Source organism: Sphaerodactylus townsendi, linkage group LG07 (assembly GCF_021028975.2).
Source record: "Sphaerodactylus townsendi isolate TG3544 linkage group LG07, MPM_Stown_v2.3, whole genome shotgun sequence".
Lineage (NCBI taxonomy): Eukaryota > Metazoa > Chordata > Lepidosauria > Squamata > Sphaerodactylidae > Sphaerodactylus > Sphaerodactylus townsendi.
The window spans coordinates 121,222,841-121,362,174 of record NC_059431.1 but is presented as its reverse complement, the minus strand read 5'-3'; the positions used below and the strand labels follow the sequence as shown (position 1 = coordinate 121,362,174).

Genomic DNA, 139,334 nt, shown 5'->3' with positions numbered 1-139,334 from the left:
AAGTGGGTTTTTTGGAACTATGGGATTGCATCCACAATGTGGGGCTTAGTTTAACCCTGGTGCTGTTGCCAGCCAGTGAGGGAGCATCCCCCCGCCCCCCCCGGCCCAAATTGTAAATACCTGTAATTCTAAACCTGATAAAGTTTTCTTCCTCTCACCACTGGAAAGTTCAAGTGCTCTGCTGTGACCTGGATTTATACTGACATCTGCTGGTGGGAAGGAATAATAACATCTTGTCGGTACTCACATCTTTTCCACCAAGGGCTTTGTATTTCCTGATGGATTTTATTTAGAGATTGTCATAATGAAGGGCACGCTGGACAAGCAACTGTTGCTTCCAAGAACGGTGCTTCAGCATTCCAGGGTACAGAAGTTCTTGCAAGTGAGAATAAGCATTTCTACTAGCTTGTGTCTAGCAGAGGAATGAAAGCAAATGTAGGATACTTGCTTGGAAGTTGCGGGTAGATTTTACAGTGCATTAAATGGAGTGCCTGAATAAAATCCCATTTAACTGCATCATACATTCAATTCCACCCACTGGGATATATATATATGACTGTCTCCGGCCTTGTGGTTGGTAAACTTCTGCTAACTTAGAAGATGATCCTTTAGTGAACCTTTATTTTATATTTTTTATACACACACACACACACATATACACACATATATACACACACATATATACATATATACACACACACACATATATATACATATACATATATACATATACATATATACATACATATATACATATATACATATACACATATATACATATAAAATTATATTTATATATATATATATATATATATATATATATATATATTATTGATATTCGGCTCAGTATGTGATAATGATGATGTATATGTGCATATGATATTTGTGTATAAATGTGTGTGTGTGTGTGTGTGTATATGTGTGTGTGTGTGTGTGTGTGTGTATATATATATATAATATAAAATAAAGGGTGTCACTAGGGATCGTACTTCTAAGTTGTAAGAAGCTCTTACACTAGCCCAAGGCCGAGACCCAGTCCAGTCTAGAGCTGAAGGAGCAGTTAACAACTTAACATGATTGGTTAGTCTCAACTGTGACTCTAGAATAATGAGAGGCTGATGCTGGTGTGGGGGAAAATATCCTGTTGGATGTATGCATTGTATATGCTATGCTAAGTTGAGATGGTGAGATAGAGTTGAGTCTAGTTCACTGTGTGTTCACTGTGTTATTGCTGAAGAGTTCTGTATAGTCTGATAGTCTTGTATAGCATAGACTTGTGTAACCTTGCAACTGCAAAAAGTAAAAAAACCTTCCCTATGGAAGAATTACATCTTGTGTGGAGGGAGTATTCTTTTCCAAAGGTGCTAGAAGGTTGCAGTGAGTGCAAGAAGACTATAAATCTTCTCCTCTTACCAGAGTGACTCCGCTTTAAACTCTGCGGATATTCACCTGGCTACATCATGAGATCTCAGTGGCCATTTTGAGGTTGCTTAGCCTCTGACCCAGAAGAGAGGATGGCGTTGGAGGGGCAGTGGGAAGGTGGCAAAGTAGAGAGGAGTTATAGCCATATAGAGAGGAGTTCTAATCAGTGGCATAGTGAGGGGAACATGAGTGTACTTTAGCCCCAGGTGAAACTTTGGTGTGTCACATTGGGGGGCGCATTTGGCCACCAACCCTCCTTCCAGGGGCGTAACAAGGCAAACTATAGCCCTGGGCAAAACCTGTTGGATGCCCCCCCCCCATGGGCGGCCACTCTACCACGACCAATTTTTTTTTTTGCACAGGGACATTTGGTAGCCTGCGGAGAGTGCATTTTTGAGACATATCCAGCACCATAATTTCAACAGTATCATCAGGAGATCGTCCTTATGCTGCCACTCCAAGTTTGGTGAGGTTTGGTTCAAGGAGTCCAAAGTTATGGACTCCCAAAGGGAGTGCCCCCATCCCCCATTGTTTCCAACGGGAGCTAATAGGAGATGGGGGCTACAGTTTTGCTAAGGAGATGGGAGCTCGACCTTTGAGGGTCCATAACTTTGGGACCCTCTGGAACCAAACTACGCCAAACTTTTAAGAGAGTGTCCCATCAGGACAGTCTCCAGATGATACCCTGAAATTTTGGTGCTGATTGCAAAGTTTATTCAGCGTTCTTTGCTATTGAATCCAACATTCTTCCAGCGTTTTGGAAAGGGCTTGTCTTCTCCAACAGGTCTAATTTACTATCTTCTTTCTGGCCCGGTTAGTGAAGCCACCCGGCCTTCCATACATGCCTACGTGATTTTACCTACACCATCACAAACTGACTTTTGAAACATTTATGAATGAACTTGATTCCAGTGCTATTCTGTTCGTGTACAATAATGTATTTATAATACTATTAATGCGTTTAGACTTGTCACTCATGCTATAAATCAGTTTGTTTGTACTTCCCTGTTTTGGTAGAGTAGTTTTCTGAGGTAGCTCATCCAGTTTCAATGTAACTCCTTTTCTCCTAAGCTTCGTTTGAACACTCTCCGAGATGCTCCAATCATCCAGGAAAATGCTGATGGTATTTTTAACAAGGGTCTATCTATCTATCTATCTATCTATCTATCTATCTATCTATCTATCTATCTATCTATCTATCTATCTATCTATCTAATCTATCTATCTATCTATCTATCTATCTATCTATCTATCTATCTATCTATCTATCTATCTATCTATCTATCTATCTATCTATCTATCTATCTATCTATCTATCTATCTATCTATCTATCTATCACTCTCTCTCTCTCAATCAATCAATCAATCAATCAATCAATCAATCAATCAATCAATCAATCTATCTATCTATCTATCTATCTATCTATCTATCTATCTATCTATCTATCTATCTATCTATCTATCTATCTATCTATCTATCTATCTATCTATCTATCTATCAATCAATCAATCAATCAATCAATCAATCACATTTATATACCGTAGCCCTCCCGAAGGGCTTCCAGGGCGTGAACAGCTGAATACTTACAAATAGAGCACAAAATAAAATCAATAAATCTCAGATCATTAAATAAATCATAGCAAATGGTTCTATAGTCTTTGAATCATTAAAACCCCATTAAAAGCAGCATATTAATATCAAATACAATAAATAATACAATAAGAGGCAACCTACTAACCAATCATCAAGTAACAGCTGACTCATGGTTTTTGTCATCAAGTAACAGCTGACTCATGGTGACCCTGCCGGGTTTTCGAGGGGAAAGGTGTTGGGAGGTGGTTTGCCATTGCCTGTCTCCACGCCATGCCCCTGATATTCCTTGTAAATCTCCCATCCAAATAACAGCCAGGGTCAGGTCTAAGACGTCACCAACACATTTCCATGGCAGAGTGGGGGCTCGAACCTGGGTTTCCCAGATCCGAGTCTGGTTCCAGAACCACTACGCCATGCTGGCTCTCTTTAATAAACATACAGTAGCTTTATTCAGGAGATACGAATGAAGGAACACAAGGCCGACTGGTGTCCGCAGCAGTTTCATTAGCCCAGGGGTCTGCAACTTGCGGCTCCGGAGCCGCATGCGGCTCTTTCAGCCTTATACTGCGGCTCCGTGTGGCCTGGAGGCCGGAGGGTAGCAGGGCGTGTCCCTCCAGCCCTCCAGAGCAGTGCTGGAAGGAAAGGTGAGTCGAGGGCCCGAAACAGGCGGCTCTGTGCGTGCTTTTCGCATCCCCTCCACTCGCCTCTCCTTCCAGCAGTGCTCTGGAGGACTGTAGGGACACGCCCACGCTACCCTCTGACCCCAGGAGGTCGGAGGGTAGCCTGGGCATGTCCCTCCAGAGCAACCGCCATCCCCCTCTGCTATCCCTGCAGCCGCCATCCCCCCTTTGCCCAACGGAACAGGCAACTCCATCGGGCAGAGGGGGTTTCCCTTCACAGTGCCTCTGCCTCCCATGCTGGAAGGAAAGGGGAGTGGAGGGGCTGAACCGGAGGTGGCTCCATAGATCTTCGGGGCTGTGGAAAACGGGTCCAGATGACTCTTTGGGTGGTAAAGGTTGCTGACCCCTGCATTAGCCAGTTTAGCCGGAGACATTAATAAAACCTGGACGGGAACTGCTCCAGTTTCTAGTATCCTGGAACTAATATGAAACACAAAATAAACTGCTAAACATTACGTTGCATGCTTTGATCCATGTCACTGTCCTTGCAACGTTGCATCACCATCTCTTTCTCACAGTCCTGACAAACTTTTCTGTTCCTTATTCAAGCTAATGTCCAAGGCCCGGAGCTGACTCAGGAAGCCCGTGTTCGGGCAAATGCCTCGGTGTAAATCTACCGATCTCAAGGCGTCCACCAGCGTCAAGTTTTCATGGATCATCAAGTAAGCCAGCACTAAAGTTGCCGAGCGGCTCAAACCCATGGCGCAGTGAACAAATACTTTGCCTGCAGAGAAACGAAAAGAAAACAGCACCTGACTGTATAAGAAGGACACAAACAACTTCCTTTCTTCCACAGTATCCATGTTGGGAAATTAGTTGGTTAATGGTAGAGCAATACAAGCTACCAGGGATGTACCGCCCATGTCCCCATGTCCCCGGGTGCCACCCATTTGATCACGTGATCAAGCTGCCGGGGGGGCCCTCCCCACCTCTATCGGAGGCCGCAAGCAACCTGCTCGTGGCTGCCAATGGAGGTAGAGGGCCCCGGCCCATCGGGCCCATGGCAGGCTCCTGGCCCAGTGCCAACAGCTGCTGCCCCCCACCCTTATCGGTAACTGTGAGCAGGCACAGCCTCCGATAGAGGTGGGGGGGGGGGGCAGCAGCAGCCGGTGCCAGGCTGGGAGCCTGCCGTGTGCAAGGCCTTATTTTTGCGCCCTATTGGAGACCAGGGGCACGCGGGAGGGGGGGGGGAGGCCTTGCCCCTGGGCACCGTTTCATGCTGGTATGCCTCTGCAACTTACTATGATGGGGAATAATCCATGTAGCTTATCCTCCACAGATGCTGTTGAATGCTTTATTACTTTGTTGCACTTCGTATCACATTATAATTAGCAGCATAAACACAACATTGGCCATTGGAGAGTGTTTTGTTTCTCTTTGTTAGATTATTTGGCTCCCACCTCTCCATTTTTTCAGGCATATCAACAGAGATCCTTTCCCCAGATGAAAATGGCCGCTTTGCTGGCTGGAGTCCACGACTGAGTTTCTGCACCTCCCCAAGTCCCCCCTCCCCAGGTTCCAACCCCCAAATCTCCCGGAATTTCCCAACCCAGAGCCGGCAAGCCGATCTTTTGTGAAGGGTCTGAGAACGTGCCCTTGATTAAGAGCAAATGAGTGAATTTCACCCCCAAATCCATGACAATGTTGACTGTTTCCCTCCTGTTATCTCCAGCTAAAAAGTGGCACCCCATACACACCTTTCCAGAGGTGGGATCCAGCAGGTTCTCACAGGTTCCCGAGAGCAGATTACTAATTATTTGTGTGTGCCGAGAGGGGGTGACTAATGGGTGATTTTGCCACGTGGTTTTTGCCTTAGTTACGCCCCTCCTCTCAGCAGTAGCGCGCAGAACTTGAAGCAGTCTAGCAGGAGGGGCACCGGTGTGCGTGGCAGCCTGCGCCTGCGTGCATTCGTTTCCCACCCAAGGACCGGCGCAGCGGCTGCGTCCTTGCCACAGCCCCGCCCAGGAACGCCCCACCCCTGGAATGCACAGTGTAAGGCTGCTGTCTAACCTTGGAGAGTTCTCGTCTGCCAAGGTTGGCGCGCAGCCCAGATTTGGGGAGTGCTCTCAGTATCTGCAATTTCTAGCTGTGGTATTTTCTGTGTTTCTCTTGCCTGTTTGTGTGAAACTGTCTCGATGTAGTTTTCGGATGGGAACTGCAGGTGCTTATCTAACTTTGGCGGGAACTGGGAGGTGAGCCCGTAAAAGCGGCTGCTCTTGCGTTGGGAGGCCAGTTCCTGCATTGCGTGTGTTTGACTTAGAATGCCAGATCAATAAAGAACTAAAATGTTACTTTTGGCCTGGACTTTATTTATTTTATTTATTTATTGTTCCACTTATATACCGCCCTCCCCCGGAGGGCTCAGGGCGGTTCACAACGTTAACAGCAAACAAGTGGATAAATAAAATCATACAAAGTAAAAAGTTAAAGTTTTTGCAAGTTCCTTACACACAGCCTCACCCCCGTTGTGCCCCGTCCAGCCTCATTGGCTCTATGCCACAGTTTGAATCCCACCACCATGGGAACCTGTTACTAAAATTTTTGGATCCCACCACTGCACCTTTCCCTTTCGTTTTTGGGAATCTGCACAGAGGCAAGCTCCGGTCATTCTTCCCTCCTCCATTTTATCCTAACAACAACAACAACAACAACAACAACAACAACAACACTGTGAAGTAAGTTAGTCATTGGGCCAAGGTCATCCAGTGAGTGCCCATGGTAGAGAGGGGGTTTGTACCCGAGTCTACCACATCCTAGTCTGACACTCGGCACTACGCTATGCTGGCTCTGACACGAGCTTTGCAGAATCATAACTTCAGTAGCAGCTGGCAACACACATCGCAGGGAACTGCCCTAATTCTGCCTCTTACCTTCTCCAGTCTTTAAGGCTTCGTGTATGAAATTGGCAGCATCACGGAAGAAGATGCTGATATCAAAGGAGGTATCGTCAAAGGCCTGCACCCCATAGTACTCAACCGGCAGGTCCTTGTAATACCGAGCACCTGTGTTGATATTGTAGGGCCCATCCGCTGCGTTAAGGATGTGGGTGATGCCAAGATCCAGAAGGACGGTCTTACTTCTAGCTGCCCACCTGTCAACAGACAAAGAAGGTGACATTCAAACCAAAGGGCACGTGACTTAGTACCCTGGCTGACGGTCAGGCTGGAGCCTGGCAACTGGCAGAGAGGTATTGGGGGAGGGGTGGGGAGGGGCGGGACAGGGGCGGGGTGGGGGTGGGGCGGGGGCAGGGAGGAGCTCTACTGAATTGGGCAAATTACTTTTGTTTTCTTGAGAAGAGGTTCATAGAATCATAGAAGAGTTGGAAAAGACCACAAGGGCCATCACACAATCAAAGAACTCCTGACAAATGGCTATCCAGCCTCTGTTTAAAAACCTCCAAAGAAGGAGACTCCACCACTCTCCGAGGCAGTGAATCCCACTGTCGAACAGCCCTGACGGTCAGGAAGTTCTTCCTAATGTTTAGGTGGAATCTCTTTTCCTTCACCTTGAATCCATTACTCCTGGTCCCAGTCTCTGAGGCAGCAGAAAACAAGCTTGCTCCCTCTTCGACATGGCATCCCTTCAAATATTTAAACATGGCTGTCATGTCACCCCTTAACCGTTGCTTCTCCAGACTAACATCCCCAGCTCCCTAAGCCTCTCTTCGTAGGGCATGGACTCCAGACCCTTTACCATTTTGGTTGCCCTCCTCTGGACCCGCTCCAGTCGGTCAATATCCCTACCGAACTGTGGTGCCCAGAACATGTCCCCACCCACCAAGACTGCTGTTGGTTGCCCACTGCTGGCCAGCAACGCTGTCTGGTAGGAGAAGTCACGACAAACCACCCATTGTCATTCTCTTACGCATCTCCAAGATAGAGGTTTGGCCACACTTGGTCCACGTGGTTGTCAGATCCTCCTCTACGCCACACCAGTCTCTGCAGTTCGGAGAGTGCTGGTGTCTGATAAGGCTCTTTGCTTTCCAGATTGTTGCTCTTGGAGGCACAATTCATGCCGGCTTTTGGCCTTCTTGTACTTCCGGTGCTGTATCTGGGAGGCAAAGAGAGAGAGAGATGTTTTTTTTCAAATACAAAAAAGAGGAACACAGTTTGACTTTTAGGGGCTTTCAAGATCACCACACTCGGGGCTTGGTTGCAGACTGCTCCCCATTGACATTGTTTACGTAATGTCCATTCAGTTTGGGCAGCTCTTGATCTCCTCTAGAGTTTCATTCAATGCCTTTAAGCCCCTGTGCCAGAGGTGGGATCCAGCAGGTTCTCACAGGTTCCCGAGAGTAGGTTACTAATTATTTGTGTGTGCCGAGAGGGGGTTACCAAATGGTGATTTTTGCCTTAGTTGTGCCCCTCCTCTCAGCAGTAGCGCGCAGAACTTGAAGCAGTCTAGCAGGAGGTGCACCGGTGTAAGGAATCAGTAAGGTCCAGACCAAAAGTAACCATAAGAGTTCTTTATTTGCTGGCTTTCATGATCGGCTCTACAGACAATGCAGATTCTAACCCGCCCCTTCGTCGGGCGACCGCTTATACAGGTCTCTCCTTCCCGCCAAGAACTGGACATAAACAATTACTCATTCCCACAAGCCAGAAGCAGTTTCACACAGACAGAAAGCAAGGTTAAGTAAGCGATAAGAACTATGCTGGGCAATCAGCCCAACGCGGCTGAGGAATCCCTTCCAAGGCCGAACCAGCCTTCTAACTAAATCACAACCTTACAACCAACGTGCGTGGCAGCCTGCGCCTGCGTGCATTCGTTTCCCGCCCAAGGACCGGCGCAGTGGCTGCTTCCTTGCCACAGCCCCGCTCCCGGAATGCCCGGCCATGCCCCCGTCATGCCCTGCCCAGCCCCATTGGTGCTACGCCACAGTTTGAATCCCACCACCATGGGAACCTGTTACTAAAATTTTTGGATCCCACCACTGCCCTGTGCCAAACGATGTTCAGAACTACAACCAATTTTTAAATATTTCAGGCATGCAGCGACCTTATTCAAGTTTGGGACTGCCAGGGATCTCTTTACTCTCGAGGTCGGTTGTAATTCCTGGCCCTCAGATGAGCTATTGCTCTTTTTCAGCTGGTCACTTTTACAAAGAAGGAGGGGGTGACAGGGCAAGATCGTTGAGTGATGTGTTACCCAGAATGCTGGGGTTTGCCCTGTTTACAGTGCCAAGATGGAAGTGATGTCATCCATCAGGATGATGCTCTAGGACAGTGGTGGCGAACCTTTGGCACTCCAGATGTTATGGACTACAATTCCCATCAGCCCCTGCCAGCATGGCCAATTGGGAATTGTAGTCCATAACATCTGGAGTGCCTTGCTAATTATAAGGTTCTGGGCCACCATGGCTCTAGGATTTTGCTCCAGCACCAGGGCCGACTGCACAGATGTGACATAAAAGCCTTCCAGTGCTTGTGCATTCTTGCTTTTATGCTATGGGTGGTGGTGGTGTTGTGTGTTGGACGGCCAATGCTATCCTTCAAGGGCCATGTATTTCTACTTACTTTTTTAAAGTGGAGATGGTGGGGATTGAACCTCTAACCTTCTTCTTTGCATACAAAGCAAATCCTGTGCAATTGTGCCGTCAAGCACTTGCTGTGCCTCATAGCCAGCGTGGTGCAGTGGATAAGAGTGGGAGACTCTAATCTGGAGAACTGGGTTTGATTCCCCACTCCTTCACATGAGCAGCAGGCTCTAAGCTAGAGAACTAGATTTGTTTCCTCACTCCTCCACATGAAGCCCCATCTACCTCACAAGGTACCCTATGAAGGGAGGGGAAGGGAAGACACTTGTAACTGCTTTGGGACTCCTTACAGTTGAGGAAAGTGGGGTATAAATCCAAACTTTCCTTCTTCTTCATAATGGGGCTCTTGGAGCTTGCTTTTTTGCAGCCTGTTTGGGAATGGGTTGAGAGCAACCTGGGTCTCTGCACTCCTCAATGCGGGTAGCTTGGCTAGGGAATTAGTCCTGCTATGGGGCTGCATTTGGCACAAGCTGGACTGGCTTGCCTTAGTGCAGCGGAGCAGATTTTTTCATTTTCAGAAGGCAATGACCCCGGAAGGGAAAAGTTGTTACCTTGGCACCTGGTCCCTTTGGGGCACTTAATATCCTGTCTTCCCCAAGACCTTGACCGCTTGTTTCCTCCTCCTCCTCCTCCTCCTCCTCTCCTCCTCCTCCTCCTCCTCCTTCTTCTTCTCCTTCTCCTCCTCCTCCTCCTCCTCCTCCTCCTCCTCCTCCTCCTCCTCCTCCTCCTCCTCCTCTTCTTCTTCTTCTTCTTCTTCTTCTTCTTCTTCTTCTTCTTCTTCTTCTTCTTCTTCTTCTTCTTCTTCTTCTTCTTCTTCTTCTTCTTCTTCTTCTTCTTCTTCTTCTTCTTCTTCTTCTTCTTCTTCTTCTTCTCTTGGTTGTGAGCAGTGCAGCCTGCCTGCTCGACTCCCTGTTTCTTTTCTTAGCTACTGCTGGTGTTGGGTAAACAGCGCCTCTTCTATGATCTTGTGGATTAAGTTGCTGACACTCTTGTTATTTGAAGTGCTCGTGGTTTTGAGACCGGCAACCAGCAGAGTCGGCTGTTCTGTATCCTATAATTAGAACAAGAGAGAGACTGAAAACCCCTTCTGGGCGATTGCAGTCTGAGATGGGCATCTCCAGACACGGAGGGAAGCGTTTAAGTGCAGGCCTTGGCTGGGGTTACGGGTTTTTGCCCGGGGAAGGGGATGACCAACCCTCTGGCGTCAGGGCTCTTGCGTCACTGGCGGCATTGGCTCAGTGTTCGCTCTTGCGCTCTCACTGCTCCACTGCAGTCATTTGCAAGTGGATTGGCTGATTCATTTGGGATAATCCAGTTGTGAACGAGTGCTGGGGTCGTGGCATGATGTGCAGATGTGGCTACGGCATGAGTGGTAGGATTTCAGCCAGCCCTAAGAGTGCCAGTTCTAGGTTGGAAAATGCCTGAAGATTTAGGGACAGAACCAAAGCAGGGCGGGGTTTGAGGAGGGGGACCTCACTTCAGCAAGGTGTAATATCATAAGCAGGGGTCCCCAATATAGTGTCTGCGGGCACCCGGCAACATCTTCCTGGCCCTCTCCAAGTGTTTTTAGGAAGTGAGAGGAGTGTTGCGTTCTTTGGTGCATCTGAATTTTTAAAAAATTGAGTGGGTGGGGCCATGTAGCAAGTGGGTGGGGCCAACAAGCAAGGTTTTTGATTGACTATTGGAGATTTGGTGAGTTGTGGCAACAGCGGCCACCCACAACACAAAGATCTGCACTGAAATTAAGCTGTGGCAATCGTTTTGTGGGCGGCGCCACCTCCTGAAGCCGCCTTTTTTTGTCAGCCATTTTGTTGCAACCTCCTCCATGCTGTGTCAGAATTTTAACACAGGCTCAAAATGTCTGGGGACACACACAGACAGACACACACACAGACACACACACAGACACACACACAGACACAAAAGTCACCATTTTCTCCAGGGAACCTGAGTCCTGGAGTCTGTAGCTGAGTTGTAATTCCAAAAAATCTCCATCCCGTTTCACTATTTCATCCAAATACAGGCTGACCAGACGTCCCGCTTTTGGTGGGACAGTCCCGCCTTCAAACAATTTGTCCCAAGGCTGTTCCCAACGAGGTTATTTTCAATTGTCTTCCGGGGATTTTTTTGGGAGGCTGCCGCCTCTGCCTTCTGGGTGTGCAAGGCAGTCGGCCAGCTCCTCCTGAGACGCACGTGTTTGACGCTAGGGAATGCACAGCCTTCTGGGGTGCTGCTGTTTCCTGCCTTGTGACAGGGTGGGAAACGGCAGCCCCCCAGAAGGCAGTGCGCTCCTGCGGCTGCGCGCACGGCCGCCTACCCCCCATCCCGGTTCACAAAGGTGACCATCTGGTCACCTTATCCAAATACACAATGTCTTCTCTATGAACGTCGTTCAGTCATGACTGGGAAATCTGCCATACTAGCTCCACGAGTGCTTCATGAACTAGTTTGTGGAGTTTGATTGCAGGATTATACTTGTGACTATCTCTTGCTGCACCTACTGATACTTCTGCAGTTGGACCTGACTTAAAGCACAAATCCTGCAGTCCTGCAACTTGAAACTGCTTTCCAATAATGGCCAAATAAAGTGCATATGGCGCAAAATACATCCTACCTGATCCTGATAGTATGCTTAATGTGGTAGTATACTTAATTTTTCTGGATGCTTCTGTATGATTACTACAGATGTTGCATTCATAAAACAGACTGTTTCCTTTATGTCCCTGTGTCCCTGCTGTGATCATCAGGTAGACATCTGTTGGCTGCCCCACCACGTAGGATGTCCTGTTTGGCATCGACCAAAGTCTGGGCAGTGGTGTAACTAGGTAAACTGGAGCCCTGGGCAAAACCTGAGTTTGATGCCCCCCCTGGCGTGTGCCCAGCGCAACGCGCACCCCCCACCCCCTTGTAGCTACTCCCAGTGGTATATCTAGGCAAACTGGAGTTTGGTGCCCCCCCGCCATGGGGAGCCGCCCTCCCCCACTGTAACCAAGCAATGATTTTTTACACCAGGTCGTTTCAAAGTCACCATCACATTATAGAGCATGCCCCAACTCACAAATCTGAACACACAGCAGAAATAATTTTTTGAAAACATTTTCAAAATGCTTTCAAAATGTTTTATTACTGCTATGAAAACATTTTATGGTGTTGTACCCAGTCCCCCCAATTAGGGGAAACAGCATCACTTTCAATGTTATTTAAACTGGGAACCCCAGATTCTCCCTTTAAGGTGGATTTAAAAGGAGAATCTGGGCTCCCTAGTTTAAACAAGTGATGCTGGAATCCACCCCCAAACAGCATCATTTTCAATGGACCTCAGATTCTCCCTTTAAATCCATGCCAAAGTGGGGGGGGGGGGGTTTGAAAGGAAAATCTGGGGGAATTTTGGGGGGGGCCTGCTGTCCAGGGATTGTAATTGTTACAGCCTAGCAGTTAACTAAACTTCTCCAGGGTATCTTTAGGAGACTCTCCTAATAATACTACCCAGGTTTGGTGAAGTTTGGTTCAGAGGTTCAAAGTTATGGACCCTCAAAGGTGTAGCCCCATCTTCTGTTAGCTCCTATTGGAAACAATGGGTGATGGGGCACCTCCTTTGGGAGTCCATAGCTTTGGACCCCCTGGACCAAACTTCACAAAACCTGGGTGGTATCAGTAAGAGACTCTCCTGATGCTACACCCAGGTTTGGTGAAGTTTGGTTCAGGGGGTCCAAAGTTATCGACCCTCAAAAGTGTAGCCTCATCTCCTATTAGCTCCCATTGGAAAAAAAGGGGGATGGGGCACCCCCTTTGGGAGTCCATCACTTTGGACTCCCAGAACCAAACCTCACCAAACCTGGGTGTAGCATCAGGAGAGTCTCTCGAAACATCCCTGAAATTTTGGTGCTGCTAGCCTAAAAACTGCGCCCTCTGCAGGCCAAAAACGGAAAAACACTGAAAATACAAAAAAAATTCCTACAAACGAACCTTCAGTTTTTGCACCCCCCACAAGGGGGCGCCCTGGGCAACTGCCCACTTTGCCCAATGGGAGGAATGCCTCTGTCCTCCTGACTCCGTAAACAAACACTTGACACCTCAAGATCTTAGACAGGTCAGACAATGTTTGGAAAGGGGATCAACACCCAATTTTTTAAATTTAACTTCTGATATTCTGTAAACACCTGAGGGTGAGTACAGAATTGCTGGAAGATGTACTCTGAACCTGGGTGGCATTTTTCGATCAGCCCAGTGGGGATGCCCACTACAGTTGCCAACTCTGGGTTGGGACATTCCTGGAGATTTGGAGGGTGGAGCCGGGGGAGGACCTGGAGGAAAATGTCTTCCTGACCCCAGAGTGGCCATTGGCATTCCTCTGGGCATGTAAGAAAGCACCATGAGAGCCGAGTGCAGGCTCATCCCTTCCTGCCCCCACTCTCAGGATCTGTCTACATCAGGGGCTTGCAACCTGCGGCTCTCCAGATGTTCATGGACTACAAATCCCATCAGCCCCTGCCAGCATGGCCAATTGGCAGGGGCTGTAGTCTATGAACATCTGGAGAGCCGTAGGTTGCAGACCCCTGGTCTACATTCACGGACTCAGCCTTGCTTTCTTTATCTTTATCTTTATAGTTTATCTTATCTTTATAGTTCAATAGCAAGAAAATAGTCCACATAACTTGATGGTTGACTTCAAGGGATTCAGATCACTTCAGATTTTTTTTTAAAGAAATAGCCAGGGCAAATGACAGTAAATAGCCCTACACATCAATGTAAAAATACAATCTAATATAAAATTGCAATAAATAGATCTGTTTAGCAAGTTAAAAGCAAAATAATACAGCAATAGGTCTCCTACCATGCCTAAATATTAGACAGTGTGTATCAGATTGAAGAAGATACCTATCTTTTATAAGAAGTTCTACATTTGTTTTATGTGTCATATTTGATATTTAAAAATTTGATTCTGCTTAAAGCCTCCACAGAAGGAGAGCCTGCTGCCACCTCCCGAGGAAGCCTGTTCCAGTGCAGAACTCCTCAAACTGTCAGGAAGTTCTTCCCGATGTTTAGCCAAAATCTCGTCTGATTTGATTTCAACCAATTGGCTCTGGCCTGCCGTTCTAGGCCAACAGAAAACAACTCCGCACAGTCCTCTCTATGATAGGTCTTCAAGGCACCCTTGAACTTGGAGGATGGCCGTTGTACTACCCGCTGCTATTTGCTCTATGGTGGAAATTCTCCCACAGGATGTTCTTTGCACTTCTAAAGCAGCCTGTGGAAGCTGCCTTCTGGAGGATGGGAACCACCTGCGAATCCCTTCCAATAACCACACTGGACTCTTTGCTGATAAAACATTTTGGCCATAGCCAGCCATTTTTTATTAGCTAACCAAAACAGAAGCGGAGGCGAGTTAACGGGTCTTGATCTGGGCCAGTTCGTTTCAGCTGTAAGCTCCAATGGGTGGATGCCCTATTGGACTTCGCTCCGCTGAAGGGTTTCTGCAGGAGGACACTCCTGGCAAGACGTGATCCCCATTTGCCGGTTCGGCAGGGCGGTTGCCTCTTGCCGCCGTCGGCACCTCCACATTTATTACATCCATGCGCCACCGCCGAACGGCTGTGACAGAAAAATGCAACAACCAAATGAATCCAGGGAGAGGTGGGTGGACAAATCGCTGGCTGGCCGAAGCACATGGCCAGAGCAAAGGAGGGCTTCCCCTTTAAGCAGTGGCGTAGGAGGTTAAGAGCTCGTGTATCTAATCTGGAGGAACCGGGTTTGATTCCCCACTCTGCCGCCTGAGCTGTGGAGGCTGATCTGGGGAATTCAGATTAGCCTGTGCGCTCCCACACACGCCAGCTGGGTGACCTTGGGCTAGTCACAACTTCTCGGAGCTCTCTCAGCCCCACCTACCTCACAGGGTGTTTGTTGTGAGGGGGGAAGGGCAAGGAGATTGTGAGCCCATTTGAGTCTCCTGCAGGAGAGAAAGGGGGGATATAAATCCAAAACTCTTCTTCTTCTTCTTCTTCTTCTTCTTCTTCTTCTTCTTCTTCTTCTTCTTCTTCTTCTTCTTCTTCTTCTTCTTCTTCTTCTTCTTCTTCTTCTTCTTCTTCTTCTTCTTCTTCTTCTCCTTCTTCTTCTCCTTCTCCTTCTCCTTCTCCTTCTCCTTCTCCTTCTCCTTCTCCTTCTCCTTCTCCTTCTCCCTCTTCTCCTTCTCCTTCTCCTTCTCCTTCTCCTTCTTCTTCTTCTTCTTCTTCTTCTTCTTCTTCAAGGGTCAATCCGCCCTCCCCTCCTGGTGACATCAGCCCTTGCCCAACATGGCCCGGGCGTCGCTTCCGCCCTCAGTTAAGCGGAAGCGGTCACCTTGGCTCCACCCGTCCCACCCCCAGAGGCAACCGCAGCCAGTGGGTGATTCACAGCTGTCTTTACGTCAGCCTGTCACAGACACCGAGGCACAATTGCCCAAAACATGAATGCTAATACACATTTCTGTGCACACACCCACTTATGTGCACACACACCTGAATGCTAATACACGAATGTGCACGCACACATGAATGCTAATACACACTTATGTGCACACACCCTTTTGGGGGAATAAAATGGTCAGTGTGCATGTATCCTCAAGTCCTGGCGCATGAGCCAAGATTACTCCGCTCCTTGTACAATTAGTGCCCTTTGTGCCGAATGGCTGCATTCCCAGCTATCCCTGCCCTAGTTTTCCTCCTCCTTTTTGACCGATATCCTGAATGACTCAACACACTGAAACTGGTGTTTTGGAGGTCGCTATGGGCTGTTGCTATATAGGTGTGGTGGAGAGAAAATAGTGTTGGTGGCTGGGAGAGAAATCCACAAGCAGTCTGTGGGCAGAGGTGGCTAGTTTGGGCAGATAAAACAGCAAGCTGAGAAGGAGGCAACCAAATGATGATAATACGGTGTACTCTTTTCCACTGAAAGATTAAAGTGCGGTCAGTTGTCGTGCGGCAGGAGAGGAAATAGCATGCTGAAGCATTAGAAAATAGTCCTAGATATGAGAATTATCATTTATTTTTCATCACTGCCTTTGTCAAAACCATTATTCAGCGCATATTTAAACATGGCTCGATGTCAGGTGGATCGTAGCTAGTGATTGAGAAGCATTCCTAAATTTAATGGCTACAAGATATATGTAACCAACTTGCTACAAGATATATGTCACTAGTCTGCTATATTTTATCACTGCCATTCTGGGGCATTCCTTCCTTGATCTTCGCTTTATGGCTTCACACACTGTGTAGATAACTAGGCTTCCCCCTGACACTTTAGTTTCCATTGTTCTGTGCGGGTAGGATGCCAGGTGACTTATCTCTGTCTATTGCCAACCTTGGAGCACTTCTGCGCCAAACTTTTTCTCACATTCCTTGGGAATCGGGGAGGGGGATCTACATTGTAATAAAACGGCTAGCAAAAGCAGGTCCCCCAGAACAGGCTTTGCCAAGCTGGGTGCTTTGATGCCGATCAACAATACAGAGTCAGTTTATTGCTTCGAGGTTCGAGACCTGACATTCGGCAGGCGGGGAAAGCAGGAACCCACTGAGAGGAGGAATCGTCAGGCCGCTTTGCCGATGAGGTGGGAGGCGGCAGCGGCAGAGACATTTGCTGGCAAGGGGAGCAGGAAGGCAAGAGGGAGCGCACAGGCGGCTGTAGATGGCCAAATTCGTCCACAGCCAGGCTCATACTGCGGCAGAGTTGGGCGACACCCCACGCCCAGTCTCTTAAAGGGGAAGGAGCAATGGCAAAAGTTGAGTGGGGAGTAGAGGAGCAAAACTAGGTAGGTGCTAGGACCCTACTGCAGCATTTTAAGACAAAGCAGGGAAAGCATGGGGTGGATGAATATACAACCGTACTTTAATCTTTCAGTGGGAAAGAGAATAGTGTTGTTAACGGGTTCTAAGCAGTGGCTTAAAGCATTCTGGAAAAGTGCTCCTCGTTCTTTAGAGCAGCAAAACTTTTCTTAAAAAAATTACAGCTATATACCAGCGGTCTTCAAACTATGGCCCTCCAGATGTTCATGGACTACAATTCCCATCAGCCCCTGAGAGCATGGCCAAGTGGTAGGGCTCATGGGAATTGTAGTCTCTGAACATCTGGAGGGCCATAGTTTGAAGACCCCTGCTATATACAAAGAATACAGGTTGGATTGCTTTCAGGTCTACGATTCATTCAATGACAGGCTCAGGATTTCATCAATCAGAAGTCTTTATTGGAACCAACATTGAACCCCGGGCTTTTGCAAAGCCCGTTCTGACCCTATCCCCAGCTACCCACAGCTTTATGACCTCTGTTGTCCACTCCCTTCCCTGCCCCCAACTATACAAAGTAAAAGCGGGAAAAGTAGAGCAAAGCAAAAGTCCTTTTCCAAGATCTAGGGAAAGCTATAGAGCCTTGGTGGCGAACCTTTGGCACTCCAGATGTTATGGACCGCAATTCCCATCAGCCCCTGCCAGCATGAGAAGGCCAGAGATACCACTGTTATCTACAATTGCAAGCACAGAGAGAAAGAAGAAATGAATTGAGAGATTCAGAAAGCCCAAGAGGCCCCAGACATTAAGCACACACTGAGGTTAAGAGTCGTACATCTAATCTGGAGAAACCGGGTTTGATTCCCAGCTCTGCCACCTGAGCTGTGGAGGCTTATCTGGGGAATTCAGATCAGCCTGTGCACTCCCACACACGCCAGCTGGGTGACCTTGGGCTAGTCACAGCTTCTCGGAGACTCCTCCTCTTGAAGCCTCACCTACCTCCACAGGGGTGTTTGTTGTGAGGGGAAGGGCAAGACAGAGATTGTCCAAGCCGCCTTTGAGTCTCCTGCAGGAGAGAAAGGGGGGATATAAATCCAAACTCCTCCTCCTCCTCCTCCTCCTCCTCCTCCTCCTCCTCCTCCTCCTTCTTCTTCTTTTTCTTCTTCTTCTTCTTCTTCTTCTTCTTCTTCTTCTTCTTCTTCTTCTTCTTCTTCTTCTTCTTCTTCTTCTTCTTCTTCTAACAATTACCAACTTCCAGGTGGGGCCTGGAGATGCCCAGAATTACAAATGATCTCCAGAGGACAGATGTCAATTATCCTGGAGAAAACGGCTGCTTTGGAGGGTGGGGTGTATTGCATCCCATTCCTGCTGAGGTCCTTTGCCTCCCCAAACCTCGCCCTCCTCAGGTTGTACCCCCAAATTTCCAAACCCAGATTCGGCAACCAAGTGCAGGTACCAACTCCATGTTAGTGGAGGCGTGCTTTTTCTTGCCTCTTGCAGGGTGGAATGCTCCAACATGAGCATGGATTAATCCTCACAGTCTCTGGAGAGGTTTCCATGTGCACATATAGGCAGGGTGGAGGGAGAAATCTGAGATGCTCCCTGCTAGCACTTCTGAGATGCTTCCTGCTAGCACCTTCCGATGCTGCAGAGAAGCGGTCTGCAACATGGCGCCCACTGATGGGTGAGCCCCATTTTAAATGCTTATTTTCAAACTTTAATTGTTGTGTCTCGTGTTTTATTATTATTGTATCAATCCTGTTTTCATCTTGTTGCACAACACCCTAAGCCAGGGGTGGCCAACCTATGGTGCTCCAGATGTTCATGGACTACAATTCCAATCAGCCCCTGACAGCATGGGGAATTGTAGTCCATGAACATCTGGAGTGCCATAGGTGGAACATCTGGAGTGCACTAAGCCCTTCTTTGGCTGAGGGGAGGGTAGCGTATAAATGATTATTATTGTTGATCTTCATGTGCATCAGGTTCTTCCCAAGAACCTAGGCTGTTGCAATATCTCAGTGTAGTATATGTGTGGGTCCAAGTGTAACCCCTATGTTCAGAATGGGTTGACCCAGAAAGGGGTGGAGACTCAAAGCAGCAGAAGGCTGCAAAAACTGGTGAAGTTGGAGGAAGCTCTTAGGCTACCAGGCTGGGACCTTGATTTAATCCTTTATAAGCTCTTAACACCTTGTTTAAGGTAACTGCAAAGTTGTTGGGAACTAGTGGGAAGGGAGTTGTTTATTTTTGCTATATTTGTAAACGTTAGAATTTATTGTTTCAGGGCTTGCTAGGTATGTAGTTGATGGGAGTTCGTTTGGGGACCTTCATCATCTTGGATCCTGTTCACCAAGCCTCTGAAGTCTTCATAAGCCAACCACCAGCAGGAAGAATCCGACTTGGCATTTATCAGTAGATTGTCAAGATAAGGACTTGAAATGCAACCTAGAAGGACTGTAAATTGTTAATGTTAAATGTTAATGTTAAAAGTGTTATTTGTTAAGGAAGTAAACCATTTTGTTTTAAAATTTAGTTCTTTGCGACTCCTTCCAAGTTCTGCCCCACAGAACCCACAGTTAGAGGTTACACAAGCAGTGTGGCCTTTTGTAATTGATAGATGGAGATATTATCAATATGTAGATGGATCAAGGTGTAAACCATGATTTTTTGGGTATGGCCCTCTTGCGTGCTGATAAACACTGGGACTACAACAACTGGTTTCTGCCATAATCTCTCAGCTTCCATATTATTATTATTTCCTGGCATCCGTTCGATTCTTCAGCAAAGCTTCTCTTCCTGAAATCCAACCACAAATCCTGGTTTTCCTCCTCTACACTGGAATAACAGGTGCTTCAGAACAAGATTCGCCTGTTTCTCTTTCCCATTCAGAAACCTCTGCTCCCATCATAGAAAGAGGCGTGGGTTGCAACCTCTTGATGTTTTGTGCCTGGCCCCAGCACTTTGCGAAGGCCACTTCCAGGTTGCCTCTTGTGGCGGCCATTTTGTGGCAGCACCCATCCAATCTTCTCAGAATTCCAAAACCATCCACAGACCAGGGACAGGGGGTGTCCAGTGACCCCAGGCGCACCAGCGGGGGTATGTGTGCAAAATAGCCCCCCAACCCCCTCCTCCCCCATGCCGACCTGGGGAGTCATTTGACCCCCTTGTCCCCGTGGGCGGTACGCGGCACCCATCCGAGCTGCCTCCTTCGCTCCCCAGGCCCTATGGGGTGGGGCTCAGAGGCAGAGGTGGCTCGGATGGGCACCGCAGTGGCAGGCCGCCTCCTGGATCACCCGCCATGGTGCCCTGCCTCCCTGCCTCCCTGCAGGCTGGCTTCTGCAGGAGGCGGCCTGCAGGGAGGCAGGGGCAGGGTGCTTGGATGGGCGCCGAGGCAGCAGGAGCTGACCTGCTGCTGTGGTGCCCATTCAAGCCACCGTGCCCCAAACCCCACCCTGAACCCTGCTCTTAACCACTACACCATGCTGGCTCCAAGACAAAACAGGAGTAGTGAAGGCTGTACTCTTGAATGGAGGAAAGAGGAACTACTCCTAGGGCAACGAGGCAAGAGAAAGGTTGGGTCTGTGGGCTTTGTGGGAAGAACTCCTGTTGAAGAGGTCAGCTGTGATATCTTTGTTGCCCACTCATCTTTTGTTGCGCACTAACCTTGCCAATTAGCATGGGGTCCAGTGGCACTCCCCACTACAGGGGTGGCAACAACGCAGCCGCCCCGATTCTGCCCCTCTCACGCCCCCTCAGTGTGCGTCATTTCGGCTCCTCTTTTGAACAGAGCCTTTTGGATAACCCCCCGCAGAGCGCGGGGCAGTGGGGAAGGCCGGGTGGTTGCCCCGGTTTCCTTTTTCCCGCCGCCTGATGGCGTGGACCCTCCCGTCCAATCAGGGCATGGCGGGGCGTTCGCGATGCGGCGGGAATTTTTTTTAATTTTCAACTGGACGAATCCTCGACTTTTTGTGGACACAAGATGTTGACAAGATGTGTCCACAAATAGTTGAGGATTCGTCCAGTTGAATTTTTTTTTTTAAAATCCCGCCGCATCACGAACGCCCCGCCATGCTCTGATTGGACGGGAGGGTCCACGTCATCAGGCGGCGGGAAAATCACGAACGCAGCAGCCAATCAGGACACCCCCTGAACGGATCGTGGGGAGTCCTGCCTGGCTGCTGTGCTGCTGCCAGTGGTCATTTAGGAAGGGGCAGAAGCTGCGGTGGGGAACATGACCCCGCGCCGAAAAGGTCCCGCAGCAGATGAAAATGGTAAGTCTCCACGTTATTTTTAGAGTGGAGAAACGCCCTTGGATTGTACTCAAGGCCTAGAGCTTACAGAGGAACTCTGTGGACTAGATCACGCTGTGGGTTGTGCAGGGCTGATCTGGATCGTGACTTCAGTTTGCCGCTTTGGATTGGGAAATACCTCGAAATGTTGGCGTTGGAGCATTAGGAAGGAGGAGCCTGGGGTTGGGAGGGACTTCAATGGGGTGGAATGCCATGGGAGTCCACCTTCCAGGGTGGCCATTTTCTCCTGGTCAGCTGACCTCTGTAGCCCGGAGATCAGTTGTCATAGTGGGAGGAGTTTGGATTTATATCCCCCCTTTCTCTCCTGTAGGAGACTCAAAGGGGCTTACAATCTCCTTGCCCTTCCCCCCCCCACAACAAACACCCTGTGAGGTAGGTGGGGCTGAGAGAGCTCCGAGAAGCTGTGACTAGCCCAAGGTCACCCAGCTGGCGTGTGTGGGAGTGCACAGGCTAATCTGAATTCCCCAGAGAAGCCTCCACAGCTGAGGCGGCAGAGCAGGGAATCAAACCCGGTTCCTCCAGATTAGATACACGAGCTCTTAACCTCCTACGCCACTGCTGATGGAACTGTGGGCTGATGGAACAAGTTCCAGTCTTTGGGCCCTGATAAACTTCATATTCATTTACAAGTTTTAAAAAATGGTATCCAGGGTTGTTTTAAGAATGAATGATTTGCCTGTGTAAAATATCCAGATATTCCACAGTCACTATAAAATGCTGTAGTTGTCATCATAATATCCATATTGGTATGGCTATTGTACTTTCATCACTTATTCAGGTTCAGCTCTCCATCTTCCTTTTTAAAACGAAGAAAATTCATAAGTCCCAAGTTCTGCTGCAGGATTTCAGGATTTCAGATTGCCAATTTCCAAGTGGAGCTCAGAGGTTCCATGGGAATGTCAACTCAATGCACGGCAGCTGTGAAAAAGGCAAACTCTATGCTGGGGATCATTAGGAAAGGAGTTGATAATAAAACTGCAAGGATTGTCATGCCCTTATATAAAGCAGTGGTGCGACCGCACTTGGAGTACTGTGTCCAGTTCTGGTCGCCACATCTCAAAAAGGATATTGAAGAGATAGAAAAAGGGCAGAGAAGGGCAACGAGGATGATTGAAGGATTGGAGCACCTTCCCTATGAGGAGAGGCTGCAGCATTTTGGACTCTTTAGTTTGGAGAGGAGACGTCTGAGGGGGGATATGATTGAAGTCTACAAAATTATGCATGGGATAAAAAATGTGGACAGAGAGAATTTTTTCTCTCTTTCTCACAATACTAGAACCAGGGGGCATACATTGAAAATGCTGGGGGAGGGGGGAGAATTAGGACTAATAAAAGGAAACACTTCTTCACGCAACGTGTGATTGGTGTTTGGAATATGCTGCCGCAGGAGGTGGTGATGGCCACTAACCTGGATAGCTTTAAAAAGGGCTTGGACAGATTGATGGAGGAGAAGTCGATTTATGGCTACCAATCTTGATCCTCTTTGATCTGAGATTGCAAATGCCTTAGCAGACCAGGTGATCGGGAGCAACAGCCGCAGAAGGCCATTGCTTTCACCTCCTGCACGTGAGCTCCCAAAGGCACCTGGTGGGCCACTGCAAGTAGCAGAATGCTGGACTAGATGGACTCTGGTCTGATCCAGCTGGCTTGTTCTTATGTTCTTATGTCTCCCAGAACTCTAGGATGCATAGATCAAAGGCTTCCAACTTTTTCAAGCCTCTGGCCACCTTTGGAATTCTGGCACAATGTGGTAGGTGCAGCGACAAAATGGCTACCACAAAATGGCTGCCATGGGAGGTGAAGTCCGTCACAAAATGGTAGCTGCAACTTACCTTCAGTCACACAGTGAAGAGCCTTGTGCTGCAGTGGTAGCTAACCACTTCCTAAAAGCGCTTAGCGGGTAGGCTGTGGCATTCACAGGCACCATATCGACACAAATGAGTTCCCCTGGTTGTCTCCATTTTTCTTTCTTCAGCTTACAGAAGTCGGCGTGGGCTTTTCTTGCGCTGCATCTCCAGATCAAGACCTTGCAGCTGTTTCAGGAGCCTGCGGTTTGGGCAGACGGCTCTGTGTTGGAGAACTCTTTCGATAGCATCCCTCAGTGAGAAGTTGTGGTAGATCATGAGATAAGCCAACCCCAAGGCTGCTGATCGGCTTTTACCGAGAATGCAGTGAACCAAAATCTTCCCTGAAGAAAAATGATGTGAAAAGATAAAAGCGTGAAGCCCTATGTTGCTTTCTTGCTCCATCCGCTTCGTTGGCAACTGACTGTTTCTAATTTGCTTCAAAGAAACCTGAACTCTCTATAACAAAGAAAAAATAATAATATCACAAGGTACAAATAATATTTACACATGTGTGCTTCTTTTATGCAAACTTATTGACTGGCATTATTCATTCTGGAATTTTAGAAGGAAGATTCCTGCCCACAGTGATGAAGATGATGCTGGTGTAGGCAAGATTTTCTTGCCAATTGCCGAGGAAATGTGTTTCATGGATTTAATTCCACTTATCAGTTTTGAGTTTGCGCATGACCACTCGACAGCCTTGACTGCGTACTTGGGAACTCACAGTCCAAATCCTAAGATCACTTTCCTGAGAGTAAGCCCCATTCAGTAGACAATGGCCCCTTCCACACAAACCCTTTAAATCACTTTGAGGTAGGAAATAACATGTTTCCTCCTTGGAGTTCTGCATCGTCCCCCACTCCCACACACACATCCCTTTGGTTCTGAAAACATATTATTTCCAGCATTAAAACATTTTCAGTAAATCCCCTTTAGAAATGATCCTTGAGGCTGAAACGTTTTCAAAACGACTTCACTGCTGTGCTGTCTCTAAGACTTTTTCCACGCCTCTTTGACTTCTCTAAACTTCATCCTCGCCATCATTTTCTCAGCTCACTCTTTGCTCCCCCTCATGTTTTTTTTTCAACACCCAACACAAGCCTTTATTGGCAGACAAAACAGGACAAAATTTTAAAACAAAACAAGGTTAAGAAATACAGTTAAAATTACTAATTTCCAGTATAAAATTTGCAACTGTTTCACATGGGGGGGGGGGTGGGGGTGGGGGGGGGTGGGGGGGTGGGGTGGGGGGGGGTGGGTGTGGGTGGGGTGGGGGGGGGGGGGGGTGAGGGTGGGGGGGGGGGGGGGGGTGGGGGTGGGAGGGGGGGGGGGGGAGGGGGGGGGTGGTGGTGGGGTGGGGGGGTGGGGTGGTGGGGGGGTGGTGGGGGTGGGGGGGGGGGGGGGGGGTGGTGGGGGGGGGGGGGGGGGGGTGGTGGGGGGGGTGGGGGGGGGGTGGGGGGGGGTGGGGGGTGGTGGGGTGGGGGGGGGGGATTGGGGCTGGGGGGTGGGGGGGGGGGGGGGTGGGGGGGGGGGGGGGGGGGGGGGGGGGGGGGTGGGGGGGGGGGGGGGTGGGGGGGGGGGGGGGTGGGGGGGGGGGGGGGTGGGGGGGGGGGGGGGTGGGGGGGGGGGGGGGTGGGGGGGGGGGGGGGTGGGGGGGGGGGGGGGTGGGGGGGGGGGGGGGTGGGGGGGGGGGGGGGTGGGGGGGGGGGGGGGTGGGGGGGGGGGGGGGTGGGGGGGGGGGGGGGTGGGGGGGGGGGGGGGTGGGGGGGGGGGGGGGTGGGGGGGGGGGGGGGTGGGGGGGGGGGGGGGTGGGGGGGGGGGGGGGTGGGGGGGGGGGGGGGTGGGGGGGGGGGGGGGTGGGGGGGGGGGGGGGTGGGGGGGGGGGGGGGTGGGGGGGGGGGGGGGTGGGGGGGGGGGGGGGTGGGGGGGGGGGGGGGTGGGGGGGGGGGGGGGTGGGGGGGGGGGGGGGTGGGGGGGGGGGGGGGTGGGGGGGGGGGGGGGTGGGGGGGGGGGGGGGTGGGGGGGGGGGGGGGTGGGGGGGGGGGGGGGTGGGGGGGGGGGGGGGTGGGGGGGGGGGGGGGTGGGGGGGGGGGGGGGTGGGGGGGGGGGGGGGTGGGGGGGGGGGGGGGTGGGGGGGGGGGGGGGTGGGGGGGGGGGGGGGTGGGGGGGGGGGGGGGTGGGGGGGGGGGGGGGTGGGGGGGGGGGGGGGTGGGGGGGGGGGGGGGTGGGGGGGGGGGGGGGTGGGGGGGGGGGGGGGTGGGGGGGGGGGGGGGTGGGGGGGGGGGGGGGTGGGGGGGGGGGGGGGTGGGGGGGGGGGGGGGTGGGGGGGGGGGGGGGTGGGGGGGGGGGGGGGTGGGGGGGGGGGGGGGTGGGGGGGGGGGGGGGTGGGGGGGGGGGGGGGTGGGGGGGGGGGGGGGTGGGGGGGGGGGGGGGTGGGGGGGGGGGGGGGTGGGGGGGGGGGGGGGTGGGGGGGGGGGGGGGTGGGGGGGGGGGGGGGTGGGGGGGGGGGGGGGTGGGGGGGGGGGGGGGTGGGGGGGGGGGGGGGTGGGGGGGGGGGGGGGTGGGGGGGGGGGGGGGTGGGGGGGGGGGGGGGTGGGGGGGGGGGGGGGTGGGGGGGGGGGGGGGTGGGGGGGGGGGGGGGTGGGGGGGGGGGGGGGTGGGGGGGGGGGGGGGTGGGGGGGGGGGGGGGTGGGGGGGGGGGGGGGTGGGGGGGGGGGGGGGTGGGGGGGGGGGGGGGTGGGGGGGGGGGGGGGTGGGGGGGGGGGGGGGTGGGGGGGGGGGGGGGTGGGGGGGGGGGGGGGTGGGGGGGGGGGGGGGTGGGGGGGGGGGGGGGTGGGGGGGGGGGGGGGTGGGGGGGGGGGGGGGTGGGGGGGGGGGGGGGTGGGGGGGGGGGGGGGTGGGGGGGGGGGGGGGTGGGGGGGGGGGGGGGTGGGGGGGGGGGGGGGTGGGGGGGGGGGGGGGTGGGGGGGGGGGGGGGTGGGGGGGGGGGGGGGTGGGGGGGGGGGGGGGTGGGGGGGGGGGGGGGTGGGGGGGGGGGGGGGTGGGGGGGGGGGGGGGTGGGGGGGGGGGGGGGTGGGGGGGGGGGGGGGTGGGGGGGGGGGGGGGTGGGGGGGGGGGGGGGTGGGGGGGGGGGGGGGTGGGGGGGGGGGGGGGTGGGGGGGGGGGGGGGTGGGGGGGGGGGGGGGTGGGGGGGGGGGGGGGTGGGGGGGGGGGGGGGTGGGGGGGGGGGGGGGTGGGGGGGGGGGGGGGTGGGGGGGGGGGGGGGTGGGGGGGGGGGGGGGTGGGGGGGGGGGGGGGTGGGGGGGGGGGGGGGTGGGGGGGGGGGGGGGTGGGGGGGGGGGGGGGTGGGGGGGGGGGGGGGTGGGGGGGGGGGGGGGTGGGGGGGGGGGGGGGTGGGGGGGGGGGGGGGTGGGGGGGGGGGGGGGTGGGGGGGGGGGGGGGTGGGGGGGGGGGGGGGTGGGGGGGGGGGGGGGTGGGGGGGGGGGGGGGTGGGGGGGGGGGGGGGTGGGGGGGGGGGGGGGTGGGGGGGGGGGGGGGTGGGGGGGGGGGGGGGTGGGGGGGGGGGGGGGTGGGGGGGGGGGGGGGTGGGGGGGGGGGGGGGTGGGGGGGGGGGGGGGTGGGGGGGGGGGGGGGTGGGGGGGGGGGGGGGTGGGGGGGGGGGGGGGTGGGGGGGGGGGGGGGTGGGGGGGGGGGGGGGTGGGGGGGGGGGGGGGTGGGGGGGGGGGGGGGTGGGGGGGGGGGGGGGTGGGGGGGGGGGGGGGTGGGGGGGGGGGGGGGTGGGGGGGGGGGGGGGTGGGGGGGGGGGGGGGTGGGGGGGGGGGGGGGTGGGGGGGGGGGGGGGTGGGGGGGGGGGGGGGTGGGGGGGGGGGGGGGTGGGGGGGGGGGGGGGTGGGGGGGGGGGGGGGTGGGGGGGGGGGGGGGTGGGGGGGGGGGGGGGTGGGGGGGGGGGGGGGTGGGGGGGGGGGGGGGTGGGGGGGGGGGGGGGTGGGGGGGGGGGGGGGTGGGGGGGGGGGGGGGTGGGGGGGGGGGGGGGTGGGGGGGGGGGGGGGTGGGGGGGGGGGGGGGTGGGGGGGGGGGGGGGTGGGGGGGGGGGGGGGTGGGGGGGGGGGGGGGTGGGGGGGGGGGGGGGTGGGGGGGGGGGGGGGTGGGGGGGGGGGGGGGTGGGGGGGGGGGGGGGTGGGGGGGGGGGGGGGTGGGGGGGGGGGGGGGTGGGGGGGGGGGGGGGTGGGGGGGGGGGGGGGTGGGGGGGGGGGGGGGTGGGGGGGGGGGGGGGTGGGGGGGGGGGGGGGTGGGGGGGGGGGGGGGTGGGGGGGGGGGGGGGTGGGGGGGGGGGGGGGTGGGGGGGGGGGGGGGTGGGGGGGGGGGGGGGTGGGGGGGGGGGGGGGTGGGGGGGGGGGGGGGTGGGGGGGGGGGGGGGTGGGGGGGGGGGGGGGTGGGGGGGGGGGGGGGTGGGGGGGGGGGGGGGTGGGGGGGGGGGGGGGTGGGGGGGGGGGGGGGTGGGGGGGGGGGGGGGTGGGGGGGGGGGGGGGTGGGGGGGGGGGGGGGTGGGGGGGGGGGGGGGTGGGGGGGGGGGGGGGTGGGGGGGGGGGGGGGTGGGGGGGGGGGGGGGTGGGGGGGGGGGGGGGTGGGGGGGGGGGGGGGTGGGGGGGGGGGGGGGTGGGGGGGGGGGGGGGTGGGGGGGGGGGGGGGTGGGGGGGGGGGGGGGTGGGGGGGGGGGGGGGTGGGGGGGGGGGGGGGTGGGGGGGGGGGGGGGTGGGGGGGGGGGGGGGTGGGGGGGGGGGGGGGTGGGGGGGGGGGGGGGTGGGGGGGGGGGGGGGTGGGGGGGGGGGGGGGTGGGGGGGGGGGGGGGTGGGGGGGGGGGGGGGTGGGGGGGGGGGGGGGTGGGGGGGGGGGGGGGTGGGGGGGGGGGGGGGTGGGGGGGGGGGGGGGTGGGGGGGGGGGGGGGTGGGGGGGGGGGGGGGTGGGGGGGGGGGGGGGTGGGGGGGGGGGGGGGTGGGGGGGGGGGGGGGTGGGGGGGGGGGGGGGTGGGGGGGGGGGGGGGTGGGGGGGGGGGGGGGTGGGGGGGGGGGGGGGTGGGGGGGGGGGGGGGTGGGGGGGGGGGGGGGTGGGGGGGGGGGGGGGTGGGGGGGGGGGGGGGTGGGGGGGGGGGGGGGTGGGGGGGGGGGGGGGTGGGGGGGGGGGGGGGTGGGGGGGGGGGGGGGTGGGGGGGGGGGGGGGTGGGGGGGGGGGGGGGTGGGGGGGGGGGGGGGTGGGGGGGGGGGGGGGTGGGGGGGGGGGGGGGTGGGGGGGGGGGGGGGTGGGGGGGGGGGGGGGTGGGGGGGGGGGGGGGTGGGGGGGGGGGGGGGTGGGGGGGGGGGGGGGTGGGGGGGGGGGGGGGTGGGGGGGGGGGGGGGTGGGGGGGGGGGGGGGTGGGGGGGGGGGGGGGTGGGGGGGGGGGGGGGTGGGGGGGGGGGGGGGTGGGGGGGGGGGGGGGTGGGGGGGGGGGGGGGTGGGGGGGGGGGGGGGTGGGGGGGGGGGGGGGTGGGGGGGGGGGGGGGTGGGGGGGGGGGGGGGTGGGGGGGGGGGGGGGTGGGGGGGGGGGGGGGTGGGGGGGGGGGGGGGTGGGGGGGGGGGGGGGTGGGGGGGGGGGGGGGTGGGGGGGGGGGGGGGTGGGGGGGGGGGGGGGTGGGGGGGGGGGGGGGTGGGGGGGGGGGGGGGTGGGGGGGGGGGGGGGTGGGGGGGGGGGGGGGTGGGGGGGGGGGGGGGTGGGGGGGGGGGGGGGTGGGGGGGGGGGGGGGTGGGGGGGGGGGGGGGTGGGGGGGGGGGGGGGTGGGGGGGGGGGGGGGTGGGGGGGGGGGGGGGTGGGGGGGGGGGGGGGTGGGGGGGGGGGGGGGTGGGGGGGGGGGGGGGTGGGGGGGGGGGGGGGTGGGGGGGGGGGGGGGTGGGGGGGGGGGGGGGTGGGGGGGGGGGGGGGTGGGGGGGGGGGGGGGTGGGGGGGGGGGGGGGTGGGGGGGGGGGGGGGTGGGGGGGGGGGGGGGTGGGGGGGGGGGGGGGTGGGGGGGGGGGGGGGTGGGGGGGGGGGGGGGTGGGGGGGGGGGGGGGTGGGGGGGGGGGGGGGTGGGGGGGGGGGGGGGTGGGGGGGGGGGGGGGTGGGGGGGGGGGGGGGTGGGGGGGGGGGGGGGTGGGGGGGGGGGGGGGTGGGGGGGGGGGGGGGTGGGGGGGGGGGGGGGTGGGGGGGGGGGGGGGTGGGGGGGGGGGGGGGTGGGGGGGGGGGGGGGTGGGGGGGGGGGGGGGTGGGGGGGGGGGGGGGTGGGGGGGGGGGGGGGTGGGGGGGGGGGGGGGTGGGGGGGGGGGGGGGTGGGGGGGGGGGGGGGTGGGGGGGGGGGGGGGTGGGGGGGGGGGGGGGTGGGGGGGGGGGGGGGTGGGGGGGGGGGGGGGTGGGGGGGGGGGGGGGTGGGGGGGGGGGGGGGTGGGGGGGGGGGGGGGTGGGGGGGGGGGGGGGTGGGGGGGGGGGGGGGTGGGGGGGGGGGGGGGTGGGGGGGGGGGGGGGTGGGGGGGGGGGGGGGTGGGGGGGGGGGGGGGTGGGGGGGGGGGGGGGTGGGGGGGGGGGGGGGTGGGGGGGGGGGGGGGTGGGGGGGGGGGGGGGTGGGGGGGGGGGGGGGTGGGGGGGGGGGGGGGTGGGGGGGGGGGGGGGTGGGGGGGGGGGGGGGTGGGGGGGGGGGGGGGTGGGGGGGGGGGGGGGTGGGGGGGGGGGGGGGTGGGGGGGGGGGGGGGTGGGGGGGGGGGGGGGTGGGGGGGGGGGGGGGTGGGGGGGGGGGGGGGTGGGGGGGGGGGGGGGTGGGGGGGGGGGGGGGTGGGGGGGGGGGGGGGTGGGGGGGGGGGGGGGTGGGGGGGGGGGGGGGTGGGGGGGGGGGGGGGTGGGGGGGGGGGGGGGTGGGGGGGGGGGGGGGTGGGGGGGGGGGGGGGTGGGGGGGGGGGGGGGTGGGGGGGGGGGGGGGTGGGGGGGGGGGGGGGTGGGGGGGGGGGGGGGTGGGGGGGGGGGGGGGTGGGGGGGGGGGGGGGTGGGGGGGGGGGGGGGTGGGGGGGGGGGGGGGTGGGGGGGGGGGGGGGTGGGGGGGGGGGGGGGTGGGGGGGGGGGGGGGTGGGGGGGGGGGGGGGTGGGGGGGGGGGGGGGTGGGGGGGGGGGGGGGTGGGGGGGGGGGGGGGTGGGGGGGGGGGGGGGTGGGGGGGGGGGGGGGTGGGGGGGGGGGGGGGTGGGGGGGGGGGGGGGTGGGGGGGGGGGGGGGTGGGGGGGGGGGGGGGTGGGGGGGGGGGGGGGTGGGGGGGGGGGGGGGTGGGGGGGGGGGGGGGTGGGGGGGGGGGGGGGTGGGGGGGGGGGGGGGTGGGGGGGGGGGGGGGTGGGGGGGGGGGGGGGTGGGGGGGGGGGGGGGTGGGGGGGGGGGGGGGTGGGGGGGGGGGGGGGTGGGGGGGGGGGGGGGTGGGGGGGGGGGGGGGTGGGGGGGGGGGGGGGTGGGGGGGGGGGGGGGTGGGGGGGGGGGGGGGTGGGGGGGGGGGGGGGTGGGGGGGGGGGGGGGTGGGGGGGGGGGGGGGTGGGGGGGGGGGGGGGTGGGGGGGGGGGGGGGTGGGGGGGGGGGGGGGTGGGGGGGGGGGGGGGTGGGGGGGGGGGGGGGTGGGGGGGGGGGGGGGTGGGGGGGGGGGGGGGTGGGGGGGGGGGGGGGTGGGGGGGGGGGGGGGTGGGGGGGGGGGGGGGTGGGGGGGGGGGGGGGTGGGGGGGGGGGGGGGTGGGGGGGGGGGGGGGTGGGGGGGGGGGGGGGTGGGGGGGGGGGGGGGTGGGGGGGGGGGGGGGTGGGGGGGGGGGGGGGTGGGGGGGGGGGGGGGTGGGGGGGGGGGGGGGTGGGGGGGGGGGGGGGTGGGGGGGGGGGGGGGTGGGGGGGGGGGGGGGTGGGGGGGGGGGGGGGTGGGGGGGGGGGGGGGTGGGGGGGGGGGGGGGTGGGGGGGGGGGGGGGTGGGGGGGGGGGGGGGTGGGGGGGGGGGGGGGTGGGGGGGGGGGGGGGTGGGGGGGGGGGGGGGTGGGGGGGGGGGGGGGTGGGGGGGGGGGGGGGTGGGGGGGGGGGGGGGTGGGGGGGGGGGGGGGTGGGGGGGGGGGGGGGTGGGGGGGGGGGGGGGTGGGGGGGGGGGGGGGTGGGGGGGGGGGGGGGTGGGGGGGGGGGGGGGTGGGGGGGGGGGGGGGTGGGGGGGGGGGGGGGTGGGGGGGGGGGGGGGTGGGGGGGGGGGGGGGTGGGGGGGGGGGGGGGTGGGGGGGGGGGGGGGTGGGGGGGGGGGGGGGTGGGGGGGGGGGGGGGTGGGGGGGGGGGGGGGTGGGGGGGGGGGGGGGTGGGGGGGGGGGGGGGTGGGGGGGGGGGGGGGTGGGGGGGGGGGGGGGTGGGGGGGGGGGGGGGTGGGGGGGGGGGGGGGTGGGGGGGGGGGGGGGTGGGGGGGGGGGGGGGTGGGGGGGGGGGGGGGTGGGGGGGGGGGGGGGTGGGGGGGGGGGGGGGTGGGGGGGGGGGGGGGTGGGGGGGGGGGGGGGTGGGGGGGGGGGGGGGTGGGGGGGGGGGGGGGTGGGGGGGGGGGGGGGTGGGGGGGGGGGGGGGTGGGGGGGGGGGGGGGTGGGGGGGGGGGGGGGTGGGGGGGGGGGGGGGTGGGGGGGGGGGGGGGTGGGGGGGGGGGGGGGTGGGGGGGGGGGGGGGTGGGGGGGGGGGGGGGTGGGGGGGGGGGGGGGTGGGGGGGGGGGGGGGTGGGGGGGGGGGGGGGTGGGGGGGGGGGGGGGTGGGGGGGGGGGGGGGTGGGGGGGGGGGGGGGTGGGGGGGGGGGGGGGTGGGGGGGGGGGGGGGTGGGGGGGGGGGGGGGTGGGGGGGGGGGGGGGTGGGGGGGGGGGGGGGTGGGGGGGGGGGGGGGTGGGGGGGGGGGGGGGTGGGGGGGGGGGGGGGTGGGGGGGGGGGGGGGTGGGGGGGGGGGGGGGTGGGGGGGGGGGGGGGTGGGGGGGGGGGGGGGTGGGGGGGGGGGGGGGTGGGGGGGGGGGGGGGTGGGGGGGGGGGGGGGTGGGGGGGGGGGGGGGTGGGGGGGGGGGGGGGTGGGGGGGGGGGGGGGTGGGGGGGGGGGGGGGTGGGGGGGGGGGGGGGTGGGGGGGGGGGGGGGTGGGGGGGGGGGGGGGTGGGGGGGGGGGGGGGTGGGGGGGGGGGGGGGTGGGGGGGGGGGGGGGTGGGGGGGGGGGGGGGTGGGGGGGGGGGGGGGTGGGGGGGGGGGGGGGTGGGGGGGGGGGGGGGTGGGGGGGGGGGGGGGTGGGGGGGGGGGGGGGTGGGGGGGGGGGGGGGTGGGGGGGGGGGGGGGTGGGGGGGGGGGGGGGTGGGGGGGGGGGGGGGTGGGGGGGGGGGGGGGTGGGGGGGGGGGGGGGTGGGGGGGGGGGGGGGTGGGGGGGGGGGGGGGTGGGGGGGGGGGGGGGTGGGGGGGGGGGGGGGTGGGGGGGGGGGGGGGTGGGGGGGGGGGGGGGTGGGGGGGGGGGGGGGTGGGGGGGGGGGGGGGTGGGGGGGGGGGGGGGTGGGGGGGGGGGGGGGTGGGGGGGGGGGGGGGTGGGGGGGGGGGGGGGTGGGGGGGGGGGGGGGTGGGGGGGGGGGGGGGTGGGGGGGGGGGGGGGTGGGGGGGGGGGGGGGTGGGGGGGGGGGGGGGTGGGGGGGGGGGGGGGTGGGGGGGGGGGGGGGTGGGGGGGGGGGGGGGTGGGGGGGGGGGGGGGTGGGGGGGGGGGGGGGTGGGGGGGGGGGGGGGTGGGGGGGGGGGGGGGTGGGGGGGGGGGGGGGTGGGGGGGGGGGGGGGTGGGGGGGGGGGGGGGTGGGGGGGGGGGGGGGTGGGGGGGGGGGGGGGTGGGGGGGGGGGGGGGTGGGGGGGGGGGGGGGTGGGGGGGGGGGGGGGTGGGGGGGGGGGGGGGTGGGGGGGGGGGGGGGTGGGGGGGGGGGGGGGTGGGGGGGGGGGGGGGTGGGGGGGGGGGGGGGTGGGGGGGGGGGGGGGTGGGGGGGGGGGGGGGTGGGGGGGGGGGGGGGTGGGGGGGGGGGGGGGTGGGGGGGGGGGGGGGTGGGGGGGGGGGGGGGTGGGGGGGGGGGGGGGTGGGGGGGGGGGGGGGTGGGGGGGGGGGGGGGTGGGGGGGGGGGGGGGTGGGGGGGGGGGGGGGTGGGGGGGGGGGGGGGTGGGGGGGGGGGGGGGTGGGGGGGGGGGGGGGTGGGGGGGGGGGGGGGTGGGGGGGGGGGGGGGTGGGGGGGGGGGGGGGTGGGGGGGGGGGGGGGTGGGGGGGGGGGGGGGTGGGGGGGGGGGGGGGTGGGGGGGGGGGGGGGTGGGGGGGGGGGGGGGTGGGGGGGGGGGGGGGTGGGGGGGGGGGGGGGTGGGGGGGGGGGGGGGTGGGGGGGGGGGGGGGTGGGGGGGGGGGGGGGTGGGGGGGGGGGGGGGTGGGGGGGGGGGGGGGTGGGGGGGGGGGGGGGTGGGGGGGGGGGGGGGTGGGGGGGGGGGGGGGTGGGGGGGGGGGGGGGTGGGGGGGGGGGGGGGTGGGGGGGGGGGGGGGTGGGGGGGGGGGGGGGTGGGGGGGGGGGGGGGTGGGGGGGGGGGGGGGTGGGGGGGGGGGGGGGTGGGGGGGGGGGGGGGTGGGGGGGGGGGGGGGTGGGGGGGGGGGGGGGTGGGGGGGGGGGGGGGTGGGGGGGGGGGGGGGTGGGGGGGGGGGGGGGTGGGGGGGGGGGGGGGTGGGGGGGGGGGGGGGTGGGGGGGGGGGGGGGTGGGGGGGGGGGGGGGTGGGGGGGGGGGGGGGTGGGGGGGGGGGGGGGTGGGGGGGGGGGGGGGTGGGGGGGGGGGGGGGTGGGGGGGGGGGGGGGTGGGGGGGGGGGGGGGTGGGGGGGGGGGGGGGTGGGGGGGGGGGGGGGTGGGGGGGGGGGGGGGTGGGGGGGGGGGGGGGTGGGGGGGGGGGGGGGTGGGGGGGGGGGGGGGTGGGGGGGGGGGGGGGTGGGGGGGGGGGGGGGTGGGGGGGGGGGGGGGTGGGGGGGGGGGGGGGTGGGGGGGGGGGGGGGTGGGGGGGGGGGGGGGTGGGGGGGGGGGGGGGTGGGGGGGGGGGGGGGTGGGGGGGGGGGGGGGTGGGGGGGGGGGGGGGTGGGGGGGGGGGGGGGTGGGGGGGGGGGGGGGTGGGGGGGGGGGGGGGTGGGGGGGGGGGGGGGTGGGGGGGGGGGGGGGTGGGGGGGGGGGGGGGTGGGGGGGGGGGGGGGTGGGGGGGGGGGGGGGTGGGGGGGGGGGGGGGTGGGGGGGGGGGGGGGTGGGGGGGGGGGGGGGTGGGGGGGGGGGGGGGTGGGGGGGGGGGGGGGTGGGGGGGGGGGGGGGTGGGGGGGGGGGGGGGTGGGGGGGGGGGGGGGTGGGGGGGGGGGGGGGTGGGGGGGGGGGGGGGTGGGGGGGGGGGGGGGTGGGGGGGGGGGGGGGTGGGGGGGGGGGGGGGTGGGGGGGGGGGGGGGTGGGGGGGGGGGGGGGTGGGGGGGGGGGGGGGTGGGGGGGGGGGGGGGTGGGGGGGGGGGGGGGTGGGGGGGGGGGGGGGTGGGGGGGGGGGGGGGTGGGGGGGGGGGGGGGTGGGGGGGGGGGGGGGTGGGGGGGGGGGGGGGTGGGGGGGGGGGGGGGTGGGGGGGGGGGGGGGTGGGGGGGGGGGGGGGTGGGGGGGGGGGGGGGTGGGGGGGGGGGGGGGTGGGGGGGGGGGGGGGTGGGGGGGGGGGGGGGTGGGGGGGGGGGGGGGTGGGGGGGGGGGGGGGTGGGGGGGGGGGGGGGTGGGGGGGGGGGGGGGTGGGGGGGGGGGGGGGTGGGGGGGGGGGGGGGTGGGGGGGGGGGGGGGTGGGGGGGGGGGGGGGTGGGGGGGGGGGGGGGTGGGGGGGGGGGGGGGTGGGGGGGGGGGGGGGTGGGGGGGGGGGGGGGTGGGGGGGGGGGGGGGTGGGGGGGGGGGGGGGTGGGGGGGGGGGGGGGTGGGGGGGGGGGGGGGTGGGGGGGGGGGGGGGTGGGGGGGGGGGGGGGTGGGGGGGGGGGGGGGTGGGGGGGGGGGGGGGTGGGGGGGGGGGGGGGTGGGGGGGGGGGGGGGTGGGGGGGGGGGGGGGTGGGGGGGGGGGGGGGTGGGGGGGGGGGGGGGTGGGGGGGGGGGGGGGTGGGGGGGGGGGGGGGTGGGGGGGGGGGGGGGTGGGGGGGGGGGGGGGTGGGGGGGGGGGGGGGTGGGGGGGGGGGGGGGTGGGGGGGGGGGGGGGTGGGGGGGGGGGGGGGTGGGGGGGGGGGGGGGTGGGGGGGGGGGGGGGTGGGGGGGGGGGGGGGTGGGGGGGGGGGGGGGTGGGGGGGGGGGGGGGTGGGGGGGGGGGGGGGTGGGGGGGGGGGGGGGTGGGGGGGGGGGGGGGTGGGGGGGGGGGGGGGTGGGGGGGGGGGGGGGTGGGGGGGGGGGGGGGTGGGGGGGGGGGGGGGTGGGGGGGGGGGGGGGTGGGGGGGGGGGGGGGTGGGGGGGGGGGGGGGTGGGGGGGGGGGGGGGTGGGGGGGGGGGGGGGTGGGGGGGGGGGGGGGTGGGGGGGGGGGGGGGTGGGGGGGGGGGGGGGTGGGGGGGGGGGGGGGTGGGGGGGGGGGGGGGTGGGGGGGGGGGGGGGTGGGGGGGGGGGGGGGTGGGGGGGGGGGGGGGTGGGGGGGGGGGGGGGTGGGGGGGGGGGGGGGTGGGGGGGGGGGGGGGTGGGGGGGGGGGGGGGTGGGGGGGGGGGGGGGTGGGGGGGGGGGGGGGTGGGGGGGGGGGGGGGTGGGGGGGGGGGGGGGTGGGGGGGGGGGGGGGTGGGGGGGGGGGGGGGTGGGGGGGGGGGGGGGTGGGGGGGGGGGGGGGTGGGGGGGGGGGGGGGTGGGGGGGGGGGGGGGTGGGGGGGGGGGGGGGTGGGGGGGGGGGGGGGTGGGGGGGGGGGGGGGTGGGGGGGGGGGGGGGTGGGGGGGGGGGGGGGTGGGGGGGGGGGGGGGTGGGGGGGGGGGGGGGTGGGGGGGGGGGGGGGTGGGGGGGGGGGGGGGTGGGGGGGGGGGGGGGTGGGGGGGGGGGGGGGTGGGGGGGGGGGGGGGTGGGGGGGGGGGGGGGTGGGGGGGGGGGGGGGTGGGGGGGGGGGGGGGTGGGGGGGGGGGGGGGTGGGGGGGGGGGGGGGTGGGGGGGGGGGGGGGTGGGGGGGGGGGGGGGTGGGGGGGGGGGGGGGTGGGGGGGGGGGGGGGTGGGGGGGGGGGGGGGTGGGGGGGGGGGGGGGTGGGGGGGGGGGGGGGTGGGGGGGGGGGGGGGTGGGGGGGGGGGGGGGTGGGGGGGGGGGGGGGTGGGGGGGGGGGGGGGTGGGGGGGGGGGGGGGTGGGGGGGGGGGGGGGTGGGGGGGGGGGGGGGTGGGGGGGGGGGGGGGTGGGGGGGGGGGGGGGTGGGGGGGGGGGGGGGTGGGGGGGGGGGGGGGTGGGGGGGGGGGGGGGTGGGGGGGGGGGGGGGTGGGGGGGGGGGGGGGTGGGGGGGGGGGGGGGTGGGGGGGGGGGGGGGTGGGGGGGGGGGGGGGTGGGGGGGGGGGGGGGTGGGGGGGGGGGGGGGTGGGGGGGGGGGGGGGTGGGGGGGGGGGGGGGTGGGGGGGGGGGGGGGTGGGGGGGGGGGGGGGTGGGGGGGGGGGGGGGTGGGGGGGGGGGGGGGTGGGGGGGGGGGGGGGTGGGGGGGGGGGGGGGTGGGGGGGGGGGGGGGTGGGGGGGGGGGGGGGTGGGGGGGGGGGGGGGTGGGGGGGGGGGGGGGTGGGGGGGGGGGGGGGTGGGGGGGGGGGGGGGTGGGGGGGGGGGGGGGTGGGGGGGGGGGGGGGTGGGGGGGGGGGGGGGTGGGGGGGGGGGGGGGTGGGGGGGGGGGGGGGTGGGGGGGGGGGGGGGTGGGGGGGGGGGGGGGTGGGGGGGGGGGGGGGTGGGGGGGGGGGGGGGTGGGGGGGGGGGGGGGTGGGGGGGGGGGGGGGTGGGGGGGGGGGGGGGTGGGGGGGGGGGGGGGTGGGGGGGGGGGGGGGTGGGGGGGGGGGGGGGTGGGGGGGGGGGGGGGTGGGGGGGGGGGGGGGTGGGGGGGGGGGGGGGTGGGGGGGGGGGGGGGTGGGGGGGGGGGGGGGTGGGGGGGGGGGGGGGTGGGGGGGGGGGGGGGTGGGGGGGGGGGGGGGTGGGGGGGGGGGGGGGTGGGGGGGGGGGGGGGTGGGGGGGGGGGGGGGTGGGGGGGGGGGGGGGTGGGGGGGGGGGGGGGTGGGGGGGGGGGGGGGTGGGGGGGGGGGGGGGTGGGGGGGGGGGGGGGTGGGGGGGGGGGGGGGTGGGGGGGGGGGGGGGTGGGGGGGGGGGGGGGTGGGGGGGGGGGGGGGTGGGGGGGGGGGGGGGTGGGGGGGGGGGGGGGTGGGGGGGGGGGGGGGTGGGGGGGGGGGGGGGTGGGGGGGGGGGGGGGTGGGGGGGGGGGGGGGTGGGGGGGGGGGGGGGTGGGGGGGGGGGGGGGTGGGGGGGGGGGGGGGTGGGGGGGGGGGGGGGTGGGGGGGGGGGGGGGTGGGGGGGGGGGGGGGTGGGGGGGGGGGGGGGTGGGGGGGGGGGGGGGTGGGGGGGGGGGGGGGTGGGGGGGGGGGGGGGTGGGGGGGGGGGGGGGTGGGGGGGGGGGGGGGTGGGGGGGGGGGGGGGTGGGGGGGGGGGGGGGTGGGGGGGGGGGGGGGTGGGGGGGGGGGGGGGTGGGGGGGGGGGGGGGTGGGGGGGGGGGGGGGTGGGGGGGGGGGGGGGTGGGGGGGGGGGGGGGTGGGGGGGGGGGGGGGTGGGGGGGGGGGGGGGTGGGGGGGGGGGGGGGTGGGGGGGGGGGGGGGTGGGGGGGGGGGGGGGTGGGGGGGGGGGGGGGTGGGGGGGGGGGGGGGTGGGGGGGGGGGGGGGTGGGGGGGGGGGGGGGTGGGGGGGGGGGGGGGTGGGGGGGGGGGGGGGTGGGGGGGGGGGGGGGTGGGGGGGGGGGGGGGTGGGGGGGGGGGGGGGTGGGGGGGGGGGGGGGTGGGGGGGGGGGGGGGTGGGGGGGGGGGGGGGTGGGGGGGGGGGGGGGTGGGGGGGGGGGGGGGTGGGGGGGGGGGGGGGTGGGGGGGGGGGGGGGTGGGGGGGGGGGGGGGTGGGGGGGGGGGGGGGTGGGGGGGGGGGGGGGTGGGGGGGGGGGGGGGTGGGGGGGGGGGGGGGTGGGGGGGGGGGGGGGTGGGGGGGGGGGGGGGTGGGGGGGGGGGGGGGTGGGGGGGGGGGGGGGTGGGGGGGGGGGGGGGTGGGGGGGGGGGGGGGTGGGGGGGGGGGGGGGTGGGGGGGGGGGGGGGTGGGGGGGGGGGGGGGTGGGGGGGGGGGGGGGTGGGGGGGGGGGGGGGTGGGGGGGGGGGGGGGTGGGGGGGGGGGGGGGTGGGGGGGGGGGGGGGTGGGGGGGGGGGGGGGTGGGGGGGGGGGGGGGTGGGGGGGGGGGGGGGTGGGGGGGGGGGGGGGTGGGGGGGGGGGGGGGTGGGGGGGGGGGGGGGTGGGGGGGGGGGGGGGTGGGGGGGGGGGGGGGTGGGGGGGGGGGGGGGTGGGGGGGGGGGGGGGTGGGGGGGGGGGGGGGTGGGGGGGGGGGGGGGTGGGGGGGGGGGGGGGTGGGGGGGGGGGGGGGTGGGGGGGGGGGGGGGTGGGGGGGGGGGGGGGTGGGGGGGGGGGGGGGTGGGGGGGGGGGGGGGTGGGGGGGGGGGGGGGTGGGGGGGGGGGGGGGTGGGGGGGGGGGGGGGTGGGGGGGGGGGGGGGTGGGGGGGGGGGGGGGTGGGGGGGGGGGGGGGTGGGGGGGGGGGGGGGTGGGGGGGGGGGGGGGTGGGGGGGGGGGGGGGTGGGGGGGGGGGGGGGTGGGGGGGGGGGGGGGTGGGGGGGGGGGGGGGTGGGGGGGGGGGGGGGTGGGGGGGGGGGGGGGTGGGGGGGGGGGGGGGTGGGGGGGGGGGGGGGTGGGGGGGGGGGGGGGTGGGGGGGGGGGGGGGTGGGGGGGGGGGGGGGTGGGGGGGGGGGGGGGTGGGGGGGGGGGGGGGTGGGGGGGGGGGGGGGTGGGGGGGGGGGGGGGTGGGGGGGGGGGGGGGTGGGGGGGGGGGGGGGTGGGGGGGGGGGGGGGTGGGGGGGGGGGGGGGTGGGGGGGGGGGGGGGTGGGGGGGGGGGGGGGTGGGGGGGGGGGGGGGTGGGGGGGGGGGGGGGTGGGGGGGGGGGGGGGTGGGGGGGGGGGGGGGTGGGGGGGGGGGGGGGTGGGGGGGGGGGGGGGTGGGGGGGGGGGGGGGTGGGGGGGGGGGGGGGTGGGGGGGGGGGGGGGTGGGGGGGGGGGGGGGTGGGGGGGGGGGGGGGTGGGGGGGGGGGGGGGTGGGGGGGGGGGGGGGTGGGGGGGGGGGGGGGTGGGGGGGGGGGGGGGTGGGGGGGGGGGGGGGTGGGGGGGGGGGGGGGTGGGGGGGGGGGGGGGTGGGGGGGGGGGGGGGTGGGGGGGGGGGGGGGTGGGGGGGGGGGGGGGTGGGGGGGGGGGGGGGTGGGGGGGGGGGGGGGTGGGGGGGGGGGGGGGTGGGGGGGGGGGGGGGTGGGGGGGGGGGGGGGTGGGGGGGGGGGGGGGTGGGGGGGGGGGGGGGTGGGGGGGGGGGGGGGTGGGGGGGGGGGGGGGTGGGGGGGGGGGGGGGTGGGGGGGGGGGGGGGTGGGGGGGGGGGGGGGTGGGGGGGGGGGGGGGTGGGGGGGGGGGGGGGTGGGGGGGGGGGGGGGTGGGGGGGGGGGGGGGTGGGGGGGGGGGGGGGTGGGGGGGGGGGGGGGTGGGGGGGGGGGGGGGTGGGGGGGGGGGGGGGTGGGGGGGGGGGGGGGTGGGGGGGGGGGGGGGTGGGGGGGGGGGGGGGTGGGGGGGGGGGGGGGTGGGGGGGGGGGGGGGTGGGGGGGGGGGGGGGTGGGGGGGGGGGGGGGTGGGGGGGGGGGGGGGTGGGGGGGGGGGGGGGTGGGGGGGGGGGGGGGTGGGGGGGGGGGGGGGTGGGGGGGGGGGGGGGTGGGGGGGGGGGGGGGTGGGGGGGGGGGGGGGTGGGGGGGGGGGGGGGTGGGGGGGGGGGGGGGTGGGGGGGGGGGGGGGTGGGGGGGGGGGGGGGTGGGGGGGGGGGGGGGTGGGGGGGGGGGGGGGTGGGGGGGGGGGGGGGTGGGGGGGGGGGGGGGTGGGGGGGGGGGGGGGTGGGGGGGGGGGGGGGTGGGGGGGGGGGGGGGTGGGGGGGGGGGGGGGTGGGGGGGGGGGGGGGTGGGGGGGGGGGGGGGTGGGGGGGGGGGGGGGTGGGGGGGGGGGGGGGTGGGGGGGGGGGGGGGTGGGGGGGGGGGGGGGTGGGGGGGGGGGGGGGTGGGGGGGGGGGGGGGTGGGGGGGGGGGGGGGTGGGGGGGGGGGGGGGTGGGGGGGGGGGGGGGTGGGGGGGGGGGGGGGTGGGGGGGGGGGGGGGTGGGGGGGGGGGGGGGTGGGGGGGGGGGGGGGTGGGGGGGGGGGGGGGTGGGGGGGGGGGGGGGTGGGGGGGGGGGGGGGTGGGGGGGGGGGGGGGTGGGGGGGGGGGGGGGTGGGGGGGGGGGGGGGTGGGGGGGGGGGGGGGTGGGGGGGGGGGGGGGTGGGGGGGGGGGGGGGTGGGGGGGGGGGGGGGTGGGGGGGGGGGGGGGTGGGGGGGGGGGGGGGTGGGGGGGGGGGGGGGTGGGGGGGGGGGGGGGTGGGGGGGGGGGGGGGTGGGGGGGGGGGGGGGTGGGGGGGGGGGGGGGTGGGGGGGGGGGGGGGTGGGGGGGGGGGGGGGTGGGGGGGGGGGGGGGTGGGGGGGGGGGGGGGTGGGGGGGGGGGGGGGTGGGGGGGGGGGGGGGTGGGGGGGGGGGGGGGTGGGGGGGGGGGGGGGTGGGGGGGGGGGGGGGTGGGGGGGGGGGGGGGTGGGGGGGGGGGGGGGTGGGGGGGGGGGGGGGTGGGGGGGGGGGGGGGTGGGGGGGGGGGGGGGTGGGGGGGGGGGGGGGTGGGGGGGGGGGGGGGTGGGGGGGGGGGGGGGTGGGGGGGGGGGGGGGTGGGGGGGGGGGGGGGTGGGGGGGGGGGGGGGTGGGGGGGGGGGGGGGTGGGGGGGGGGGGGGGTGGGGGGGGGGGGGGGTGGGGGGGGGGGGGGGTGGGGGGGGGGGGGGGTGGGGGGGGGGGGGGGTGGGGGGGGGGGGGGGTGGGGGGGGGGGGGGGTGGGGGGGGGGGGGGGTGGGGGGGGGGGGGGGTGGGGGGGGGGGGGGGTGGGGGGGGGGGGGGGTGGGGGGGGGGGGGGGTGGGGGGGGGGGGGGGTGGGGGGGGGGGGGGGTGGGGGGGGGGGGGGGTGGGGGGGGGGGGGGGTGGGGGGGGGGGGGGGTGGGGGGGGGGGGGGGTGGGGGGGGGGGGGGGTGGGGGGGGGGGGGGGTGGGGGGGGGGGGGGGTGGGGGGGGGGGGGGGTGGGGGGGGGGGGGGGTGGGGGGGGGGGGGGGTGGGGGGGGGGGGGGGTGGGGGGGGGGGGGGGTGGGGGGGGGGGGGGGTGGGGGGGGGGGGGGGTGGGGGGGGGGGGGGGTGGGGGGGGGGGGGGGTGGGGGGGGGGGGGGGTGGGGGGGGGGGGGGGTGGGGGGGGGGGGGGGTGGGGGGGGGGGGGGGTGGGGGGGGGGGGGGGTGGGGGGGGGGGGGGGTGGGGGGGGGGGGGGGTGGGGGGGGGGGGGGGTGGGGGGGGGGGGGGGTGGGGGGGGGGGGGGGTGGGGGGGGGGGGGGGTGGGGGGGGGGGGGGGTGGGGGGGGGGGGGGGTGGGGGGGGGGGGGGGTGGGGGGGGGGGGGGGTGGGGGGGGGGGGGGGTGGGGGGGGGGGGGGGTGGGGGGGGGGGGGGGTGGGGGGGGGGGGGGGTGGGGGGGGGGGGGGGTGGGGGGGGGGGGGGGTGGGGGGGGGGGGGGGTGGGGGGGGGGGGGGGTGGGGGGGGGGGGGGGTGGGGGGGGGGGGGGGTGGGGGGGGGGGGGGGTGGGGGGGGGGGGGGGTGGGGGGGGGGGGGGGTGGGGGGGGGGGGGGGTGGGGGGGGGGGGGGGTGGGGGGGGGGGGGGGTGGGGGGGGGGGGGGGTGGGGGGGGGGGGGGGTGGGGGGGGGGGGGGGTGGGGGGGGGGGGGGGTGGGGGGGGGGGGGGGTGGGGGGGGGGGGGGGTGGGGGGGGGGGGGGGTGGGGGGGGGGGGGGGTGGGGGGGGGGGGGGGTGGGGGGGGGGGGGGGTGGGGGGGGGGGGGGGTGGGGGGGGGGGGGGGTGGGGGGGGGGGGGGGTGGGGGGGGGGGGGGGTGGGGGGGGGGGGGGGTGGGGGGGGGGGGGGGTGGGGGGGGGGGGGGGTGGGGGGGGGGGGGGGTGGGGGGGGGGGGGGGTGGGGGGGGGGGGGGGTGGGGGGGGGGGGGGGTGGGGGGGGGGGGGGGTGGGGGGGGGGGGGGGTGGGGGGGGGGGGGGGTGGGGGGGGGGGGGGGTGGGGGGGGGGGGGGGTGGGGGGGGGGGGGGGTGGGGGGGGGGGGGGGTGGGGGGGGGGGGGGGTGGGGGGGGGGGGGGGTGGGGGGGGGGGGGGGTGGGGGGGGGGGGGGGTGGGGGGGGGGGGGGGTGGGGGGGGGGGGGGGTGGGGGGGGGGGGGGGTGGGGGGGGGGGGGGGTGGGGGGGGGGGGGGGTGGGGGGGGGGGGGGGTGGGGGGGGGGGGGGGTGGGGGGGGGGGGGGGTGGGGGGGGGGGGGGGTGGGGGGGGGGGGGGGTGGGGGGGGGGGGGGGTGGGGGGGGGGGGGGGTGGGGGGGGGGGGGGGTGGGGGGGGGGGGGGGTGGGGGGGGGGGGGGGTGGGGGGGGGGGGGGGTGGGGGGGGGGGGGGGTGGGGGGGGGGGGGGGTGGGGGGGGGGGGGGGTGGGGGGGGGGGGGGGTGGGGGGGGGGGGGGGTGGGGGGGGGGGGGGGTGGGGGGGGGGGGGGGTGGGGGGGGGGGGGGGTGGGGGGGGGGGGGGGTGGGGGGGGGGGGGGGTGGGGGGGGGGGGGGGTGGGGGGGGGGGGGGGTGGGGGGGGGGGGGGGTGGGGGGGGGGGGGGGTGGGGGGGGGGGGGGGTGGGGGGGGGGGGGGGTGGGGGGGGGGGGGGGTGGGGGGGGGGGGGGGTGGGGGGGGGGGGGGGTGGGGGGGGGGGGGGGTGGGGGGGGGGGGGGGTGGGGGGGGGGGGGGGTGGGGGGGGGGGGGGGTGGGGGGGGGGGGGGGTGGGGGGGGGGGGGGGTGGGGGGGGGGGGGGGTGGGGGGGGGGGGGGGTGGGGGGGGGGGGGGGTGGGGGGGGGGGGGGGTGGGGGGGGGGGGGGGTGGGGGGGGGGGGGGGTGGGGGGGGGGGGGGGTGGGGGGGGGGGGGGGTGGGGGGGGGGGGGGGTGGGGGGGGGGGGGGGTGGGGGGGGGGGGGGGTGGGGGGGGGGGGGGGTGGGGGGGGGGGGGGGTGGGGGGGGGGGGGGGTGGGGGGGGGGGGGGGTGGGGGGGGGGGGGGGTGGGGGGGGGGGGGGGTGGGGGGGGGGGGGGGTGGGGGGGGGGGGGGGTGGGGGGGGGGGGGGGTGGGGGGGGGGGGGGGTGGGGGGGGGGGGGGGTGGGGGGGGGGGGGGGTGGGGGGGGGGGGGGGTGGGGGGGGGGGGGGGTGGGGGGGGGGGGGGGTGGGGGGGGGGGGGGGTGGGGGGGGGGGGGGGTGGGGGGGGGGGGGGGTGGGGGGGGGGGGGGGTGGGGGGGGGGGGGGGTGGGGGGGGGGGGGGGTGGGGGGGGGGGGGGGTGGGGGGGGGGGGGGGTGGGGGGGGGGGGGGGTGGGGGGGGGGGGGGGTGGGGGGGGGGGGGGGTGGGGGGGGGGGGGGGTGGGGGGGGGGGGGGGTGGGGGGGGGGGGGGGTGGGGGGGGGGGGGGGTGGGGGGGGGGGGGGGTGGGGGGGGGGGGGGGTGGGGGGGGGGGGGGGTGGGGGGGGGGGGGGGTGGGGGGGGGGGGGGGTGGGGGGGGGGGGGGGTGGGGGGGGGGGGGGGTGGGGGGGGGGGGGGGTGGGGGGGGGGGGGGGTGGGGGGGGGGGGGGGTGGGGGGGGGGGGGGGTGGGGGGGGGGGGGGGTGGGGGGGGGGGGGGGGGGGGGGGGGGGGGGGTGGGGGGGGGGGGGGGTGGGGGGGGGGGGGGGTGGGGGGGGGGGGGGGTGGGGGGGGGGGGGGGTGGGGGGGGGGGGGGGTGGGGGTTTGATTCCCAGCTCTGCCGCCTGAGCTGTGGAGGCTTATCTGGGGAATTCACATTAGCCTGTACACACCCACACACGCCAGCTGGGTGACCTTGGGCTAGTCACAGCTTCTCGGAGCTCTCTCAGTCCCACCTACCTCACAGGGTGTTTGTTGTGAGGGGGGGGAAGGGCAAGGAGATTGTAAGCCCCTTTGAGTCTCCTGCAGGAGAGAAAGGGGGGATATAAATCCAAACTCTTCTTCTTCTTCTCAATGATTCCATACCTCCTGGGGTGCTCAAGGCTTTGTGTATAAATTCTGCTGCAGGGTGAAAATACGGACTGATGTCAAAATCCGGAAGGTCGTGGGCTGGCACTCCATAATATTCGACGGTTGCTCCATAAAAATCATGAGGTTCGTGGCAAAACAGTGTGCCGTGAGCAGCATTTAAAATGTGGCTGATGCCCACCTTCCATAAATCGAATCGACTATGGACTGAATTGCTGGAGGAAAAGAAGAATGGGATACTTTAGCTGGGATGCAAAAAAAGGCTCTTGTTTGCTTTAGAAAATCCTTCCTATTATTTGTGTACAAGCTTATTCATATTGTACGAGAAACACACTAAGGCAGTGGTGGCGAACCTTTGGCACGGGTGCCAGAGGTGGCACTCAGAGCCCTCTCTGTGGGCACACAGAGTCACCCCCCCCACACACACACACATCTAGGCTGGCCTGGGCCGCTGGGCTCGATTATTAGCATTATTATTAACCTAAGACCTAGTTTTGGGGAGGCAGTGTAGGTAACCCTGTTAAGCGCTGTTAAACCCCACTGATTTTCATGTGAAGAACTAAAGTGCGATCCTTTACCTGGGAGTAAGCTCAGTTGCTGGCAATGGGGCTTCTTTCTGAGTAAACCTCCTAGGGTCGTGATTCACCCATTGGAAGAGTTGCACGGTTGCACGGTTGCTTCAAAGCAACTCGGGAGTAATGCATGCCTCGGAGCCAACTGTTTTTTCTAAACTGAAACCTCAGTATTCAGGTTAAATTGCCGTGTCAGCACTTTGCGATAAATAAGTGGGTTTTGGGTTGCAATTTGGGCACCCGGTCTCAAAAAGGTTTGCCATCGCTGCACTAAGGAAACGCCATGCTCCTGGACTGTTCAATAACAAGACTCCGTATTCAATTGATTTCCTTATTATGAAACAGCATCAGGAATGAGCCTTTACGCTTCTACTGCCAGAACTAAGCATAGTCGGCATTGCAGCCACGGCCACCTTTATATCCCACGTCATCCCTGTCACGTCATGTCACGTCACCTCGTCCCTGACTACAATTTCCAAAGTGGGGGATGGCACATCCCTAGTCCCACGGTCCAGAGGGGAAGAAACCTCCCCCCCCGCACCAGGGTCCAAACAACCTACTTTATCAGCCCTACTGACAGGGCCACGACTGCAGATGTCTAATGGACTGATGTCAAAATCCGGAAGGTCGTGGGCGGTATAAAAGTATAAAAAATAAATAAAAATAAATAAATAATGAACTGACAAGGCCTGAGAAGCAAAGCACAGCGGAGAGGTAGAATGAGAAGAGCAAGGCTCCCATATCCTGGGCAGGAAACAGGCTCAAAACAGAAGCAGATCATGACAGGAAAATCCAATTTCCCATCCTGAAAAGGAGGATTCTGTTCTAAATTAAGTCAGCAACTGGGAAAACATCTCAGCATCACTTGGGAATTTTGATAAGGTCCCCTGCTTTGGAGCAGCAGTGGCGTAGGAGGTTAAGAGCTCATGTATCTAATCTGGAGGAACGGGGTTTGATTCCCAGCTCTGCCACCTGAGCTGTGGGCAAGGAGATTGTCAGCCCCTTTGAGTCTCCTGCAGGAGAGAAAGGGGGGATATAAATCCAAACTCTTCTTCTTCTTAGTGAGAACGTATGCAGAATTCATATCCAAACTCTGATGCAAACCAGAAAATAAGTATAACTAAATATCACAAAGGAGGAAAAATATATATCTTATAGGATACCATCCAGCGAATGTCTTTTTTGGCAGGGGCTGATGGGAATTGTAGTCCATAACATCTGGAGTGCCAAAGGTTCGCCACCACTGACCTAGAATAAAACTCTGAGGCTGCATCATAGTACAGGAGGGAATCCCTGACAGCTGCTACCCTGCATTCTTCTATATATACTTACTGGTCTCCTAAGAAGAGATTAGGCCAAACTTCATCGACATGGTTGCAGGAGGGTCTCCCCGTGTACAAGAGCTCCTCCAGCTCTTTCACAGTAGGGGTCTCAGTTGGGCATGCTCGGGAGCATTCAGGGTCTGCAGACAGCAGCATGTCCTCTTCGGCCATCGCAGGGGAAGCTGCCGCTCCCTGTCCTCTGGATCGAAACCCGAGAAAATGGCCCGGGTTGGCTTGTTTACTGCGCTGCTCTCAGAGACTCCAGCTGTCATTGTGAATTGGTTGAAGACGGGCCAGAACAGGTGCTGGTGGGCAGCAGGAAAGCCAGCCGCCTGTCCAAGGGGGGAGGGCGGGGAAAGTGGTCCCCGAAGAGGAGCTGTGGTCAAACGATGACCATCCTTGCAGGAGAAAGGCTAAGAAATGGGAGAGCCGTTAGGAAGAGCGTTGTGCAGGGTGTGGAAAACTTGGGCCAACGGTTTAAAAAATGATATGCGTGAAATAAAACCAGGCTCTGCAACTTTCAGCAATAATAGCTGCCACTTTTCAGAAAACTCCCAGTTCTCTCTGCCAACATCTATAATTCTATTAGGAGCAGCAGTGGCGTAGGAGGTTAAGAGCTCGTGTATCTAATCTGGAGGAACCGGGTTTGATTCCCAGCTCTGCCGCCTAAGCTGTGGAGGCTGATCTGGGGAATTCAGGTTAGCCTGGGCACTCCCACGCACGCCAGCTGGGTGACCTTGGGCTAGTCACAGCTTCTTGGAGCTCTCTCAGCCCCACCTACCTCACAGGGTGTTTGTTGGGAGGGGGGAAGGGCAAGGAGATTGTCAGCCCCTTTGAGTCTCCCGCAGGAGAAAAAGGGAGGATATAAATCCAAACTCCTCCTCCTCCTCCTCCTCCTCCTCCTCCTCCTCCTCTTCTTCTTCTTCTTCTTCTTCTTCTTCTTCTTCTTCTTCTTCTTCTTCTATTAAAGTATCCTTGGATGTTCAGTAACGTGCTGGATTCTGAGATGGATTTAATTCTTGAGACTTCAACATAACGACGCATGACCATTTTTATTTTAATTTCAGTGCCCATTATAGTGTGCATCAGCCACAACTATCCTGCAGTTCTTATTTCCAAGAACAGACAGCATTGCAGACTTCGCTGGGGGGTGGGGGTGGGGCATTGAAAACTGTAGTGGTATATATGCACTGGATCATAATTTGTTCCAGGATTAGCAGAAAGTTCAGGCAACAGATTCCAGAGGAGCTACCATTTCCCAGCCACCAGTGAGTCTATAGATCCCGTTTAGACACGATTATACCTTCTCACTTTGAGCATGAAAATGTCTAAAAATGTCTACAACTTACACAGACAAGACACAAGACAAAGATCGCAGGTTTTGTTCCAACTTTAAAAAGACAAATTGCAGGCTTGTTCAGCCTCAGTTTGCCTCGGGGCTGTGTAAGGAAGAGAGAGGAAGTTTAACCCTTCAGTCTCACCCACTTCCGTTGTTCAAAACTGAACTCCCCAGATTGTCATTTTAAAAGAGAAGACGGGTATGCAGTCTGGCCAACTTTCAGAAGAATCTGATGAATTACAACTGAATTCAGCAGTTTAAGCTTCAAGGGACAGTTTTTCTGTATTTGTGACCCATTTTGGTCCACCCAAAGCATAGCTACAGTTTCTTATGCTGGTTTATATTATAGCAGGGATCTTCAAACTATGGCTCTCCAGATGTTCATGAACTACAATTCCCATCAGCCCTGCCACTTGGCCATGCTGGCAGAGGCTCATGGGGATTGTAGTCCATGAACCTCTGGAGGACCATAGTTTGAAGACCCCTGTATTATAGAATCTTCACCATATTGCTTTGGTGACAATTGCTTCTATTGGTGTTTGGAATATGCTGCCACAGGAGGTGGTGATGGCCACTAACCTGGATAGCTTTAAAAGGGGCTTGGACAGATTTATGGAGGAGAAGTCGATTTATGGCTACCAATCTTGATCCTCCTTGATCTGAGATTGCAAATGCCTTAACAGACCAGGTGCTCGGGAGCAACAGCCGCAGAAGGCCATTGCGTTCACATCCTACATGTGAGCTCCCAAAGGCACCTGGTGGGCCACTGCGAGTAGCAGAGAGCTGGACTAGATGGACTTTGGTCTGATCCAGCTGGCTTGTTCTTATGTTCTTATGTTCTTATGTTCTTATGAGGTTTCGTGGCACTTGTTTTAATAAATGAAAGCGAAAGTGAATATTCAGTGCAAGTTATCTACGAAGTCTGTAAAGAACTTTGCACCACCTGTCTTTGGGCAATATTCCTGGGAGATGTTCCATTAGCAGGACTCTCCCTGCAAGGAGCCTCAAAGTTCGGAAATGTTCCCACCAGTGCTTATCACTGTCCATAAGTGATCTTCCCACAAGATGAGGAGTATCTTTGATTCTGGCTATCAATAAGCAATGAAGATACCGCTTAACTTGTTTTCTGATAAGAGCCTTCCCCAGGGACGTAGGTATAGATTTTTTATGGGGGTTCGGGGCGGGGCCATGCCCCGCTGCCCCTGGGGGCGGGACCACGACTCCCCAAGCCCTGCACCCAGCCTCAGTGCTTATAAAAGCAGCTCTCCGAGTCCTGGGGCAGCAGATTCCCCTCAGTTGTTGAACGCCATGCAGGAGGACATGGCTTTTGGAAGCAGTGACAGCAACGTTTCCGCATCACAAGGCATCTGCGCAAAAGCTTCATAGGGTGGAATGAGGTAGCTCAGACCTGCTCTGGATGAGCGTTACGTAAAAATCGTTGAGCAGAGTAAATAATCACAAAGGCTGCTGGTTAGTTTTTAACAAAGTTTGCTAAACAAATAGATAAAGAAAGGATGCACGGGTAGAAAACAATAAAATATCTTTTCTAAGCTGAGCTGCATGTTGCTTCTGCTTTGTGCAAAATGTGACTGGTGAGAACAAAGGAATGCCACATGACATCTCCTGTGTAGCAATATATTGATTAACCAATAGCAATCAGGGGATCTCCTCATTAATCCAGCTGACTCCTACCTTCCAGGAAGAACTAGGCTATGCAAGGCCAAAAGCTAATCTAGGTATTTGTTTTCTCACAAGAGCATCTTTGACTCTTTCAGGGCTGACATTTGGATATATGAACACCAGGCTAGCCTGATCTCGCCAGATCTTAAAAGCTAGGCAGGGTTTTGGTCCAGGTTAGTACTTGTACGGGAGACCACCCTGGGAGTGTAGGTTTCTATGCAGAAGCAGACAATTACAAACCACCTCTTTTCAACTCTTGCCTTGAAAACTCTGTGGAGTCACCATAAGTCAGTTGTGACTTGATGGTGCTTTTGACCACCACCAGCTAGCTCAGACCTGGGCATTATACGGCCCGCGGGCCACATGCGGCCCGCCGGATGACCCTGACTGGCCCCCCTGCTGTGCTGGGGAGCGAGGCGCCTTTGAAAGCCCCGCAGAAGCCGGTTGCCTTGGCTGCCGGCTTTTGCGGGGCTTTCAAAAGCACCTCGCCCCCCTGCCTTTTGGCCCGGCCTCCACAATATTTTCTGTTTCTTATGCGGCCCCATGGAAAAAATAATTGCTTACCCCTGAGCTAGCTCAACCAGACTGGGATCACTCTTCAGCACACTCATGCCAGTGGCGCAGGGCAACCAATTAATTCCCCAATGTGTTCTTTGAAGAAGTGAGAGGTTTCCTCTGTCTGCTTGCAGGCAGCTAATCCATTTGTGATTTTGTTGTAAAAAGTAGACAAATCAAGTTTGCTTAGCCTAGTGCAGTGTTTCCCAACGTTTTCGACATCACGGTACCCTTGACCTCGCTCTTCATATCTCAGGGGACCCTTCAGGTTTGTTTGATTTTTCTTTGCATTTTTTAGGGTTTTTCCATTTTTGGCCGGTAGGTGGGGGAAGTGACAAGCAGGGGGAGGGGAGGGGAGGGGAGGGGAAGCAGCATTGACAGCTGCGTTGTTTGTTTGCCTAAATTCGGCATGGATTGGGGGGATTTAAAGGGAGAGCTCCCTTTAAACCTACCCCCCCCCCCATCCACGCCGAATTTAGGCAAATAAAACAATGCTGTTTTTCAATGTTGTTTAAAGGGAGCCCATGAGGCTTCCAACCTCCCCTTCAAAATCCATTTGATTCCGGGGGGGGGGGGGGCGGGCAGGCGGTAGCATTGTCATGGCACCCCAGGGTACCACAGAACCCTGGTTGGGAATCACTGGCCTAGCGATTCTGTGCATATGTTTATGACGACTGAGGCTGAGATTAAGCTTGGGAGAGCCACTCTTATCTCACCTCGGTCTTGGGTTTTTTTCCCCAATAACTCCAACCAGCTGAGGTCTCAACGATTTTAATTTAAAAACAGAAATCAAAGAAATAAAACATAAATGCACGGAGGTTGTTCAGCTGGTTACGATCCTTTTGGTTCTTTGTCCCCATTCCGGGAACCCATGGCCCAGAGATGCTTCTCTGACCACGTCTCAAGATGGAATTCAAAAATCTTTGTTTTCCCCTTCTCAGGAAAACTCTGTTCAGGCCACGAGGTAATTTGGCCTTTGAAGTTTCATCCTGGCACATCTGCATAGTTTCCTGTCCTCCCTCCAGGAGATCAAAAGGCAAAGATGCTTTTCACATTCATATGTGACTTTGCTAGTTTTACAGTACTATTCCATCACAATGTTGTTTGGCTTTCTTTTTTGTTTTCAGGGATATATCTGCAAAGCCACAGCAACATGGTTGAAAAACTGCAATATGCACATGTTTGTGTTGCCATAGCTTCTCAGACATCCCCCTCAAAACAACAAAAAAGAAGGAATGACATGTGCATGGAATTGCTAAGCTAAACAAACTATTCATCTACTTTTTATAGTGAAATAGTGAACAGATAAGCTGCAAGCAGAGAAAACCTCTGTGGAGAATCTCCACAGAGAATTTGCTGTAGCACACATAATGGCACCACTGTGAAACTGACCAGAGCTCCAAGCAGCGGGCAGGGAAAAAGATCTGTTTTGGCTGGCAATGCTTGTGTTCTCCCATGCTGTGGGAACAAAAAAAAATCCCAAAATTGACAATTGTATAATGTCCTAAAGACATTATTTGCACGCTGAGTCTTTGTGCATATACATGGGGTTCACTTGTTTTCAGATCTTGAAGCCACCTGCATGAAACAGTTAATATTATTTAAGCGGCAAAAATAATAATAATGAAGAGCGTAAGTTTTAATGTCAATGAGTATATAGCTTAAAAATAGTCTCTGATCCTGATCTGGATAAGGAGGCAGGGGTATTGTTGCTTTCTTTTTCTTTCTGGGTTCAGCAGTGGCGTAGGAGGTTAAGAGCTCGTGTATCAAATCTGGAGGAACTGGGTTTGATTCCCCGCTCTGTCGCCTGAGCTGTGGAGGCTTATCTGGGGAATTCAGATCAGCCTGTGCACTCCCACACACGCCAGCTGGGTGACCTTGGGCTAGTCACAGCTTCTTGGAGCTCTCTCAGCCTCACCCACCTCACAGGGTGTTTGTTGTGAGGGGGGAAGGGCAAGGAGATTGTCAGCCCCTTTGAGTCTCCTGCAGGAGAGAAAGGGGGGGATATGAATCCAAACTCTTCTTCTTCTTCTTTAGCGTTGTCTTAGCTGCATATCCAGATTTCTCAGTTGTTTCTGGAAGCCTCGATTGGGGAAGATCCACCGGTGCTTTTTCACCGCCTCGATCGCTTCAATCAAAGGGAGGTGGTGGTAGATCATGAGGTATGCCAACACCAAGGAAGACGAACGGCTTATCCCAACTGCACAGTGCACTAAGATTTTGGCTGCCAAAGGAAACAACAGGTCAGCAACTCCTTGAACAGCTGTTTATTCCTAACCCCAGCCAATGCAATTTAGGACGGGGGCAAAATGAAAGCCAACTCTGAGTCTGCCCCTATTTGCATCCAAACTGTGGGCCCCAACACTGTGGCTTGTGTGAGATTTGCTTGAGTGTAATTCTCAGTTCATCAGAAACACATATGGCAGGAAAATTGTCATGCCCTAGAGACGCTCTCGCTATTTTCTTTGTTTAGGTCTCAGTTATACCCTTAGGTAGAATGGGCTTAATTGCTTATGTACAGTATTCCTTGGGAGGGAACTTTAGTTAGACCCTGTCCTTTTAAGAAGCCCTCTAGAGGCAAGAGCACTACAATATCTTTATTAGTTTGTAGTCCCTTTGTTTTACAGTTTTGTTTAGTTTCAGGTGTCTGTGGCAAGCTGAAGGCAGCAATATCCCAGACGTATGTTAGAGACCCACAGCATTTTCAGTCACCAAGTTCCAACAGATTGCAAGGAAACAGAGTCCAGATGGAGGACACTTGGAGAACTTAGAAGAGGCACAAGCAAGCAAGAAAGAATCGGTGCCTGCAAGCCCTCCAAGTGGTCTCAATCTCCAGTTGTTTTCAGTATCGCAAGTATTTCTTATTAGTTAGACTCCCTGGGGGCGATTTCGTACTTGAGAATTGACATAGGGTCAACTCATCAGGCTGAAAAGAGTCGACCTATGTCAATCCCTCGTAGCTTCCCACAGCAGCCGAGGTTGTCCTGCCGGAGCCGAGTTCAGCGGGTGGGATCACCTCGCCGCGTCATTCACTCGTCATGCCTGATTGGCTGCTGCGTTTGGGCGGGAATGCTAACGTGCGTCCCTTTTTTCCAATTTTTTTTACGCTACAGCTACGTAGTCTTGATTGGGCGAAAAGGTGCTGTGAAGGAAAAATGTTGCTGTTTTGTTGCTATGAGCGGTGTGCAATCTGCCCTTTGTTACTGCGCATGGTCGTCAGTGTTATACAGAAGCGGGGGGAGGGGGGAGGTGCGCTTTTTGCCGGTGCAAGTCTTCCGTTCTGCGCATACCCAAAACATTCATCTGTGATTGGTTGAACTGGCGAATCGACCCGATGAAGATTCCCCACTTTGCTTGAGTTCAACCTAGCTTCACCGGTTTACCCCACCTCGCCGGTGGAGTCGAAAATTTAATGGCAGAACGGAGCAGAGCAGGACGAACCCATGTCGGATTCACCGGATGTGGGGAACACTTGGGCTGAACATACGTCGAACTTGAGTTCACACAGTGAGTGCGAAATCGCCCTGGGAGGAATTAGAATCCTAAACCCTCTATACAATTAAACCCTTTTTTGAACTGTTGCTTATTTGTTTGTGGGTCTTACACTCTGTTCTGGTCAAGTGCGAGGCACCAGATTTTAGTTTGCCTGGGGAACAGAACAGTACGCATTTTGAAACAGAAATAAATGTTGTAAAATATGTGCAATTGGTATCTTTACTGGCAAGTACCATCGAGTCACAGCAGACCGATGGTGACCCTGTTGGACTTTTGAGGGGAAAGGCGAGCAGTGGCGTAGCTACAATGGGGACATCCGGGGACATTTGTCCTGGGCGCCACAAATGTAGGTCACATGGGGGCGCAAAATGGCTTCCCCTGCCAGGCTGGGCACGAGTGCCTCAGACACCCAGGCTACACACAGGTCCACTGGCTCTGTGTGTAGCCTGGGTGTCTGAGGCACTCATGCCTGGCCTGGCAGGAGAGCATGGCCTCGCAGGGAGTGTGGCCTCGTGGGGGAGGGTGCGGGAGCAGCAGACAGGCCCGGGTGCCATTTTGCCCCGGGCTCTGTTTCCCCTCCCTACGCCTCTGGAGGCGAGCAGAGCTTGTTTGCCACTGCCTGCCTCTGCATCGTTTCAACTTCCTTGGTGGTCTCCCATCCAAATACTAACCAGGGCCAACCTTGCTTAGCTTCAGAGCTTTGATAAGATCAGGCTAGCCTGGGCCATTCAACTCAGGAATAGAGAGGCTGAAGAGGAACTCTGAACATCTCTGCTCTGAATTGAGGCAGAGACGAGAAGGACAAACTGGGCTCACTCATAAATCTCTTTCTGAGCCCAGGGGACACAACCACCACCAAACTGACGTCCCCAACCTCCAGCCCTTCATCAAAATGGTGGCAAACATCCTCCAAGGTTGGTGAGATGTTGCCAGAATATCACAGCTGTTGTAGCCAGCAACTTTTCCATACCTCCTGGGATGCTCAAGGCTTTGTGTATAAATTCTGCTGCGGGGTAGAAATATGGACTCAGGTCAAAACTGGGAAGGTCGTAGGCTGGTACTCCATAATATTCAATGGTGGGGCCATAGAAGCCGTGGGATCCTTTGCAAAATATCATGCCATGGGCCGCATTTAAAACGTGGCTAATGTCCATCTTCCATAAACCAAATCTGTTGTGGGCTGTAACGCTAAAGGAAAGACAGATAGAAAGTCAGAGAGCCATTTGGCAGTAAAGTAAAAGGGCCAGGTTGGCCTTTGCAGCGACTTTCAATGATGCAGGGTTCCAATCTGTTCTTACTTTATGAGGTAAATGCTCCATATTTTTACCATGGAAATAAGAATTGTGCACTAAATTATGTTAGCCAGCGTGCGTAGTGGTTAAGAGCAGGTGTACTTTGATCTGGGGAACCGGGTTTGATTCCCCGCTCTGCCACCTGAGCTGTGGAGGCTTATCTGGTGAATCAGATTAGCTTGTGCACTCCAACACATGTCAGCTGGGTGGCCTTGGGCTAGTCACAGTTCTTCGAAGCTCTCTCAGCCCCACTTACATCACAGGGTGTTTGTTGTGGGCGGGGAAGGGAAATGAGATTGTAAGCCCCTTTGAGTCTCCTACAGGAGAGAAAGGGGGGATATAAATCCAAACTCTTTTTCTTCTTATCAACTAGGGACATGCATTTATTTAGAAAAGGTGTATGTTGCATCTCCGGAGATTTGCTCAAGGAACATCACAAAGTAAAAGCAATACAATAAAATCATAACAATGGTAACAAGATTTTTCCATACTAAAAAGCCATAAAACTGTATTCAGCTGCCAAAAAATGCATTCATAAAATAGTCCTTGGCCAAAAAGCAAACTATAAAAACAGATTTTAAAAATGCAACTGCTCTGTTAAACACAGACAAAAATTATTTTGGTCCAGTTCTTAGAGGATGATAAGGTAGGCAACAGGTGAGCTTGAAGCAGGAAGGCATCCGAAAGACCTGGGTTCCAACACTGGAAAAAGATAATCGTGTCTGGTTGCCACTGTGAGACCGCAGCCCCAAAATAAAGCAAACTGTAGTTTTTCTTTAAAAAACGTAAGACTTTATTGAGAACCGAAGCGTGCGAGAGATAGACGATTTCTGAGGAATATAGAAAGAACCAAACCTTAGATTCCTGCTGCCCTTGGCCCGCCCCTTGTCAGGCCCAAGAGCCCGCAGTTACAGTAAGATAACCAAGGGAAGAATACCAACATTCAAATACAGAGTTAACATTACAAAAGACAGGGGCTTGGCCACACATTGGAGAGCTGGGGCTGCATTTTAGCTTTTGCTTCCTGGAAGGCTGGTTGGCCCTTGTTTGTGCTCGGAAGGGGACCACCAAAGAAGTCAAGAGTTGCTACACAGAGGAAAACAATGGCAAACCGCCCCTGAACATCTCTTACCCTGACCTGGATGGCCCAGGCTAGTCCAAACTTGTCTGACCTTGGAAGCTAAGCAGGGTCAACCTTGGTTTGTATTTGGACGGGAGACCACCAAGAAAGTCCCGAGTACAAGCAATGGCAAAACCACCTCTTTGTGCTATGCTTTGACCGCAGTGGACCAGGATAGCCCAGAATCATGAGAACTTGGAAACTATGCAGCCTTGGCCCTGGTCACTACTTGGTGGAACAAAACAGGTGACGGACTCTTCAATATCTACTGAACAAAAATAGTTCATTTTTTCAATATCTTTAGGATAATTATATTCCATATAGAAAGTACTTCCCAAACGACTCGCGCGTTTATATTGAAGATATGGATTATATATCTCAAAAATGAACTTTTATTGTTGAAAAAACTGAATGTACAATCATTGGATTCAGTAACTGGACAATTATTAAAATATACATAATTGTATATTCAATGAACACATTGATCCTCCGTCTTCAGTGTGTGACGTGCTGTTTTGTTCTTCTGTCATATACGTTACACACAATTTGGCTTGTTTTCACTACTTGGATGGTGTCAGGCAGGAAGCACCACGGGGGATGGGGGATGAATAAACTGATGGCAAACGAGATATACTTACAGGTCTCCTAGGAAGAGATTAGGCCAAACTTCATCGACGTGGTTGCAGGAGGGTCTCCCCGTGTTCAAGAGCTCCTCCAGCTCTTTCACAGTAGGGGTCTCAGCCAGGCGTGCTCGGGAGCATTCAGGGTCTGCGGACAGCAGTGTGTCCTCTTCAGCCATCGTCATGGAAGCTGCCGCTCCCTGTCCTCTGGATCGAAACCCCGAGAAAATGGCCCGGGTTGGCTTGTTTACTGCGCTGCTCTCAGAGACTCCAGCTGTCATTGTGAATTGGTTGAAGACGGGCCAGAACAGGTGCTGGTGGGCCGCAGGAAAGCCAGCTGCCTGTCCAAGGGGAGAGAGCGGGGAAAGTGGTCCCTAAAGAGGAGCTCTCGCCAAACGATGACCACCCTTGCAGGAGAAAGGCTAAGAAATGGGAGAGCGGTTAGGAAGAGCATTTCTGATCGAGAGGGCATCTCTTCTCCAGAGCTGGGACCCAATTTCCTTCTTTGAGCCCTCACTTAAAAAAAAAATCTGCCTCCGTGTTGCAATATGCCAAGATCTGGGCTGCTTCCTCTTTTCATGCCAGGCTGTAAGGCTGGGCACGTGGGGTCCTCAAGTAGGGGAGAACTTCCTGGTTGGTGAAACCCAAACAGTGGGGAGGTTCCATGGACAGAACTCCTCATCCAACTGAAGAATTTCACGCAAGTTCCCAGGGCAATTCGCTCCCCGGTCATCCTTACAGTTTCCCAGGAATGATTGCACAATGAAATATTCTATGATTTAAAAAAATGAGAATGTTAAATGTTGTCAGGGATTTCAGGAGTGGAACAACAATCAAATCTTGTACAAGATGGCAAGTTCAGGGAACCTGTTCCTTGCCCGTCTCCTTTAAGGGGCAGAGCCCAGGAAATGCCGGGGGAGGGGGGATCCACATGTGTGTTCCTGCTTTGTGTGTTCCTGCATTGCAGGGGGTTGGACTTGATAGCCCTTGGGGTCTCTTCCAACTCTATGATTCTATGATTCTGTGTGTAATGGCCAAGTTGAGAGAAAATAGTAGCGATGTGGTGGCAAGCTGAAGACGATATGATTTTCAACTCAGAAACAGAAGAGATAGAAAAAGTGCAGAGAAGGGCAACGAGGATGATTGAGGGACTGGAGCACCTTCCTTATGAGGAGAGGCTGCAGCGTTTGGGACTCTTTAGTTTGGAGAGGAGACGTCTGAGGGGGGATATGATTGAAGTCTATAAAATTATGCATGGGGTAGAAAATGTGGACAGAGAGAAATTGTTCTCTCTTTCTCACAATACTAGAACCAGGGGGCATTCATTGAAAATGCTGGGGGGAAGAATTAGGACTAATAAAAGGAAACACTTCTTCACGCAACGTGTGATTGGTGTTTGGAATATGCTGCCACAGGAGGGGGTGATGGCCACTAGCCTGGATAGCTTTAAAAGGGGCTTGGACAGATTTATGGAGGAGAAGTCGATCTCTGGCTACCAATCTTGATCCTCTTTGATCTGAGATTGCAAATGCCTTCACAGTCCAGGTGCTCGGGAGCAGCAGCAGCAGCAGGCCATTGCTTTCACCTCCTGCATGTGAGCTCCCAAAGGCACCTGGTGGGCCACTGCGAATAGCAGAGTGCTGGACTAGATGGACTCTGGTCTGATCCAGCTGGCTTGTTCTTATGTTCTTATGTTCTTAACAATTGTTGACCATGTGACATTGTGCACTCTCCATTCTAGAAATTCCAAGGATTGGCCATTACCAGCTCCCATGTCAAGTATGTTGTTCACACATGTTAGCGAGGCTGGCCAGATACTGAAAGGCTTGGAATGAATAGGAAAGTGTCTTGTACAAATAGAGTTACCAGCCCCGAGGTGAGAAATATCTGGAGATTTGGGAAGGTGGTGCTTGAGAAGAGGAGGACCTCTGCAGGTATAACAGACTTCAGTCTGTTGGATTTTACAGCCTTGCTTGCATGCAGCAGCACGGAATTCTGGGAGATCTCTACGAACATTCTAAAGGTGACAAAACTGTTGCTCCCTGACTGTTGCTGAGGAAATATGTCACGTGTTCTGTTAACCAAAAGCCTCTTTCTGAAATGTTTAATATTGTAGACTGAGTATTGTTGAAGGCTTTCATGGCCAGATTCAACTGGTTGTTGTGGGTTTTCTGGGCTGTGTGGCTGTGGTCTGGTAGATCTTGCTCCTAACGTTTCACCTGCATCTGTGGCTGGCATCTTCAGAGGTGTATCATGAAGAGAAGTGCGTTACACATTGTGTCCAGTGAGAAGGGAATGTTTAGTGTGGTATATATTGTCCATGTCTCAGGGTGGGGGAACCAATCAGTAAGTGTTTGGGTGGAACTTGCTATGCAAAGGTGTGGTTGAGTGCATTGTATTGCGGGTGGGGTTTTCAGTCCATTTACATTCATATTCACATTTGCATTCCCTGCAACAGCAACAGTCTTAGTGAATGCAAATCCTGTGTCTGGGCCAACTACCTGGCCTGAATGGCACTGATGGCCAGGTTAGAAAACCAGGTGCTAACGACCAGGTGAGTGTGGTCTCCACCCCTTTAGTACTACCCCTGACCCTAGTGAATGGGACTAAGGTAGGCTGACCAGACGTCCCGCTTTTGGCGGGACAGTCCCGCCTTTAAACAATTTGTCCCGTGGGTTCTTCAAATTGTTCCGATTTTTGGGAGGCTGCCGCACTGCCTTCTGGGGCACAAGGCTGAGGCGCGGCAACCTCCCGCGACGCCGCTTGGCTGCAGGTGCGTGCCTTCTGGGGCTTGCCCGTTTCCACGCCCTGTGACTGCTAAGCAGCAATAGCGGCAGCGCCAGAGAAGGCAGTAAGCGCTCCTGCAGTGTAAAGCGCTGCGGCGATCTTGCGCGACCAGCCGCCTTCCCCCCATCCCGGTTCACAAAGGTGACCATCTGGTCACCTTAGACTAAGGGGAACAAGATGTCCGTGAGGGGGCTAATTGACTCGGGATGCTCTAAATGTTTAATTAACCCCACAGTAGCTTTGGGACTGGGACTTAAACTGTTCCGGCTCAAGCAGTCCCTCCGGTATGGGCAGATGGATGGGAGGATTATGCCCCCGCCCTGGCCTCTTACCGGACTGAGCCCATGCTTGTAGGGTGCGGGGCCCACTGGGAGAGACTGCAATTCATAATCGTGGCGGTAGGGAAATACCCTGTGGTGCTAGGCATGACCTTGTTGACCAGACATGACCTGAAGACCCAGTGGTGGGACGGAGTGGTGCAGGTTGTGGGAGGGTCCCCTTCTTGTCGGTTGCATGACTAGGCCCAAGAGAGGGCACCGAGCCAGCGCAAGTCTACGGAGCTGCCAGGAGCGGGGGGCCTTTGGCGGCGATGGCCACGGAGAGACCACGAATCCCTGCGGAATATCGAGACTTAGGAAAAGTATTCAAGGGGGCTTTCCGCACTACAGAAGGGAGCTAAGGTCGACTCGGTTCCCTTCAGTGGGGTTTGACTCCAGGCTGTCCGCACAGCAACTGACTTGGCCCCCACAGGGCCGAGGAACCGGTGAGCTAGAGGTGCGAATGGGATCGGTGCTTTGGTGCCTGTTTACAGCTTCCTCCGATGAAGTGATTGGAGCTTGTGTTACCATGGGAAACGAGAGCGTTCTTTTTTTTTTTTTACAGTTTTTACAGTTTACAGTTTACAGTTACATGCCCGCCACAACTCTCCCGTTCTGTGCATGCCACAAAAGCGGCTCCTGATTGGTTGAATGGATGAGGTGTTGTTTCGATGCGTCCGCACTTCGAAGCTTTGAAGCGGTATCGACCTTGTTCCAGCAGAAAGGTGCAGTTCATAAGCTTCACGACAGGGATGCTCACAGGATTCCGGAGGCTGAGATAAAACAACGTTGAGCTCAGTTGCAGTGCAGATACACTGAGGTCAACCTAGATAGAAACCAGTACAACTCTGTCAGTGCGGAAAGCCCCAAGGAGGGGGAGTGCGATATACTAGGTTCTGAGTCTATAAACGTCCACAGAATCACACTCACAAATTCCTAGTGCCCAGTCGATAAGGCAGAAGTATGAAATTGCTGGTCAAAATATTCTCATTTAGGTAGGGTCTTTTCCTTCATCAGTGACAGCTTTTCTTATCAATTTTCTTATCAATTTCAATTTTATCTTGTGGAGAATTTATTATGCTGTATGATGCATACACAATTCCTTTGGGCAAAGCCGAGCATGGACCATTCTCTAGCATGGGGATGGAGTGGGGGGTGGGGAGGCAAATGAGTACAGAGGTGGTCATTACTTATTTTCATTACTTATTTTATTTATTATTTATGTATTTGTGCTATATTATTTATTTACCAATGTTGTACTTGAAACTCAAGGTGCATACAGGGTATAAAGCAACGTACCTGAATATCATGAAGGATCTAATAAGCGGTGCATGAGAGCTGGGATAAGAAAAATTAGAAAAGTGCTGAAAACGTTTCCGAGATGCCTCTGATCCTGATCTGGTTCACCTGTTTTCCAATCCGGTTCAGGGCTCAAAAGTAAACTTGCTGTTTGCTGTTTGACCGGAGGAAAATGTGGATTGGGTTAAAACCTCACACACCCGTGCAGGAGAGAAAAACCCAAACCGGGAAGTAAATTTGTTGTTGTTGTTTTCTCAGTGTTAAATTGATGGAAGATTGCAGCAGCTTCTTCTGTGAACTGAACAACCGCATGTGATACTTTCCACCCTAACAGCACATCTGGTCTTCTCTGCACTTGGTGGTGTGTGAAAGTGAGGCTATTGATTAAACTATTCAGTGTGATGTCGCCGGGTCCCATTCTATGACATCTCTGGATTCTCAACTATGACATCATACCTCCCCTCCCCCCCACATCCAATGAATTTCAAGGTTTAGGATGATGGGACCCTGGAAATCCTAGCCCTTCCTTATGTGGCTTTTGACCACGAAATCTTAAATTGCAATAACCTTTTGCCTGGTCTTGTCTTCAGCAGAAACAGCCAAGGAGAGGTGAAAACCGCGTGTGAAGGAAGTCTAAAGCGTCGCCCTTGTGGCATCTAAAGCCACGCTGAGAGGTTTTTAAGTTTATTCACCACCTTGATATGTTACTGTGAACAGGGTCAGGCACTTCTGACCCATCTCATGGGTTTGGGCACAGTTTCGACATACATGTGGCTAGGGCCGGGCTTCATCCTCAAACAAAACCTGTAATTTAATTTGTCAGCCATTACTATTTATTCAGCATGGTCCCCACCTCTGGCTTCTCAGCATGAGTCATACGCCTGAGCTTTGTTGCTTTGTGTCTCAGGGAAGGCAAATGACAGCGCTGGACTCCGAGAACGACGCTTGCCTCGTTTCAACTGCAAAGCTGTCTGCCGATCACTCTGTGTTAACATCTGAAGTTAGCTGATACCAGTGGTGGGATTCAGCCGGTTCGCACCACTTCGGCAGAACCGGTTGTTAAAATGGTGCTTGTAAACAACCAGTTGTTAAATTATTTGAATCCCACCACTGCCTGATACTGATTCAGACCATCAGTCTATCAGAGTCAGAACTGTCTAGTCCAGGGGTCCCCAAACTATGGCCCGGGGGCCAAATCAGGCCCCCGGAATACATTTATCCGACCCCGCTTCAGACTGACCGGATCTCCTCTATCTCCCTTTTCCCAGGTTTACAAACAGCATTAAGCGCAGGCTTCGCTGCTCATTCCAAGCGGCTGGAGGGGACCGTACCAATGCAGCAAGGGGAGAGAAATGACAGAAACTTCAGGGCCGGATTGGAGAGAAGGAGACGAGGGTGGGGAGAAGCTTAGCCAGGGGTCGAAGAGGCGGATGGATTGGTGCCCAGCAATGCGAAGCAGTTAGTCCGACCCCCGGCTGGAGCTCACCAGCCATCACGTGGGCACAGCCTGTTTAAAAAGTTTGGGGACCCCTGGTCTAGTCTCACTGGCAGTGATTCTCTGGGGTCTCTGTCAGAGGCTTTCACACCACCTAATACAGTGGTGGCAAACCTCTGGCACGGGTGCCACAGGTGGCACTCAGAGCCCTCTCTGTGGGCACATGCAAACAGAGTCGCCCCCCCCCCCACATCTAGGTTGGTCTAGGCCGCTGGGCTCTATTAGCATTAAACCTAAGACCTAGTTTTGGGGAAGCAGTGTAGGTAACCTTGTTAAGTGCTGTTAAACCCCACTGATTTTCATGCGAAGAACTAAAGCGCGATCCTTTACCTGGGAGTAAGCACGGTTGCTGGCAATGGGGCTTGCTTCTGAGTAAACCCTCCTAGGGTCGTGATTCACCCGTTGGAAGAGTTGCATGGTTGCTTCAAAGCAAAGCCACCGACTACCACCAAGCTTACTCCCGAGTAACGCACGCCTTGGAGCCAACCGTTTTTCCTAAACTAAAACCTCATTATTCAGGTTAAATTGCCGGGTTGGCACTTTGTGATAAATAAGTGGCCTTTGGTTTTTAATCTGGGCACTCGGTCTCGAAAAGGTTCGCCATCACTGACCTAATAGGAGGAGCCGGGGAATCGAACCTGCAACTTTCTGCAGGCCAACTTATGCCACAGAACTATAGCCCCTCCCCATGTAGAGATTCGTCCCCAACGGCAGAGGTTCTGTGTAAAGAGAGAAAGGAAAGTCCTGATCCCAAATGTTGAGAGAGGTGACGGGCGCGTGCAGAACCACCGTTCCCTCCCCCCCACCCCCTCCCTCCCCCCGGGCTGCTCTTTACTATATGATCCTTTATTACACAGGTGTCAAACTCGCGGCCCTCCAGATGTTATGGACTACAGTTCCCATCATCCCCTGCCAGCATCATGCTGGCAGGGGATGATGGGAACTGTGGTCCATAACATCTGGAGGGCTGCGAGTTTGACACCTGTGCTTTATTATATTTTACGATGCTTGGTTATATGTCGCGATCCTCTCCTGCCGGCTGGGCGCAGCGGCGTTCGCCCCCCCCCCGCCAGAAGCGGCCCTCCGACGCCCCCCCACGAAGGTCACCCCGCTCCGCCGCCGGGGTCTGCAACCTGCGGCTCTCCAGATGTTCACGGACTACAATTCCCATCAGCCCTCGTAGGGAATTGTCGTGCACGAACATCTGGAGGGGACTGTAGTGCATGATGGGAGTTGTAGTGCACGAACATCTGGAGGGGACTGTAGTGCATGATGGGAGTTGTAGTGCGTGAACATCTGGAGGGGACTGTAGTGCATGATGGGAGTTGTAGTGCATGAACATCTGGAGGGGACTGTAGTGCATGATGGGAGTTGTAGTGCATGAACATCTGGAGGGGACTGTAGTGCATGACGGGAGTTGTAGTGCGTGAACATCTGGAGGGGACTGTAGTGCATGATGGGAGTTGTAGTGCGTGAACATCTGGAGGGGACTGTAGTGCATGATGGGAGTTGTAGTGCGTGAACATCTGGAGGGGACTGTAGTGCATGATGGGAGTTGTAGTGCATGAACATCTGGAGGGGACTGTAGTGCACGATGGGAGTTGTAGTGCGTGAACAACTGGAGGGCCGCAGGTTGCAGACCCCTGCTAGGAGACCCCGCCGCGGCGAAGGGGTCCAGAAGTGGGCGTGGCTTTGCCTGCGCCCCACCCCCTCCGCCCGCCTCGCGCGGAAGACGCGCCGCCGCGTCTCGGCCTCGCCCCTTCCGCTGACGTCAGGGGGCGGCGCCGAGGGAGTTCGCTCGCAGGTTCTCCCGGGCCGCGGCCGCCGTCCGTGGGATGGGGCAGGCGGCGGCGAGGGACGCGGAGCTGCGCCGGACGGGCCGTTTGCACGCTGCCGGACACGTCGCCGCGGCGGAGGCGCCTGGCGGAGGTGAGCGGGGGCGGGAGCGAGGCGGCCGGCGAGCCTCCGCGCAGGGGGGCAGTCTATCTCTCTCCCCGCCCTTAACAAAAAGGTCCCTCCGAGCAGCCGGGTCTCCCTCCCTGCCTCATCCTCACGACAGCCCTGCGAGGCAGGGCGCGGCCCAAGGTCACCCGGTGAGTTTTTTGGCGGAGGGAAGGATCTGGCCCCTGGTCTCCCAGGCTGGGGTTGTTGTAAGGTCACTCCCTCTTCTTTCGACGGCGCAAGTCGGCCCTGCATTTGAGTAAATACGGTAAGTGGAGCCTGCATGTAACATGAGAGTCTATCTCTGAGTATCAGGCGCGAGGCATAGACTACCCTGTTGGGATCAGACTAAAGGTCCAGGAGGGGAAGGGGGAAAGGGGGAGGGGAGGGCACCCTTGGCAGGTTCCAGCCTTGGGCTCTGCACCGCAACCAGACACACACCGGCTCCGAAGCTGGTGTGTGGCTGGCCGCGGTGCAGATCCCCAGACTGGATCCTGCCAAGGGTGCCCTCCCCCCCACCCCCAGACCTTTAGCCTGATCCCAACAGGGTAGTCTACGCTGAGGTCAAGATGACCAGCCGTGTAAGGGACCATGTTTACTCCAATGAAACATGACCCCCAACCTTAAAACTGTAATTTCTGCTATGTAAGGTCACCCCCTCCTCTTTCGATGGCGCAACTGGGAAAGAAAGTTGACCTGTTGAATTAATGTTTGTTTATGGGTAACTAGCGGGGCCTGGGTGGGTCATATCCAGATGCTAGGCCCCCTGCCTCCCCTCCCTTGCATGCCACCCCTCACTCTCTGTCCCCTCCCTAACTTCTCTTCCCTTGCATGCCTCCCCCTCCATCCCTTCCCTCTCCCACCCTCTCTTTCCTTGCATGCCACCCCTTCCCTCCCTTCCGTCTCCGTCTTTAGGGTGGGTGGGTCATATCCAGCTGCTGGGCCCGCTCCCTCCCTTCCCTTGCATGCCACCCCTCACTCTCTGTCCCCTCCCTCACTTCTCTTCCCTTGCATGCCTCCCCCTCCGTCGCTTCCTTCTCCTCCACTGAATGTGTATGAGAGTAGGTGTGTTGTGTGGTAGTAGTGGGTGAGGCACAGAGAGTGAAAGGTACCTGCATGTGAGTGGGGGGAACCCCACCTGACGTCTCACACGGCAATGTGTGTATGTGTTTCACTTCCACTTGAGTTATTGCCTATGTACTGTTTTCACTGCTCATCTTTGGCCATCTGAGCGAACATTGTAAGGGCACGAACATTCTAAGGGTGACAGTTACACACAGGCAGCTTCATGGCCTGGTGCGCCAGGAAAAAGATGTTTTACCTGGCTCAGGTGTGTTGTCTGACAGCGGGAGGTACTTAAGAACACCGTCGGGGGAATGAGTAAGGGTCTGTGAAACTTTCAGAGTGTTTGGGCCAGCGGGTGCGGGGTTATTCTCGAAGCAACAAACGCATGGTTCCATTTATATATATATAGATAGATAGATAACCAGTCATACAATAATTCATAAAAGGCTAAATTCCAAAATTGTTACAGGCAAAGAGAGAAAAAGTTAAAATATAAAATAAAACTTATTTTAGCCTTTCTCTAAAAGAGCTGATGGTGTCCTGACCACCTGCTTTCCTGTATTTGTTTAGTAAAGCACAAAACCGAGCTTCATTACTGGAAATACTTTGGTCCTTACCCAACAGCAAATAGTTCAGTTTCCATTTATTATCTATTCCAGCCCATTCCGTCAAGTTGGGCCCCAGGATTTCTTCTCTAAGCTTATCATATAGGGGGCACTTCAGCAAGTTGTAAGTTGGCCTTGTGTTTGCGTAAATACAGTAAGTGGAACCTGCATGTAACATGAGAGTCTATCACATGGCGTGCGCCTTTTGCTTTCTGAGCCAGTGTGTGGCTGGCCACGGTGCAAAAACCAAGGCCGGATCTGGTAGACCTGTTCTTCTGAGTACTGTTTGCAAGTTTTGGATGCAAGCCAAGAAAAGGGCTGGCTAGTCCTGTTTTGTGATTTGTAGCCAAATAACCTGGCACCCAAAATGTCTCGAGGTTGGCGTGGACTGTAGGAGTTCGTCATGCCAAGGTTACATCTGGTTCTTTAGCAGCCCTTTCAACATTTAGTAGAAACTCCGTGCATAAGTGCAGTCTACCTCAGAACATGAGATGCTAGGTAACCCGGAGAGGAAGTTAAAAGCTCCGTCTGGGACCATGCGTAATTGTGGAGGGAATTGGAATTCCCATTGCAACACCTCTGTGATCTTCTAAAATCTGAGGTCAGTTTCTTTATCCCTCCCTGATTTTCTTGCAAGGAGAAACATTCCCTTAATTTGTTTTACTCGTTTAGATGTTAGAGTTAATATTTTACCTTCCGGACGTTCAGGGGAGGAGGTGCAAATCTGAATAATCCCGGCACGCGAATGGAATCGTTAAAAAGGTTTCTCGCAGTAGCCACCCCCAAAGTTAATAGGAGCAGTGATTTGTTGGGGATGGGCTCCCAAAATAAGCACTCTTCCTTGCACCTCTGGGCTTTTCTATATGGGAGAGAGCACCAAGTTGATGGCTTCAGGTGAGCAATGGGTCTGTTTGTTCGGGGACACGGCTTCCTTTCCCTATTGCTACCCTGTTTCCCCTAATATAAGACATCCCCGGAAAATAAGACATAGTAGAGGTTTTGCTGAAGTACGAAATATAAGGCATCCCCCGAAAGACATAGCAAAGTTTTTGTTTGGAAGCATGCCTGACGAACAGAACACAGAAAAATAAGACATCTCCTGAAAATAAGACATAGCGCATCTTTGGGAGCAAAAATTAATATAAGACACTGTCTTATATTCGGGGCCGTTTCACATGTGGCGCTCCCACTTGAGAACAGTGGCCAGTTTGGGCTCTCTGAAAGGCCCCTGAAAAGTATCTTTCCTGGGGGGAGCCAAGCCACTGGGGTTGGAGGACTGGGCACGAATCCGGGAGAGTTCTGTTCAAATCTTCCCGGAAGTCTGACTGTAGGACCTTGACCCAGCTGCTCTCCTGCACCCAACAGGAGGATAAAACGCAGGAGGAGAGAGAAGCACCTGGTGCTCAGAGCTCCTTTGCAGAAAAGTGGTTGAACAAGGTGCCAAGTAAATAGTAATCTGTCACACCTAAAATGACCACAAAAAGGTCCTCTGGCGTGTTAAAGGCAAACTGATGCATCGTCTTCTGTGGACTAGACTCTGTTTCAGAACATACCTGCACTTATAATCTTAAACCTTGTCTGTGAAAAGGCTCACCTTGTATAGAATAATGATGTTTTTCGTGGGTGACTAGTCACGCGGGCAAAAAAGGAAGAAGGTCTTCTTATGGCTTCTTATGTATGGCTGCTATAGGACGGTGGTGGCGAACTTTTGGCATGGGTGCCAGAGGTGGCACTCAGAGCCCTCTCTGTGGGCACGCGGAAATAGAGTCACCCCACCCCACATCTAGGCTGGCCTGGGTCACTTGGTTCAAATATTAGCATTAAATTTAAGACTTAGTTTTGGGGAAGCAGTCTAGGTAACCCTGTTAAGGGCTGTTAAACCCCACTGATTTTCATGCGAAGAACTAAAGTGCAATCATTTACCTGGGAGTAAGCTCAGTTGCTGGCAATGGGGCTTGTTTCTGAGTAAACCCTCCTAGGGTCGTGATTCACCCATTGGAAGAGTTGCACAAAGCAAAGCCACCGACTACCACCAAGCTTACTCCCAAGTAACGCATGCCTCGGAGCCCCATTTTTTCTAAATTAAAACCTCAGTATTCGGGTTACATTGCCGTGTTGACACTTTGCGATAAATAAGTGGGTTTTGAGTTGCAATTTGGGCACTCGGTCTCGAAAAGGTTCGCCGTCACTGCTATAGGAGATCTGGTCACTTAACTGTAATATTCTCCTGTCTGCCTGATGTGAATGGAGCACCGTGGCTGTTACCGAGACCCCTCTTGTTTCTTCTGGTCAACGATTTTGTGTATCTGGGGGGTGGGGGCGGGTATAACCAGTTTAGTGAATGCACAAAGCCATCTTCTGCAGGGTCAGGCCACGGGGCTATCGGGATCCGCCTTTTTCCACTGGCCGTGGCTCTCCAGGGTCACAAGCAGAGTTTTTTCACATTGCCTTCTGTTGGGTTGATTTTAAACTGCAGGCATCTGGAGAGGGACCCAGGACTTTCTGCAAGCCAGGCAGATTCTCTGCCTTTGAGTCATTGCTCTTCCCCTGTGGGGCACAGACAACACCGTGAAATTTTTCATAAGTTGTCTATACTTTGGAAGGAAAGGTTAATTATACTATTTTTTTTAAATGACAGGTTGCAGGATTTGTTCCTGGGCATAGGTGAGGCCTGCCAGCTGCTCTGGGAAGAGGCCTTGCTGGGTGTTGGGCCAACTCCAGACAAAGTGGAGAGTCGGAGGTTGTGGAAAGTGTTTTGGACTTCACCTCTCCGAAATGGACACTGCCAGTTACTGCTGTTGGAGCTACTGGTAGTAGGGATTGGCCTAGGCCAGTGGTGGTGAACCTTTGGCACTCCAGATGTTATGGACTACAATTCCCATCAGCCCTTGCCAGCATGGCCAATTGGCCATGCTGGCAGGGGCTGGTGGGAATTGTAGTCCATAACATCTGGCGTGCCAAAGGTTCGCCACCACTGGCCTAGGCCAGGGGTCTGCAAACTGTGTTTCTCCAGGTGTTCATGGACTACAATTCCCATCAGCCCCTGCCATGCTGGCAGCCGCTGATGGGAATCATAGTCCATGAACATCTGAAGCGCCAGAGTTGGACACCCCTGCTCTAGAGCAACGTGTCTTGTGAGTGTCGCGTGTGTGACATCGCTCTTGTGTTTTATATTGTACTGAGCTAACTGGTGTTCTGTAATCTTTCTAAGAATTCTGTTGTTGGCTTTCTAGGTGTCTGGTTACTTACCTGTGTGTGTGTGCGTGTGGGGGAGGATTAATGAAAAAAAATGACCTAGTATTCCTTACCCTGTGCTGTGCCGTGCCAAACTTGGAAGCAGCTGTGATGAATTTCCCTGCAGTTGTCTGCTGAGTTTGGCTTACTGGGCAGAATTGGGTGGCGTGCTGCGTTCAACAGTCTTGAATCATGTCGTCAGGTTTCCTGCCAGAGTGCTCGAGTGAGAATAGAACTTGTGGCAGCTTGCTGACCACAGAAACCCGGGGTGGGAGGCGGGGGCCTTCCTTCTTTTCCTGCTGAGAAAGGGGGAAGATTGCAGAGTCAGCCTGGTGCGGAGAGCGGCCTTACTCCTGAGGGGCACGTTTGCTGTGGCCGATGAGGCAGCTCAGCTGGGGCACTCTTGCCACTACGCCAGGGGTCTTCAAACTACGGCCCTCCAGATGTTCATGGACTACAATTCCCATCAGCCCCTGCCAGCATGGCCAAGTGGTAGGGCTTATGGGAATTGTAGTCTCTGAACATCTGGAGGGCCATAGTTTGAAGACTCCTGCACTACGCTGTTCAGGGGAACTGGGCGGGCGCCGATTAATCCCCACAGGCGTGCTCATTTCTTTCCTCTTCTGCCAGTTTTTGTCGTCCTGTACAGATGGCCGTCGGTTTCAGGTAGCCGGCTCAAGGCTGACTCAGTTTCCCATCCTTCCAGGGTCGGTAAAATGAGCACTCAGCGTCCTGCGGGTAAAGTGTAGATGACCGGGGAAGGCCAAAAACATAGCCTGCCTGATAAATGCTGTGTTGTGATGTCACCCCGTGACCTGGGATTTCCCTTTGCAGATTCCAGTACCTCTCTGCTGGCTTCTTGCGTAAAGAATGTCAAAATACTGTCATCCAACTGGGATAATTGTCGCAGCCAGGTGATCATTTGCGTTGGACTGCCTGCTTTCGTGCGGTGTGATGGTTTTATAGCAGGCCAGTTTTGTTCAGAACTAACTAAACGAGTTTGTCTTCGTGTTTCACTTCCTGCTGAGTTTCTGACAAATTCTACATAACGTGGCCTTAATCCGCGGGTGGGGTAATAACGCACAGATGCGCAAACGTTAATTTTAGAGGTGTTCACTAAGCATTGGTTGGCACATCATAGAAACAGCCCTGTTGGTCCACCTGATCTAGCATCTTCTTTTCCACAGTGACTGGCCCTCAAGAAGCCCTCAAGAAGGCATGGATGCTCAGAGATATACTGCTCCTGAATATGGGAGTCCATTTAGCTAGCATTGGTGGGGATCGCGATGTAGACATGTAGCTAATTCCTCTTTAAAACCATCAGTGCTTGTGGCAATCACAATACAGTTAAGAATGGCTACTTACTAAGGATGGTGACGCACAGCCTGTGTGGATTCTTGGGTTTTCTTGCAAATTTTTAAACACTAATACTTTGTGGTGTCATGCTTAGGAGCAGGTGGACTCCAATCTGGAGAACTGGGTTTTACTCCCCACTCCTCTCTATGAGCTGTGGAGTCTTAGCTGGTGAACTGGATTTATTTCCCTGTTCCTACACATGAAGCCTGTTGAGTGACATTGGGCTAGTCCAGGGGTAGGGAACCTGCGGCTCTCCAGATGTTCAGGAACTACAATTCCCATCAGCCCCTACCAGCATGGCCAATTGGCCATGCTGACAGAGGCTGATGGGAATTGTAGTTCCTGAACATCTGGAGAGCCGCAGGTTCCTTACCCCTGGGCTAGTCTCAGTTCTCTCTGAATTCTCTCCGCCCCACATACTTGCGCTATGGGAAGAGGAAGGACAGAGTTTGCAAGCTGATTTGAGATTCCTTTTTGACAGGAGAGAAAGCGGGATATAAATCAAAACACCGGGCCCTGCATTAAGACAACTGCGTGGAGACTTCACACGCGGCTGGAATATTAGAAACTCCAAGCAGGTGTGATGGAGTGATTGTTCTTTTTTCCGGACCAGGGAGTGTAACTTTGCCAGCGTCACCTGCCCTGTGCCTGTCACAGTTGGGAAACGGAGCAACGTGGGGAGGAGCAGTGTACTCCTTAGCAAATGATCCCTCTCTGAGCTCAGTGAGTGTGGTGGTTTTAGAAGGGTGCAGGAGAGAGTCAGCATGGGGTAGTGGTTAAAGTGTTGTTAGGATAGAATCCCAGTGTTTTCCTTAGATTAGGAATTAGCAATTCACCCTATCAGTTTCTGTCAGCATGGCCAATTGGCCATGCTGGTAGGGGCTGATGGGAATTGTAGTTCCTGAACATCTGGAGAGCCGCAGGTTCCCTACCCCTGGGCTAGGAGCTAGGAAACCCAGGTCCAAAATCCCAGCTCTGCCGTGAAAATTTGCTGGGTGACCTTGATCCAGTCAGAGACTCGAAGCCCTTATAAATGTTTAGTATCAAATAGAAGACAAATGTCTAAATAATTAATTTATGTGTATTATTTTAGCGTATATTAAATAGGATTTAAAACGTTTATATAAGCTAAAAGGAGCAGCAGTGGCGTAAGAGGTTAAGAGCTCGTGTATCTAATCTGGAGGAACCGGGTTTGATTCTCCGCTCTGCCGCCTGAGCTGTGGAGGCTTATCTGGGGAATTCAGATTAGCCTGTGCACTCCCACACATGCCAGCTGGGTGACCTTGGGCTAGTCACAGCTTCTCGGAGCCCTCTCAGCCCCACCTACCTCACAGGGTGTTTGTTGTGAGGGGGGAAGGGCAAGGAGATTGTCAGCCCCTTTGAGTCTCCTGCAGGAGAGAAAGGGGGGATATAATCCCAAACTCCTCCTCCTCCTCGCTGCCTTCGTCTTCTCGCCTCTTTCCTTCTGCCTTCTCTCGCCTTCGCCTCTCTCTTCTTCTTCTTCTTCTTCTTCTTCTTCTTCTTCTTCTAAAATTCAACTTAGTAGCACGCCTTTATAGACTACCGTATTATGGTGTATTGCTGATATGCAAAGTGTTGTTTTCTGGTCTTTGACTGTAATAAAGTCTATACTGTACTGTACTCCTAGCTCTGATCCTGGCTAGTGTTTTGATGGGAGATCTCTGAGGACTGTCAGAGTCTTGATGTGGGGGCAGCAGTGGCAAACCACCTCTGAATGTCTCTTGTCTGGAGACCCCACCAAGGGTTGTCTTAAGTCACTGTGACCTGATGGCAAAGAAAGAAAGAAAACAAACAAAGAAAAAAGCTCTACTTAGGATGGGGGCGTTGAGAGCCTTTTCTGTTTGTTTTCAAGCATCGTGGTCCAGCCCCTGGCTACAAATAGGTCATTCTCATTTTTTTCCTTCTCCCAAAAAAGATATCAGCTCCGATATCTCGGTAACCAAATATAAAAGAACAGTCAGCGTGACTTTGCTGGAGCGAGGCAGCCCTGTTCAGTTTACAGAATGGAACTGGAGACCGAAGATGCCTGGAAAATGGGAAGCCACGGCTGGGGGTGGGGGGTGGGGGGGGGGATGGATTTATTGGGGCATCCGCAATAGGGTGACCAACGCATTTCAGGACCCAATTAAACTGAACCCTTATAGCACGTTGTTGCTGGAATTATTTACATTTCAATGATGAAGCATGTCAATGATGAAGCATGTCAATTTACATTTCAATGATGGAGCAGCAGTGGCATAGTGGCTAAGAGCAGTGGCTAAGAGCAGGTGCACTCTGATCTGGAGGAACCGGGTTTGATTCCCAGCTCTGCTGCTTGAGTTGTGGGAGGCTTCTCTTGATGAATTCAGGATTAGCCTGTGCACTCCCACACACGCCAGCTGGGTGACCTTGGGCTAGTCACAGCTTCTCAGAGCTCTCTCAGCCCCACCCACCTCACAGGGTGTTTGTTGTGAGGGAGGAAGGGCAAGGAGATTGTAAGCCCCTTTGAGTCTCCTGCAGGAGAGAAAGGGGGGATCTAAACCCAAACTCTTCTTCTTCTTCTTCTTCTTCTTCTTCTTCTTCCTCCTCCTCCTCCTCCTCCTCCTCCTCTTCTTCTTCTTCTTCTTCTTCTTCTTCTTCTTCTTCTTCTTCTTCTTCTTCTTCTTCTTCTTCATGTCCTTGAAAATATGTGTCTACTTGCTGTATTCATTGGGATTATGTAGTCCTGTAGGTTGTCTTGCATTGAAAATATTTTACAGTTCATATTTGGAATGTGTAAACCTGGTTTTCAAAAGCATTTTGTACTTTTCAAGAAGGAGTTGTAGAGGTCTCCCAGTTTTTACCTCAGAATACCCAGTGTGGGGGAAGGGGGGGAAAGGGAAAAAACGGCCTGTTCCCCAAATTTTCCCGTCTTCCTTATGGGCTTTGACATTTCCAACCAGGCAAGTGATTTTTACCTTGTTTCTTCAAAAGAATTATTACAAGCTTCACGTTTTTTTCCCTGCGGAACTGTTTGTTTTACTGTGTATTTCTGCCCCTGGTGAGACAGAAATCCTACTGGCTTCTGGTAAAGCCCTCCCTCTCTGTACACATCACCTTTGCCTTGTCTAAACACAACACCACTTCTTTGACAACTGGCTCGAAACACCTGGTTCAGTGCTGGAAAAGTGGGCTGTGGCGGTTTAGTTCAGGGGTCTTCAAACGATGGCCCTCCAGATGTTCAGAGACTACGATTCCCACGAGCCCTTTCACTTGGCCATGCTGGCAGGGCTGATGGGAATTGTAGTCCATGAACATCTGAAGGACCATAGTTTGAAGACCCCTGGTTTAGTTCATGAAATCTCAGGTTGGGGAACATCTGTATACGGAGGGTGTTGAATGCCAAAGTTCTTTAGAATCACACCCAGCATTTTCACGCAGACAGGATGTGTGAGTGACCACGTAACACACCACAATGTGTCCTGCCAGGTCAAGCTGAAATCAGTAGTTGCAACTGAATTTTTCTGGATCAGGGGTCTGCAACCTGCGGCTCTCCAGATGTTCATGGAGGAAGTACAATTCCCATCAGCCCCTGCCAAAGCATAGCCACTGGATCTGTTGGCAGGCCGAGTGGGATCTGTAGTCCATGAACATCTGGAGAGCCGCAGGTTGCAGACCCCTGTTCTGGATCATTCAGGGGCCCTCATGACTCCCAGCAGAGGACGTGTGGTTAACACATCAAGGCGTTATAATGCACCAAAGGCCCAGCAGTATGAAAGGGGTTGACGTCCAGGTGCTGATCTATACCAAGTATTCAAAAGGGCTGTCAGGATGCTTCCAGGGACACCACCAGATGTTCAGATCATAGAATCATAGAGTTGGAAGAGACCCCCAAGTCCCACCCCCTGCGATGCTGGAAAGATCAGTAGCTTCCCACGGGGAAGGTAAGAAGCAGGACCCCAGAAAATGGTCTATCCTTCTGAGCAACCTCTTTTTTTTTTAAAAAAAGAGAGAGAAATCTGATCCCCTTAAAAGGACCTTTGATTTTGTCTTCCTGCACTGAGATGCACGTGACTCCAGTCAGTGGCAGTAACATCCTGAGTTCAGCCATGCTGGCCTTTTAACCTGTCAGAAGGTGCTGAATCCCATAGGGATGTAAGCTAAAGTTATCCAAGCAGTTGCGAGATATGTGGCTTCTAGCTCAGGGGTCCCCAGCCTTTTTGAGCCCGTGGGCATCTTTGGGATTTTGTCACGGGATTTTGGCCTGCCACAGAAAACGCAGAGCCAGCGGCAGAATCTCAGGGGGGTTGAAGTTATGCATAATACTAGAACCAGGGGGCATTCATTGAAAATGCTGGGGGGAAGAATTAGGACTAATAAAAGGAAACACTTCTTCATGCAACGTGTGATTGGTGTTTGGAATATGCTGCCACAGGAGGTGGTGATGGCCACTAACCTGGATAGCTTTAAAAAGGGCTTGGACAGATTTATGGAGGAGAAGTTGATCTCTGGCTACCAATCTTGATCCTCCTTGATCTGAGATTGCAAATGCCTTAACAGACCAGGTGATCGGGAGCAACAGCCGCAGAAGGCCATTGCTTTCACATCCTGCACGTGAGCTCCCAAAGGCACCTGGTGGGCCACTGCAAGTAGCAGAGAGCTGGACTAGATGGACTCTGGTCTGATCCAGCAGGCTAGTTCTTATGTTCTTAACTCTAGTAGTAAGCCTTCAGCATTTCAGGCAGTAGTCTGCTTAACAGGATGCCTTTTAAAATGGACATTCTGTTTAGAAATATTTATTTCTATTTTCTGCAGTTTTCCTGCCCCGCCCCCACCAGGCAGACTCAGGGCGGCGAACAATAACCATTTTCTTGCATGCACAAACCTTTCCTTGTGTTGCGTGGCAGTGGCTGCTGAAGCAACAGTTTTAATAATCTGCACAGCCACCAGGAAAGGTGGGTGGCATGGCAGTCGTGGGCATGGAGCTGAGGACCCCTCCTCTAGCCCTTCCGATCCAGATTGTACCATAATTTGTGTATAGGTCAGGTTATAACCTAGGGTAAAAATCATACAATCCAATAACAAGCAGTAAAAACCAGTATCTAATCTGGAGGAACCGGGTTTGATTCCCTCTTCTGCCGCCTGAGCTGTGGAGGCTTATCTGGGGAATTCAGACTAGCCTGTACACTCCCACACACGCCAGCTGGGTGACCTTGGGCTAGTCACAGTTCTTCGGAGCTCTCTCAGCCCCACCTACTTCACAGGGTGTTTGTTGTGAGGGGGGAAGGGCAAGGAGATTGTCAGTCCCTTTGAGTTTCCTACAGGAGAGAAAGGGGGGATATAAATCCAAAAACTCTTCATTACGAGCCATAGCATGTACCCTGTTTCCCCGAATATAAGACATCCCCGGAAACTAAGACATAGTAGAGGTTTTGCTGAAGTGTGAAATATAAGGCATCCCCCAAAAGTAAGACATAGCAAAGTTTTTGTTTGGAAGCATGCCTGATGAACAGAACACAGAAAAATAAGACATCCCCTGAAAATAAGACATAGTGCATCTTTGGGAGCAAAAATTAATATTAGACACTGTCTTATATTTGGGGAAACATGGTATATGTGTTTTGGTAGTGTTTGTTGAGCATGGCAGCATGCTGCTTTTTGAGATAACTGTTTGAGCATTCAGTCCTATGGTGGTGTCCCTTCCCAGATGCCCCGCTTTTACCCCCTTGGCGTTCCTTTAGGCACCTTCTAATTCTCTCACATGTTTCAGTTATAATTATAATTAACTTCCCTTTTTTTCCCTTTTTGCCAAGCGCTTCTACCGTTCTGCCCTTGGGCTGTAAAGGGTTAATTGTATTTATGTTTGTCGTTTGTAAATTTTCTGGAAGGCTGTCGAAAGTGGGATGGCGAGGTGTTTGTTTTGAAACAAAACGGTTCTCCGTCTTTGCGTTCACTGGGGAGTTGGGACTTGTCGTGCCTTTGAAGAAGCGCAGTACGTGAGCCTGCTTTCCAGTGACGTCATCGGCCGTATGCATTGGTGCCTGTGGCCGTCAGTGCCTGGCGCTGCCAGGGTGTGATATCTGCTCGGGCGCACGAAGAAAAATCATTCTCCATTTGGCAAGTATCCATCTGGATATAACCTTTGGAGTCATGCCGTTTAATAGGGGGATCAGCAGATGAATGGAGGGGCAGTCAGTCAGTGGCTACTAGCCAGCTTGGATAGAGGCCCCCTCCCACGGTAAGAGGTAAAAGACTCCAGTGGAGCAGCAGTGGCGTAGGAGGTTAAGAGCTCGTGTATCTAATCTGGAGGAACCGAGTTTGATTCCCAGCTCTGCCGCCTGAGCTGTGGGGGCTTATCTGGGGAATTCAGATTAGCCTGTGCATTCCCACACACGCCAGCTGGGTGATCTTGGGCTAGTCACAGTTCTTTGGAACTCTCTCAGCCCCACCTACCTCTCACAGGGTGTTTGTTGTGAGGGGGGAAGGGCAAGGAGATTGTCAGCCCCTTTGAGTCTCCTGCAGGAGAGAAAGGGGGGATATAAGTCCAAACTCCTCCTCCTCCTCCTCCTCCTTCTTCTTCTTCATCTGAGCAATAACACTGTAAACTTTCTGGTTCCCACACGGTTCTTTCTGTGTACCCCGTGCTCTTTACCTGGCACCAAGTCTTCCACATATCTTACTCACTGTCCAGATGCTTGCCCTGCCCTGCCCTTGTGCCGCCCCATGCAAAGCTATATCCTCAGGCTGAATTCCTCAGCCAAAGATTAGCCAACGCTTTGCCACTTGGGGACCTTTTCTGCACGCGCTGTTTGCAACATATCCTGCCACCAAATGCAACGTTGGTTTCTTTGAATTCCACATGTTTTTTTATCCCTCTGTTTGGTTCCAAAAACATTTTCCCTTCGTTTTTCCTCCATTGTTTCCTCAAGTGCTTTAGCCACAGTTTTTTGGTCCATTTCCAAGCCAGTTTTCGTTGAGCGTGTTGAAACAGTCTGTATTTCTCCACCCCACCAAACACCTGGCCCCCAACCTCCCCTTCAGCCATTTTCTCCTCCCTCTCATTATCATTTTTGAAAGGCTTTTGTAAAAAAAAAAATCATATTGCATCAGTGAGGTAACATTAGAGCTCATGCACAGGCCTGGTCCGTTGGGTCAGCTTTGTCAATTTTTAGAATTGGCCAATTGGCCATGCTGGCAGGGGCTGATGGGAATTGTAGTCCATAACATCTGGAGTGCCAAAGGTTCGCCACCACGGACATGGGGTTTTCAAGGCAAGAGACAGTCAGAGGTGGCTTGCCCTTGTGTTGTGCCCCTGGACTGTTCAATAACAAGACTCTGTGTTCAGTTGATTTCTTTATTATGAAACAGCATCAGGAATGAGGATTTAGACTTCTATTGCCAGAACTAAGCATAGTCGAATTTGCAGCCACCATTATACCCCACATGATACGTCACGTCATCCCACCCTTGCCTACCAGTCCGCAAGGCGGGGAGGATGGCACCCTTCCAGTCCTACGGTCCAGAAAAGAAACCTGCCCCGCCCCCTGGGTCAAAAGGAGGAGGAGGAGGAGGAGTTTGGATTTATATCCCCCCTTTCTCTCTTGTAGGAGACTCAAAGGGGCTTACAATCTCCTTGCCCTTCCCCCCTCACATCAAACACCCTGTGAGGTAGGTGGGGCTGAGAGAGCTCCGAGAAGCTGTGACTAGCCCAAGGTCACCCAGCTTGCGTGTGTGGGAGTGCACAGGCGAATCTGAATCCCCCAGATACGCCTCCACAGCTCAGGCGGCAGAGCTGGGAATCAAACCCGGTTCCTCCAGATTAGATACACGAGCTCTTAACCTCCTACACCACTGCTGCTCCTCCATTCCACAGTGCTGACAGACCTACAACGCCAGGCATCTAATGAGCTGATAAGGCCTGAGAAGCAAGGCGGAAAAACATAAGCACAGCTGGGAGGGGGAATGAGAAGAGAACGGTTCCCACGTTCCAGGCAGGAGACAGGAGGCATGGCAGGATCTAACATGGACTGATCATGACACATTTCTGCCTTCCGCATTACAACCCTGGTATTCCTTGGTGGCCGCTCATCCAAGTTCCAACCCTGCTTGGGTTCTGACATCTGATGAGAGTTCACTGGAATGTGGGTTTTCTGCTAAGATGCCCCCATTCCTCTTTTCTTAAATGTTTTAAAAGGCATGCCTTTGTAACGGTTCCAGCGTTTCCTAGGAATCTCACTGTGATCTCCTCACTTAATTACAGTAAATTTTAGGGAGTTGCATCCCTTCTGATCTTATCGGCAATGATTGCAGTTGGGACATGAGCCCAACAGAACAAGTGAACATCGCAGTTAGGTTCTGATGATAAATCTACTGTCTGTCCCTGTGGGTCTTGCATGTGCTATGTAGAGACAGCGTTCGTTTCCCTTCCTGGTTCTCTTTTCTTGTGCTACTTACTGCCCAATGTTTGTGAATCAGCTGCGATTAGTTCTTTGAAATACTGTGCTGAGTTATCTAGACTTTATTGCTGTGGAACTTGATTGTCACCTTGATGAATATTGTTGCTAAACAGGGAAGCAGGAAGGACAGGAATACCAGGAAGTGTGCAAATGATAACCGTCCCTGTAGCTTTGGTTTGCACGCTCCGTTTAACTCGCTCCCAGGTCCTTCCTTTGGACAAGAAGACAGCGCTAGAAGAGGGTAACAGCACATTTGCCTCCATTGGACTGTCAGTGGATTCACTTTGCCCTTTGTCCTATTCAGAAGCTTATAGGAAATTAAAAGGTCAACTATTGGATAGAGAGTTCTCAACCCTAATCACCGCAGCCAAGAAAACTTGGCTGTATTTTTCTCTCCCATTTGAACGGGGCCACTTGGCACACTACCTGTATTGCTTAATAAACCCCGTTCAAAGGAGAGCCATAATGCTCGCCAGGTTTAATGTTATGCCTTCTGCCTTGTTACATGGCAGATTTAATAAGCAAGAAAAGGCTAAAAGATTGTGCCCATGTAACGATGGCTCAGTCGAATCTCTGGCCCACCAATTACTTCACTGTCTCAGATTCAAGGAAATCAGATCCAAGTATGTGAATCTCACTCCTTTACATTTACCCCATCTCCCCAATTTAATTAGATTACACTACTTGTTGGACAACCCTGATCCTTCTCTCTGTATGATAGTGGCAGACTTTCTCCTGGAAATTACTAAATGCCAGTAGATTTCCTTCGACCTAACATTTATGTCCTGTATTGTATATGCTTTTTTAATCTGCTTTTATTATTGTTGTACTGCTGTCTATGCCAATAAAGGCTTGCTAAAAAAATAATAATAACAGCACATGAGTACCCCAAACCCCTTTGGGGTTTGGCCATCTGCAAATCACAGTTTGAAACTTTGCCCTGGTCCGGACCAGTAACCGACTGCGTATAATCACAGCCAGACGCTGACCAGGCCTAGAAGCTCCTGGAGCTGTAATCCGGAGAGAGCTCCTTGCTTGCAAATTTAATCTAAATCAGTACATTATTTGGAAAAGTTTACAGCTCCTTCTATCTGAGAGGCTGCAGGGGGGATACTTTTAAGTCGCTCAGGTATTTATGTTTTTGCTTTTAAGGAGCTCACGTTGAGTAGATGGCGCAGTCTTGGGAACGGCACGGTTTTAAAAATATCACTGCATTTAATATTTCCATGTTGCTTTCTAAACTAATGTACTGAACTGAACTGAACCCTTCCATGGCATTCAACTAATGCACAACACAGTAATTGTTAGCGCTCATGATCCTGCATTCTTTTTGTCTCCTTATTTTGTTTCCATTTCTGAGTTTCCTCCCCACCCCGAGGATGCGGGATGGGAACTTTTCTGACTCATAGGGCTGTTACTCTGCAGATCCCTCATGTTGAATGTGCTAAATGTGGGTTACGAAGCATGGACAAACCCCAGTGCCTGCATGTGGTTTATGCTCACAGATGCTCCCAAGCATTCTCTTGCTAGCGTCATTTGAATTTTGCTATCCGTATGCGAAGGCAGGTCATGGCAAACCACCCTGGCATACCTCTTGCCTTGAAAACCCTCTGAGGGTCAGTCAGTTGTGACTTGGCAGCACTTTCCACTGCCAAGGTAGCAAGGACGCAGGTAAGGGTTGTTTTTTTCTCGGGTTCAACCCCCTCCATTGCATGTCCAAAGCTCCACCCCGTTTGTGTGTTCTTTGTATTTTTAGTGTTTTTTTTGTTTTTGGCCTGCAGGGGACGCATTTTTAGGCTAGCAACACCAACATTTCAGGGATTTGTTGGGAGACTCTCCTGATGATACAACCCAGGTTTGGTAAAGTTTAGTCCAGGGGGTCCAAAGCTATAGACTCCCAAAGGAGGTGCCCCCATCCCCTATTGTTTCCAATGGGAGCTACAGAAGATGGGGCTACACTTTTGAGGGTCCATAACTTTGGACCCCCTGAACCAAACATCACCAAACCTGGGTGGTATCATTAGGAGTGTCTCCTAAAGATACCCTGAAACTTGTTAGTTTCTGCAACTTGTTAGACATGCCAGGGAAGATGCAGGGAAACTGCTTGGCATGTAAGGAAGACTGCCTGGTAGAGAGAGATTCCAGGCGTCGCCCATGCCAAGGAGACGCCGATATCAGCCGTCTGGAAGGCCCGGCGCAGTTATCTCTGCCGTGGTTGGACTTTTCTGGTCCTCCGGCATGTGGAACTCCCCACGGACTTTCTCCCAAGTACTGGCCTGACCTTTGATGTTTGCTTGGTCAGCACCGCCGCTGGTATCATCCTTCTGATCGCTGCCTTTCTTGAAACCACAGCTCTGTTAGCGCTGCAGAATTCTGGCTGAACTCTCTGGGCTCAGCCGCTTGTCTTACGGGAATCCTTATGGGGATTTTGAGAGTAATCTTTTGGTGAGTCCGTGCCTGGCTTTCTCCGATCCCTTTTGTCTAGGGGTCGTGAAACACAAGATTGGGGAAAGGTGTATGGAGTGGCATTGTTTTCCAGGAAAATGTTGGAATTTTGTTTGCAGTTTCAGTAGAAGGTAAAACATAGTTGTTTTGTGACGTCTGAGTCTGAAACGCATCTTCTAAGAGTTTGAGAATATGGGGTTCTTGTTCATATTGATTCTGTGTTTTAAACAGAGACACTTGACATCAAATGGGGCTGTGGTTCGGCAATGATAATGCGCTTCCCTGAATTGCGGCTTCTTGCCACCTTTGTACTTGGTAACCTGTGCTACAGGGGTGGGCAATTATTTTTTCCATGGGGCCGCATAAGAAACAGAAAAGATTGTGGAGGGCTGGGCCAAAAGGCAGGGGGGCCAGTCAGGGTCATCCAGCGGGCCGGATGTGGCCCGCGGGCTGTATAATGCCCAGGTCTGCTGTACTATGTAGATTGCTCCCAAGCACCAATTGGGCTGGGAACCCTTCCTGTCGGCTTGAGAATGAACAATTGTCACCTTCTTGCTTTGTAATGTTTTGATTTCATGTTCTTGGGGACGGAAGGAAGGGGTATTAAAAGGGGTGCTAGGGGTGCCTTTGGGACCTTAAAGGGGGTGCTAGAAGAGCCAGTGTTCAGAACTGGCTTCTTCTAGGACTATGCTGATGTCTAACAATAAAGACTTCTGATCATAATCACTGAGTCTGGTATTGGTCCAGATCCAGGCTTGACACAGAGAGCACAAATGTTTCTGAATGATTTAGTTCTTAGAAGTGGGAGTAAAAAGCACCTTCAATCACAGCTGACTTACAACAGTGCTGCACGGTTTTCTAGGCAAGAGAGGCTCAGAGGTGGTTTTTCTATCGCCTGCCTCTGTATTGTGACCGTAGACGTCTGTGGTGGTCTCCCATCCAAATACTAACCAGGGACAACCCTGCTTAACTTCTGATATCAGATAGTTTCTTATAAATGGTCTTTGTATGTGAGAGACTGACCAGTTATTCATTGAGTTGGGCTCAAGATTGTTATGTCCTTGAACAATTGGATAGATATGATTTCTAGAAACATTGAAGCCATTGTCGGAGGATGTCTTCCCTTTTGGGAAGAAACTCAGAAATTTGTTTAACTGTACCGCTGGAAGTTCAGCTGGTCCGTGGAATATTTTCACACCACTGATACCATATTAATTTTGGACAAAGCTAACATTAAAAATGTTAGAAGCAATGCTGTATTCAATTTACTCAAATGAAAGACTAGGATTTTTCAGATATAAGAACATAAGTCCATCTAGTCCAGCACTCTGCTACTCTCAGTGGCCCACCAGGTGCCTTTGGGAGCTCACGTGCAGGATGTGAAAGCAATGGCCTGCTGCTGCTCCTGAGCACCTGGTCTGCTAAGGCATTTGCAATCTCAAATCAAGGAGGATCAAGATTGGTAGCCACAGATCGACTTCTCCTCCATAAATCTGTCCAAGCCCTTTTTAAAGCTATCCAGGTTAGTGGCCATCACCACCTTCTGTGGCAGCATATTCCAAACACCAATCACACATTGCGTGAAGAAGTGTTTCCTTTTATTAGTCCTAATTCTTCCCCCCAGCATTTTCAATGAATGCCCCCTGGTTCTAGTATTGTGAGAAAGAGAGAAAAATGTCTCTCTGTCAATATTTTCTACCCCACGCATAATTTTATAGACTTCAATCATATCCCCCCTCAGACGTCTCCTCTCCAAACTAAAGAGTCCCAAACGCTGCAGCCTCTCCTCATAAGGAAGGTGCTCCAATCCCCCAATCATCCTCGTTGCCCTTCTTCACTTTTTCTATCTCTTCGATATCCTTTTTGAGATGTGGCGACCAGAACTGAACACAGTACTCCAAGTGCGGTCGCATCATGGCTTTATATAAGGGCATGACAATCTTTGCAGTTTTATTATCAACTCCTTTCCTAATTATTCCCAGCATAGAGTTTGCCTTTTTCACAGCTGCCATACACTGAGTTGACATTCCCATGGAACTATCAACTAAGACGCCCACATCCCTTTCCTGGTCTGCGACTGATAGCACTGACCCTTGTCACTGACCCTATGCCATCAGAAAAGGTGGAGTCGTATTAAGGAAGTAAACTTTAAAGCACTTTCCTAGTAGAATGTTGTTTTGATGACTAAATACTCGTTCAATGTTGACGACGATGCCTCAACCCTGTAAACCTTTGCTTTTTTAGCAGGTGAAGACCATGGAAGTCAGTGGCCAACTGTGCATCCGCCGCTGGTCAACAAGACACGTGGCCAAATGGCTGAAGGACGAAGGTTTTTACGAATATGTGGACACTTTGTGTGATAAACACAGGCTGGATGGGATGACGCTACTGACCCTGACTGAATATGACTTGCGGTCTCCCCCCCTAGAAATCAAAATCCTGGGTGACATCAAGAGACTCATGTTGTCGATACGCAAATTGCAGAAACACCACATGGACGTTCTGGAAGAACTGGGCTACAACAGTGAGCCCCCGCTGGGGTCTCTCTCGCCTGCCGTTTCCACTCTGCAGGGAACAAACTGGTTTTGTAATGGAGAAACGCAGCGGGACTGCGACGATGACTGCGAGCCCGTTGTCGACCTGAGCGCTGAGCAGTACCAGTACAGCAACGGGAAAAACAAGCACCCTCCCCGGAGTCTGAACCCGGAGTACTGGAAGACGGCTCTGAGCTGTATCTATGTCTTCATTGTGTTCGGCTTCACGTCGTTTGTCATGGTCATCGTTCATGAGCGTGTGCCGGACATGCAGACGTATCCACCACTGCCAGACATATTCCTAGACAGGTGAGTAGTGCATAAAAGAAGGTATCTGTTAAAGTGAGGGTAGTTTCAAAGGGTAGCCATGTTGGTCTGTAATATTAAGGACTCTGAGATCTCCATTCTGACACGTGTCTGACGAAGTGCACTTTGACTCATAGCCTGGAAAATGTTGTGGATCTCTAGGTTGCTGCTGGATTCTATTTATTAAAATGAAGAATCCCCCCGCTCGTAGTAAGGCCAAGGTATGTCTTGGTGGAGTTTCATGGAACATTCTCACTGTCTCTGTATGGGTGACGGTGCTTTGCACACGGGAAAAGCAGCCAAGGGTCGCATTTTGAGAGTGGTATTTCAGGGGCAATTGGGACTACAGCAGCAGGGGAAGGCCTGTGTCAATCACCGTGGTGGCAAACCTTTGGCACTCCAGATGTTATGGACTACAATTCCCACCAGCCCCTTCCAGTTGGCCATGCTGGCAGGGGCTGATGGGAATTGTAGTCCATAACATCTGGAGTGCCAAAGGTTCGCCACCACTGGTCTATCACAACCTTTGTTGGCATAAGAAAAGAAAAAGTAGTGGAGAAACTTATATACAATCAAGTCGCAGCTTGATGATAAACAGTAGTTACTTTGCAGCCACTTCAGAGAAAAGCTCATCCTCATTATCTAACCAGTAGACAATTTTTTTTGATTATCAGGTTAACCAGGTCTGTTACCCAATAGCACATTCGGCAGATTGGTTCTAACAGTTATTTAAGAAGGGCAGTATAACAACATATGGTGAACAGTTTCTGTATACTTCTTGGCACATTGCACGCGCTCTTTTGGCAAGAGGGATTTTTGACACCTCCCTGATAAATTTGCAGAAGGAAACGTATTACGTTTGGCAAGTGTTAAGGAAGAGTTAATTGGAATAGATATGTGGCCGCACAGAATATTTTAAGAAGAATTCCGAGACATAAAGGCGAACAAGATCTGGTGGCTTCACGAATAAGTTTCTGAAACTCTTGATCCAGTAGTTTTTGTTTCAGGACTCAGAAGATTTCTTGGGAGAAGGGAGGGGAAGGCAAGAAAATGATGCTCGCTGGGCAGAAGTCTTCCTGTCTGTGGAAATGTTCTAGTTGGTTTTAAGCAAAGCCAACATGAGAAGATTCTACCAGGAGAAGGAGTAGTAGTAGTAGTAGTAGTGTGGATTTATATTCCCCCTTTCTCTCCTGTAAGGAGACTCAAAGGGGCTTACAAACTCCTTTCCCTTCCTCCCTCACAACAATCATCCTGTGAGGTGGGTGGGGCTGAAAGAGCTCCAAGGAACTGTGACTAGCCCAAGGTCACCCAGCTGGCATGTGTTGGAGTGCACAGGCTAATCTGGTTCCCTAGATAAGCCTCCACAGCTCAAGTGGCAGAGCAGAGAATCAAACTCAGTTCTCCAGATTAGAGTGCACCTGCTCTCAACCACTTCACCACGCTGGCTCCTAAAAGTGGCGCAGGTGTTCTGAGGGATTCAGGCTAATGGCAAAGGGTAAATGCTCTGAGATAGTTTGGTAGCTGTTGGTGGGCTGGTACATGTAGCATAAATGTGTTCTGTATGTGCTGCTTTGTAATGAAGGGCAAAGGGGCCAGTTATCCAGCCAAGGCCCTGCAGAGACTCAAATCTCTACTCTCTGCAGAGTAGCAGGGAAGCTGACTGGCTTCACTTCCTGAAGCAATGTTCTTTTAATCTGCACAGCTGATCTGAACTTCAGCAGCCAATCAGAAGCCCTGCTGGGCAAGAGCCCTCTTCCCCGGTCCCCACCCGGCTGTCATGTCTAGGATTCATTCATTGGCAGACTCTGGGATTCATCACGCAGTGGTCTTTATTGAAGTGAACACCGGCTTTTGCAAAGCCAGTTCTAAAGCACCCCCCCAAATGCCTATAACTTTATTATCTCTGCTGCCCACTCCCTCCTGTCCCCCCAACTATATTCCCCCTTTCTCTCCTGCAGGAGACTCAAAGGGGCTGACAATCTCCTTGCCCTTCCCCCCTCACAACAAACACCCTGTGAGGTGGGTGGGGCTGAGAGAGCTCCGGAAAGCTGTGACTAGCCCAAGGTCACCCAGCTGGCATGTGTGGGAGTGCACAGGCTAATCTGAATTCCCCAGATAAGCCTCCACAGCTCAGGCGGCAGAGCGGGGAATCAAACCCGGTTCCTCCAGATCAGAGTTCACCTGATCTTAACCTCCTACGCCACTGCTGCTCCAAAAGTGGGAATAGTGAGAGGAAAGCGAAAGTCATGATATGAAGCCATCCGGTTATCCCTCCGTTTGCATAGAAGGCTGGAGATGCCCCTGTTATCTACTGTTGCAAGCAAAGGGGGCACAGAGGCATGAAGGAAGACTCAGAAACCCAAAGAGGCCTCAGACATTAAGCACACACTGACACCCGCCCGCCTTCTGAAAAAACCCTTGGTGGGCGCAACACTGGGGCACCCCTGGGCTAAACCATGTCCAGATATTTTAAAGAAATTTGTGCAGGGGCCAACCTTTGACTATCAGGTATACGAAGCAGCTGAGAAGATGAATTTCGGCAATAAATGACAGGTATTGTTTCAGAGTGGAATTTCTATAGGCAGAGTGCTGTGATGGAGTTGGGTATAAAATGCTCTTCCTCCAGCTGTCCGGGCCCTGCGGGACCTTGGTGAGTTCCACAGGGCCTGTAAGACGGAGCTATTCCACCGGGCTATTGGAGGGGCTGGCCGTGGTTTCACTGCCCCCCATTGAAGCTGCAATTGCAACTGAAGCTGCCTGAGTCCGTCTTTTTCCATCCGGGGGGGGGGGGGTGATTTTCTGATACCATCACAGGCCCTCCTGTTCCCTCCCTCTCTTTTTGGCCTGTAGAGCGGGTGCCGTTGTTAACTTTCATCTGAATTTTAATTAATGATTTGATTAACTGTGAAATTAGTTTTGCTGTTCAATTTTATTTGTTGTATATAATGGCTGCTTTAATTTTAATTGGATAATAGGTTAAGTTTTATGTGATTGCTGTTTGAATAACAGCCGTGCTGTGAGCCGCCTCGAGCCCTTCGGGGAGGAGGCGGCCTATAAGTCGAATGAATGAATGAATGAATGAATGAATGAATGAATGAATGAATGAATGAATGAATGAATGAATGAATGAATAAATAAATAAATAAATAAATAAATAAAATGCTCAAAAAGACTGTAGCCAGCAAGACAAGGTCAGAGGAAGAAAAGAGATCCCGCCTAAACATTAAGAAGAACTTCCTGACCGTCAGGGCTGTTCGACAGTGAGAGAAAGGGACGGGGGTATAAATCCAAACTCTTCTTCTCCTACTTCTAGGTCAGGGGTCTGCAACCTGCGGCTGTAAGGAACTTGCAAAGTCCAGGACAAAAGTAACATTTATGTTCTTTATTGATCTGGCAATCTAAGTCAATCACACGAAATGCAGGAACTGGCCTCCCAGTGTTCAAGCAGCCGCTTTTACGGGCTCCCCTCCCAGTTCCCGCCAAAGTTAGATAAACATACCTGTAGTTCCCATCCGAAACTACAGTGAGACAGTTTCACACAGACAGGCAAGAGAAACAGAAGATACAAAAGTATGAACCCACAGATACTGAAAACACTCCCCAATTCTGGGCTGTGCGCCAACCTTGGCAGAGAAACCTTCCAAGGTTAAACAGCAACCTTACAGCAGCTCTCCAGATGTCCATGGACTACAATTCCCATCATCCCCTGAGCTGATATACTGGAACTCACCCTAAAGCAGGGGTCTACAACCTGCGGCTCTCCAGATGCTCATGGACTACAAATCCCAATTGGCCATGCTGGCAGGGGCTAATGGGAATTGTAGTCCATGAACATCTGGAGAGCCGCAGGTTGCAGACCCCTGTTCTAGGTCTTTTGAGGTCATGTGGTGGCCACAGAGCTACAGCAGACAGACCTTGGGTCTGATTCATTGTGAGGGAACAGTCTGCGTCAGAGGGATTTGGGGAAAAGCACCTGCTGCAGCCCTGGGCGTCTTCCCTTTGATGCCGTCCTATCCCTTCAAGCTGGTTCTTCGCACTCCAGTACCAGTTCTGTGAAGAGGGGCATAAAACAAGGATGTGCTTTCTCGTTTTTTTTTTTTTTAAATTAAATTGTATTTTTATTGTATTATTATATTTGTTACATTCAATATGTTTGTTCCCACTATACATTTTTCCTTTTTCACCCCCCTCCCCCCCTCTTTTCCATCAATTATTTCAAGCAAGCTGCAGAAGGTTCATCCTTCTTATTCTCTTATTCATAAGAACATAAGAGCAAGCCAGCTGGATCAGACCAGAGTCCATCTAGTCCAGGTCTCTGCTACTCGCAGTGGCCCACCAGGTGCCTTTGGGAGTTCACAGGCAGGAGGTGAAAGCAATGGCCTGCTGCTGCTGCTGCTCCCGAGCACCTGGTCTGCTAAGGCATTTGCAATCTGAGATCAAGGAGGATCAAGATTGGTAGCCATAGATCGACTTCTCCTCCATAAAACTGTCCAAGCCCCTTTTAAAGCTATCCAGGTTAGTGGCCATCACCACCTCCTGTGGCAGCATATTCCAAACACCAATCACACATTGCGTGAAGAAGTGTTTCCTTTTATTAGTCCTAATTCCCCCCCCCCCCAGCATTTTCAATGAATGCCCCCTGGTTCTAGTATTGTGAGAAAGAGAGAAAATGTCTCTCTGTCAACATTTTCTACCCCAGGCATAATTTTATAGACTTCAATCATATCCCCCCTCAGCCGTCTCCTCTCCAAACTAAAGAGTCCCAAACGCTGCAGCCTCTCCTCATTCCATCGTTCTTCGTTAGATCCGGCTTCTTCCATCCATTTTTCATACAATGTCCACAGCTTCACAATATCTTCTAGTTTCTCTTGCCATAGTGTATTTTTTGCCAGTCTCTCAAAAACCTCTAACTGCATTTGTTCCCAAATATATTCCCACCATTTTGAGACTGTCCATTTCTTGTTATCTTTCCAGCCCAACGCCAACACTGCGTGTGCTGCTCTGATCATTATTGTATACATTGGTTCCAAATTTCTGTTCACTCTTATATCATCTATTATCCCCACAATTAATAAATCATTGTTTACATCAATTTTTACTTTTACTAATTTTTTCTCCCCTGCTGTGAATCACAGAAAGTTGTCTGTGTTTCCTATATGGCAGTTACACGTTCTCTTATCATGCACGTACTTGATTGTTCTTCCTTATTGTTGTTTTCCTTGGGCACTTTCCCTGCGCGGTATTTACTGAACGTTGCTTACCGTGTGCCAGCCCAACAGTGCGTAAAAGGCACTTTGATCCACACATTAGAACATGCGCATAGTGCTTTTCCACAGAGGCGAATAAGAGCTAAATAAAATAAAATAAAGATTATCTTAATGGTATAACGCTGAAAGTGGAACAGTCCGTATTAAGGTTCTAAGTCAGTGATGGCTGACCTTTTTGAGACCGAGTGCCCAAATTGCAACCCAAAACCCACTTATTTATCTCAAAGTGCCAACCCAGCAATTTAACCCGAATGCTGAAGTTTTAGTTTAGAAAAAACCGGTTGATTCCTTCTTCCTCCGCCCCACCCGCTCGAGCAGGGGCCAGCCTGCTCTAGCCTCCAGCAAGTCCTGCGCACACCTCTCTGTGCCTCCTCTGCGCCCCCCCCCCCCCCCCCCCCGGGCAGCAGCCACCCGGAGCACAGGCACCAGACCCATCGTACTCAGTGGCCCAGGCCAGCCTAGATGTGTGTGTAGGGGGTTGATTTTCCGCCCCCCAAATGACAAACTCTGTGTGCGCGTGCCCACAGAGAGGGCTCTGAGTGCCACCTCTGGCACCCATGCCATAGGTTCGCCATCACTGTTCTAAGTTCTTGGAGGATACAGGGAAGCAAGTGGATTCCCCTGAACAGAAAAAAAAATACTTCTACATCGTTTGCTCTTTATAGGGTTTGCCCTTTATAGGGTTGGAAATTTAAAAGGTTTGGAAGTCTATAGACCTTGAACTTCTTTGGAATAAAACTGAGTGCACCACACCAACCCAGCAATGTACAATTTTGGGTGGGAGAATTTCAAATAGAAACTGTTATTGTGTTGTCGAAGGCTTTCACGGCTGGAATCACTGGAGTGTTGTGGGGTTTCTGGGCTGCATAGCCGTGTTCTAGTAGCATTTTCTCCTGACGTTCTGCCTGCATCTGTGGCTGGCATCTTCAGAGAATCTTCCTCTGAAGATGCCAGCCACAGATGCAGGCGAAACGTCAGGAGAAAATGCTACTAGAACACGGCCAGGCAGCCCGGAAACCCCACAACACTCCAGAAACTGTTAGCTGGACTGAGAAACTGGCTTGTCTCCATATCGTCAGCTTTGTCCTGAAACAGAATGTAAAAACCCGTGGCATTTTCGGTACAGAGGTGATATTGCTGGAGGGTGGTTTTCTGTAAGCGTCTAACCCACTTGTGAACCACTTGCGAACTGGAAAAAAACCCCACAACTGCCTGCCGGTGTCACGAATTGGAGACCTGCATTTTCCACTCCCTCAAGTTAGTTCTCGTCTCCACATACAGGCATCTCCGCCACCTGAGATTTGTTTGCCACTGTCTGGATGGCCGTAGTCACAGTTAAATCAGATCATGCGTTCAAACAACACAGAATGTGTCACTGGACGCTATTATCTCTAATCAGAATGACTCCCTGAAAGATCAGTGCTTTCTAAATTGTAATGTCATTCTTGTAGATGTTCAAAGATCGTGTGAAGGCTTGTATGACCCAGGCCTCTCTACCTGTTTGCATTTTTGTGTGTGTCATAAGAACATACGAACATAAGAACAAGCCAGCTGGATCAGACCAGAGTCCATCTAGTCCAGCTCTCTGCTACTCGCAGTGGCCCACCAGTGCCTTTGGGAGCTCACATGCAGGATGTGAAAGCAATGGCCTTCTGTGGCTGTTGCTCCCGAGCACCTAGACTGTTAAGGCATTTGCAACCTCAGATCAAAGAGGATCAAGATTGGTAGCCATAGATCGACTTCTCCTCCATAAATCTGTCCAAGCCCCTTTTAAAGCTATCCAGGTTAGTGGCCATCACCACCTCCTGTGGCAGCATATTCCAAACACCAACCACACGTTGCGTGAAGAAGTGTTTCCTTTTATTAGTCCTAATTCTTCCTCCCAGCATTTTCAATGAATGCCCCCTGGTTCTAGTATTGTCTTGGTTTTAATTTTTATTTTATGTATTTGGGGAGGGGTATGCTGTTCAGTGCAGGGAAGCGTGAAGAAGGTGAGCGGATCCAAGATGTTTTGTGTTAACGCAGGAAATTGAGTTACCTTGTAATGTACATTTTCCCGTGCCATTCTCAGAAGGTACTTGGGGCCGGGGGCTAATGAATAGCTCCAACAGTATTTCTAAAATCACACCTTTAAAAGCTTGTGAGTCATTCACGTGAACATCAAAAGCTTTCATTAAGAGTCTTTCTCAGTATCGCCCGGTATGCCTCTTTTTTCTTTTGCACAAATCGAATTGGAAAAAGTGTGTGGCAGGAGGGAGAACATGAGAAGAGAACCTGAATTCTTGGATTTTTTTCTGGGCTGTCTCCTCTCCCTGTTCTAGGTATTCTGAGACCCAGTGGTGTACTGCTAATGGGGACATGGGGTATCCCATGACCCCAGGTGCAAATGAATTTGTCATATGGGCTTTATTCTTCCATGGAAGAATAAAGTTCAGCAAATGTTTATATTGGACAAAAGATCTCACCAAGTGGAACTACTGCCAGTGGAAAGTTATCTAGACAACTGGAAGCTCTGGGGGCAACTAGAACCAGGGGGCATTCATTGAAAATGCTGGGGGGAAGAATTAGGACTAATAAAAGGAAACACTTCTTCACGCAACGTGTGATTGGTGTTTGGAATATGCTGCCACAGGAGGTGGTGAGGGCCACTAACCTGGATAGCTTTCAAAGGGGCTTGGACAGATTTATGGAGGAGAAGTCGATCTATGGCTACCAGTCTTGATCTGCCTTGATCTCAGATTGCAAATGCCTTAGCAGTCCAGGTGCTCAAGAGCAGCAGCAGCAGAAGGCCATTGCTTTCACATCCTGCATGTGAGCTCCCAAAGGCACCTAGTGGGCCACTGCGAGTAGCAAAGTGCTGGACTAGATGGACTCTGGTCTGATCCAGCAGGCCAGTTCTTATGTTCTTATGTTCTTATGTTCTCTGGATGGAATATAAAAAAAAAGAGTTAGATGCACATTATTTTCCAATTGATTACTAAACTATATATTGTATATAATTGACACTAATTGATACTTTCCGCTTGATAATTGATTCCTCTTACCTTCTGTTTCTTTTTTCCTTTCTCTCTTAACCTGGTAAGAAGGTATTAACTGATAAAATAAGTGATAAGAATAGCAAATACTATGTAATGATGATACAATTACTAGTACTTAAGGAAATATTCCAAACTAGGAATAAGAGAAAAATAATAGGAAACAATGTGTTTAATCTTGAGAAACCTAAAAATCTAAGAAACAGTTAGAAACATTGATGTATAGAAAATAATAGATTAATTGTGATTGAAGGAGAAGTCCTTTTAAATGTTATGTAATTGTTTGTTTGTCTGTTATATCCAGCTTGTAAATAAGAAACAATGAAAAGACTTAGACTGAAGACAATGGATACCTTAAGTTTGGATCTGCTCTTTGTCTGACACTTTCTTTTTTCATCACTACTTCTTTCCCCTCCTTTTCTATCCTTCCCCCCCTCCCCCCTCCTCCCCCTTCCCCCTTTATACATATCTCCTCTCCCCTTTGTATTAACTCAAACACTGTTATAGCTAGTGATTCTTTTCTTTGTCATTGTTAAAAAATTTAACCAATAAAGATATTTATATTAAAAAAAATTGTCATATGGGGGGGTTGGCCGCCCTCCCCAACATGATGAAACGGCGTGCGTCTGAGCCCCGCACCACTGAGCCCCCTCCCCCTCCCGGCCTCCCTGCAGGCTGGCTCCTGCCCTCCCAGGCCCTGGGGAGGGCAGAAGCCGGTCTGCAGGGAGGCTGGGAGTGTGGGGCACTGCGGCAAGCAGCCCAGGTGGGCACCATGGTACAGGCCAGCCAGAAACCAGCCTGCCACTGCGGTGCCCGTCCAAGCCGCCCCAGAGCCCCCACACTCCCCTGCCTCCCTGCTAGCTTCTGTAAGTGGAGCACGGGTGGGGGTGGGGAGCCGGGCTGTGGGGGGCGTGGGGAGGTGGCCATGCCCCCCCCCCCCAGTGCCTTTTAGGCCCAGCATGCCACTGCTGAGACTGACATCTTTAATCCCGGCCAACTGGCATACAAAACTGAATTACCTGTAATCAGTTACCCTGTTCCCCCGAATATAAGACATCCCCGGAAAATAAGATGTAGTAGAGCCGTGGTGGCGAACCTTTGGCACTCCAGATGTTATGGACTACAATTCCCATCAGGGAATTGTAGTCCATAACATCTGGAGTGCCAAAGGTTCGCCACCACTGTAGTAGAGGTTTTGCTGAAGTGCGAAATATGAGGCATCCCCCAAAGTAAGACGAAGCAAAGTTTTTGTTTGGAAGCATGCCTGACAAACAGAATACAGAAATATAAGACATCCCCTGAAAATAAGACATAGTGCATCTTTGGGAGGAAAAATTTATATAAGACACTGTCTTATATTCGGGGAAACACGGTACCAGAAAAACTATAACTTTGTCCAGTAATTGTTTGTTTGTACAGAGCCCGTTTTAATTCAACACTGCACCCCATCTTGCTGCAGAGTATTAAAGAGACAGTCAAAGGATATCGCTTGCAGGCAAAATGACTTTAAAAGAGCAACACAGTGCCTTGTTATGCCCAGCTAGCTTTGGCGGTCTCTGGAGTTGTCCTGGGTGCCTGTCCAGTGCCAACTTGTGTTGGGAAACTGTCTGGCTTTGATATCACTGACTGCATATTAAATAATAATTAAAAGATTTACAGAGGTGATTGCAATCAAACGACTTGGGTATTTTTTATGGGATGGTTGCGCTCAGCTTCTAATTTTGTGGTTAGGAAAGACACCACTTCAAAGTGGAATTCTAAGTAAGTCTGCCGGTCGTCCCGGTCTTCATTGTTTTCCTGTTCTTTTGTTTTTAGTGTTCCGAGGATCCCGTGGGCTTTTGCCATGACTGAAGTGTGTGGGGTGATTCTCTGCTACATCTGGTTGCTTGTCCTCCTCCTCCACAGACACAGGTATAGTGTTTATTTGCTTATGGCTTTAGTTTCCACCCGAGCTCCAGACCTGTCCATAATTTGTCACTTTGGTTTATATAATCCACCTTTCCTGCTGAGACTCAAGGTGAGCCAAATACAGTCAACATTGAATGGGGCATCCGGTGAACAGCACAGTACGACTTGTGCTACCAAAATCAGAAAATAGATAGAAATCTTGAACTGAGCTGAAATCAAGCCTGAGCTTTTGAACATGGTTCAGTTTAGGTTTCATCTGAGCAATGCCTCTTTCAGCTCTTGGAGCACTGGCTGTTCGTAAAAGATTGCCTGGTGCGTTTCAGGTCTGGATTCTTCTGTCCTCCTGGGACCGTAACGGACTCAGCACAATAACTTCTTGTGCAAACCTCTGCAGAGTATTTTTCAGTCATCTCACCTGTTCTGCCTTTCTTGAAGATATGTACTAGCTGCGAAAGGCAGGGCACCAGCTTTCTGCAGCTCAGGTCTTGAAAGGCAGGGCACCAGGTCTTGAAAGGCAGGGCACCAGCTTTCTGCAGCTCAGGTCTTGACACAGTTCAGCAAAGCTCTAGAAACATTCTTGTGTCTCAGTTATTGACTGGGGTAACAGACCCTTACACTTCCATGCTTGGTTTGACAGTATGAACGAGGAAGGTGAAGATTCTCCTTTGAAGGTGTAGCAAGAGGTATGAGCAGTGTCTTTGTTAAGCTGAGATCTCAAAGCCCCGCTGCAAGATAAGCCAGTCTTAGTGAATTGAAAACATGTATGCCGAATAAAGGTTAACTGAATTCAAATTGGAAACATTGAATTCGATGGAAGCAGAACAGGCAAGAATACAAACCAGAGATGGAACAAGAACCGGGGAAGCCAATCCCAAAAATTACTTGCCGCAATACAAGGAAGCTTAACAACTAGATGTATTGTATTCACTATTACTTATATACTCGTCAGCAAACAATAAGCAAAAATCATGATAGATATCCAAGAATTATTTCCAAACACTTAGTCCGTTTCTACTCATGCGTAGTCCATTGAGAGAAAGTTTAAAAAACGCAATGGGACCTCCGTCCACTCACCGCGTTACTGAAAGTTAATGGATGCTGGAAAGACCAGCTAAGCTGGTGGAAGACGCGGAGCAGCAAGGAAGGTCTCTGAATTTCTTTTTTATAAAACAAGATGGATAAATACACTATCCCAATTTCCATACTTCACATCTATACAATAAATATACGAGTATATGAGTAATAGTGAATACAATACATCTAGTTGTTAAGCTTCCTTGTATTGCGGCAAGTAATTTTTGAGGTTGGCTTACCCGGTTCTTGTTCCATTTCCAACATTGAATTCGAGCCTGTGATAAGGACTTCCCATATTGTAACAATGGCATGGGGTGTTTTTCCACTGCAAGAAGTTCCACCAGGAGAGATCATTGTTCAGGGCGTGGCTGGAGTCCTACTGAAAAACAAAAAGGCCCCCCCCCCCCCCCCCAATATTATTTGTGTCTTTATTTTTTAATTGACGATTTCTCTTTCACAGTCCATCCAAACAGGGTCCCAGGAAACACTCAGATTAAATACACTGGTGCTTTACAGATTTTCAAAACAGCCGATTCTGAGCTTCCAGTGCTTTCTTGGCATGCACTAAATGTGCTGTATGCGGGATACATGAGATACCGGAGTAATTTTTTTCCTACATATTTCTAGGTCTATCCTTCTGCGTCGAATGTGCAGCCTCATGGGTACCGTGTTTCTGTTGCGTTGCATCACGATGTTTGTCACCTCCCTGTCTGTACCAGGCCAACACCTACAGTGTTCTGGAAAGGTATGTATGTATGTATGTATGTATGTATGTATGTATGTATATTTATTTATTTATTTATTTAGCTAGCTAGTTAGTTAGTTAGTTAGTTAGTTAGTTAGTTAGTTAGTTAGTTAGTTAGTTAGTTAGTTAGTTGCTGTTAAAGTTTGTATACGCCCTATCGAGAAGGGCCTCTAAGGTGTACAACAATAAGAGATAAATCATAGTTCAGCTAAATACAATCCAAAACTAAACAGGTAATAGATTCCAATATAAATAAGTACTAACTCCCCCATTTGAAACAGTGGTTATCACAAAGTTTAAAATCGAATCGGGCTTCAGCAAACCCATTTTAAAACCCTCCCTAAATGGGAAGACTGCTGGCTCCATCAATAAAAGATGTAAACAGAAACAAGAATGGGGGGGGGGGCACCATCAGAAATCCACTGTTACTCCCAAAGGCCCAGTGGAACAACTCAGTCTTGCAGGCCCCAAGCGAATTCACCAGAACTCCATGCGAGGTTGCCCGACAGCTGAGAGGAGAGTGTTCCACCAGGCAGGGGCCAGGGCCGTAAAGGCATCTACCCCCGACCGATCCCGAGCTTCTTTTGTAGAGAGGATGAAATTACGTTTGTGACGAGCAAGTCAAGCTCTGCAGTGTTGACAGCAGGTTGCTGAGTTTAATCTGCGGCTTCATTTGTTTTTTAAAGTCTGGGGCCTGACGTGAAAATTTGGAATACACTTACCCTTTCCTCTAGCAGAGGTGAAATGCAGAAGTCTCTCTGGGAGACGTGTACAACACCAGGCAAAGATTCTCCCCATCATGCTGGCAGGGGATGATGGGAACTGTAGTCCATAGCATCTAGAGGGCTGTGAGTTTGACACCTATGGTTAACGGGAATTCCTGAACTAGCATCTGGCTGCTGTAGTTGACTGACTTATGGCAGACCACACGAGACTGACCCCTGACAAGGTACAGGTTGATGCTGATCAGGAAGGTTGACTTCTTGGTGGGAACTGTGTGTCCCACACGATGGGGTTCAGTTGACTCTCCCTGGCGCAGTTGAATGTCACGGGCGAAACTTTGGCCCCGTGGTGCAAATGGAGAAGCGAGTCAATTTGGCTTCAAAAAATGCTTCCTTCCATCGCATCCGTGTAGAGGCGAGAAACGGTTTCCATCTGGGATAGATGCTATTCCAGGAGTTGAAAATTAGAAAAAAAATTAGAGCCCAGCTCACCAAGGCCGGGTGCTGAACATCTGGTTGACCTCACTGGAGAGCTGAGATGCTCTTAGTCACGTGGCATTGATGTTTTGTGTGTTTAAGTGTTACATTCTGGGCTAGGTTGTACTGGCAGTAAGTCTTAAGTCTTTTTATTCATTCATTCATTCATTCATTCATTCATTCATTCATTCATTCATTCATTCATTTATTATTTCGATTTTTATACCGCCCTATCCCCAAGGGGAACTCGGGCAGTGTACAACAAAATTAATGCAAACAAGCGTTGGGGGCAAACCATACCAATTAAAACAACAACAGCTCCATAAAAACTCCAGCATTAAAAAACATACTAAATTTCATTAAAACCAGCTGGTGATATTCATCATAATAAAAGGCACCCAGTAGATCCTTTTTCCTTTAAAGCCTCCCTAGGGAACAGCAACCGACTCCTCCATGGGAGGATAATCTGATATGTCGAGCAGAGCCATACTTTTGAGTTCTCTTAACATTTCCCACCCAATATTGCTTCTAACAATACGTGACAGCGATGTGAAATGTGAAACTCCAGCAGCAGGCAACTGCGATTTGGAGCGGGTTTGGCATGACGCTAACTGGAGTACATACCTGCGGGGACTACATGTTCAGCGGTCACACCGTTGTCCTGACGATGCTCAACTTCTTTGTCACAGAATGTAAGTATAGAGTTGGAAAGCTGGTGATGAATCTAGGGACGTCTCTTGACCCACCCCTCTCTTTTTTATGACCAGCCTGGTCCTGCACGGGCTGGTATCGGGGCGAATATTATTTTATTTTATTTCTATCCTTCCTTTTTCCGACAAAGTCAGACTCAGGACGGCTTACAGCAATAAAATGGCACAGAATTAATGCACAATAAAATGTAACCGTAAAACACATACATGTGTACTTTTAGTAACATTTAAACTCTAATTAACCATGGATTCTATGATTCTAGGTGGCACATTTAAGTAATAAATCCCTCTAGAACCTATTTTTAAATGCCAAATAAAGGTTGTTGTTGTTGAAGTAATAAATCCCTTCCTTTGTCTCACACAGCCTATCAAAGGGAATCATCTAATGTGGGTAAAATTTCCAGGCACAATAATAGGGGAACCTAACCAGCCGGCATTGAGAAGTATAAAACTCTAATGGGATCCAGCAGAGAAGTAGTAACAACAGAGAGCCAGCTAATGTAAAAGCAGTAGTAGTATTTATTGCATTAGCCATGGGCTGTCACAATCAATACATAAAACAAATGTTATTAGACATATACCATAACTACTAAAAAACCCCACCTACCAAGGATAAAATCTTCTGGTGGGTTTTCTGGGCTGTGTGGCCGTGGTCTGGTGGATCTTGTTCCTAACGTTTCGCCTGCATCTGTGGCTGGCATCTTCAGAGGTGTATCACAGACAGAAGTCTGTTAACCACTGTGTCCAGAGAAGGAAATGTTTGGGGTATGTAGAAGAAGAAGAAGAAGAGTTTGGATTTATATCCCTCCTTTCTCTCCTGTAGGAGTCCCAAAGGGGCTTACAATCTTTTTTCCCTTCCCCCCTCACAACAAACAATCCCGCGTGAGGTAGGTGGGGCTGAGAGAGCTCCAAGAAGCTGTGACTAGCCCAAGGTCACCCAGCTGGCGTGTATGGGAGTGTACAGGCTAATCTGAATTCCCCAGATAAGCCTCCACAGCTCAGGCGGCAGAGCTGGGAATCAAACCCGGTTCCTCCAGATTAGGTAACACGAGCTCTTAACCTCCTACGCCCAGGGTGGGGAACCAATCAGTAAGTGTTTGGGTGGAACTTGTTATGCAAATATGTGGTTGAAATTGAACTAGAACCCCCAAAGTGCTGTAGGCTATTGACTGTCGTCCCTTTGATTACAAAGCCAATTATGCCAATTGGCCCAGGCTAGCCTGATCTCATCAGAAGCTGAGCAGGGATGGGCGAGCACATGGGGCAGGACACAGAGGCAGGCAGTGCCAAACCACCTCGTTCAGTCGTTACATTGAAATTACTTGGGGATTGCCATAAGCCTGCAGGAACTTGACGGCAGTTTCCACCACCACCACACCAACTGGAGAACAGGTGTCAAACTTGCGGCCCTCCAGATGTTATGGACTACAGTTCCCATCATCCCCTGCCAGCATGGCCAAATCCCATCATCCCCTGCCAGCATGGCCAATTGACTACAGTTCCCATCATCCCCTGCCAGCATGGCCAATTGGCCATGCTGGCAGGGATCAATGGTGACGTAGTCCATGAACATCTGGAGAGCCACAGGTTGCAGACCCCTGCCATAGTGTATTGTTCCTGTACCCTAGTCTTCATGACTTGCATACAGATGTGGTAAATGAACCTGCCCCAGTACAGACGGTTACCTGTATAAATGCCCTTGCCCGTTTCATTTCCTAGAGCAACTGCAGGGGCCAGTTGGTGTAAAAGCCCTGCTTTCAGATTTACAGTCTCGGGGGCCCTTCTGCCTCAGGGGAGCTGGAGAGGCCGAAAAGGGAGGTCGGTTTGAGACTTTCTGAATGGGCTTTGAAATCCAGCAGGGGGTGGATCTTTAATACCTTAAACGTCTTAAGATATTGCTGTCTCCAGCCTTCCTCAGACACCTGAAAACTAAACAGACTGTAAAACAGGAGCTGCTGACTAATAAGAATGCTATAGTGCTTTCCTCTAGAGGGCTTCTTAAAGGGGCAGGGTCTAACTAAGGTTCCCTCCCACATAAAACTGTACAAAAAGCAACTAAACCCATTCTAATTAAGGGTACTACTGAGGCTAAAATAAGGAAAAATAGTGAGGGTGTCTCCAGGATTATTAAACAGTGCCATCCTAAGCAGATGTAAGCCATGTCAGTGTGCTCAGAATGGTTTCCCTCTGTTGCTCCTTAGATACGCCAAGAAGCTGGAACTTCTTACACACCCTGTCGTGGGTGCTGAATCTCTTTGGAATCTTCTTCATTCTGGCCGCTCATGAACATTACTCCATTGACGTGTTCATCGCCTTCTACATCACGACAAGACTCTTCTTGTATTACCACACCTTGGCAAACACGCGGGCCTATCAGCAGAGGCAGGAGAACCCCGGATCTGATTCGATGTTTTTAGTTTTTAGAGTGCAAGCGTCAGCAGGACCCTGTGCCTAACTAATAATGCAAGTGGCTGGCCCTTTTTGAAGCCGACTCTGCTGAGAAAGTTAATTGGATAAAGACAAGCGGGTTTTGTTCTTGCCTTCCTGAAGTTATTTGTGACTAATGTGCTGCGGGAAAGGCTGGAGAAAGAAAGAAGCTCCTCTAACCGCTGTGACTGCCCTGGCTCCCCCAGCCTGAGATGTTTTCCACCAGACTGAGAGAGGCTGTTTGTTTCTTAGTATGCAGTGGGCACGGTTACTCATCATGAGGTCCTGCAATTAATACATTAACGGTTAGGTTGCTGCTAACTCAACTTGTGTGTCGGCCTTCGAATGTCTTCTCCTGAAGGGGACGGAATGACTTTGGATCCAGATAACCTCAAGTACTACCTAGTTTGGGTTTGTTGTTGTTTCTTTGAGAGGACTAGCTAATGCAAGTGTCATAGTTCTGTAGTCGTTGCCGAAGGGAAAGTGTGTTTTGGCGGAGAAGTGGGGGAGGAACTCAGCCTCTTAAGAGAAGGGAGCCATCCCCCCAGGGCTTGAAGCAGGACGAGATGTACATGTTGCAGGAAAGGTGTGTGAAAGAAGCAGTCAACCCCCCCTGCCCCGCTTGAGAATCACTTAGATACTGCTACAGTGACACTAAGGTGGGGTTGACTGATTCAGAGAAAATGATTTTATAATATTTTTATGCCCAGAGGTTTCCTTGTTTACATTTCAGAAAGTCTGTTAAAAATAAATATTTTGTCTTTTTAACAACGAGGTTGGCTTAGTCTTAGTGCCACATAAACTCTTCCTTTGGAAGGCAGTATTAAACACATACAGTGTGCGTATGCTTTTAAAATGCTGCTGCTAGTAGAATAGAATTCACCAACCGTCAATAGAACAGGAGGCACTTTAAAGCGAAGGGTTGGGCAGTAAGTAGCTTTTGGGGGATGCAGCCCCAGACATTTAGGTCACATTTTGTCCTGTCCCCTCCCCCCCCCCTCCTTGGGCTGGATCCGGCAGGTCTGCTCAGCTAGTGGAGATTATTTCCACTGAGGCTTAGTCCAGAGAAAATAGCCTCTGCTGGCAGAACGAATCCATGGGATCCCGGCCATTACAAAAGAGTCTCGTTCGTTCTTCCTAGAAATGACAGATGTCAGAATATAATTGGCCGGCCTAGACAGGAGGAGCCCACTTTTGATAATGACCCACCCATTTATTTCTGTAAAGCAGCGAGCGGTGTTTGATTTTGTCCCCTCCCGGGCCTACTGCCTTGCGTTCTGATGCTGTCAGCATTTCTCCCATCCTAGCTGTCTTCTGAGGTCAGGCTTGGACTGGACAAGGAAGGCAGGAGGAGGAGGAGGAGGAGGCTGCCTCGGAGCAGCGGGAGGACTCAGCTGCTTTCTCCCATTCAGGCACGACTTGTTCAAAAGCCCTTCCTGTGTTTTGGAGCTGAACGGGTCGGCACAGACGCTTCGCCCTCAGCTGTGTCTGGTAAATGTGTTCAGGAAATGCTTTGTTCTTACAAATAAGCGGCTTGTTTACAGTACAGTAAATGGAAGTCCCTCAGGTGTTTGGCACAGGTAGTACATATTCTTTTCCTTAGAAAGCTCATCTGCTGGTGGAAAAAGCCAAGCCGGGAGTCCTGGAATCGCAGCACCCAGCCGTCGAAGCCCGGACTCCCGTTTTTTCATTCAGAAATTAACTTTTGCGGAAACTAATCGGGTTTGCACTTAATCTCCAAAGCCCTCCACTAACGGCAGTTGTATGTGGACATGCTAAATGCTTGAAAAGAGTTGAAGTGGCACGCTGGTCCATATGCAGGTTTTGCCAGCACGTCACAAGCTGTTCATATTTTGGGTTATCTTTTGTTACCCATCTGAATGTTCCTTTGTTCAGAACTGCTCTGCCCACACGACTAGGCGCTCTAGTTTTGTGGAAGGGGGGCATTCTTGTAATCTCTTGAAGTCCCCGAGGGTTTTGTGCGTGGATCCCTTAATGTTGTGACACTGCTTAGAGCCGTGGTGGCGAACCTTTGGCACTCCAGATGTTATGGACTACAATTCCCATCAGCCCCTGTCAGCATGCCCAATTGGCCCATGTGCTGGCGAAGGGGCTGTGGAAACAACAATCCCATAACATCCTAGTCGCCATAAGGTTCACCCCTTTATTTAGAGACTCTGTTTTTCAAATCCCGTGCAATGCGAGTTGTCTCTTTGGCACACAATAGCCATTCAGCTTTTTTGTACATTTCCAGTAATTACATAGTATTTTCGGGGAGGGGGGGCTATAGGGCATTGTGCTTCCCCCCCATCCACCCTTTTGTTTAGCTTCTGTCCCTTATTGCTAAACCAGCCTCATAGAGTAGACTTTGTTTTCATCGCTCAGTGTTCCTGCAGGTAATTTCTAATGAAGAGCAGCATCCCTTTCAAGGTCTGTGTTGCAGAAGTTTCCACAAATGGCAGGTCGTTTATGTTCCAATAATGCTCAAGTTGGACACCATTCAAAACATTCAGAGGCTGTCCTGGTGCTGTGGTATTAACGTGTTCCTGTTTTAGACCTTAGAAATGAGATGCAGAGAAGCGGGCGGATTTTCACGCTTCCACGAATCTGCGGACCAGGACTGTGCTGTCTAGTCTGGAATTGTCTTGTTGTGCAGCTTCTAGCAGTACCGAAGTACCACAGCAACGCGGTATTCATTGACCGCTCGGTTATTGTTCGATGTGCCCCTTTAAGAGAGGATAACGACTCACTCGGAGTCGTCCTTCACTCTCGCTGTCTGAAGCCCTAGGCGTATGGGCGTCGAGATACTTAGTCTTCTCTCAGCGCCTGGGTCGTGTGGAGCCTTTCCTTTCTAGGTGTTGGCTTTTTTGGGTCGCACGGAAGAGCGTTGGGATTTCTAGCACGCGTCAATCGGTGCCTGAAGAAATGGTCTGGCTGTAAACTTAAATATACCGCGCCAGCACGGTTTTACAGAGAAGTGGGATCTCAAGTGCCACGCATTGTAAAGGCAGTAAATACGAATGTCTTAACAGCGTTGCTACTGATTTGGGATAATGTGTCCTTTAAAAGACACTTTGAGAAAAGAGAGACCCGAAATAGCCCCTGGCACTTCACTGCGTCTTTGCTGGGGGGGGGGGGGGGGGGGGGGGGGGGTCCCCCTTCCAGAGTCCGTCGCAGCCTAAAAATGTGCAACTCTGTTTAAGGTGGCCTTGAAGGCACAGGTGTCAAGCTTCAGCCCCTCCAGATGATATGGACTACAGTTCCCATCATCCCCTGCCAGCATCGTGGCTGACGGGGATGATGGGGCTAGCAGTCCACAACATCTGGTAGGGGCGCTGCTGAAGTTTGATACGATGTGCTATAAGGCTGCTGTATTCTTTTGCCCGAATGGTTCTTAATGAACTGCCCCACGAACCACCCAGCTTAAAAAAATTCCTTTTGCAAAGGAGAAATTGCTAAAGAGCGCAGGGATCCCGTTTTACAGTTTGGAGAGACGTCATGAGGAGTGTCCGGCCATTCGAGCTGGGATTGACAACGGGCCCACTCCAGATCAAGTCCATCGCACCTTGTGACTAATGAGCTGGATCCAGGCAAAGTTTACGGTTTCTGCTGACTAGCCCCTCGTACTGCTGACCCCAACCCCACCGTGTTCCTCAGGGTCCCCTGGACACAGCACTTTGGGCGGGAGCGGGTAAGCGGGAAAGTTTCACATTCCACAGAGAGAAAAGTTTACTCTGGATTCAACCCGTTGGTGCTTCGTGGCTCGAAGCGCCAGTTCTCGCTTTGTTGACTCCATGAGAGCTTTCTTCTGGGCACACGTCCTCTCCTAGTGGTTCTTGGTATCCTCGGTTCAGAATACGGCCCCACCTGTAATCTGAAATGGGACAACCCTTCTCACTGAGAGCTCAGCCTTAGCTCAGGGGAACTGATTTCCAATTCTAAGTGTAGAATTGCCTCGGAAGTTGCAATTTGCATTCCGGGAGGCTGGGGAAATAATGCTTTCTATTTTGTATTATGAAAAGGAAAGGGCTTGGAAGACAACACCAGAAGGTTCTATGGAAACTTCAGAAAAGCTCTGATTCTTGAAGTAGTAGCACAGAGCTTGATGTCTTATTTCATAAGTGCAACAGATGTAAGCAATTCATGATCCCCGTCATGGTGTAGATGAGCTACTTTACACTACAAGTTCTAATCAAAATAGCTATGGAATATTATTTTAAATATCCTCATATATATTCTGAACCACGTCATCCTTACAGTACGTGTTGTCTATTCAGAGATAAGATAAACGGCATAACAGCTCTTCCAAAAATTTCACATTCAACCTTCTGTTTTGGGGAGGAAAAAGATTTGTACTCGATAAAAGTGAGTATATTACAGCATCGCTTTCGTGTGCATCTTCATGTAGTGCTGTTCTGTTTGGAATATATTGGTGTTTGTACAACTGGTAGCAAAGCAGATGTAAAGCGGGATAACACAGATCTGTTCCGTACCTTCTCCTGGTAGTAGAAGTTGTTCTGCTAGCAGAAGAAGTTCTGACATCAGAGGAACACTCCCAATTAGCCGAATGGACCCATGGAGACCAGCTGAAAGCTTGGTAGAGCTGTATGTCTTGGAAATGCCAAAAAATAAAGGGCTACCTCCTGTGTTTGTCAAGTAGCCGCCTTATAAAGTCCTCTTTTACCCCCTTGAGCCCAAGTCCACACTAAATCTGCCTGCCTTTGGAATCACAGCACCTACCAAGTTGAGATACCTTGGTCTAGAGCTGATATGGAACCATCTCTGCTTAGATGAAAGTTAAATTTCTCCTTGTTATTCATGTGTTGGGAGAGGTTTTGTTTGTGTGCTTGTTACTGAGGATTACAGAAAATCTGTCAAATACTGTTTTGTTAAAGACAATAATTTTAATCATACACCCTCTTCTCAGAGGTCCCAGGTTTGAGGAAAAAAAATCTTAATCAACAGAACTGCATGAATGAGCTCTGGGCCTTCTGGCGGCTGAATGATCAGACAGTTTCGTCTTTCAAAGGGAGCATGCGCTGCAGCTACCCAGTTGTAATCCCAGAAAAATGTTCCGCTGGGTGAACATTGTGGTGTGAGTGGGATGTACAAAATATGAAAATACATTCTGTTTTCAGAAAGGAGTTGGACCTGTCCTGTTTTATGTTCTGTTCTGTTTTATGTTCTGTTCTGGGTTTTATGGTAGACCCGTAATGGCAAATCTTTGGCACTCCAGATGTCATGAACTACAATTCCCATCAGCCCCTGCCAGCATGGCCAATTGGCCATGCTGGCAGGGGCTGATGGGAATTGTAGTCCATGACATCTGGAGTGCCAAAGGTTCTCCACCACTGTATAGACCCCTGAACAAAAAACTGCCAAAAACACACCCTAAATGTGGATTTAGAACAGATTTCAGAGCTCAAGAGAGTCTAAGCATGTTGTCAGGTTCTCTGGAGATAACCGTTGCTGGTGTGGTTCCAGCCCTGGCTTTTGTTGAGTGTGGCCTGCCGAAATCCCATATTTTTAAAAAAGGCTTCATTCATTCTGCAGTTCTGTTTTCCTGCCGTCCACAAACGGTTTGACATCCTCGCTGTTTTTGCTTTTCATTTGGCTTAGCCATGGAAAGAAGAGAAACGGTCGGTGATCTAAAACTGACCTCTTGGTGCTTAGCACAGTCCCTTTGCTTCGGCTCTCTCTCCCCCTTGCTCTTGAAGACCATAGTATTATTTGAATGTTCCTGTTGCAAAAACGTTTGAAGCACAGAAGCTGTGTAAATAGAGAGATTTCTCAGATTTGAACCAGATTTAATTTATATTGTTTTGTATTTGATGTATTAAACTACTGAAGTATTAAATAAAAAAATCTAAGACGAGTTGGAAAGTGTGGATGGCTGGAATCCTGTGTTCTTACCGAGATTTTCATTTAAGTTCACTTCTAACACTGGTCAGTGGTAGAATTCTGAACTGCGTGGGCTCAAAAGGACGTCTTCTCGAGAGCAGTGGGAAAGGTTCCTGTGAATCAAAAGTGGCCGCACACATATAGGAGATTGCTTACAGTGTCTCTGCATGAGTCACTGTTCTAACCCTGTCTCCTTTCAATTGAAGCATAATTTTGGACTAGGAATTCTTCTCCTGGCTGGATTCTCTACGTGACCTGTGATTAAGTGGCCCATTGGTTCTGAATAAGCATAAGCATTTATTGTCATTGTGCACGCACAACGAAATTTACAGCAGCATTCCTCGATGCACACAATTTCAGACTCATACCCCATCCTCCCTTTCCCCTTCCTCCACCCATCCCTACACAGCCCCAAACACATCAACACGAAGCCCCGGAGTTCAGCATAGCCACAGCTCTAGAGTAGAAGCTGTCTCTAAGCCTCTTTGTCCTAGTTTTGATAGACCTGTATCATCTGCCACATGGTAACAGTTCAAAAAGAGAGTGTGCTGGATGAGACGGGTCTCTCAGAATATTTTGGGCTTTCTTTAGGCTTCGGGAATTGTAGAGTTCTTCCAAGGAGGGGAGAGGGCAGCCGATAGTCCTCTGTGCAGTAGTGATCACCTTTTGGAGCGCCTTCCTATCCGCCACTGTGCAACTGGAGAACCATACACAGATGCAGTAGATCCAGCAAACTCTGCTTTCCTTTAGAAGACACACCAAGATCATGGCGAAACACAGTGTGGGAGGGGGCCCAACGTTCCTGGTAACCCAATCTTAAAACAGTAACAGTAACAAGCCTTTATTGGCATAAAATAAACATACAAAACAAGCATACAAAATTTGCCCATTATTGCTCACAGTTATAGACACTGGTACTAAAATATATACATGGTCCTTCTGTAACTATAGGACATTCCTTCAGCTAAGTTGACTCACTTAAATGTCATCGGATACTGACAGAAGCTAGAAAAATTACTGCTGGCTATATGTGGTCATAATACATAGACATTGATTGGTATTCATCTAGACTTACGTCTATTATAGTTAGCAGAAATTTTGCTACATTCGCACACTGTGGGATCATGTTGTTCAAAAGCATAAATTGCCAAGAGCATCGGTTGGGTGTTATACCCAATCTTAAAAAGCAAAGCACTTCAAATGCAAGAGTTGGTATGTCAGGCACAAACTGCCCTTTTCATTGCGAAATCTATTCTCTGCTCATGTATCAGAGGTTTGGGACATGCTGGCTTGAATCTGCCGAATTAAAAAGATGACCTGGGTATGGCATCACCTTCAATTACCAGATCCTTTTTAGCACCTCTTACGTGATTGCGATTTTGCAAAATTGCATTTTATGTTGTTCAACGCTGCACAGTTGCACGTATTGATCTGGCCTTGAGCGCCAGCGGAATCTACATTTTCAGAATTGCTTAAAAAGGGGTAATTTTAATTTGATTGCTGGCTATCAAATTGGGTCTAGGTGCCCAGCTGCTTACGCGATGCTTGTGAACTGCTGATTTATAAGCATTCAATAATAAATCCCCTTGCGAGAGCAATTGGCCTAAAGTGAATTACAGTATTGACTTATGGAACCCAAACCAATATCACTAATTAGATGCACATTTGCAGCGTATGGCAACGACTGCAGGCTGGCCCAAGGGAAATGCAAGTAAGTGAAATACAAAAGTGAAATGCAAATGGGAGGGATGCATTGGGGCCTTCTTGTGATACCAGGTCGCTCCGTAGTTGGATTTTTACACACTAGCTGACCCTGAAGGATGAGGAATGTGCCCTCACGTCAGACTCTGGTGTGGACAGAACTCAGTGGCAGCACTTTCCGTTCATATGTTTTTTTATGGTTATAAATTTGTAAATTGTTTTAAATTACCTTTGTTTTTATGTGTACAATGTTGTTTTTAGCCTGCTGTGTTGAATGTTAGTATGTATTGTTGTTGCAGGCCTGCTGTACACCGCCCAGAGCCCTTCGGGGATGGGCGGTTTAAAATCTAATATATATAAATAAATAAATAAATAAATAAATAAATATCCAGAGCAGTAGAGGAATTAAAGCCCTTCCTGGGCAAGCGGCTTGAAAGCCCGAGGAGACGTGGTGTAAAGTAACAAAACTGATTCTTTTTTCTTTTTTTAATGTAGATCTTGATTTTTTTAATACAAATTATTATTAATAGGAAGCCTGAGGAGATATTGGGTCAAAAGGAAATGCTACGAGTGAACGAAGACGGGCAGGGGGAAGGAGTCGGTTCGAACTGCCTTTGCTCACAGCTTTTTGAGTTGGAAGAGAAGAGATCTCGTTCATGCTTCAGCTGGTAGGGCCTGATCCCTTTAACACACAGGTGTCAAACTCGCAGCCCTCCAGATGTTATGGACTACAGTTCCCATCATCCCCTGCCAGCATCATGCTGGCAGGGGATGATGAACTATGATCCAACTCTGGAGGCATAATTGACCTATAGTTTAATGCAAGGGTATTTTGACATGGCCCTCCAGATGTTCAGGAACTACAATTCCCATCAGCCTCTGCCAGCATGGCCAAGTAGCAGGGCTGATGTGAATTGTAGTTCCTGAACATCTGGATGGCCATAGTTGGAAGTCCCCTGGTTTAATGGGACTGTCAGTGGCAGCCTGGCAAGAGTTACTGCCCAAGGTAGATGCCACCATCCCCTCCCGGCAGACTTCCTCTGCTCTGCCTATTGCACACCTTGTGTTCAGCTATGCAGCCCAGAGCACCCTGTCTGAACAGGGGTCGGCTGGAGCCAGTAGGGGGCTCTGGGCCCTCCCTCGACAAGCCCTGGAGCCAAAGCAGTGGTGGCCAGCGAAGACCCTTGCCTGTGTCTGGGCTGAAAGGAGCAGGAGGGAAGAAACAGGGTGTGAGGAGCTGGAAGTAGGGTTGCCAGCTCCAGCTTGGACAGTTCCTGGAGATTTAGGTGCAGTGCACAGGGGAGAGACGGAGTTCATTTCCTCCAGGGAAAATTAAATCTGGACTCTGGAGCTCTGCTGTAATTCTAGTAGCTGTGAGTTTGGCAACGCTAACCAGAAGCCTCCAGAAGTAGCAGCAGTGGCGTAGGAGGTTAAGAGCTCGTGTATCTAATCTGGAGGAACCGGGTTTGATTCCCAGCTCTGCCGCCTGAGTTGTGGAGGCTTATCTGGGGAATTCAGATTAGCCTGTGCACTCCCACACACGCCAGCTGGGTGACCTTGGGCTAGTCACAGCTTCTCGGAGCTCTCTCAGCCCCACCCACCTCACAGGGTGTTTGTTGTGAGGGGGGAAGGGCAAGGAGATTGTAAACCCGTTTGAGTCTCCTACAGGAGAGAAAGGGGGGATATAAATCCAAACTCCTCCTCCTCCTCCTCCTCCTCTTCTTCTTCTTCTTCTTCTTCTTCTTCTTCTTCCTTGGAAGCAACTCCCAATCTATAACCAAACCCCACAAAGCCCTTTCTGTGACAGCTGCGTAGGGCTGCCAACCTCCAGACAGAGCCTGGAGATCTTTCCCCCTGGATAAAATGGCTGCTTTGGAGGAAGCGCTTCAGGGCCTGATACCCCACGGCGGCCCCTTCTCAGCATTTACCCCACCCGCATCTCCCAAATAAATCCCAGTCCAGGCTTGGCATCAATATGGCTTTTATTTTATCAAATTTAGATCTAAGGTTGCTTCACCCTCATAAGGCTATTCGGTAGCAGATAGATTGATGTCAGTGTTTAGACGTCTTGAGGAGTCTTTGCCTGAAGCGTTTCTCTTTTCTGAAGCAGTTCCACGAGTGACTCATCTCATCTGGCCGGAAACTGTATGGAAATTCACAACACATGGACTTTTGCGAGGGCCGGAAGAAAGCTGCTAACCCTTCTCCCTATTTGTGCTTGCATAACTGAAGTAGGCAGCACGTACTTCTGGAACAGGAATGGGGGGGGGGATGATTGGGGGGAGGCAGTGCTTCAGAGAAAAAAGGTAATAATTTTGAAAGAAAACCGTATTTTGAACAGCAACTCTGAATGGATCGGAGGCAACGGGCCAGGGGCTGAAACCATCTTTCAAATAAATCCACAAACAGTATTATCTGTAAAAAAAAGGGGAAAAAAGTTTGTGCACAATGTTAACAGTTTGCTTGCACATTAATTACCCTCCAGTGGTTGTGTCTGTTTTTTTTTAACTGAGAGACCAAACCAAACTCTGAGTTCCTTCCAGTAATCCAAAGTTTCCTTTTTGGAGTCTGGTCTAATGACCTCTTCCCACTCCTCTGCCATTTGGTACCTCTTATCACCCAACACAGAAGCAGGGGGCGTTTCCAGAAAAGGATTGGTAGAAATTGTTTTAAAATAAAAATATGAGGTTAGTAGTGAGAAACAAGCCAGATGGACTCTCTCTCTCTCTCTCTCTCTCTCTCTCTCTCTCTCTCTCTCTCTCTCTCTCTCTCTTTCTTTCTTTCTTTCTTTCTTTCTTTCTTTCTTTCTTTCTTTCTTTCTTTCTTTCTTTCTTTCTTCCTTCCTTCCTTCCTTCCTTCCTTCCTTCCTTCCTTCCTTCCTTCCTTCCTTCCTTCCTTCCTTCCTTCCTTCCTTCCTTCCTTCCTTCCTTCCTTCCTTCCTTCCTTCCTGCAGTCTCCTGCAGGAGAGAAAGGGGGGATATAAATCCAAACTCCTCCTCCTCCTCCTCCTCCTCCTCCTCCTCCTCCTCTTCTTCTTCTTCTAAATGACAACTATAACACTCTTCGTACAACTTAGCAGTTCTTAGCAGTTCTGTAGTATGTTGGAGTCTTCAAAGAACTTCACAACTCTAAACTAGCTTTGTGTAATTTTCACAATTAGTAAGGTCTGTGGTAGTATCTGTGTATTGCAAACAGATGGCCAGGGGAGTTAAGAATGGGGTCTTTTGACTAAGGCTGCCTAGTGAATGCATGGCAGAGGTAAACTTGGAAGCGGGAATTCTACTCTTACTATTGTTTCCGTTATAGGAGGATTTGGCTTCCAACCGTTTTGTGACTGCCACCTGTGGACGCCATTTTAAAGAGCGCTACATAGCCCCCTCCCCCACTTCTGAAAACTCCCAACGTACCCACAGGCTCAATAAGTTTGGGGTCCTCTGTCCTTGAGTGTTAAATGTATGTTAATTCTACCACCCTGTTCTTATTAAAGCAGTTACATCCAGCGACCATAATCCCACGTCTCGCTCTGGTCTAAAAAGGTTTCGCCCAAATGTGCTGTGTTTTCTCTGGAAAAAGAAATTGGAGCAAAAAAAAAAGAGTTGGATGGGAATCTGAAGAACGAGGCTCAAATCCCTGTTCCCTGTGTGTCCTGCTAGTGAATATGAAGAAATATGAATGCATTTGGAAACAAATCCCCTTAGCAACTGAATCCCATGTCTGACTCACACATTTACAATTGCCCGCGTTTCCTTATTAGTCATAGAGAGGCATGTGGAATCTTCCCACAACTGAAAAGGATTGCTTAAGGGTCCGACCACACATTTGGGCTTTTAACAAGTTGAGTCCAGGATCCCCTGCACAACAGGGCACAAAGATACCTGGAGAGGAGGAGGAGGAGGAGGAGGAGTTGCCCTTCTCTGCACTTTTTCTATCTCTTCGATATCCTTTTTTGAGATGGAAGTGACCAAAGAACTTGAGACAAGTTACTCCAAGTCTTGGTCGCTACCAACATGCTCAAAGGGCATGACAATCTTTGCAGTTTTATTCTCAATTCCGTTCCTAATGATCCCCAGCATAGAGTTTGCCTTTTTCACAGCTGCCATGCATTGAGTTGACATTCCCATGGAACTATCAACTAAGACGCCCAAATCCCTTTCCTGGTCTGTGACTGATAGCACTGATCCTTGTAGCGTGTATGTGAAGTTTGGATTTTTTGCCCCTATGTGCATCACTTTACATTTTGCTACATTGAACTGCATTTGCCATTTCTTAGCCCACTCACCTAATTTATTTACACTGGGGTCTCCCTAGTCCTAGGCTGACACTTCGCTCACTCATGTGGTGTAGTGCCAAAGGGGCCGGGTAGGGCGTGACGCCCCGGATGGAGCAGTGGAGGGGGCATGGCAGGGTGTTTCGGAGTGGGAACGGACAGCGCTGCTGCAGGGGCCCAGGGCGCATGTGCACCCGGATGCAGTCCCCCCTCACTCCGCCTCTGTGTTACACTGGTTAAGAAAAGAAGAAATATTGCTAGTGAGGAGCATGGTGTCTTCCTCATGAGCAAAATGTTTGTTCAGATTATTGAAGCTGGCTTGTACTGCATGCAACACTCTCATGTTGGACTGAAGCACACCTAGTCAAAAAAGAAATTGCACTCTCCAGTGGCGTAGCGCCGAGGGGGTGGCGGTTGCGTGACACACCAGGCACATGCCGTGCGGGGGGCGTGGCAGGGGCACGCCAACGGAATGCTTCTCTCCATCCGAAACAAATACACAGGTTGGTTGTGGAGTTCCCACCTAGTGACAGATGATACACAATCACACACGAATAGACAAAGCAGACAACCGTGGGAACTGTGGAGAAGATTCTTCATCCTTTCTTCCCCGACCATTGTCCAAACCAGAAACAGGCTTAATTTGAAGAAATCCACATTTCCCCGTGAGCATTTCCCCAGGCCAGAGTAACGTAGGGCTAGGACAGCGATGGCGAACCTTTTTGAGACCAAGTGCCCAAATTGCAACCCAAACCCCACTTATTTATCGCAAAGTGCCAACACGGAAATTTAACCTGAATGCTGAGGTTTTAGTTTAGAACAAAACGGTTGGCTCCCTCTTCCTCCGCCCCACCTGCTCGAGCAGGGGCCAGCCTGCTCTAGCCTCCAGCAAGTCCCACACGCACTGCTCTGTGCCTCTCTAACATCTCTGCCTCTTCTGCACCCCCCCCCCCACCCCCCCGGGCAGCAGCCACCCGGAGCACAGGCACCAGGCACGCCAGCCGAGTCCTCCTTCCTCACTGCAGTGCGTGCACGTCGTGCTCTGTGGCCCAGGCCAGCCTAGATGTGTGTGTGTGTGTGTGGGAGTGATTTTCCACCCCCACATGACGAACTCTGTGCGCGTGCCCACAGAGAGGGCTCCGAGTGCCACCTCTGGCACCCGTGCCATAGGTTCGCCATCACTGGGCTAGGATACGGGAGACCCAGTTTCGAACCTCTGGAAGCTTGCTTGGGCTACTCACACCTCCTCAGCCTCACTTATCTGACAGAGTAGTTCTTGTGAGGAGAGTGCTGTAAGACACTTCGGAGATTAGAAGCAAGGTATAAACGAAGCAAATAAACAAACAAACAGAAATTGGCCCACTGAGACGTGCCTGTTGGCTTTGTCCTCCATACGTTTCGGTGCCTCCCGTCTCTCTCCAGAGTTGAATCAGGTGGGGCGAGAAGGAGCCATGCTAGCCATGTCTGTGGGCCACGGCCCTGACTGAAGGAGCCCACGTGTTAGGTCTCGGAACCTTAAGCCAATAAAACGACTCTGAAGGATCAATCAGCAGCGTTTATTGATGAGGTATCGAAGCACCGTCCTTGGCGGAGTCCAGTTCTGGCAAAGTTGGCATTCCCAGTCGCCTTTAGTCCCCGCTGGAAGCCCCCCCCCCCCCCCGCTTTCCCAAGAGTTTGTGAAAAGCAGTCTTCGGAGCCAAGACAGCCCCAAGGTCAGCAGCAGATCAACAGAGGCTCCTCTGTTGATCTGCTGGCTTCCTGCCCCTATGAAATACCTGGCTTCCTGCCCCTATGAAATACCATGTTTCCCTGAAAATAAGACAGTGTCTTATATTAATTTTTGCTCCCGAAGATGCGCTATGTCTTATTTTCAGGGGATGTCTTATTTTTCCACTCCACGGCTGCATGCTCTGGTGTTCTGTTCGACGGGCATGCTTCCAAACAAAAACTTTGCTACGTCTTACTTTCGGGGGATGCCTTATATTTTGCACTTCAGCAAAACCGCTACTATGTCTTATTTTCAGAGTATGTCTTATTTTCGGGGAAACAGGGTAATAGATGCAATTCTTTTCTCGTGGGACAGAGGAGCCAGGGGAAGCCTGGTTTCCTACAATGTGTGAACCCTCAGGGGTGAACCCTCAGGGGTGCAGATGACGAAAATGTGTGTGAAGCCATAAAGCAGAGATCAAGGAAAGAATGTGCAGATGGCCGTGGTTGCATATAGCAGGCGGGTTACATACGTCTCCAAGCAGCGTTGGTTTGTTATTTCAATCGGTTACATCGTATTAGGAATGCATCTTAATCAACCAGATAGCATCCCTCCGACACCAAGGCGTGGCTTCAAGATCTTTGCCAAGAGGTAAGGGGGTGCAGGCCTTGCTTTCAGTTCAAACTAGGCTAAACCAAGTCTGAGATAGAATTCCACCAATCCGGCCGGGCCTCAAGCTGGCTGAGAGCACCCACGCCTTGGCCAACTGGATTTCCAAAGTATTCCTGTTATCGTGTACTTCCACTTCTATTAGCTGTGACTTCATCCAACCAACAGTGCAGAGCATTTCCAGATCTGGGGATCTGGGGACAGAAGAAGATGAAGAAGAGTTTGGATTTATATCCCCCCTTTCTCTCCTGCAGGAGACTCAAAGGGGCTTACAATCTCCTTCCCCCCCCCTCACAACAAACACCCTGTGAGGTAGGTGGGGCTGAGAGAGCTCCGAGAAGCTGTGACTAGCCCAAGGTCACCCAGCTGGCGTGTGTGGGAGTGTACAGGCTAATCTGAATTCCCCAGATAAGCCTCCACAGCTCAGGCGGCAGAGCTGGGAATCAAACCCGGTTCCTCCAGATTAGATACACGAGCTCTTAACCTCCTACGCCACTGCTGAAGCGGAGTGAGGGGGAACTGCGCCCGGGGTGCATGCGAGCCCTGCGCCTCTGCTGTGCCCCTGTCCACCCCTCCCCGGAACGCCCCCGGAACACCCCCTCCACAGCCCAGCCACGCCCCCTCCGCTGCTCCGCCTGGGGTGTTGCGCCCCACCCGGTCCCGTTGGCGCTACGCCACTATCTGGGGATCCCTGACTGATCTCCAGACAACACAGATCTGTTCCCCCACAGAAAACAGGTGAACCTTCAGGGGCTCTAGCCCCCTTCCTATGCCAGAATGAACTCTGCAGTGTACCTTACCAAGGTCTTTTCCCTTCTGAAGCCATGCTCTCCCCAACCACGAGCTGGCAACCGTCCGTCCCTGCCTTGCCAAGTTGCTGAAGGTCTAATTGCATTGCCAGCTCCAGGTTGAAAAGGTTCCAGCGACTGGGGGCAGAACCTGGAGACAGACAAGGTTTTGTGGTCAGGGAGAGCTCAGGCAGGTATCTTGCAACCCTATACCCCAAAATGGATGAATTTACTGCTTGTACAATTGCCATTTTGGCCCTGGGGGTGCATGCGACACTCCTTAGATTTCTGCCTTTCACACAGCTACCCTGTTTCCCCGAAAATAAGACATCCCCTGAGAATAAGACGTAGTAGAGGTTTTGCTGAAGTGCTAAATATAAGGCATCCCCAGAAAGTAAGACGTAGCAAAGTTTTTGTTTGGAAGCATGCCCGACGAACAGAACACCAGAGCATGCAGCCGTGGAGTGGAAAAATAAGACATCCCCTGAAAATAAGACATAGCGCATCTTTGGGAGCAAAAATTAATATAAGACACTGTCTTATTTTCGGGATAACACGGTACAAAAGGCTCATTGGAAACGTTGGAAACCGCCTCAAGCCTACATAGGGAGGAGCGGCATACAAATCTTGTCAATCAAATCAGAATGAGGAAGAAAACCTACTGTTTCTGTGCCCCTTAGGCACAGAATAAGTTCACACAGAATAATTTCAGAATAATAGACCCAGAATTATTTCAGGTGTGGCATTTACTTTCATCCACCTGGGGTAAAGTAAACTGACCAGATGAATTGCAATCCTCTGTGTTATTCTTTACGTTTCTTACCGTGTTTACTTGGAGTGAGACCTACTGGTTTCAGTAGCGTTTTCTTCCAAGTAAATGTGATGATAGCTTCAGGATGCTTGTTTAAGATTATATTAAGATGGAAAGACGTTGGATTAAATTCAGTGGAAAGCTCTCGAGTATGTGTGGCCTTTAGGGCTTGTGTGTGTGTGTGTATGGGGGGGGGGGGGGGAAAGCTACATTTGAGTCCAATAGAAACCAACAAGATGTTTAGTATGAGCTTTCAAGAGGCAAAATTCCCTTCATCAGATACAAGTAGGAATGGAGATCTCTAACTCCTTATATCCCAGAAACTATTCTCAGGCGCAGGATCCATTAAACTGAAACAGAAGTCACATCTCTGCAGAAAGAAATTATATTCTTGTGTTTACATACTATTGTACACAGAATTCGGAAGTAAAGTCTGGGTGTCCCCCAAAGTAAGATTGTAGCCTGAGCATATATTCTGTTACTTTAAAAAACAACCCCCTCTCACTAATTTTTACAGCGGTCCATTTTGCACAGCACAAATAACAATTGTTTTGGTTTTTTCCAACTGCACGGTGGCTTTATTGTCTGCACAGTGGACATCTTTTATTTTTCCTGCCTCCCACCCCTTCCCTTGTTGTAGCACTAACTTTCCTTTTCAGGGGAGCCAGCAGCTGTCATTTGCTGCAGCTTAAGTGTCTCAGGAGCAGCAGTGGCGTAGGAGGTTAAGAGCTCGTGTATCTAATCTGGAGGAACCGGGTTTGATTCCCAGCTCTGCCGCCTGAGCTGTGGAGGCTTATCTGGGGAATTCAGATTAGCCTGTGCACTCCCACACATGCCAGCTGGGTGACCTTGGGCGAGTCACAGCTTCTCGGAGCTCTCTCAGCCCCACCTACCTCACAGGGGGTTTGTTGTGAGGGGGGAAGGGCAAGGAGATTGTGAGCCCCTTTGAGTCTCCTGCAGGAGAGAAAGGGGGGATATAAATCCAAACTCTTCCTCTTCTTCTTCTTGTCAAGCAGTACTGCTTGGATATTTGAAAAGCTGAATTGCAAGTTTCAGAAAGGATGAAATTGTAAGGTTAGGCTTTGCCTGTCCATCTGTGGAGGGAATGGATTGGTGTGTTTTCTTGAAATAGCATGATTTGAAAGGTGTAATGAAAGACTCAATGGTATGAACACTTTACACATTAAGCCATGAAGTTAACGGGGAAGCAATTTTATTTGTGCTATATGAAAAAACCATGTGGATTTGCAGTGTGGTGCCTTGTTTGTGACTTTTATAGACGGGGCAATATAGCATTCCACCATAGGAAGCAGCTACATTACTCTGTGAGAACCAATGTTCTAAGTCATGGGTGTCAAACTCTGCCCCTCCAGATGTTCATGGACAATAGTTCCCATTAGCCTGGGGCTGATGGGACCCACAGTCCATGAACTTCTGGAGGGGCAGAGCTTGACACCCCTGTTGTAAGTGGTATTTGGAGTCGGAGTTGGTTTCTCCTTGCGGCATAACAGTGTGAGGATAAGGCAAATGAAACCGTCATGGGCACTTGAGTGTGGTCCTAAGACAACAACAAAGAGCTACAATGGCCAATCTCTCCCCCAGAATGACACACAAACACTTCAGAGAGAAATTCAGAGTAGCCTGTGCACTCCCACTCACGCCAGCTGGGTGACCTTGGGCTAGTCACAGCTTCTCAGAGCTCTCTCAGCCCCACCTACCTCACAGGGTGTTTGTTGTGAGGGGGGAAGGGCAAGGAGATTGTCAGCCCCTTTGAGTCTTCTGCAGGAGAGAAAGGGGGGGATATAAATCCAAACTACTCCTCCTCTGCTTGCAGGTCATCCAATTGCTATTTCCATGTTAAATGTTCAGGAATAAAGTTTTGTTTTTCCTGGCGATTCTGTATTTGTAGCTACGACGACACTGAGAAGAGAATCACAGTCTCTTGGAGGACAGATCTACCTCCCATTAAGAGGCGTTGGGTAGACCTTACAGTTGGTGGAAGGCAGGTCTTATTTGTGCTGTGCAGAATGGGCCTGTTCTGTTACTTTAAAAACACAGCCCCGCTCACTGATTTTTAAATTGCCACAGCTGACAGGGTTTAAACCTAACCCTCCGTTTACAACCCTTCCCCAAATCCTTCTGTAAATTAAACTCCCGGTTCCTCTTCACAACGGGGCAGTAAAAGAGTGCTTTTCTGAGCTGCTAAAGTCCACACTGAGACTTGGAGACCAAGTCCCTGTACCAGAGGAGACCAAGACATTTCATTTTACTTATGTCAGAAAAATCATCTTCCTTTGCGCTGCAGGAGGAAAAGGTAGAAGTGGAGGTAGAGAGAAAAAAGAAGAAAGGAAAAAGGAAATCAAAGGAAGGAAAAAGGACCTGTGAGTATAACCTTTAACCACCTGGCTAATAACAAGGGTGGCTTAATCGTCGCCTGTAATGTATGGGGATCAGCTCTAGAAAGGGAACGCGGGGCTTGAGGAAATATGTCGGCACAAGAAATCTTGCCGCCACGGACATTTGCCCCCACCGTTTAGCCAACACCTTAACCAAAGTCTCGTAGCACAGAGTGGCAGGCTGCAGTACTGCAGTCAAAGCTCTGCTCATGGCCAGAGTTTGTTCCAATCAGAAGTTGGTTTTAGGCAGCCGGCTCAAGGTTGACTCAGCCCTCCATCCTTCCGAGGATTTCTGAAGGGTTTGATGCCAAAGTTCACCCTACAAAGCAGTCATTTCCTCCAGATCTCTGTATCTGGAGATGAATGGGTCTGGAGAGGAGCTCTCATTCCAGGGGATGCCAGCATTCCACTAGGCCGCTGGCCTTCCCACGTGCCAACCTCCAGGTGGGCCTGGAGAGTTCCTGGGATTTCCACTGGTCTCCAGTAGTGGACCTCTCATGTGCCAACCTCCAGGTGGAACCTGGAGAAGTCTTAGGATTCCTCACTGGTCTCCACACGGAAGAGACCTCTTCCTCTGGAGAGGATGGCTGCTTTGTAGGGTGGCCTTGTACCTGCTGAGCCCCCCCCCCCCCATCTCCAGGTGTTTTCTTATTTGGGCGTGTCAGGTTTCTGTCGCAAAAAGAACTGCACAAAGCATAGTTTGCTTCCCACTGCGGGGACTTTTTTTTGCACCGGACGTTCCCTTCCGCGTGCGTGCGAACGAGCCAGTCGCGTGCAAATAGCAAGCCAGGGGACCACGTTGCCCACGACTGCGCATGCCCGATCGGCTGTTCCGAGGCCGCCCGCTCCTCCCCCCTCCGCTCAGGCAGGCCGCGCCTTCCGCTTCTCCCTCGTCGCGTGCCGCCACGCCCTCCTCCAGGGCCCCACCCCTTCGGCGACTGCTGGCCCCGCCCGCAGTGCTAGCCAAGGACCCCTCGCGCCTTCCTCGCTACGGGTGTCCAATGAGGCGCCTGCTTCGCTGGGTCCGCCCAGCGTCCGCGACATCCCTTTTCTCCCCGCTCAGGAGGAAAGTTGTGGCCTCGGCGTTGTCCGGAGGCGGAGGTCCGTCGCAAGTTGCCCGGTGGGCGGCGGAGGAGGCAAGGGCAGGGGAAGATCCAGGCAGGCGCTCGTCCTGGTGGCCCCGTGATCGTTGAGGGGCGGGTCCTTGCTAGGGGGGACGAGCGGGCGAGCGGGCGGGCGGGACAGCGGCGAGCGCGAGGTGTCTCCTTCACTTCGCCCTCCAGCGCGGCCTTCACGCGGCGGCGGAGCGAAGCGGGACGGGAGCGCGCTTGCGTGAGTGGGCCGGAGAGAAAGAGCAGGCCGCCTTTCTCGACAGGTGAGGAGGGGGGCGGGTTGCCATGGCGACGGGAGGGGGGGGCAGAAGTGGGGGGGGGAGGTAGCGAGAGAAGAGAGGGGGGTTTATTCCCAACTTCTTACGGTTGGATCAGGGCCGCCACAAGCCCACCCTCCTCGCTCTTCCGCCGTCCCCGTTTGTAAGTTTACAACAACCCTGCAGGGTGGGCCGTGTTGAAAGTTGGCGGGTGGGTGCGGGGCGGGGAGAGAACGGCTGGCCCAGAGCCGTTGGCTGAGCAGGAACTTGAACTCAGGCCTTGCTAAGACAATCGCATCTCTTTTATTACTGTTCTTATGACTTAATCTTGTTTAATATCACATCTGCCAGTTCTTTAGCGGGTTGTTGGCCTCTCATTGCATTTCGAGCCTCGCCCAGAGGCTTAGGGGGTTGTCAGGTGTGGGCGTGGCATTCGTGCGGACCCTGTATTATTAATATCATTATTATTAGTCTTCTGCACTGTCTTTCTCCTGACAGGTTCACGGCAGCTCACCATAGATCCAATAGCACGTGCAGACAATCTCCCGCCCATGCACTGAAAGGGGTTGCTAATTTCCAGAGGATCCAGCTTGGGGGAGGGTCAGCAGGGTTTGAAGCGGGGAGGGGGTTTGGACAATTCAGACTCCAGGCACTTCTTTCTTCCCCACCCCCAGAACCATTTGCCTTGATGGGGGCAGAGCCTGGACTGCACTGACTGCCCAGGTTTTGCAATTTTTGTGCGCCCCCCCCCCATAAAGTGCTTCTTAATCTCCCCCCCCCCAAAAAAAACCCTAACCTTTTTCTGCAGGCGCTATTGGCTTTCCCCCAAACCTGGGGGGAGGAAGTGGGCCAGGCTTTGTGCCTGCCTGCCCCCATTCCTCAGTGCTCCCTGTTTGCTGTGCAAGATCAGAATTCCCCTATAAAAGTGCCCCCTCCGTTCTTCTCCCCCCCATCCCAGGCAGAGAACAGCCTTTGCTGGGCTTGTAGAGACTCCAAGATCTGACTGCTGCAGGCGGAGAGGAGGCAGGCGGAAATGCTTTGGGCCAGTGGGTGTAGCACGAGGGGCAGGATCGTTTTTCCAAAATGGCTGCACTGAGTGGTTCCTCTTATGGAGCAGCTGCAAAATATGCCTGTGGTTCCTGACTTCCTGACTCCTGGTCAGTGGCAATAGCCCCCAGGCTCAGTGTAAACTGTCTGACTTGGGGGGCGGGGGCGCTTGTCCATGTTGACCAAAGGGCCGTTTTTACTTGGGACAGCAGACCCCAATGTTTTCAGGGTTTACAAGTGCCCAATTTAAAAAGACACTGTTGGAAATGCCTGTGCTCCCAAGAATACTGTTGATTTCAGTTGCAAAATCTGTATCTCTTACTTATTGTTCGATGCATTCCCCTCAATTTTTTAGATCCTCTAAATTCGACTAGATAAGCATGTCTTTTAATCCAGCATGTCAGCACCCACCGAGACGTAAGTAGGGAGCATTGGAGTAAGGTTGTTGAATTAACAACTAACACGTTAAGTTGTAATAACAAAGTTTTAAGAACGGTTAATATCTAACACAGTGGATCATCTGTAGCAAGACAAGTGTTGCTCTTTGACAACATTAACTATTTAGAATAAATATTTGGCTGTTGCTCATTCAAGTTTCCTTTGCATATTCTTTTTATGCAGTCTTTTATGTACCTTGCTTATTACGATGGAATTGTAAATGTGTAACCTAAGAATTCCTTAGGGGTACTTTAAGTTTAGGGTGTGGAAGAGTTTGAAAGAATAACTTAAGGGAAAGGTGTGGTGTAATCCTGGAAATCTCTTAAGTGAGTGGTTTAATTACTGCACTGTGCTTGCCTGTTCTAGTAAGGTTACACTTTGGGTTCATGAAGAGGGTTTTCTTGTCCCTGTACTTTGTTATATAACTCTGATGTTTGGTATGTGATGTAGAGGGGGAGCCATTTCCCTCTCTGTTCTTTAATGAAATAATTGAGACGCAACTTCCTTCCTTCTGCTGAACGTTGTGGCATTGGTAGGTTCTTTGACAGGTTTCAGTGGGATTTCCTGCCATGTTCTTGTGCCAGTCTCCCTGTGCAAATGAACAAAGCATATGGCATATATACATTTTTGGAAGTAGCGGAGTGATATATAGGATGGCTTGAAAACCCTGATCTTTGTAGACTGGGAGGAAAGGAAGATTGTGCCTGTACAGCTCTGCATAGCAGCTCCTCTTTTGGGGTGGCTGCTTTGAGAATTGAGCCGGTGCCCCCTCTGTCTTTCCCAGCCACCTGCCAGTGAGTCCCATAGCTGCTTCCTCTGAATTGCCAGCTAAAGGAAGGCGATGAAGATTGTGGCGTTCTGCTATCTGCAGCCGCCAGTTGCTGATCTCTGCTGGGTAGGAAGGGAGCTATCACTGCCTGTCTGTGTCTAATACAGAAAATATGCAGCTATTTTCAAGTCATAGCAACATGGCATGAATTCTCCCAGTTGATGAATGCGTGGCTGAATCTTTTCTGCCGTTGCACTGTAAGGGGTGGTGGTTCGACCCCTGGATTGCAGAGAAAATCTGGAGCGACTTCTTGCCAGCTGTATACATTGGGTCAGGTGTTGGAAAGCTTGGAGCCTGCTTATGTTTCCGTTGCGGATCAGGAGGTCTCATTTTAGTGGCTCTGCGCTCAATGTAGCAGATGGGGACTGGAGCCCTGGTGGTCAGGGGAGCAATGCATAGGAGTTGAAATACCACTGATACAGCAGTAGTAAAAATTCTCTTTCACAGTTTCATATTACAGACTACACTGGCTGAAAAGCAACCGAAAGTGATACTAAATCTGCTGCCTAAAACTTTTTGAACTCTGCAAATTGATGATTTTAGGGAACTTCTTTTATGCTCAACAGCTGTTTTAGCTAAGGCAGATTGTTGTGTAATCCCCCCCCCCTTTTCGCTCCAGTCTGCTTAGTAGGATTCCACTGGAGAAAAAACTGGTGATTTTCATTCTCCTCGGTAATTTCTCAGACTTCACAAACCAAGTTGCACTTGGATTCTGAGCGTATCTATTTGAACACGAGTGCAGCCGTGACCAGTATGTACGAGGTCAGTCCTAACTCTCTGGTTGTAGATGCAGGGCTTCAGATATTGCAAATCAGATTGCACGTAAGCATGCAAAATTTCAACTGTTTCCTACTTCTCTCTCCCCCCCATGTCAACTTCGTAGTATTGAAAAAGCTTCATTTGGGGGATCCACTTTTTATAACTGTTTTCAGCTGTTATGGCTATAGTGAGAACAGAATCACTAAGAGGTGGAAGGCATTTTTTAAAACTTTGCATTCATTGCTTTCCTGCTGTGCTTTTCCTGTATCCACATATCCAGACTTTTCAACAGGTGACTAATTGATACCAGTTGTGGAACATCCTACAATTCACAGGAATAGCAGTATAACTGGCATGTAAATATAGCAGACATTTTACTCCCCATTGCTTGTCATAGAGCATTAAACGCTGAATTTACTCTGCCCTTTTTCTTGATTGTCATGGGTCTACTCCATGCAGTCCTTTGGTATGTGGACAGTATTTAAGAGCTAGGACGCATCCCAGAACAAAACGGTTGTCTTATGGGCTGAGCGTAGTAAGCCCAGAGGATATTGAATTTTACTTGAATCATGCAGTATATTTGCAGCAGTTGTTGAAATCTACTGGGGAATTGGCTCACGGCTTTGTCCGATGTGAACATCTGCTTTGCAGGGATTTAGTGGCAGGGGAGAGAGTTATGGTCAACCTCTGAAAAGCTGCTTGGATAGTCTTACGCAATGTTTCTAATGTTTCTCTTTGGGGCTGAACTTGGTGAACTGAGCTAGTCGTATATTTCTACATACTTGCACAAAATCTTGTTTAGGTTTCTTGAGGTGTAGGTGGGTCATTTGTGAGTATTTGTTTTTAGAGGAAGATGCATTGGGAGCGCCCATGCTGCATTTATCCATCAAATAGCCAGTCATGTCAGACTCAATGGCATGGTTTTCTCTTATTTGCTATTCTTGATAATTGGAAATGAACCTATGGCCCCTTCTGCACACGCAAAATAATGCGTTTTCAAACCACTTTCACAACTGTTTGCAAGTGGATTTTGCCATTCCGCACAGCTTCAAAGAGCATTGAAAGCAGTTTGAAAGTGCATTATTCTGCTTGCGTGGAATGAGCCTATGTTAGGGCTACCAAGCCTCTGGTTGGGGCAAGTAAATCCCTGCCCCAAGGTCCTGTTCAAGATTTTTTAAAAATAAAATAATAACCAGTGTTGTAGGTGTCAGATCACTTCTGGAGGAAACCTGGAAGGAGTGGCGGTCTCTCTAGGAATCACCTTGAACTCTAGCTTTCCTGTAGAGTTGCCAGCGATTCCTAGAACTACCACTTATCCCTTCTGGGTTTCCCTGGAAATGACTTCACACTCCCTGTGCCACTCTCCCATTAATCGCACGGCTTGGTCTGGCAACGCATTTGCTCGGTGAAGTTTGAAGCCTTCCTCCATCTTGGGTAGCTGTTCTGCCTGCAACAGATTGGCAGAACACAAGCGGTTGAATAGTGTACACTGTTTGGCTTCACGGTTCATTTTGTTAAACCCCAAACTTTTTAAAAACTTTTTTTTATTCTAAAGTGCCATAATTTTAATAAGCATGAGTGGTTTTTGCCTAATTTTCATCTGTGCACATTTCTGTTAGATAATTCAGCACACCTAGAACTAATACCGTTTCCCCGAAAATAAGACCTACTCCGAAAATAAGCCTTAGCATGATTTTTCAGCATGTTTGGAGGATGCTTGAAAAATAAGCCCTGCTCCAAAAATAAGCCCTAGTTACAGATTCCCCGGCGCAGCTGATCTGGTCAGATGGGGGGTGCAAAATCATGGAAAAAAATAAGACACCCCCTGAAAATGAGCCCTAATGCATCTTTTGGAGCAAAAATTAACATAAGACCCTGTCTTATTTTTGGGGAAACTCGGGTAACTGCTTTGTGCATTTTTTAACATTCCATTTTCTGTGTCTCTTTAGCTCCAATGGCTATCCCACCAGCCTATGCGGACCTTGGCAAGTCCTCCAGAGATGTCTTCAACAAAGGATTTGGTATGAGTGATGCTTCTCATGAATATGAGTTCTTAGTTGCTAATAATTCCTGATCTCACACTCCAAAAACAATTTTGGGAGGAGGGAGATTTATTCTAAATCTTTGTACCTGACTTAAGGGTACAAAAGGTGAGGGGCAAAGAGAGCCCCCCCCCCTAAGATGACCTCCCCAATCTACAGATTCATTCAAGCAGCAGCAGGTTGTATGCGTAAAAACTGGATTGCAAGGTCCCCCTCTCTCAATAGCAGCAGGCGTTTGAGTTGCAGGTTCCCAGAAAGCAGTTGCATATGTTTGTTTATTCTTAAATTTTATTTATTTGATTGATACTGTGCCCTTTCCTGATAATCTGGGCTCACGTGCAGGCAGATTCTTCATTGTGGACAATCTATGAAATTAATGTGCTACGTCCAAAACAATATAAGATTCACAAACACGCGTGGCACATAGGCACTGGCCCAAGCAATTTATATTACCTGTTAGTTTCTTGTAAAGTATGCCAAATTGTTGGCTATTAGACTTATCAAACTATTATATCTTCACAACACATATATATCTCCACTTTAAATCCAATTCATGCAACAATTTATTACAAGACAACCTTCTCTCAAGTCCATAATCATGTATTTGTTAAACCAACAATGTCCATAGTCTTGCAAATATTATGGCGTCAATGTCACCCGTTGTGACTGTAATACAAGTTCATGACAATTAATGAAAATCCTGAGTTGGTGGCTTGAATTACTTATAAATACTGTCCCGATTTAAATTTTATTTATTTGATTGATACTGTGCCCTTTCATGATAAGCTGGGCTCACATGCGGGTAGATTCTTCATTGTGCCTCAAGGTTGGAGAGACTTATTGTGTTTTCTCTTGGAAGAAGAAGGGGCCTTACGAGGAAACAGTGGGAACGCCTTTGTTTTAGCCAGTGAGATTAGCGTGCCAGTTTCCAAGTTGGACATCTGGCATCAGCTGCTTTCATAAAGGTCACCTGCTCCCACTGCTCCCAATTTCTAGGTTGCGCTTGGCTGAATTCTGGCCGAGGCTGGAATGGCTTCCCTCTGTTCGCTGGTACCCAGAAATGGATTGCAGAAGCTGGAATGGGGTCTGAAAGTTTTTGCAGCTGAGGAGGGGTGGTGGTGCTGGTAACTTTGCCTCTCTGGAGCAACATCTTTCAGAAGCAAGGGAGGAACTGAGTACCTGAACTAGGTATCTTCTTCCCTGCTGAGGTTTCCAAGCAAGCGGAAGCCGTGGCACATTTCCAGAGGGGGTCTAGAACTTCCTGGGAAGCCTTGCAGTGTGACCTTCCCCTATAAGCCCTTTCAGTCATATTGGAACCTTGGACACAGCATGGATTTTGGTGGGATTGGGCTTATTTCATTCATTCATTCATTCATTCATTCATTCATTCATTCATTCATTCATTCATTCATTCATTCATTCATTCATTTATTTATTTATTTCTTTATTTCTTTATTTCTTTATTGTTTAGTTTTATATACCGCCCTTTCCCCGAAGGGCTCTGGGCGGTGTACAACAAGTCAAATCATAATACAACTAAATACAATTAAAACTAAGCAATTAAATTCCAATATAAATAGATTACTAATCCCCTTTAAAAACCCCTTTAAAACAGCGGTTAATGCAAAATTAAATCAAAGTCAAGGTGCCCGGTAAAATCCATTTTTAAAACCCTCCCTAAATGGGAAGACTGTTGCTCCATCAATAAAAAGATGGAAACAGAGATGGAAACAGAAGGGGAGAGGGAGGGGGGCACCATCAACGGCTGGTTACTCCAAAGGCCCGGTGGAACAACTCAGTCTTACAGGCCCTGCGGAATTCACCCAGGTCCCGCAGGGCCCGGACAGCTGGAGGAAGAGTGTTCCACCAGGCCGGGGCCAGGACCGTAAAGGCCCTGGTCCGCGTGGAGGCCCTCCCCAGTTCCAGATTTCAATGTAAAATTTATTTATCATATGTCCCAAGATCAATGGCAAGGGTGAGATTGGTAGAAGCATGAACTAGGGTTTTTTTTTTTTGGCTGTTACTACAATAATTGGCTGCATTCACCCAGTTAGATGATTACTTCAATGTCATAATCCGTATGACTATTATAATTAAAAAAATCTGTGTTATGATTGGTTGGACCCACAGATAACCCAGAGACAGCTTGACCAGGAGCAGTCCTAAGGAGGATATGAAGTGACAGGCAGGCTCATAAGAAGTAAAACAGGACGTAAAAACAGAACTCCCGGCAAAACGCCTTCACTTAAGTAGTTCATCACATATGCCTAGAACCCTTAGGTCTCAAGGATACAACTTATGTACCTGATAGCAGCCACCTGTATCCTTAATGTCCACTTTGAGTCCTGTTTTCTGGATGCCACTTTAAGACTTCAGTATGGGGTGCCCAGTATTAAGCAGCTGTCCTTTGTTTTCTGTCAGAAGCTACTGCAAGTGGGGTGAAGGGGTTGCTGTCATTCTCCCAAATGTACTCCCTCCCCCCAATTTAGGTCACCCCACCTTTAGGAAGGACCTGGTTAAGAGTCACTGCTTGCAAGATGTGCCCATGTTAAAAGTGCTTTGGTAATGTTTGTTCTTTCTGCCAAGGTTTTGGCCTGGTGAAGCTGGATGTGAAAACGAAATCTGCAAGTGGAGTGGTAAGTTCTGGCAGTGTGAGCTTGAAACACTGGCGAGGCATGTGAATTGGTGGGGGGATGTAATCCTCTCCCCACCTTTTTGCTAGGGAGGGGGCTCCAGCCGGACTGCCACAAGGATCTGTTTCCTGTCGGTCTCGTGCCTGGGCATGGAGCTAACTTTAGGAGGCGGTTACTACGTTGGACGTTTTCTGCCTCTCCTTTTATCACAGATACTAGTGAGCGTTAAGGACATATTAAAAGTCTGAGATGCTACAATAAGGGCCATTCATTCCATGCCTTCCTTGGGAATAAATTCGGGCTGGGGCAAATGACGATAACCAGCATTGCTACAGTGCTGGCTCTAAGTGTATTGATACTTTTTCATGTAATTTCTCCAGCTTTGAGAAACATGATGCATAAAGTAGCTTCATGATGCAGTTTTTGCCTTATCCTTGTGAGTGCATTGGAGCTTTTGAAACAAATGCTACGCTTATGCATAAGCACCAGAAAAAAAAATTGCACCAAATGGTTGAGATTATCCCGGCCTTCCTGATTTCAGTAACTGGTAGCAAATTGCAATGAGTTATAATCTCATCATTCCAGAAAAAGGCAGCTTTTATTGGGTTCTCTGGTTCGCTGAGCTCAGAAATAGCCTTGCTTGTGTTGTCTTTGTTAGGAGTTCGCGACAGCTGGTTCATCAAACACAGACACAGGAAAAGTGAATGGGAGTTTGGAGACCAAATACAAATGGACTGAGTATGGTGTGACTTTTACAGAAAAATGGAACACAGATAACACTCTGGGAACGGAAATGGCCATCGAAGATCAGGTAAACATGTTTGGAGTCCATCTGTAGTTAATCAGGAAAGCGTTTGCCGCCTTTAATTAACCACTGTCCCCTCCCTAAATCAGATCGCCAAAGGTTTGAAGTTGACATTTGATACGACCTTCTCGCCAAACACAGGGTAAGTTTTGTTTTTGATCTTTCTCTGTGAAGTGTTTGTGTGTCCTGCTGGGGGAGAGATTGGCCATTGTAGCTCTATGTTGTCATCTTAGGACCACACTCAAGTGCCCATGACGGTTTCATTTGCCTTATCACACTGTTATGCCGCAAGGAGAAACCAACTCAGCAAAGTGATGCACATAGGGGCAAGAAATCCAAACTTCACATACACGCTACAGGGGTCAGTGCTATCAGTCACAGACCAGGAAAGGGATTTGGGCGTCTTAGTTGATAGTTCCATGGGAATGTCAACTCAATGCATGGCAGCTGTGAAAAAGGCAAACTCTATGCTGGGGATCATTAGGAACGGAATTGAGAATAAAACTGCAAAGATTGTCATGCCCTTATATAAAGCAGTGGTGCGACCGCACTTGGAGTACTGTGTCCAGTTCTGGTCGCCGCATCTCTAAAAGGATATTGAGGAGATAGAAAAAGTGCAGAGAAGGGCAACAATGATGATTGAGGGACTGGAGCACCTTCCCTATGAGGAGAGGCTGCAGCATTTGGGACTCTTTAGTTTGGAGAGGAGACGGCTGAGGGGGGATATGATTGAAGTCTATAAAATTATGCATGGGGTAGAAAATGTTGACAAAGAGACATTTTTCTCTCTTTCTCCCAATACTAGAACCAGGGGGCATTCATTGAAAATGCTGGGGTGAAGAATTAGGACTAATAAAAGGAAACACTTCTTCACGCAACGTGTGATTGGTGTTTGGAATAGGCTGCCACAGGAGGTGGTGATGGCCACTAACCTGGATAGCTTTAAAAAGGGCTTGGACAGATTTATGGAGGAGAAGTCGATTTATGGCTACCAATCTTGATCCTCTTTGATCTCAGATTGCAAATGCCTTAACAGTCCAGGTGATCGGGAGCAACAGCCGCAGAAGGCCATTGCTTTCACATCCTGCATGTGAGCTCCCAAAGGCACCTGGTGGGCCACTGCGAGTAGCAGAGAGCTGGACTAGATGGACTCTGGTCTGATCCAGCTGGCTTGTTCTTATGTTATGTTCTGAACTCCGACTCCAAATACCACTTACAACAGGGGCGTCAAGCTCTGCCCCTCCAGAAGTTCATGGACTGTGGGTCCCATCAGCCCCAGGCTAATGGAAGCTATTGTCCATGAACATCTGGAGGGGCAGAGTTTGACACCCATGACTTAGAACATTGGTTCTCACAGAGTAATGTAGCTGCTTCCTATGGTGGAATGCTATATTGCCCCGTCTATAAAAGTCACAAACAAGACACCACACTACAAATCCACAAGGTTTTTTCATATAGCACAAATAAAATTACTTCCCCGTTAACTTCATGGCTTAACGTTTAAAGTATTCATACCATTGAGTCTTTCATTACACTTTTCAAATCATGCTATTTCAAGAAAACACACCAATCCATTCCCTCCACAGATGGACATGCAAAGCCTAACCTTACAATTTAATCCTGTCTGAAACTTGCAATTCAGCTTTTCAAATATCCAAGCAGTACTGCTTGACAAGGTGTTGCGATTCTTGTTTCTCAGCGCTTCTTCAGAAGTCTGTCACTTTAAATCACCCGGGAGAATCTTAACCTCTTCCGTGGAAGTCTTTTAGAATCTTAACCCTGATTTCTATGCAAAGTGAAGTGTACAGAAAAAGTTCTTAAACGTGTAATTCAAACATAGCAATTCCATGCTGTGCTTGGAATTCCTTATCGCCCCCCTAGGCACCCAGCATCCGTATCAAATCTCCCAGCGACCACTGCTCTCAAAACTCTCAACTTAGAGGGGGATCCTCTCTTGCGCCTCTTTTGATGCGCTGCCATCAAGGGGTTGTTCTAGGGATTACCTGCCCAGAGGGCTCCGATACTGTCCACACATTATTTTTAATCATGCCTTTAGTTTGGCCTCTGCAAGGTTCATAGGGAAATGGTATGAAAGTCAACAGTGTGAGCTAACAGTGGCCCTTCAGTGCACTAGACATTCCCCATCCAGCAGTTCACATGATTCCAATTCCAAAGCTGGGATGTAGGTATGAGACAAAATCTGTTTGATCTCATGATAATATTGCCCATCCATATCTCTCCCCCACCACGTACAAATGTATTTGCAGAACTGCAGTTGTGTCTGCCGTTTTCTGATACTTCATCCCAAATACCACATTTTTTATTTCCCTGCCAGCAGATTAGACTTGAGGTAGCTCACATGATCCAGAACAATACACTTTGCATTAAAAAAAATCCTCTGTTTTTCAGGAAAAAGAGCGGCAAGATCAAGTCTGCTTATAAGCGGGAATGCGTAAATATTGGCTGCGATGTCGATTTTGATTTTGCCGGGCCAGCCATCCATGGCTCGGCTGTGTTGGGCTATGAGGGCTGGCTTGCTGGTTACCAAATGACCTTCGATAGTGCCAAATCCAAGCTGACTAGAAATAATTTTTCTGTGGGTTACAAGACCGGGGACTTTCAACTGCACACCAACGTGTAAGTATTCAGCAGCAGTCGACAGTGCAAAGGCATGGGCAAAAACTGTGGAACTTTGCCATGAGCAGTATCAATCAACTACAATAAAAAAATCCCTGCAGTAATGTATAGCTACAGCTCACCTGAATTGTGCAAGACTTGGAAGTCCAGGTACTTGAGTTGGGTGAAATGATAAACCGAATTGTTCCCTTGCATACTGTGCAAAAAATGCAAACTGTGGTTTAATGCTGATTGATAGGTCGTGTAGTCAGCACCGTTCAGTGTTTCATGCGACTGGGTCGTTATGGAAACCTAGATTTTAGGGAAAGCAAAAGTCTGGTCTCCAAGCCACATGCAGAAGGAGGGTGTGGTGCTGTATGGCAGCCAGGGAATGGTTTGCCACCTTGAATGCAGCCATAAGCATTAGTATGAAAATCTTCATTCATTCTAAGAGTATGTTACAGTTTTTCCAAAATTGCTTTTAAAATGGAGCTTTGGGAAGGGGGCTTCTTTTTCATAACTTGCTTGTCTGTCCCTGGCAGCCGTTAGTTTGCATGGCCTTCCTCTATGCTTCGGTTAAGCACTATGGCAAACCACTGGAGTACTTAAAAAGGTTCTGTAAGCTTCAGCTGTGTAAAGGTGGCTGTGGCAGGTTGACAAGCCCACGGTGTTCTGCAGAAAAGATGAGGTTGTTGATATTTAGGAAGGGGGTAGTTGAAGGTGGCCTGTGTATCGGTGGCTTCATCAGTATTCAGCATCATTGGCTGTAATAACTGGCAGTAATTGAAGCCAAACATATTCTCGTCTGTAGTCTTGTTGCCGGCTTGGCTCCTGTTAAGGTTCTTTATTGTCTCAAGAGGCCTTGAGTTTGTATGACTTCAGAAAAGCCCCCCCCTCTTTAAACCAACAAGATGGGAAAGAAGTGAATGTGTCTGTCTTTCCTCTCCAGTCCTTCAGTTTTGAAATCTCCGATGTTCTTTTATTTGGAGGCACTGGGGGAAGATGCCACTCCTCTGAATGGCTGTGCCGGGACACGCAGGGGGGAAGATCAGTGGGCAGTGAGTGGAAGGATGGTTCTCAGCCCTGGAAAACTGTGCCTCAGTTTTCCATGGGTGATACGGGCTAGTGGTGAAGTTCACTGCATTTCTGTGCAGTAGTCTGCATCTAGATATCCGTAAACAAGGCAGCACAGGAAAAAACTGATATCGTGTCATTATTGCTGATTTTTGTTGGTCTGTTTGTGGTCCCAGTATTGGAGCTCCTTCAGAAATGCTGCCTTAATTTGGTAATATCAATCTTAGCATTTGTCAGTGATTTCAAAAGTTGCTTTCAAGGACAATTTGAGTTTTGTCAGTAAAGACTCTGAGTGTCTCATGAGGTTGTACCTGAACACTTCGAACTGTGGTGGCGAACCTTTGGCACTCCAGATGTTTTGGACTACAATTCCCATCAGCCCCTTCCAGCATGGCCAATTGGCCATGCTGGCAGGGGCTGATGGGAATTGTAGTCCAAAACATCTGGAGTGCCAAAGGTTCACCACCACTGACTTAGAATCACAGAACCATAGAGTTGGAAGAGACCACAAGGACCATGCCATGACAGAACACATAATCAAAGCACCTTTGACAGGTAGCCATCCAGCCTCTGTTTAAAAACCTTCAAAGGAGCCTCCATCACCCTCTGAGGCAGTGTATTCCACTGTCAAACAGCCCTTTACCATCAGGAAGTACTTCCCGATGTTCTGGTGGAATCTCTTTCCCTGCACCTTGAATCCATTACTCCTTGCCCCCGTCTCTGTAGCAGCAGAAAACAAGCTTGCTCCGCTTTTGCAAGGCAGACTGTTCCCCACCTCCCTAATGGCCCTTCCTGATTTGGGCGTGATCGAGGGAAAGCTTTAAAAAGTGCTCTTGCAGCATTTCATTTTACAGTGTGCCTTTAAACGTTTTCTGTAAACATATTTTCCAGCAATGACGGGGCAGAATTTGGGGGCTCAATTTACCAAAAAATCAACGACAAACTCGAGACCGCTGTGAATCTCAACTGGACAGCAGGCAGCAATAGCACTCGGTTTGGAATTGCAGCGAAATACCAGCTGGATTCTACCGCTTCTGTTTCGGTAAGTGGCACCGCTCTTGTCGGCATCGATCCACCAGACTCTTGCTTGCTGCGTTTTGCAGTAGCCCTTCACAGGCTCCTGCTCAGCGGCACGTCTCCCATCGGTGGCCTGTGCCCTTCTGCCATAAGACTTGGTAGTTTGGGGTGGACACTTCGTCATGTGGTTTGCTCTGTCCCAGGAGCAGCTGGTTCATCTGCAGGGCTCAGCTGTGAATTAGGAAGTCCCTGGTTCAGGTGCTGTTTTTGCTGGCTGGGCTGGGAGGCTGCAGCGTTTGGGACTCTTTAGTTTGGAGAGGAGGCGTCTGAGGGGGATACGATTGAAGTCTATAAAATTATGCACGGGGTAGAAAAGGTTGAAAGAGAGAAATTTTTCTCTCTTTCTCACAATACTAGAACCAGGGGGCATCCATTGAAAATGCCTGGGGGAAGAATTCGGACTAATAAAAGGAAACACTTCTTCACGCAACGTGTGATTGGTATTTGGAATATGCTGCCACAGGAGGTGGTGATGGCCACTAACCTGAATAGCTTTAAAAGGGGCTTGGACAGATTGATGGAGGAGAAGTCGATCTCTGGCTACCAATCTTGATCCTCCTTGATCTCAGATTGCAAATGCCTTAGCAGACCAGGTCCTCAAGAGCAGCAGCAGCAGCAGAAGGCCATTAAGAACATAAGAACAAGCCAGCTGGATCAGACCAAAGTCCATCTAGTCCAGCTCTCTGCTACTCGCAGTGGCCCACCAGGTGCCTTTGGGAGCTCACATGTAGGATGTGAGCGCAATGGCCTTCTGCGGCTGTTGCTCCCGATCACTTGGTCTGTTAAGGCATATCCTTCTCTTTCAAGGGGAATATGGCCTATCTGGGCAGGAATGATGGAGAGAAAGGGTAGATTTTGCATGTTAAAATGCTTTTTAAAAGTATTGATGAGATGCTAATGGGATATAGGTTTGGTCCCTTCCGGCTGAGTTTCATAAATGTGGCAGTAAGGGATATGTATGATTTTAGGCTTTGAGCCCTTTGGTGATAGGGGAGGGTATAAATATAAAAATAAATAAATAAAACTAGACCCAGCCTTTCCCAAAGTCTGTTTTCCCCCTGGCCTAGTGTTGAGGTCAAGGTGTTGGGCTAGGACAGTGGTGGCGAACCTTTGGCACTCCAGATGTTATGGACTACAATTCCCATCAGCCCCTTCCAGCATGGCCAATTGGGGCTAGGAGCTGGAAGCCCCAGATCCCCACTCTTCTGTGAAAGCTTGCTAGGTGACCTTGGGCCAGCCACGCCCACTCTGCCTACGACCCTGGCAAGTACCTTGTTTCCCCGAAAATAAGACAGTGTCTTATATTAATTTTTGCTCCCAAAGATGCACTATGTCTTATTTTCAGGGGATGTCTTATTTTTCCTCTCCACAGCTGCATGGTCTGGTGTTCGGTTCGACAGGCATGCTTCCAAACAAAAACTTTGCTACGTCTTACTTTTGGGGGATGCTTTATATTTAGCCCAGGAAAACCTCTACTACGTCTTATTTTCCGGGGATGTCTTATTTTCGGGGAAACAGGGTATTTGGATGGGAGACCTCCGTGGAATACCAGAGTCGTGACTTAGAGGCAGGCAATACGTTGAAAGCCCCCCCAGGGGTCTGCTAGAATCAGCTGTGACTTGATGGCATATTGTTGTTGAAGGTTGGATTTGGGTAAGGTGGGATCCTAAAAAGATCCATTTTGCTGGGGTGTGTTCCCGCTAAGCTGGCTGTTTGCTCACTTCAGTTAGGACTTGCTTAGCTAAGGCAGGAATTAGAACCTCCGATGTGTTCAACCAATTGCTGCAGCTGTCAAACAGGATTACTAACATTCTTTCTGCAATTGATGTCTTTTCCTTCATTGTTTTGCAGGCAAAAGTGAACAATTCTAGTCTAGTCGGAGTTGGTTACACCCAGACCCTGAGGCCAGGTAAAGGAATACTTGTTATAAGATCGAAAGGCAAAACTGAAGATCTTCATTCAGATGCAGAGAACTACAGAGGTTGGGCCGAAAGCTATAAACTCTGCACCAAAATAAACACATTATGCAGTGTAGACAGTGAAGTTAGTAAAAAACCTTGTGTTTTTGATCAACTTCGTTGTGTTCACTCTATAATAAATATGTGTATTTTGGTTCAGAGTTTATAGTTTTCAGCTCAACTTTTGTGAGTCTCTGTATTGTTTCCGTTGAGTTTCTCTTCCCCCCTTTTGGGTGTTTGACGGCATGCATATGCCAACTGGAGCTTATTGCAGATGATGCTTATTGACTTAGTGAAGTAGACGGCTCTCAAGGAGGTGCACAGAACTCTACTCCCCCCTTTCCAAAATCTTCACTTGCATGTAGTCCCAGTTCAATTTTATGTGGCTCTGCAACTTGCTGAGCTGTAGGTTGTGCTAGTTGTGTATTCCAATCTTGTGGACATCACCAGAGAATACCAGTAGCCCTTTTTCCATCTTGCGGTTTCCAAGTCATTAGAAAAGCCTGTTCTGGTCATAGTTTGGTGAGATGGACATACTGTTGGTGGCCTTTGTTAACTTCTAAAGGTAGCATCTGATTGTAGGCGTCCACGCAGAAAGCTTGGGTGGGGAGGAGGGGCAGCAGGCAGCCCTTCTAGTATGTCAGGTTAGTTCGCTGCTGTGGTCACGTCCCTCAGTCCTAAATTGGGGGAGATGAGGTTCAGCTAAATCCCCCCCCCCCCGCCCAAATCACATAGAATAAATATTGCCTCTTTATATTGTCAAAGGCTTTCACAGCCGGATTCAACTGGTTGTTCTGGGCTTTCTGGGCTGTGTGGCCGTGGTCTGGTAGATCTTGTTCCTAACGTTTCGCCTGCATCTGTGGCTGGCATCTTCAGAAGTGTATCACAGAGGGAAGTCTGTTACACACTATAACAGTTACACACTGTGTAACAGATTTCTCTCTGTGATACACCTCTGAAGATGCCAGCCACAGATGCAGGCGAAACGTTAGGAACAAGATCTACCAGACCACGGCCACACAGCTCAGAAAGCCCAGAACAACCTATCACCTCTTCGTTTGAAATCATGTTTTTTTGGGGGGTGGGGGGTGGGAGAGAATGTCCAAACTGCTTCTGTTGCTGAAAAGCCCTGGACGTCTTTTGAAATGGGACCAAGGGGAAACCATTTGAAAATCTAACTCGGGGAAAGTTTCACAGTCGCATTTGCCATGAAAGGTTTCGGATTTTGGTGCCCTGAAGTATTACGAATACCCTGAGAAACCGGTTTGCCAACAAGAGACGTTAATGAAAGGAAAATGAACTCTTGCCTGACGTTTGGCCGGTCTGTTTTGAAGCTGTGGGCTACATTTGCATAGCTGAGTGTTCCACCAGAAGGAAGTTGCAGCATCTTATCTTTGCCATCTCAGGGTGGGGATTGAGCCTCAGGAAGGCCACAACAACCAGGATCTCCTCCGGTGAGATTCTTCAGAGTGAGATGACTGCTGGGAAGCGGCTGCGTAAGGAACAGCCGGCTGAGCTGCCGCTTGTATTGTTGGAGGGGTTGTATATTTGGCTTGCCTGACAGCGGCTGGAGAAACTTGGCCTCCAAGCTTATTATTTGAACTTTCTAATCACACAGGCAGCTAAATGGTAGGGTTTGTTTGCCCTTGGCTACATCTGATCACGTACGTAGGCATCTCAGTAATAACCTTTGGTATAATATCTGATCTGATAAGAAATGCTGAGCTAGGTGTGATGGCCGTCAGCGTAGCTTTCTAATCTTTCTGATCACCTGGCCCTGCCAGAGAAACAAGGGGTGTGCTTGAATACCTTTCACCTCTTCAGCTGAGGTTGAGGACTCCGGGGGGCTGGATAACACGAGGAGATGCCGTCTCTTGTTGACTCCTAATCCACTGGCCGTGTTCTCTTTCAGGTGTGAAACTGACGCTGTCTGCCCTGATAGATGGAAAGAACATCAACGCTGGCGGCCATAAACTTGGTCTCGGCCTGGAATTAGAGGCTTAAAGAGAGTAGAAGCTGCCGCAGGAAATGGGATATTGGAAGAATATGGCCTTAAAAACGTAACTCCAGTGTGACCCAGAAGTTTTCCCCTCCCTCTTCAGTGGGGTGGCCTAGAACAAAGAGCTGTATTCCGAGTATTTAGGCAGTTCCTTGTTAGCTGGTTTTTAGTTAAGTTGGTTACCTACCTAGTTCTTAACTCTGCATTAGTGCAGTCACTACACAATACATTATTTAAATGTATTTTAACTGTTGAATGCGCTACCCACCAATAATGAAATAGACTTGATGAGAAACCTGTACAAGCGTGTGCATGTTACGTTTCTTTTAACACGTGAGGTATCACCATCGGAATAACGAAGTGGATCAGTGGATGTCCTGACACGTGAGGTCAACAGTTTTTTTTTTTTGTTAAAGATTACCTTAATTAGAAATACTTTTGGTATCCCAAGCCAATTCAGAATTATGAATAAAACAAATACACACGTTTACTTGTGACTCCAGATATTTTAAATGTAAGTTGCTGAGAAGGACTGTTAAGTGAGCCTTCACACTGCCCCGTTCTCCCCCCCCCCCTCGCCAGCTTCCTCCAGTTCCGTGTACATCAGAACTTCTGTTCTGAATCCATTAAGTTGAATTGTGTTAAGGTTCACTCAGTGGGAACTTCGTGAGGAGGCAGGTGGGCCTAGCTGGACCACGCGATTCTCTTTCATTTTGGAAGAACTTTCTGATCTGAGAGATCACATTTCCTGCTTCTCTGCTGGCCTTGATCAGAGCCGGGGCGCTCCAGTAACCCGAGAACGCAGCGTGCTTCATGTAGCCAGTTTTGAGAGGAAGCTGGTGTTGCCAACTCACTTGAGGGTGTTGCAGCAACTCATCTCCTTCCTGTCCCAATGTAGGTGGTAGCCACAGTTCTACTTGTGTGGGAAGAGGATCTTGATGCCCTTTGGGCTGGAGACTGTTGCCTAACTGGATTCCTCAACAGCATTTACGACTCTGCTTTGTCCCATTAGCAAGGTATTACTAACCCTCTGTGTGAATCCAACACTTCCCTTCCCTCGGTGTTCGTATTTAGCCCCAGAGGAACCTTCCCCCTGGCCAAGCCACAAGAGTTCTGAGTTCAGACTGAGGATGCCAGCTTCACGTCCCCTTGCCGTTGGGAAACTAACGAGGAGAGTTTATGTATTTCTTTATATCTTCCTTTCTCCCCAAGGTGGCTTCTGGAATTGTCCTCTCCTTACAGCAGCCCTGTGATGTGTCCTGAAAGTGTGTGGCTGGCCTGAGTTCACCCAACACACTTCCTTAGCCAAGTAGAGAGTCATTCCTGGTTTTCCTGGGTCCTTGTCCGGCGCTCTAATCACTGCACCACCCTGGCCTAGAGTTTACGGCAGTCTTGTTAGGGATAAAGGAGGTAGGGTGCCATTCATATGGTCCTGAGCCCTGTATAATAAACTTAAGAACATAAGAACAAGCCAGCTGGATCAGACCAGAGTCCATCTAGTCCAGCTCTCTGCTACTTGCAGTGGCCCACCAGGTGCCTTTGGGAGATCACGTGCAGGATGTGAAAGCAATGGCCTTCTGCGGCTGCTGCTGCTTCCGAGCACCTGGTCTGCTAAGGCATTTGCAATCTCAGATCAAGGAGGATCAAGATTGG

At 54.0% G+C, this 139,334-nt stretch overlaps 5 protein-coding genes across 6 annotated transcripts; 2 read left to right on the top strand and 3 right to left on the bottom strand.

Moving 5' to 3' along the window:
- Nucleotides 1-3,992: 3,992 nt before the first annotated feature.
- Nucleotides 3,993-9,918, bottom strand: LOC125436341 (dual specificity protein phosphatase 13-like). The gene is made up of 4 exons (XM_048503258.1): nt 9,784-9,918; nt 7,561-7,746; nt 6,567-6,787; nt 3,993-4,420 (listed from the first exon to the last, which is right to left on the bottom strand). The coding sequence occupies exons 2-4, from the start codon at nt 7,707-7,709 to the stop codon at nt 4,209-4,211; spliced, it is 582 nt and encodes a 193-aa protein (XP_048359215.1). The 5' UTR covers nt 7,710-7,746; nt 9,784-9,918; the 3' UTR covers nt 3,993-4,208.
- Nucleotides 9,919-23,272: 13,354 nt separating this feature from the next.
- On the bottom strand, nt 23,273-46,721 carry LOC125436343 (dual specificity protein phosphatase 13-like). The gene is made up of 3 exons (XM_048503260.1): nt 46,520-46,721; nt 44,613-44,830; nt 23,273-23,484 (listed from the first exon to the last, which is right to left on the bottom strand). The coding sequence occupies exons 1-3, from the start codon at nt 46,678-46,680 to the stop codon at nt 23,273-23,275; spliced, it is 591 nt and encodes a 196-aa protein (XP_048359217.1). The 5' UTR covers nt 46,681-46,721.
- Nucleotides 46,722-51,520: 4,799 nt separating this feature from the next.
- LOC125436342 (dual specificity protein phosphatase 13-like) lies at nt 51,521-56,853 on the bottom strand. Its single transcript, XM_048503259.1, has 4 exons — nt 56,629-56,853; nt 54,549-54,766; nt 52,119-52,307; nt 51,521-51,803 (listed from the first exon to the last, which is right to left on the bottom strand). Coding segments are annotated over exons 1-4 (576 nt in total). The 5' UTR covers nt 56,796-56,853; the 3' UTR covers nt 51,521-51,801.
- A 7,592-nt stretch (nt 56,854-64,445) lies between these two features.
- On the top strand, nt 64,446-105,736 carry SAMD8 (sterile alpha motif domain containing 8). The gene is given in 10 exon segments (XM_048503262.1): nt 64,446-64,601; nt 83,834-84,432; nt 94,547-94,642; nt 96,341-96,474; nt 96,995-97,005; nt 98,226-98,349; nt 100,569-100,753; nt 100,756-102,768; nt 102,949-103,997; nt 104,160-105,736. Coding segments are annotated over 7 exon segments (1,266 nt in total). The 5' UTR covers nt 64,446-64,601; nt 83,834-83,845; the 3' UTR covers nt 100,885-102,768; nt 102,949-103,997; nt 104,160-105,736.
- Nucleotides 105,737-120,252: 14,516 nt separating this feature from the next.
- VDAC2 (voltage dependent anion channel 2) lies at nt 120,253-138,171 on the top strand. 2 transcript variants are annotated; one of them, XM_048503254.1, is made up of 10 exons: nt 120,255-120,410; nt 121,807-121,868; nt 125,427-125,498; nt 128,106-128,155; nt 128,811-128,963; nt 129,047-129,099; nt 131,367-131,594; nt 133,539-133,689; nt 135,576-135,633; nt 137,595-138,171. In XM_048503254.1, the coding sequence occupies exons 2-10, from the start codon at nt 121,832-121,834 to the stop codon at nt 137,684-137,686; spliced, it is 894 nt and encodes a 297-aa protein (XP_048359211.1). In that variant the 5' UTR covers nt 120,255-120,410; nt 121,807-121,831; the 3' UTR covers nt 137,687-138,171. The 2 variants fall into 2 exon arrangements, with proteins under 2 accessions (XP_048359212.1, XP_048359211.1); XM_048503255.1 differs by lacking the exon at nt 121,807-121,868 and having other exon boundaries at nt 120,253-120,410.
- Nucleotides 138,172-139,334: the final 1,163 nt, after the last annotated feature.

Excerpts from the sequence above, each read along its gene's own strand:
- LOC125436341 (XM_048503258.1), bottom strand. The coding sequence starts at position 7,709 with ATGAATTGTGCCTCCAAGAGCAACAATCTGGAAAGCAAAGAGCCTTAT. Across the intron at positions 6,788-7,560 it reads AACCTCTATCTTGGAGATGC|GTGGGCAGCTAGAAGTAAGA; the intron begins GTAAGAGAATGA and ends GTCTGTTGACAG. Across the intron at positions 4,421-6,566 it reads AGCCTTAAAGACTGGAGAAG|GCAAAGTATTTGTTCACTGC; the intron begins GTAAGAGGCAGA and ends GTTTCTCTGCAG.
- LOC125436343 (XM_048503260.1), bottom strand. The coding sequence starts at position 46,680 with ATGGCCGAAGAGGACATGCTGCTGTCTGCAGACCCTGAATGCTCCCGA. Across the intron at positions 44,831-46,519 it reads AATCTCTTCTTAGGAGACCA|CAATTCAGTCCATAGTCGAT; the intron begins GTAAGTATATAT and ends CTTTTCCTCCAG. Across the intron at positions 23,485-44,612 it reads AGCCTTGAGCACCCCAGGAG|GGAAGATTTTGGTTCACTGC; the intron begins GTATGGAATCAT and ends ATTTTTCTTCAG.
- LOC125436342 (XM_048503259.1), bottom strand. The coding sequence starts at position 56,795 with ATGACGATGGCTGAAGAGGACACACTGCTGTCCGCAGACCCTGAATGC. Across the intron at positions 54,767-56,628 it reads AATCTCTTCCTAGGAGACCT|CGTTACAGCCCACAACAGAT; the intron begins GTAAGTATATCT and ends TCTTTCCTTTAG. Across the intron at positions 52,308-54,548 it reads AGCCTTGAGCATCCCAGGAG|CCAAAATCTTAGTGCACTGT; the intron begins GTATGGAAAAGT and ends TTCCTTTGGCAG.
- VDAC2 (XM_048503254.1), top strand. The coding sequence starts at position 121,832 with ATGTCTTTTAATCCAGCATGTCAGCACCCACCGAGAC. Across the intron at positions 125,499-128,105 it reads TGTCTTCAACAAAGGATTTG|GTTTTGGCCTGGTGAAGCTG; the intron begins GTATGAGTGATG and ends CTTTCTGCCAAG. Across the intron at positions 131,595-133,538 it reads TTTCAACTGCACACCAACGT|CAATGACGGGGCAGAATTTG; the intron begins GTAAGTATTCAG and ends CATATTTTCCAG.